The 144179-nt window shown below is 44.2% G+C and overlaps 1 protein-coding gene across 4 annotated transcripts; it reads right to left on the bottom strand.

Moving 5' to 3' along the window:
* Positions 1–24811: 24811 nt before the first annotated feature.
* On the bottom strand, positions 24812–143464 carry MAP2K6 (mitogen-activated protein kinase kinase 6). 4 transcript variants are annotated; one of them, XM_082708308.1, is made up of 12 exons: positions 143141–143449; positions 68598–68664; positions 59383–59431; positions 58678–58791; positions 56844–56963; positions 55678–55794; positions 54958–55009; positions 51944–52071; positions 50929–51006; positions 49618–49757; positions 41404–41449; positions 24812–25156 (listed from the first exon to the last, which is right to left on the bottom strand). In XM_082708308.1, exons 1-12 carry the CDS (start codon positions 143154–143156, stop codon positions 24998–25000), a joined length of 1086 nt encoding a protein of 361 aa, XP_082564434.1. In that variant the 5' UTR covers positions 143157–143449; the 3' UTR covers positions 24812–24997. The 4 variants fall into 4 exon arrangements, with proteins under 4 accessions (XP_082564434.1, XP_082564436.1, XP_082564435.1 ...); XM_082708310.1 differs by lacking the exon at positions 143141–143449 and adding an exon at positions 71405–71559; XM_082708309.1 differs by lacking the exon at positions 24812–25156 and adding an exon at positions 34976–35338 and having other exon boundaries at positions 143141–143464.
* Positions 143465–144179: the final 715 nt, after the last annotated feature.

Here is a 144179-nt window from a genome sequence, read left to right as displayed (position 1 = left end):
ATGGCTGCATAGTATTCCATTGTGTATATATACCACATCTTCTTGATCCATTCATCTGTGGATGGACATCTAGGTTCTTTCCATAGTTTGGCTATTGTGGACATTGCTGCTATAAACATTCGGGTGCATGTGCCCCTTTGGATCACTACATTTGTATCTTTAGGGTAAATACCCAATAGTGCAATTGCTGGGTCATAGGGCAGTTCTATTTTCAACATTCTGAGGAACCTCCATGCTGTTTTCCAGAGTGGCTGCACCAGCTTGCATTCCCACCAACAGTGTAGGAGGGTTCCCCTTTCTCCACATCCTCGCCAGCATCTGTCATTTCCTGACTTGTTGATTTTAGCCATTCTGACTGGTGTGAGGTGATATCTCATTGTGGTTTTGATTTGTATTTCCCTGATGCCGAGTGATATGGAGCACTTTTTCATGTGTCTGTTGGCCATCTGGATGTCCTCTTTGCAGAAATGTCTGTTCATGTCCTCTGCCCATTTCTTGATTGGATTATTTGTTCTTTGGGTGTTGAGTTTGCTAAGTTCTTTATAGATTCTGGACACTAGTCCTTTATCTGATATGTCGTTTGCAAATATCTTCTCCCATTCTGTCAGTTGTCTTTTGATTTTGTTAACTGTTTCCTTTGCTGTGCAAAAGCTTTTGATCTTGATGAAATCCCAATAGTTCATTTTTTCCCTTGCTTCCCTTGCCTTTTGCGTTGTTCCTAGGAAGATGTTGCTGCGGCAGAGGTCGAAGAGGTTGCTGCCTGTGTTCTCCTCAAGGATTTTGATGGATTCCTTTCGCACATTGAGGTCCTTCATCCATTTTGAGTCTATTTTTGTGTGTGGTGTAAGGAAATGGTCCAATTTCATTTTTCTGCATGTGGCTGTCCAATTTTCCCAGCACCATTTATTGAAGAGGCTGTCTTTTTTCCATTGGACATTCTTTCCTGCTTTGTCGAAGATGAGTTGACCATAGATTTGAGGGTCTATTTCTGGGCTTTCTATTCTATTCCATTGATCTATGTGTCTGTTTTTGTGCCAGTACCATGCTGTCTTGATGATGACAGCTTTGTAATAGAGCTTGAAGTCCGGAATTGTGATGCCACCAACGTTGGCTTTTTTTTTCAATATCCCTTTGGCTATTCGAGGTCTTTTCTGGTTCCATATAAATTTTAGCATTATTTGTTCCATTTCTTTGAAAAAGATGGATGGTACTTTGATAGGAATTGCATTAAATGTGTAGATTGCTTTAGGTAGCATAGACATTTTCACAATATTTATTCTTCCAATCCAGGAGCATGGAACATTTTTCCATTTCTTTGTGTCTTCCTCAATTTCTTTCATGAGTACTTTATAGTTTTCTGAGTATAGATTCTGTGTCTCTTTGGTTAGGTTTATTCCTAGGTATCTTATGATTTTGGATGCAATTGTAAATGGGATTGACTCCTTAATATCTCTTTCTTCTGTCTTGCTGTTGGTGTAGAGAAATGCAACTGATTTCTGTGCATTGATTTTATATCCTGACACTTTACTGAATTCCTGTATAAGTTCTAGCAGTTTTGGAGTGGAGTCTTTTGGGTTTTCCACATATAGTATCATATCATCTGCGAAGAGTGATAATTTGACTTCTTCTTTGCCAATTTGGATGCCTTTAATTTCCTTTTGTTGTCTGATTGCTGAGGCTAGGACCTCTAGTACTATGTTGAATAGCAGTGGTGATAATGGACATCCCTGCCGTGTTCCTGACCTTAGTGGAAAAGCTTTCAGTTTTTCTCCATTGAGAATGATATTTGCGGTGGGTTTTTCATAGATGGCTTTGATGATATTGAGGTATGTGCCCTCTATCCCTACACTTTGAAGAGTTTTGATCAGGAAGGGATGCTGTACTTTGTCAAATGCTTTTTCAGCATCTATTGAAAGTATCATATGGTTCTTGTTCTTTCTTTTATTGATGTGTTGTATCACATTGACTGATTTGCGGATGTTGAACCAACCTTGCAGCCCTGGAATAAATCCCACTTGGTCGTGGTGAATAATCTTTTTAATGTACTGTTGAATCCTATTGGCTAGTATTTTGTTGAGTATTTTCGCATCTGTGTTCATCAAGGATATCGGTCTATAGCTCTCTTTTTTGGTGGGATCCTTGTCTGGTTTTGGGATCAAGGTGATGCTGGCCTCATAAAATGAGTTTGGTAGTTTTCCTTCCATTTCTATTTTTTGGAACAGTTTCAGGAGAATAGGAATTAGTTCTTCTTTAAATGTTTGGTAGAATTCCCCCGGGAAGCCATCTGGCCCTGGGCTTTTGTTTGTTTGGAGATTTTTAATGACTGTTTCAATCTCCTTACTGGTTATGGGTCTGTTCAGGCTTTCTATTTCTTCCTGGTTCAGTTGTGGTAGTTTATATGTTTCTAGGAATGCATCCATTTCTTCCAGATTGTCAAATTTATTGGCGTAGAGTTGCTCATAGTATGTTCTTATAATAGTTTGTATTTCTTTGGTGTTAGTTGTGATCTCTCCTCTTTCATTCATGATTTTATTTATTTGGGTCCTTTCTCTTTTCTTTTTGATAAGTCGGGCCAGGGGTTTATCAATTTTATTAATTCTTTCAAAGAACCAGCTCCTACTTTCGTTGATTTTTTCTATTGTTTTTTTGGTTTCTATTTCATTGATTTCTGCTCTGATCTTTATGATTTCTCTTCTCCTGCTGGGCTTAGGGTTTCTTTCTTGTTCTTTCTCCAGCTCCTTTAGGTGTAGGGTTAGGTTGTGTACCTGAGACCTTTCTTGTTTCTTGAGAAAGGCTTGTACCGCTATATATTTTCCTCTCAGGACTGCCTTTATTGTGTCCCACAGATTTTGAACCGTTGTATTTTCATTATCATTTGTTTCCATGATTTTTTTCAATTCTTCTTTAATTTCCCGGTTGACCCATTCATTCTTTAGAAGGATACTGTTTAGTCTCCATGTATTTGGGTTCTTTCCAAACTTCCTTTTGTGGTTGAGTTCTAGCTTTAGAGCATTGTGGTCTGAAAATATGCAGGGAATGATCCCAATCTTTTGATACCGGTTGAGTCCTGATTTAGGACCGAGGATGTGATCTATTCTGGAGAATGTTCCATGTGCACTAGAGAAGAATGTGTATTCTGTTGCTTTGGGATGAAATGTTCTGAATATATCTGTGATGTCCATCTGGTCCAGTGTGTCGTTTAAGGCCTTTATTTCCTTGCTGATCTTTTGCTTGGATGACCTGTCCATTTCAGTGAGGGGAGTGTTAAAGTCCCCTACTATTATTGTATTGTTGTTGATGTGTTTCTTTGATTTTGTTATTAATTGGTTTATATAGTTGGCTGCTCCCACGTTGGGGGCATAGATATTTAAAATTGTTAAATCTTCTTGTTGGACAGACCCTTTGAGTATGATATAGTGTCCTTCCTCATCTCTTATTATAGTCTTTGGCTTAAAATCTAATTGATCTGATATAAGGATTGCCACTCCTGCTTTCTTCTGATGTCCATTAGCATGGTAAATTCTTTTCCACCCCCTCACTTTAAATCTGGAGGTGTCTTCGGGCTTAAAATGAGTTTCTTGGAGGCAACATATAGATGGGTTTTGTTTTTTTATCCATTCTGATACCCTGTGTCTTTTGACAGGGGCATTTAGCCCATTCACATTCAGGGTAACTATTGAGAGATATGAATTTAGGGCCATTGTATTGCCTGTAAGGTGACTGTTATTGTATATGGTCTCTGTTCCTTTCTGATCTACCACTTGTAGGCTCTCTCTTTGCTTAGAGGACCCCTTTCAATATTTCCTGTAGAGCTGGTTTGGTATTTGCAAATTCTTTCAGTTGTTGTTTGTCCTGGAAGCTTTTAATCTCTCCTTCTATTTTCAATGATAGCCTAGCTGGATATAGTATTCTGGGCTGCATGTTTTTCTCGTTTAGTGCTCTAAAAATATCATGCCAGCTCTTTCTGGCCTGCCAGGTCTCTGTGGATAAGTCAGCTGCCAATCTAATATTTTTACCATTGTATGTTACAGACTTCTTTTCCCGGGCTGCTTTCAGGATTTTCTCTTTGTCACTGAGACTTGTAAATTTTACTATTAGGTGACGGGGTGTGGGCCTATTCTTATTGATTTTGAGGGGCGTTCTCTGAACCTCCTGAATTTTGATGCTCGTTCCCTTTGCCATATTGGGGAAATTCTCCCCAATAATTCTCTCCAGTATACCTTCTGCTCCCCTCTCTCTTTCTTCTTCTTCTGGAATCCCAATTATTCTAATGTTGTTTCGTCTTATGGTGTCACTTAATTCTCGAATTCTCCCCTCGTGGTCCAGTAGCTGTTTGTCCCTCTTTTGCTCAGCTTCTTTATTCTCTGTCATTTGGTCTTCTATATCACTAATTCTTTCTTCTGCCTCATTTATCCTAGCAGTTAGAGCCTCCATTTTTGATTGCACCTCATTAATAGCTTTTTGGATTTCAACTTGGTTAGATTTTAGTTCTTTTATTTCTCCAGAAAGGGCTTTTATATCTCTCGAGAGGGTTTCTCTAATATCTTCCATGCCTTTTTCGAGCCCGGCTAGAACCTTGAGAATTGTCATTCTGAACTCTAGATCTGACATATTACCGATGTCTGTATTGATTAGGTCCCTAGCCTTTGGTACTGCCTCTTGTTCTTTTTTTTGCGTTGAATTTTTACGTCTTGTCATTTTGGCCAGATAAGAGTAAATGAAGGGGCAAGTAAAATACTAAAAGGGTGGCAACAACCCCAGGAAAATATGCTTTAACTAAATTAGAAGAGATCCAAAATCGTGAGTGGGGAGAAAGGGGATAAAAAGAGGTTCAAAAAGGAAGAAAGAAAAAAAAATAAAAGAAAAAAAATTTTTTTTTAAAAAAGAAAACACCTGAGAAAAATGTAAAAAAGAAAAAATATATATATTAGATAAACTAGTAAAAAATCGTTAAAAAAGAAAAAGGTAACAGTTAAAAAAAAAAAAAATTTTACCCGAAGGCGAGAAGAAAAAGAAAAAAAGAAAAAAAAAATGAAAAAGAAAAAATTAAATTAACTGCAAGACTAAAAAAAAATCACAGGAAAAAAGCCATGAGTTCCGTGCTTTGCTTTCTCCTCCTCTGGAATTCTGCTGCTCTCCTTGGTATTGAAACCGCACTCCTTGGTAGGTGAACTTGGTCTCGGCTGGATTTCTTGTTGATCTTCTGGGGGAGGGGCCTGTTGTAGTGATTCTCAAGTGTCTTTGCCCCAGGCGGAATTACACCGCCCTTACCCGGGGCCGGGGTGAGTAATCCGCTCGGGTTTGCTTTCAGGAGCTTTTGTTCCCTGAGCGCTTTCCGTAGAGTTCCGGAGGACGGGAACACAAATGGCGGCCTCCTGGTCTCCGGCCCGGAGGAGCCGAGAGCCCAGGGCCCCACTCCTCAGTGCGCCCTCAGAGAACAGCGCCCAGTTATTCCCGTCTGCCTGACCTCCGGCCGCGCACCGAGCTCACCGAGCCTGCGACCGGTTCAAGGTAACACCGAGCTGTGAGCTTACTGTCGGCTCTGTCTCTGTAGCCGGCTTTCCCGTTCCAATACCCGCAAGCTCTGCGACACTCAGACACCCCCGATCCTTCTGTGACCCTGCGGGACCTGAGGCCACGCTGACCCCGCGTGGGTTTCGCCCCGGTTTAGCCTCTGTACTGATGTCCCTCAGCGGAACAGACTTTTAAAAGTCCTGATTTTGTGCGCGGTTGCTCCGCTGCTTGCCGGGAGCCGGCCCCTCCCCCCGGGGTCTATCTTCCCGTCGCTTTGGATTCACTTCTCCGCCGGTCCTACCTTTCAGAAAGTGGTTGTTTTTCTGTTTCCAGAATTGCTGTTCTTCTTCTCTTCGGTCTGCCAATGGATTTTCAGGTGTTTGCAATCTTTAGATAAGCTATCTAGCTGATCTCCGGCTAGCTGAAGCAGTCTCAGCTTGCTACTTCTCCGCCATCTTGACTCCTCCTCCCAAAATTAGTATTTTTTAACTAGGATATTTTACTTAGTTGGTCCTCGAATGGTCACTAATGTTGTGATCAGATCATTCTTCTCCATAAGAGAATTTGTCGAGAATTTGTTCTTTTAATGATTCTAAGAGCAAAACCAATGCCTTTCATGGCTAATCAATGCCTTTCATGGCTAATCAGATGATACACATGAGTTGTAACCAGATATCAGGTAAGGATCAGCCACTGAACAGAAAGGCAACATGGTCACTAAAACCCATACTAGATACCAACACCTTTGGCCATAAAGAGTACATCCTAAGTTTTGCCATAAATTAATGCCACAAGGTTAAGTTTGCATAACTGTGTCTACCAATCTATTGAAAATTGATTAATAAAGAAATGGTGGGTAGAAGAGGAAGTTCTCAGTAAAGTCTAAAACATAGGTTAAAAGTTATGTTTTTCCTTTGCTTACCCTTAGGGAAAGAGTCAAAGGTTAATAGACTCTAACCGTCCTATTGGAAGCAACACAAATGTCCCCTGATCGGACAGACACATAACCTGCAAAATTCTAGTGGATCCATTGCCTCTCAGGCTAAGTAAAAGGAATGTCGTGGGTCTCCTTGAGCAAGTGCATGCCCCAAAAACGCAGTCTACCAGTCTTAACTCTGCTGGCCAGCCAACCCATCTTAGGCCTTCCTGGAAGAGCATTTCTTCTTTCTCTGCCTGGGCAAAAAAATCAAACTGAGAAAAAAAACCACCACCTGAAATCCATACCAACTTTCTTACCACACAGTAGCATCCCCAAAATCTAAATATCCATTTGTAGAATGAGGTAGAAGGATGCAACACTGTCATTGCAGGGCGGTGGTGGGGGTGGGGGAGTGATTCTGGATGTACTGACAGGCCAGGAACTTCAAGAGAGACCCCTAACATGCCACAGGCAAGTTTTAGGTCATGCGTGCTGGGGGAGTACTATTTCCGGAAAGCCCAAATCACAGAAGAACACAGAGGAGACCCTCTAGAAGGATACGCAGATCAGACCAGACTCCTGGGGTGGAGGGTAACCATCATCAATGGCTTCGAAATTTGAAAGTTTTCACAGTGAGAAAGCACTGGTGAACTTCTCAGGTAAATGCCCTCAGCTCCCCTCCCTTCCGCCAAGGAGGGTTTCAGCCTAGACGCGGCAGCCATGTTTAATCATGAACAGAGCACCAAACACACGTGATGGGCCATCCAGTCCTCGTGGGACATAACACGTGTCTATCGTCTTGGGAGATTTCTCTTAGCACTCCCGCCTGGCTGTTCAAAAGAAAAGGACACAGGACACCTGCAGCGTCCAGTGGCTATTGGTTTTAGCTTTTTAACCAATTTTTGTGAGAATTGTCCATTTCAATCATTTCATTGCTCATGCTACTATTTTGTGACTCCAAAGACCCCCTGGAACCCCTCTGCCCCTGAAGCTTCCTCTACTGGCCCCATGCCCTAGCATCTCTTTGGGGGAATTTACAAATCTTTTGTTGTAGGTTTCCCAAGCACCCGAGCACGCTGTCACACATACACTGGAAGTAGGAACAATGACAAAAATCTACGCCTTCTTACTTCCAAGTTCACCAAGGCTTCTCCAGAGGAGAATGACAACAGCCGTAATTCATGATGATGCTCCGAGTAAACTACAAATGCAGACCACACTAACAAAACATGGTACGTCTAGAACCGTGCTAATGGCCGCACTGCGGTTACAAAATTAATGTTCTCCCTGAATCCTTCATCCAAAAACATCCCACAGCACTTTACGGTTTTCAGATATCAAGAAGCCTTTGCCCTCCTCACCACCAATTTGCTGGCTGCTCCCAGAGAGCACAAATGGCCAAGATAGGGAGTGCATACCTCAAACTGGAAAATTACAAATATGTGAACCAGCTTTTGAAATTCCCCTTCACGCTGGACCAGGGCCAGGACATCAAGTCTTACACTTCCAGTCATGCATGAAAGATGTTTGGGGACTTTTCTAATCCAAGACCCACAGGACTCGATCATGTTGACTCCCAGGGGATAGAGCACTGAGTACTGGCGTATCTTGCCACTGTATGATTTTTGTACCTTTTTTTTTTTTATGTATTCAAATGTGCCCTAACAGCCAACCACATCTGCAATTTTATTGCATCCCAGAAGAAACAGGATAAAAGATTTGAGTCCTTCTAGTTTATCTTTGTTTTTCAGGGAAGGATTTAAATAATAAACCTGAAACAGAAAGAATCTGCAGGTCTGACATTGAGCATTATTCAAAGACAGGCCAAAAAAAAGCATGAAATACCACCAAATCTGACAACTCACCATCCATGAGCTTATAAATATGAAAACACCCAGTCAATTCTTTGCAAACATAGAACATGATTTTCAAGGCTATCATGAAAGGTCTAACAAGGACTTTGACCTAAGCACGTTGTATAGGGCTGAATCGAGTTTTGGCAGCACACAAATTTTTTTTTTAATTATTACTCATTGTTATTAATACAAATAATTTATGTAACAGCTGTTCGTGGGCCAAACACTCGTGTTTGATATGGACTTACCAGGAAGAACTTCCAATTTTCTCCGCCTGCTTCCTCTTCCCCTCCCCTTGGACCCCAAAGCCACACAGGATGACTCAAGAAGATCACGTGTCTCTGGCACTCTGTGTGTGTGCGAACCAGCATGTGCAGACATCCCACTCTCCTTGAAGGTTTTTGCACTAAAAAGATGGTAAGGAAGGAGCAAAGCGGAGTGTCAGAGTTGACTTCCAATCAGGATATCCCACCTGGATGAGAGCCAGCTTCCGCTCCTTTGAACTCAGCAAGAAAGACGTGGCCTTTCTTACAAATCAACACACAGGCCCTTTAGCACGGCCACTGGCCCCCGTGGGCTTCTGCCTGGAATATGACTCTAAAGCCATTTGGTAACAAGTGAATTCCTGAAAAAAGACCTTCCTTTGGCAGCAAGGTCTTAATATTCAAAGTGGTAGAACGAAGCTGCTTCGTCACTCTCCCTCAAACATGCCCTTTTAAAAATAAATAAATAAATAATAAAAATAAAAATTCGCTTCTAAATACCTCTTGAATGATTATTCTCAGGATAGTGAGAACCTGGACAGTGTCACACATGGGGGATGAGAGGGTTATTTCCGTAAGACTCTTTTATAAGAAGAAGCTTGGCCTTATTGGACAATATGTGTTAAATACTAACACGCTCTGGAAAATGTTCTGAACTTTTGACACAGCAATCCTGTGTCTAGGAATTTATCCTAAGTAAGCATTTGCAATGTCACAAAAATTCAGCTACAGAAACAACTTCTATAAAGTAGTGAACAGGGGACCCCTGGGCAGCTCAGTCTTTTAAGTGTCTGTCTTAGGCTCAGGTCATGGTCCCAGGGTCCCAGGATCAAGCCCAGTATGGGGCTCCCTGCTCAGCAGGAAGTTTGCTTTGTGCTCCTTCTCTCTCTCTCTCTCTCTCTCTCTCTGTCAAATAAATAAATAAAATCTTTTTTCAAAAATTAAAAATAAAGAAGTGAATTGGAAGGAAAAATTGAAAAACATCTTACAGACCCAAGAATGACGGCCGATGACGTAAACAAGCGTACACCCATTCACCAGTACACACCACTGTTCTTTAATCCCTCAAGAGGAATAAAAGCAAAAAGGTCCCCAATTTGAGAAATATATATATTCTGTAAGTTTTATATATTATGTCCAATGACATATTGTGTGTTTCGGATGTGGACGGGAGAGAAAGAAACGTGTGTGTGTGCACGCACGCACACACAGACACACACACACAGGTCAGGCCATTAAAATATGTGTAACTTCGGGGTGCCTGGGTGGCTCAGTGGGTTAAAACCTCTGCCTTTGGCTCAGGTCATGATCCCAGGGTCCTGGTGGGATCGAGCCCCGCATCGGGCTCTCTGCTCAGCGGGGAGCCTGCTTCCTCCTCTCTCTCTGCCTGCCTCTCTGCCTACTTGTGATCTGTCAAATAAATAGGTAAACTCTTAAAAATATATATATATGTGTAACTTCATAGACAAAAGGGATTTCTCCCTGAATAGGCTTCCAGACTATCCTAATGTGCACGTTTTCTGGCTGACCTGAAGAAGCCCACGCTTTCTTGCCTGGGCTGGGGGAGAGAGACAACCTCGGGCTCCAGGGTCCAGATCCACAAATGAGGTCAACAGTCTGGGTGAGGACGAAGGGTGCGGAGTGGACCGTTGAGAAGACCGTGAACGTGGGCCAGACTCGGGGTGGTCCCCACACAGCCCTCAGATCCCTTATGCCATTGGGATGAGATCCTCCTGCTGCCCCTCCCAGGGAGTCCGGGGGGGGGGGGTCGGTCTGTAAGAACACACGCTCGCCCACCCACACATCTTTCCCCCTGCCAAAGGAGCACCGACCACCACCCACCACCACCGAGCAGAAGGTCTCCGGCCACCACCGCGTTACGCTCCCGGAGCCCAACCCTTCCACTCGAGCAACTCCTTCTCGCCCAGGGAAGCAGATGGACGGTTCTAACCTGTCGTCTTCGTCCATGCCGTCCCGTTTTCCTTTTAGGTCATTTCCAAAATAGGAAGGTAAATACATGTTTTAAATCGCGGGTGGCAGTGTCTTAAATTATGTCATCTCTTAAAGAAGAAGGAGGAGGGGGAGGAGGAGAGGAGAGGGAGGGAAGGGAGGAAGAGGAAAACGGAGTTAAAGAACATCGGCCATGATCTGTCTGGTTCCTTTCCCACGGACGTTCTCCCTGTGAAGGCTGCTCCTTGCTGTGGGACATGCTGCTAACAGGCTTCTGGCCATTTGGGGGGAGATCCCTACAGACGCATTTCTGATTAAATAAAGGTTGGTTTTGATTTATTATCCATTTGCCTTTACCACTTCTCATGGTAAAGGCGGACCCAAAACTCTCCTTGGTAAAGATGCAGAAAGTGTATCCCTGCATGTTTAAAATGGAAGTTCCAATGGGAGAAGAGAGGCCATTATTCCACGGTTTTTGGTGTTTTTTTTTTTTTTTAAGATTTTATTTATTTATTTGACAGACAGAGACCACAAGTAGGCAGAGAGGCAGGCAGAGAGAGAGAGGAGGAAGCAGGCTCCCCGCTGAGCAGAGAGCCCGATGCGGGGCTCGATCCCAGGACTCTGAGATCATGACCTGAGCCGAAGGCAGAGGCTTTAACCCACTGAGCCACCCAGGCGCCCCCATTATTCCCCAGTTTATCAGGAATGACTGGAAAGGCATTTATTCAAAGTATAACTTGAATATTTTCCCATAGCTATTCCAAATACACATTCTGTAGAATTCCTCCCACGGACTCAAACGATCTCCTGAATCGGGCATTCCACAGAAGTTCCACCTGCAGGTGCCGAAAACCAAGAGAAACGTCCTGCAGCTCTTCTTCAGCTCTAGGATAGGCTGACTCGTGGAGGAAGAGCCGTGGCGAACGAGCGGCGCTTGAGCCCCAACCCGACCCCCCCACCGCCACCACGCGACCACCACATTCTCTGTAGACAGACAAACGCACAGAAAGCCAGTTGGTTTCTCAAGGCCCGTCCTCAGTAAGACCAAATCAAAGGGCCCCCGAATAATTCTCCCCAAACCAACCCCAAGTCAAGGCCAAGAGCTTGGAAGGGCAAAATAAATTCATTTATATTTACGATGTAAATGAATGCTATTTTTAAACACAATTGTTAACGTCAACAGATAAAAATTGAGAAGGTATTTTATTAAGGGCCCTTTGGACTGAGCCCACAGCTTTTGAGATGGACGCTGGCAGCCAGCACTGTCCACAGCAGAGAAGTGACCCCACTAGACCTTGATCGCATGGCTAGAAATCTCCAGAGCTTCCCGAATCTGGACTCGAACACGGAGGGACAGAGAGGCAGATCCTGTCTCCAGACAGGCAAGGGAGTGGTTTTAAGAAACAAGGGAACTGACTTACCAAACGGAGGCTTGTCCTGGGCGCGGTGAGGATCTTAAACATTTTCAGGGAGACCTTCAAGGGATCCCCCGGCTCCACACACACACACACACACCCTCTCGCTCAGGGCTGCAGGCTTGAGAATGGCTCCCACGTGGGGCAGGGGCAGAACGATCGATTGCACCTGGTACCTTTCAAGGGCAGGGAGGGGTGAGGGACCCGCCCTTGCTCCCCGGGGTCAGCTCCCTGGTCCACCCGAGGTCACGTCCTCTCCAACAGAGGCTCCAACTGCGGCTTCAAGTCAGGGTCTGAGAACACGTTTTATTCATTTGGAGGCACGCCGCTTGTTGTCAATTCCTTTCCGAAAACAAATCGGTACTAAAAGAAACGTCTTGAATCATCTCGATCGTCCTTTCTCAGGGGATAGGGACACCTATGAGGTTGGTGGCCGGTTTGTTACCTTTCAGCTTTTCATCTTTCTCATGGAGATTCTGCTGGTTTAAAATAACAAAGACCTTCTGGATTAACCAGCTGCTTTAACCAGAGATCTTTGTTTCATTTTTTGATTGTGTCTTTGTATTTTTCATTTAAAACGGACACTTAGGGGGCGCCTGGATCGCTCAGTCCGCTGAGCGGCAGACTCCCGGTTTCGGCTCAAATCATGATCTCGGGGTCCTGGGGTGGAGCCCCAAGTCGGGCTCCAGGCTCAGCAGGGAGTCTGCTGGACTATTTCTCTCCCTCTCCCTCTGCCCCTTCCCCCCTCTCTAAAGTAAATACATAAACCTTTAAAAATGAAACAAAATGCACACTCAGAGTGGTTGTCAGAGGTATAAGGTAAAGGACCTGTGTCTGTGTGTCTTTGTAGAAAGAGGGGTCTTGCCTCCTTTAAGGAGAAGAGAGGACCACCCACCACCTTCCTGAGAGAGACCAGGTGGAGCCCATTCTGGGAATTTACAGACCGCTCCTTAGGAAGACTCACAGCCTCAGGAACCTCCCGGGATCCCTCGTTCCTCTAGACAAATAAAGTGGGAGACGCACAAACCCACGGAATCATGAGTTGAAGGTGGGTTACCTTAGACTCATCCCCGGTGGAGCCTGGTCTGGGTTTGAGATGTGAGAGGAGCAAGTTCTTCCTCGGTGGGCACCAGAAAGCCTCGCCTCTCTGCCCTCCCCACGCCCTCTCTTACTAGCGTGGAGAGCGCCTGGGGGAAATCCGACGATGCCATCCGTGCTGGTCTTGCCAGGCCCCTGAGTCATTTTCAACCACCGCCCCGTACCTTCAGGTAATGGAGGAGCGACCAAAAGCAGGAGGGGAAAGGACAGTCCTTCCCATCCAAGTGCGGGGGGGAAAGTACACGGGGTTTGGAGTCAGGACCCCAGTGGAAATCCCAGCTGTTCCACGGAATCCACGGTATTAACCAGGAAATTAGCATTAGGAATCTCAAGGCTCTTGACGGTAAAAATGGGAGGAAATAGCCCTAGTTCTCACACGGTGCTTGTGTGAATCCAACAAGGGAACCTATCATCAGTATTCATCAAGAAGTAATTACTGAGCACGGCCACGTGCCAGCCCTTCCTTATAAGATTGTTTTTTTTATGACTATTGACTGAATTGAATACTTACCCAGAGCCAAGTACTAAGTAAGGTAAGTGGGTGACGTACGTGCTCTCACTGGACCTTTGAAATGACTTCTCTCGTACCTTCGTTAGGTTACAGGTGAAAGTTACACGTCCCGGTTACAAAACCTGCCCAAGGGGAACAACTGCACGGTACGGAATTCTGCCAATAGTAACCCTAACCGAGCTTTCCCGGGACCCTGACCTCCCCTGAGTTTTGTAAGGCTTCCTGCTGAGTAGAGCCTAATAATAAGGGATTCCTAAGTATTTCCTACTTCTTCCTAAAAAGAAAATTCCCTATTAAAAAAAAATTAAATCTTTAAATTTTAAAATTTAAATTAAGTTTTTTTAAAAAATTAAATCTTATAGACTCTTTACCCTATTGTTATCCTCCCCTGAAATACAGGGGGGAGAAATCTTTATAGGGGAAGATTAAGATCTGCTGAGAAGTACAGCAAGCACTGCCAGGTTTTAGCTCTCTGTGTGTGCAAATCCCCAGCTGCCCTAAAGAAATACTCAAGAAAGCTGGTGTCTCATATATTCAGTTAGGAATATATCCTAGGAAGCATAGTTCCCCCCGCTCCCCCAGTTTCAACTGTATTTGCACTAGAAATGCCAGTGCTTGAGGATGGCTCAGATCCCAGGTACTTACTTCCATGGGTGCTTTTACTCGTTTTCATCACACCGCTGGACCAGAAAGCAGAATATTGCCGCGTCCAGGCTTGCGGGAAAATCCAGCGTATTTTTGCTGCCCCCTTGTGGCCACCTTAAAATTACCCTCGTCTTCAAGAGACCCAGAACCTGAATTAAAATTTTCCAAGTAAAATTCCTCCCTTCAGAGGACTAAGTGTGCATTCTTCGTACCATAGTCATCGATAGTAAAAAAAAAAAAAAAAAGTTCAAATACACTTATTCCCTGATTTTTAACTGTGTTGTGACTGATACAGTGAGTACAGTGAGGATAGAATTCTCAGCTGCATTCAAAAGGAATCTTCGGATAGAAACGTCCACTGTGTCAAGTTCTTCCATTTCTCCAGAGTTTAGTTCCGGAGCTGGATCATTAACCCTATTATCAACACAAATAGAACTTTATACCGAAAGGGACAGGAGGAGGAATTATGGACTTATGGTGTAATCTGGCTTTTATGAAAACATTAGACAATAATAGTATTTTAAGTATAGAGAGAAAAGACACAAGAGAGAAATTTTGAGTCATTTTAAAGTAGTTTGCTCCTTGGGGCACCTGGGTGGCTTAGTTGGTTAAGCGTCTGACTCGTCGATTTGGCTCAGGTCATGATCTCATGCCACTCTCCACACTTACCTCGGAATCTGTGTGAGACTCTTTCCCCTTCCCTCTGCCCCTACCCCTGCTTGTGCATGTGCGCTCTCTCTCTCTCTCAAATAAATAAGATCTTTTAAAATAAAATAATAAAAATAATTCATTAAAAGATAGCTCATCAGTGCTATGAAACAGCAATAACCCTACTGAGAGGCTGAGGAGAAAGGAAAGAAGAGAACAATAAATCACAACAAAATACGGGAACTGACCAAAATATGCCTGGAAATTTTAAGAGGAATTTTTTTTTTTTTTACTGACTCGTCGAAAATCAAGTTAGTTCATTTGAATGTTTACCCACCTCTTCTAAAACTTTAATGCCTATTGATAGATCATCCCCAGAACATATCCTAATGTTAATAGGTTCTCCATCTCCCAGAAACACTGAACACATTAAAAAATAAATATTTTATGAACTATACATGCGTGCTATGGACTATCAATAATCAGACATTGAAAATTATTTTTTTTGCTCTTTGGTTGATCTCTTTTTTGTCAAGATTTACTCTCTTCCACGCCCACTTACACTAAAAGGGAGCAGTCTTTAATTTGGGGGATAAGTTGCCTTTGGATCAGCACAGATATTATAAGATATATTTACTATAAGCCCCATACATAGTGCATAAAGACACCGTGTTTTACTTTGTGGGAAAGTTTATGTGGATATTTGGGTATAAATGAGTTAAAATCATTTCGTTATCTCGTCTGGATAGAACGCCAGGCACATTACTAAAATTCATACTAAATATTATACTTCCTATGAAAAAGACATTTCTTTTGAAAGGAGTAAAGCAACAGATTTTATCCTTTTTCGGGGCTGGGGTTTTGGGTGGGGGAGGATGCTTTCACTGCTATGGATTCTCTCAGAAAAAATTACGTAGATGCACAATCTTGCGATGAGTCTTGTGAAGTTCACAGCCCCTTTGAAGCCTTCCGTGGGCCCCCAAAGCACTCCTGACAGCCGGATCATACCCAGAGCTGTCCTTTCAGCACCAGTGAGGCCCCTCACATTGTTGGAAACAACACAAGCCCACCCAGCCTGAGGCAGAAAGTAGATCTCAGTTCCTGTTTAGACGGTGATGGGGATGTACCAAGCTGGGTCTCTGGACCTGTGATTCATTGGGTTGTAGATCTGAATTTCATTCAGCGCATTGGGGGGTGGTTAAGGTCGTCCTATTACCCTACTCACAGAAATAGGGTAATGAAAATTATGTAGATGTTATAGATAGTATTGCTGGCAATATCTAGTGCACCGATACAAACTCATTTTTTTTTTTTTTTTTGCAAATGCCCTACACCCTCAGTAAATTACTGAAACCAGGGTACCTTACCAAAGACTGTTTTACAATTTGAAATGGATCCAGTTCTCTAGGGACAATATATTGAGATGGCTAGCCCATCTCCTAGAAGCTGGATCATTTCTTCCCTCAAAAGACCAGAATTCTTTGGATGGGTGGGGGGGGGGGGGAGAAATTTGCTGAATTTGCTGAATTGTTGCCGAAGGCTTGGATGATCTGAATATATATTTAGGAAATAAAATCTGACAACTGACCTTTGAAATGGATTGGGAAGAAATGAAGCACGGATTTTTGTGCCGTTTGCAAACCCAACAGTTATTTCTAAGGTGCCTAGAAGTCATAGCATAAAATACGCCTTCCCCTTCAAGTCTGTGCTAACGTCCAACGGACAGAGTTCCCCTGCGTTCGCTCCTGTAAGGAAAATGGAACTCCATATTACTGGTCCGTGTGTACTACAGTTCTTAAAATATCTCCGTCTGCTCCTAAAGTTTCCATAAGAGAATGCCAGGAAGTCTTTCGCGGATTAACAAGAGGGGAAATGGAGAGTTTCAACGGAGCTTCTCCCAACCACGTCTCCCCACGTCTCCCTGCCTGCCACCCCATGCACACCTGTCCTTTAGCCCCGGATGACCTCTCCAGCCACATGCAAAAGATATTAACTTGACATTTTCCGGAATGTACCCTGACCACAGGAGACATCCGTTTGCTTAATGTCAGACTACACAGGATGCAGAAGATCTTCCCCACAGCCTCCAGGACGGGCCTGTGAATTTAAGGAGGCTGAGCCCTATTCCCCAAGCCCAGAGTTTCCATTCTGATGTTAGAAAAGGTTGCCATTTCGTGGCAATCTCCACGACGCCTCCAAGGAGCGAACGGGAGTATTTTTCTAGCGGCGAAGCGGGATTGCACTTCTGAATGGTGGTAGGATCCATCCTCGACATGGCTCTTGAAGAAATCCATTCTTTTTCTTCCTTGAATTGGGGAATGAAAGTAGTTCACGGGCCCTTACCAAAGATGGCAGGTTCTGCTTCCTAGCCCCTCATTCCCCTACTTTTTCTTCATTGGATCTACCAGTTCCCTTCCTCTCAAGGCCCAGTCCCACCCTGCCGATGGTTAAGAGCCTTCTCCCTGCCGCCATGATTGCTGAGTTACTAGGGACCTCTCCCTGACCCTCTGCCCCACCGTCTCCTTCACTGTAATCCCTCAGTGACATGAAGGACACAGGGACGAGTTCAGGTCCCCTGGGCTACCTGATATTCTTCTCCATCTCTCCAAGATTGGCCCAACCAGTCTAACTTTGTACACCCCTTCCCTCAGCCCTGACCGGGACACAACTCTCTATTCTGCCCAAGCCAACCCACCTGCTCAAGTCCAGCTGGTCTCCCCCACAACCCCTGGGAAAACACACGCCCCCATTCTACCCTCTGCAGCCTGATAGGCTAGGCCTGGCCTTGGGTTTCTGGACTTCCATCTACCAGTCTTTGCTCTACCTTCTCTGGACCACAAAGGGCACCAAGCTCCTGGTTTCTGCAACCCCACCAGTTGGCGCATTTAAAGCATTCGTTTCCTTGGCAGATGAGAAAATGGAAAAAATGTTCTCCAGGTCAAGAAAGTTAGAAAACATTTTCTTGGTTTTAATGAAAACCTCAAAGACATACCATAGGGACCAGCCCCTTCTGTAGAGAGGTTTAACACCTCCCTTTATGAGCTGCTTATGTTTGGGTGAGTTGCTGAACTTCTGAGTCTCCATTTGGGGTCTGAAACCTTGGGCGTTTCCCAGGTGAAACTAAGACTGGCCCCACACACAGAGAGCCAGGAGAGGTAAAGGCACAGGAAGACCACTCCAGAGGGAAGTTGGCGGGTACAAGAAGCAAAGGGACTTACTTCCGAGGCTTGAACGGGATGCCACCAGACAAGCAGATCTCGGAACCTGTTGCCAAAATCTTAAAGGTTATATGGAGACTTCAACGAGGTTCCGGCACATACACCATCTCTATCAAGACCATGATCTTAAAAAGGGTACCCCACTGTGGGCACGGGGTTGGGGGGGGTGGGCAGAACCTACATTCCAAGGATACAAGGATGTAAGGAGCCTCTGAATGCCAGAGGCCAGCTCGTAGGTCAACCAACTGTCCTGTCTTCTTGGTGACCTTTTTCACCTCCATTTCTCTAACTGTGAAATGGGAGAACCAAGAGTACAGGCCTGCCTGATATTTTGTAAGGACTGAATGAAACGAGGCTACCTCATTACTGTTATTCTTATTTTTGATATGTATCCTTCTAAAGTGAAAGGTTAAGTTTTCTCACTTGCCTTTTTAATTTCTAAAACTTACATAAAACTGTCATATACTGAAAACTTACTGTACGCAGTCCTCACCTGGCATGGTACCATTAGCAGAAATGCACGCATGTGGGAAATATGTCCTCATGCATCATGGTTCTGTGGGTCGAGGTCACCACATGCAAAATGAGGGCTGTATGCCAGGCACGGTGCTAGACCCTTTTTGTCTTTTTTTTTTTTTAAGATTTATTTATTCATTTGGGAGAGAGAGAGAAAAAAAAAAAAAACATGCAGGGCAAGGGACAGAAGGATAGAGAAAATTAAGCAGACTCCAGACAGAGCAGGAAGTCCGACTTGGGGCTGGATCTCATGACCCTGAGATCATGACCTGAGTGGAAATCATGCGTCAGATGCTTAACCAACTAGGCACCCAGGTGCCCCTATTTTCTCTGTTTGAGGTAGGAAACTGGGTGTTAGAATGAGCCTGAGGTTCAAACTAGATCTGAATAGCATCAAAGACCACATGCCTTCCGCGGACATATGTGTGGTGCTTTCTCGAAGAATAAAGCAGGATAACAAAGTATGTATGTTTTTAAGGTGTCAATCCACAGGGAATAACTTCTTCACTATTTGATAAATCACAAAGACATTTTCACTTAAAATTGTTTTTGTGGGGGCACCTGGGTGGCTCAGTGGGTTAAGCCTCTACCTTCGGCTCAGGGCATGATCCCAGGGTCTTGAGATGGAGCCCTGCATTCGGCTCTCTGCTCAGCAGGGAGTCTGTTTCCCTCCCCCACTTCTGACTGCCTCTCTGCCTACTTGTGATCTCTGTTTGTCAAATAAATAAATAAAACTTTAAAATCACGTGTGGAGTTTGCTCTCTTCCTTTGATGTATCTTATTTCAACCCTCATAAATACCCTGAAATTTATTTCAATATCCATTGGATTTGCCATTTCAAAAGTGGTTCTGTCACTTTTGTAATCTCATAAAAAGCAGTTTGCAGAAGTGAAACGCGTTGGTTCTATCACTGTGAGTAGGTAAGCAAAGCTTTGCATCTGATACAGGAACCGAAAAATAAGGAGCATTTGTTCGTGACATTGAGATCCGGCTCTGGAATATAGTCCTGTTCATTCAGCCAACAGTAGTTAAGTCTTATCATGGTGGATTAGGCGAAGTGGTCTAAAACACCTTCATACTTGAAGCTGCCTTTCTTCCCTTTATCCTTGAATTTATTTGATCAGAGGACCATACTAGGAAAACTTTATCAAGTGATAATAATGTAGATGACGCTGCACTAAGGGCTTTGTAGCAACTCCCCGCTGTATCCTCTGTTACTCTTTAAAGTAGGTCCTGTTATTGGGGCACTCGGGTGGCTCAGTCAGCTAAACATCCAACTTCCGGTTTCAGCTTAGGTGGAGATCTCACAGGTCGTGAGATCGAGCCCCGGGTTGGGCTCCGTGCTCAGCATGGAATCCGCTGGAGACTCTACCTCCCTCTCCCCCGCCTCTCTCTTTCTCTCAATCTTTCTCAACTACATACATACATCTTTAAAATAAAATTAAGTAGGCCCTGTTATTATTTCCATTTGATGAAGGACTAAACTGAGAGAGAGTTGAAGACATGTGTCCCAGGTCACACAGCTAGGAAGCAGTGGGGGCAAGACTTGAAGCAGCCTACGAACTGGAGTCCCCTTCCTGTCTCCATACTGACTCAAGCTCCATCTCTTGCTAGTTCCATCTCTTGCTAACTTCCACTATTTAAAAATAATTCCTCACCCATTTTATGAGCATTATCAAACCACATTTCAACTCGCATTATCCTCCAGAAGTATGTCATGAATCATGGATATTTTTGCACACAAACGTTAATTTTCAGATAAGCTCAATTAAAACTCACCAGCTCCTTGATTTCTCGAGAAAGGGCCTACATAAATGAACAGAATTCGTGTTCTTTGCTATTGGCAGACATTGCCGCTTGCCCTAGGTTTGTGGCTTGAAACAGACCCAGCCCCTTCTTCCTAATGAACTGTCGTGTAGGGGATTGGAGGCTCTGGCATCTCAGTATTTCGGTTTATCTCCAGCAGTGACTCATTTGATTCCAGTGATCGAGTCCCAAAAGCCCAAGGAGTGGACGGCCCATCCAAAGATCACTATCTGACTAGTGAGACCAACTTAGCCACTTTATGGTGGAAGTTGTGAATTGCTCGGAGGTTTTCTAAAGCACACAATGTCACTGGCTCGGCTTTCCTGGCTGACAAACTTGGAGGAGCCAAGAGCGATGGCATGCTCTCGATAAACAGTTCTGCAGCTGTTGAAAAGGTCAAGTGGTTTAGCAAGTTCTTGTCTAAGAACAGCTCTTTGCTTCCCCGTCTACAGGGTCACTCGAGATCAGGGGAAAGCTGATGGCTCTCCACTGAGCCGACCATTCATAGGTAAGCAGCATTAAGTTCTGAGTCTCCCTCTTGGCCTTCCTTATGGGACACCGAACCACCCCTTGCCAAGGAAGGCGCTGACTGGACTGGCAATGCAAGGAAGCCCTAATACCAGGAAGTCACCAAATTTGGAAACAGTGAAAGCACTAGGTCATACTCCAAGCTTTATAGTCACTACCTCCCGAGCTCCTTCACTTGGAAGCCTACGCCATGCTCTGCCTTGGGAATCTATAAAACACTTTAACAGATGTAAGGTGTTCAAGCCTAAGGGTCATTGTCTGCCTTCATGAGACTATCTTTCATTAATCCTGCAATGAAAAGAAAAAGGAAACTATTAAACCAAACGTCAGAATACTTCCATTCCTAATAAAACAGAACACATAGACTCCTCCGCCTAATTTAGACTTTCTACTATATAAATCTGATTATCACTTCCAGAGGCCATCTTTTGTCTGTAACACAGAGTCAACATTGAAAGAATTACATTCCAGGTCTGACCACTAAAACTCCAAAATCGGGTGAGGTGGATGGACGGCCCTCTCTCCAACTAGCATGGGAATGTGAGTCACCTGGTGGGGGGTAGTGTTGCACGCCAGGCTCTTCTCTGCGTGCTAGCGGGCCGCTGATGGCACTCGAGGGCAAGAACACAGAAGGCACATTCCAAGGGGTGAAGAGCTTCACAAAACCAGCAGAGCTATATCTTCCCGGAAAGGGGTTTTCAGAGCTAATCCCCACTGAGTGATTGATGCTGAGTTTTGCTGGTCGAGTTACAGTACTAGCCTCACAAAGACTTAGGGGATCATCATGGTTAGAGTACCTGCTAAGCCAACAGGAAATTCTGCTCTTCACTAGTATAGTCATTGATTAATCATTAAACCAAGACAGCCAGAAGCCAATCTTTTGCTTTTTACAGAGGATTCCATTTCCCTGGTTCCTATGCTCTGTACTTTTCCTGCAAAGGCTTCTTCCTGATTTTTTTTTTCCCCTCTGTGGTTATTCCTAAAAGACATACCTTATGCACTAATTTACTCAAGAATTATACCTTTGAGATCATCAGGGCACCCTGGGGTGGGAAGGTTCCCGCACTGAAAAATTTTTTTTTAATAAAATGTTTTTTTAAGATTTTTTATTTTTTTAATTTGACAGACAGAGATCACAAGTAGGCAGAGAGGCAGGCAGAGAGAGAGAGAGAGAGACGGAAGCAGGCTCCCTGATGAGCAGAGAGCCCTAAGTGGGGCTGGATCCCAGGACCCTGATATCATGACCTGAGCCAAAGGCAGAGGTTTAACCCACTGAGCCACCCAGGTGCCCCACACTGAAATTTCTTAATTTGGTTTTATTGCCAGGGAAGTCTGATATCTTAGCTTATGGCTGGAGCTGAAGAGTGAGCACCACAGTAACGAGAGGAGAGAGCGGTGTTGAGGCAAGTAAGGGAAAGCATTGCTGATGTTCAGCCCTGGGGGAAAATGTTTAAGATCCTTTAGCTCTTCAAAACTTCCCCCCAAACAATCAAGCTCATGAAGAAAGATGTAGGAATAAGGATATTCATCAAAGGAATCAAAATGGAATAATCAATATTTCCACCAATGGGGAAACAGCTAAATAGACGCTTGTATTTATTGGAATATTAGGCAGCCATCAAAAATGGTGACACCATCTGCATTAATCAACGTGATAAGATGTCTGGGGTATAATTTGGACATCAAGGCTCTAGGCAGGTAACAACAGCATCATTCCATGAAGGTTTTGTACGTGTGTGTGAGAAAGTATAGAACAAGAGACTTTCAAGAACATGTGAACAAGTCACTTGGAATTGTGGATCATGTTTATTTTCCTGCATGGATTCTCTAAGTCTTCTCATAATGTGTTATTTTTACAATAAAAAATAAAACAGCTACTCAGCAAGTATTTATAAGCCCTTACATCTGGGGTGCCGAGGAAGAGCTAACAGTTCTGTAAGTCATCAAACACCAATGATGAGTTCTCTCTGTGTTATTATTCTCATACTAATTCCAGTTTCACACTTTCAGGCCAAGATGGCCACTTCGTCCCCTACAGGGTAACATCATTTTGACCAAAGTGCTTGCCTTGACCAAATTATGGGTAATAAATGAATGGAAACAAATTCCATCATTAACTTTAGTACCTTTCTTCTACTGCCTCTGGACTACCAATTTAGGAAAGAAGGAACAAGATCCATTTTTGAAGTTCACAAGTATATTCTAAATGTATTGGGCTGACCAAGCACATAGCTAGACCTTGAAGATCCCCACACCATGAAACACAGTCCCAGTATTCTGCCTGGGGCTTTTGGATAACTCATTTGAGGGGAATCCAACTGCCCTGAGAGGTTGCAACTACTCTGAGATGCCAGGCTGTGGAAAGCTGATGGTAGACACATAGAGAGGTCATCTGAAGAACAGATGCCTCTTTAGTCCCTGACCCAGTCCAGTCCAGCCTCCCCTGCCCGGGGAAACAGACTGGTGCATGAGGACACTCCCAATAGCTTTCCTCCAATGACCTGACTACAAATGCATGAAAGAGAAGCCAGAACCACCCAGCTGAGCCCAAGCAACCCACAGGACTGGAGAAATAGTATTAAGCTGTTATCTGAAGCCACTAAACTTTGGGGTTTGATCTGTTACCACAGATAACCAAATCACCAAGAAACAACCACAAGCAGCTTTTGTTATTAATCTGATCACCTTCCCCATGTTCCACTTTATTTTGGTTTCCAACCTTGAGTAAACAGGAGTTCATTTTCATGGGGGAAAATAAGCATCAGTCAACATCAGAAGTGTGCCAAAGAAGAAGGCATCATACCCATCCGAAGGAAAAAAGCTTGAAGATCTGACAATATTTCAAAGTCTGAAAATAAGGAATACCTACAGAGAACTGTATAAAACGCTTTCATGGACGATACCTGAGAATATTGTGTTTGTTTATGCCTCCCCCCTCCACATACATCCCCACCCCTTATAGGAACTTCAAACAAAATTCCCAGGGGCAGGGAAGGTCTATTGCTTAAGAAAGATGAAGGATTACGGCAGTATTAAGACAGTGCATGGGCAGGATTTCAAAATCAATATAACAGAGTCCATGGGCACTGGGAGTGACTTGAACAGCATAGGCAGAAGTAGGGTGAGCCCTCCACTTTTGATTCTAACCCCTGAAATGACGTCCATCCGAGGTGAAACACTAAGGGCCCCGAAAGGAGTCTTCCCCTGACTCGGCAACATCAACCTGGCTAAACAATAAGCAAGACAGAGGGGAATGTGCACCTCTGGAAATAACTGGTGATGCACTTGAAGTGGTAACATTCAGGTCTAGCCAGTCTCTAAACTGGATCAAGGCAGATGCAAGTCAAATAGTTCCAGGTACTTGGTTGATAGAAGAAACCAGAGAACTCTGCAGACCCAACCATATATGACTGAAAATACATTTCCCAGAATGTCTGCATTACAGCACTACCTGATAACGTAAGGCGAATTTCCTAGAATTATGTATATCACATAGAAGACCAGGAAAAATTCAAATGACTAGTTGGTTGGCCTAAGAGTTCAGTGTCAGGAACCCATGAAAGCCAAAAGTCTGGGTCTTCGTCTTTTCATTGAAGCCATCTGGACCCAGCCTCCCTGCAACCATCTGATGTTAATAATGTGATATTGGCTTCCACATCTAACCTAGGAATATGGACTTTCCGAAGATTGAGTCTGAAGTCATTATGGATGAAAGGAGCTTCTGATGAGTCTTTGAGACCACAACACTGTTGGTTCTGTTAAGCTTTGTTCCATTCTGTTTGGGAAGTGGGGTGGTAGAAATGGGAAAGCAAGAAGAGGATAAATGGTTCAAGCCAAGGTTTACCTGCAGAGTTTCTATACCTCAAAACAGCATCCCCGGAACAAAGAACTTCCATGAACAACTCAATTAATATACAGACTCGCTGCACTTTTTTCAATGCCTTTTATTGGTTGTACATTTTCTTATGAGATCCACACACCATTTCTTTCAAGGACACCTTGCTCCTGAATACGTTACGTTATTTGGCCTAGCTATGAAAGTCATAACGAGCACTCTGACGAAAAGAGGTGGAGGGGTGTCTTTTGCCATGATTCCTGTCTTCTCTATCTTCAAATTGTTGTTTGAGTCAGTTCATAGATTGACACAACATTGAACACAACACACACAGTGTGAAGTTTTGCATACACACGCACAAACATCCGGAGACCATGACAGTGTCGGCGGCTCGCTCCTTCCTCCTCAGCAGCAGTATGAAACTGAAGAATATCCTGAGATAGGAAATCAAAGTGTAAGCTCCTCATAAACAGAGGAGTCCCAGTTTGACTGAATGTCTCAATTTCATTTTCCTTTTGAGGTCACCATACGAACCATGTAACAACCACTTAGTTCAACATCTCAGCCATTTCCTTGGTCAAAAAACAGAGAGTCAATGAACTATTTTGTATCACATCAGGACTTTCCTCTTCCTCTACTGTGCTCTTAGATCAGAAAAGAGATGGGAAATTATAATGTTATGCTTTTTACACGATGCTGTTGTTCGGAAATTTCACCATAGAATGACCTAAGAAAGGTAAAATTACACCCCCCACCTTTGGCAATTATTAGAATTCCTCATTGATTGACTGAGAAAAGGCCAGTTATCCAGGCTGTTAAGTATGTCCCACCAATGGTATTTTCATGAAAAGATGAATTCCCCAAGAATAAGGACGTAGGACAGGTGGCTTCTCCAAATGTTAAAAACAAACACAGTGCCTTTAAAGCCACATTATCCTTCAATTCAATACATTTCTGTTAACTCTGTCAGAACTTAACCTACATCAACACAAATGGTTTCATCTACCCCAAGTCCTGTGCATTAGCTATTTCCTTGGTTTTGGGAATTTGAGATAACATCACCATTTACAATAAGCAGTAGTTCAAAAGAAAACAACATCAACAATGCACACAACCTAGATAACAGGAAAACGAAGCTAAAATAAAAAGGCATGGTGGCCACAAAAACCAATATGGCAAAGATAACAAAATGCATGCTTCTCCTCAAAACAGATATTTTTAAATATAATCCTAGAGCTTGACTGAAGTTATCAATTGATATTCATAATTTCCCTTTCCCAGACAACGGTGAGAAATGTTTCTGCCTAAGAGAGGAGGTCCACACATTTCCTTATAGGGAAAAAGAATGATGTACATACTTCCTGACTCCTTCCCTCTGCAGCTCATAAGCAAAAAGTTCCCAGGGCCAAAGCATCAACTTCACATTCACCTCGTAGGCATGGAAACATTTCACCCAAATCCTTCACAGGTCTGTATGAACTTCTAATGAATTCCATACTGCCTCATTCATGAAGAGAAGACAGTGCCAGCCATGAAGAAAGGATTTCCACCAGGAAAAGCTAGCAGCACGTAATACATAGCAGGAAAGATGGGGGAGTCAGTCAATGAGGGAATCCACAAAATGGCGGTCATTCTGCTAGTTCACCCTTCCCAGAGACACAGTGTTGGAGATGGGTTTCGAAGGATAGGGATGAACAACCTCTCAAACCTCCTTTCATAATAGGCCAGATATTAGGAAGAGATTGAAGGGCCTCCTAACTGACATATGAATTACTTCTTTCTCAGCATCAAGAGATTGTAAAGACCAGGCATGGTTCCACTTGCCCAACAGCTGTCTTCACAACAAACATGGCTTACCAACAAATGTGGGACACAACACAGGAGGACAATCATATATACAAACAGAAAAGGTCTATCATAAAATTCACACAATATAAGGGGGGGGGAGGATGTATGAGCTTTTTCCTTACAAAGACCAGATTAATAACCAGAAGCAGCATTTTTCCAAGACAAAACTAAAGCATGAAGGAATCTGGGGCAACTCACCTATTTCACTAAAATTCTTGTAAAGTTCAATTCTGTACAGAAGTTACATCCAGCATCCTATCAGGATTTTCACAAAATATATAGAAAAATCTTTGTGTCTTTAAATAAAGGATTTGAACTACATCCCTAATACCTCTCTCAGCTTTAAATGACCTTTAAATGTGATAATTCTGTGCAGCAGGAAATATGTTCCAATCATGGAAGTTACTTACATAAAGAAGCCATCTTGCCTTTAAAAATACCTGTTATTTTATGAAAACACCATTTCGGTTCACATAGAAAATCACTCCACTCAGAAAATAAATTTGGGACTAGAGGATAAACTAAACACGGGGTATTATAACAGATAAATTGTCTGTGTTTTCTTAATTGAGCCTCCTCAGGTGCTTTTTTACACAGGGATTGGCCAAGAACTCCACAAATCGTTGCCAAATGTAACTTTCGGACACATACAGAGGTCTAAAACGGCTGCTTGAAAACCCCAGCTGTTAAATTTGGCTGAACGGTTAAAGTGGCACTATCAGAATCCACCACAGACTATGAGTGTGTAAAAGGTCCCTGATGGGGTTCGATCAATGCCTCAGAACTCCCTCGTGTTCTGTTCATGATAGATAAGCCACCAGTTGTCACCTTCCGAAGGCGGTATTGGTTTCCCACTACCTTTCTCCACCCGTGAACCCCAAGGAAGGTAACCATTAGCTTGACTCTCTGATCGGACCCTTCTCCGTGCTAAAATTGTACTTTTTCCTACACGTCGATGAACAAAAATGGCAACTCCTGCCTTTGCAAATGGAAATTTGGATATGCCACGGCCCATCAAGAGCCCGGTCTCGCCCCTCCCTGCCACGGAGATCAGGTTATTTGTAACCACTTTAAAAAATAAGCAGTTCAAGAGTCTCCATGCCTGGTTATCGCATACTGATTTTTTTTTCATTCTCTTTCAAAGGATTCTTGCTTAACCATTTAAATAAATGGCCTTCTCTTTTTGCCCTTCAGCCTCCAAGCCCTGTTAGCATCCTGAGTACAGCAGAAGCCAGGGCAGACGTCCTTTGGCTACAGAATTCCCCAGATTCTTTGGCGGGTCTTCAAGTAATCATTTCAACCGAAGTTCCCAAGCCTTTAATAGCCACAGAGACTTTCCAGCAAAGGGCAACGGTAACAGTAGCCAAATGCTCTGGTTGGAGGTTGATGGGATTTTCAGATGAGCCTCACACTCTTCAGCCTTCATCAAACGGTCCTCCCCTTCCCTTCGCAACAAGGGACCCCCAGGGGTACCACGGAACATAGTCTGGAAACCACTTCTGTGCCCTCGACACCTCTCTCCCCAAGTCCCCAACACACACTAGGTCAGACAATTTGAGATCAGAAGAAAGTAAAAGCACTTTTTCCACACAATTCATTGCTTATGAAAATTCAAACGAGCTTTGAGTGTTGTGTTTTAAGGTTATCGATTCTCCTCTCCTGATGATGACCTGTAGTGTTTTTCTCAGAACATTCACAGTCCTCTACCTTCTGAAGAAAGTATGCACATCAGATAAGCTTTGGTGTTCACCTTTCTGTCCACGTCAGCCATCAGAACTAAACATGAAGACGCTTGGTTTTGTATTCATATTTCTTTACCCAGGGGGTAGCTGACCAATGGGTTGTTTACTCTCAAAATGCTGTGAGGCCTCTAATCATTTATCTTTTTACCTTGGTGTCCTCAATTTAAATTGGTGACTTGGTAGAATCAGCAAGACTAGGGAAACAAGAAAATTTTCTGGCATCCAAATCAATGCCACTCTGAATCTCCTTCGAGTTCAGTATTTTTAAGGAAAAAAAAAATTAATGTTCAGCTTTTTGATGGGTTTTTCCAGAGGAGATCATGTGCATAGTAATACTGAAAATAAGTTGGGGATACACCTGCCTGTCAGCTTCTTCTATCAGCTTATTCTTCTGTGGGGACCCCGGTTTAGCACTGCGTCCCGAGTGTATCTTGTCTCCCAGCCCCCAAACCTAATTTCACATCACTGTTCACCCGTAAAGTCCAGAGTCTATAGACAGTCTCCTAAGGTAGAGGCCTGACATGCTTTTTGGACATAGCGTGCGGATGCCGGTACAAATGAATGTTCGTGGTGACCAAATGTTAATGATGCTAAATTGCTCATCTCCGCCCCAAGAGCGTACTATTACTGCAGAGGCACGGATACCCAACCCAGCAGTCCTTCTGTACAGGACGGATGGAACTTTTCTTACAAGATCTTATCATCTGAATGAGGGTTTTGTTAAAAGTTCTCTGAGCTGTCCCTGACATTTTCAAGATTTGGGAACAATGGAATCGAGGTAGTCGAACCAAGGCAAAATTGTTGAGTCTGAGCTTTGATCTATGAAAATGGTTGGATCCACTCCTTTCCACGGGAGCAGTCAGTTGGCCCGGGGCACGTGGCCTAGTGTAGGAAAAACAAGCAAATGCAATCAAGGGAACCTGGAAAGACCCAGTGGCTTGGTCAAAGCCACAAACTCTGGAGACTAGTTAGGAAGTTCTGTTTCCTACATTAAGATGCGAGTAAGTGCCTAAACATTCCCAAACGTTCCCTGAAATCTATCTCCAAGTCAGAAGACCATTAGCCTTGTTCCTCGAAAGAGCCCCTGAATCCCAGAAATGCAGAAGGGAACCCAGGGGGAAACGTGTGCACATACCCCCAAGAAGGGTCAGAAGAGGAACCTTTCCAGACCGACAACTCGAAGACAGAAACACAGTGCAAATCTCCCCAAATCTCACTGCAAACTCCCGAGGACGAAGGGCTCATGTCAACGTTCAAATAACAATATGAATGATGTCAAGATCCTGACAGTCCCGTGGGAACTAGGTTGGATTATTTTTGAATTCTATGAACACATGTTTGTGTTAGATGGGATATTTTTTCCTTTTAAAAAAAAAAAAAAATCCCTACCACAAAGTCCTTGACCTTGCTTTGTGTTCTATTAAGGGCCCAGCCCCCTTCACCTCAGACAGCAAAGAGGCTTTTAGAGATTTTGCTTGAAAAAGGAGTTTGGGTCAGGAGCCCAAAAGATAAACCCCAACATTAAGTGTTAATTCCTAATGACTCCATTAGAAAACCCATAGTGGTACAATTATATTTGCATAGCTGTCAACAGTGACCCTCTCAACTTCGGCAAAAGGACTCATCTTCTTTGCAAACACCAGGAACAGGTGGTAAGAGATACGTTTGATGGCAAGGTGCTTTCCCCAGAAAGATAATTTCATTTTGAAGGCTCTGGAATTCAGGTTTTATTTCCCTAGGCGAAGAGAAAAACATTCTTTCAGGTAAATTGCCAGATTGAACACTGAACTATGCTCCTCAGGAGGTTCCGAGGGTCCTTCTAAGTATAATGTATGTCTGCCTGATGACACAGCAGGAAGAAAACTCGTTTCTGAATAATAAAGACACGACAGGACCAAGTCAGATGTGTTGGGCTGTTCTGGGAGAAGAAAGCGGACCTGGGCAGCTTAGGTGGCCGACGGGTCTTTGTATAGGGCTCTTATAGCAAAGAGGGGACAAGTGCTGACAGAAGGTGTAGCAAATTATAGTTGTTCTGGTCCCATAGGGAAGGCAAAGCTTTTCCTAGAAACGGGGTGGCCCAGAAACTCAACCAGGGTTGGCAACCCAAGATCATCCCGTCAGGAAGGAGGCATTTTGCCTAGGCCCCCTAAGATAGAAACATAGCAACAATTAGGACAGTACCTAAGGGATGGGCCTAAGTCTACTGTCACAGTGAGAGCCCAGAGCTCTGAGCCTGCCTGCACACAAGTTTTTTCATCCCAAACTTTGTCTGTCTTACTTTCTTCAAAGATGACCCAAGAGCCCAGGTGGATGAATTGGAAGATTTTAAGAATTCTGACCTGCCTTCTACTTCTGAGGACCCCACGGCCTCCCAAATTCTTACAACCTAGTGCAGTTCGGAGAAAAGGAAAACCAAACGATCGATGTCTGGGTTCATGATTCTCCCGGCGCAAGCATCACACCACAGAGAGAAACGAAATGCAAAACTCAGAGACAACGAGAATGTCATTGACGTCTAGGAGAAGCCTGGCTTTTATTTCCAAGTTGAAGTAAGTTACGTCGGTGATCATACAGAAACAGAAAAAGTAGGTACTCGATCTCATCTGAGGAAAACGGTCCCCTTGGCTTCCCGGGCAAGGAATACTTACCCGAGAGAAAATGAAGAGTCTCCCCCGCTTCCCGGATTCATTTCCTATGTCCATCGTCCTACTCTACGTCCTAATTAGCAGCTGAGCTCAATCCTCACTAAACGGAAAAAAAGTCTCTAGACAGAGTTCATCCGAGCTTTGTGGTTGATGGTCCAGGACAGGAGCTGGCAAACCACAGCCCGTGGGCCAAATCCAGCCGATAGCCTGATTCTGTAAATCAAGGCTAACTGGAACACAGAGCCATGCTCATTCACTTATGCATGGTTTACGGATCTACAACAGCAGACCCAGTTGTGGTAACAGGCTGATGGGACACAAAGCCAAAGATATTTACTACCTGGCCCTTCACGGAAAAAGTTTGCCAGTCTTGGTCTAGAATGTCACAGTCCACATGCTACAGAGAAAGGTTATTGATCCTACGGGGTCTATAAACTGGACTTCACTCTCCTTCCCTCAACAAAAAATGTTTGCAAAACTATGTGTTCTGTGTACCCTGTGCATTTTCCTAGGGAAAAGGTCCTAGCTTTCAACAGATTCCTAAAGAAATCCAGAGTACCCCATTTAAAGCCAAAGAAAACCAAAGAGTATCTTTAGCTGCCAGCATATTTAACAGTGCTAACACACACACACACACACACACACACATCCCTAGACAAGAGGAACACAGAACTTCTACAATAAAATATATTTTTTTCTTTCTTTCTTTCTTTCTTTTTTTTTTTTTTTTCCTATTCTAATAGGGTTTGTTTGGCAGTGTCTTGGCCCTAGATTTTTACTCTGGCGATTTTCCATCTGAATATGTAAAAGTTCAGGGGTCCATAAAAACCGCACCTTCGACTTGCGAATTCAATAAAAACGGAAGATTGCTTTAAGCCAGCGAATCGCCCTCTGAGCCCTCGACAGACATTAAGAAGACAAAATCCCCAGCACAACAGAGGTTTAATTCATTTGACTCGATCAGACCACCGACTCCAGTGAATTCTACGAATGTATGAATCCTCCCTTCGAGGTTGGAGGCAGTCACGTGGCCAGAAAGAGCCTTGAGGCTGGACGTCCGGGACTAAGCATCTAGCTCACTTTCGGGGTGAAGATAAAGTGTTTCGTTAGACAGCTTTGGAAGAACGTTTCTCTCAGCAGGAGCTGATGAAATCCGGGGGTCAACAGAGGCATTTTTAGTGTTAAAAACTATGAAAACATCAGCCCTGCTCTGTCTCCTTTGTCATCACTTTCCAAAGACACTAAATCAAGTGTACTCGGAGAAACCAGGAGCCCCTTCAGTCTCAGGGCTGGCTTCCTCGAATGCTGAGGCTAATCAGTATTTTCGTGTCCCTGACGAGGACATCCGATGTGGCAGGAGTGATCAACAACAAAGGAAGGTAGGACCCCAGTTAAAAAGTAAGCCGAAGGATTACTCCCTTACTTCAGATGTACAGAAATTACCTTAAAAAAAAAAAAAATAAAGGTTCCATATTGGTTGGTGGTAAAAAAAAAAAAAAAAGCTAGCCGACCAGAGGCAAGCAAAGACAAAAACAATAATAAGGACACACAACAAGCAGAGTCCGGGTAGAGGATCCAGGGACCTGCGTGTACGTACAAGAGACTTCCAACATACATCAACTTAAATATGGTTGGTGCATCTCCACCTTTACTCTAAAATTAGTTTAGAACTTATAACAGTTCTCAAAAAAAAAAAAAAAAAAAAACCATACACACTAGAATTTAGACTCATAAGACGATCAAGTCCTTCTACTTTAGCACAGAAGACAGCTAATCACCGCGGAGCCCATCATTTCTACGGGGAAAATGTATCCCAAGTTTCAAATCAGTATTCCAGGCATGTGCTATCTCTGACAGTGGCGAAGAGGTCCCCATTGATGAGGACACAGAAAGAAGCCGAGGCTCTTGTTCCTCTCTGCCAATGTTCTAGAGAAACTGTAGGTGAGTTCTCTCTTTTGGAGGTACTAAACCAGTGTCCTCAACCGGGCTGTGCATCAGAATCACAAAGAAAGTGTGAAAAAGACCAATTCTCAGGCTCCACCCTGGACCATCGAAACCCCAACCTTGGCATTGCACGTTTCCACCAGCTCCCAGTGATTCGAGTGTGCGCGAGGCTGAGAACCGCGGATAAACTCCGCCGCCACCTCTGTGTAATTGTTTTGCAAGCTGAAGCCCTGGGTTGGCACACTGGAGAGATGCACCCAGGCAAACACACTTGGTTAAGACTATTTCTAAGCAGAAACCACACTGAACAGCCAGTGAGAGTTCCCTGACTCAGAGCAGAAAGTTGTTTTCCATTATGTATTTCACCAAACACTGTCATGAAGTGACCTCCATTTTCTTTTTCTACTACTTGATTTTTTTCATAAGATGGATGAAGGAAGGAAGGAATACAACTGTGTTTTGTTTTGTTTCGTGTCTCTTCATCTCAAAGAGAGAAACGGCTAGATTTAGGAAGGTGGGTGGGAAAGTGAATGGCCTTTATGAGGAGGATAACACACATTTCTGGCTGAAAAAAGATGAGGACAGAGGTAGCTTTCAAGAAGATGAAACCACGTTAGATCAGACAGGTACGTCTTGGAACTGGATACAAAGAAGAGTATGGAAGTACCATACTCACTCGGGGCAACAGCTGTGAGCGAGACAGAGGTCAAGTAAAGGGGAAAACGCAGACACAGAAAAATAAGGAACAGCACTTCATAATCTAAAGGGGGAAGAAGGGAGGTTTTTTAGAGAGTAATAATCCCCATATCTGTCAACAGAGTGAGATCTCTTCTTCCTTTTTAATGAGAATTCTCCATCCTGGTCCTCCGAGAAAAGCCTTTTTATCAACCCAATGTCCAAAAGCAATGTTTCCTGGTTATTATCCTGTATTTTTTTATTTCCCCTGTTATAATCCCTGTATCTCCCTGAATCACCTCACTCCCCCTTCCTCAGGAAACCTAGAGAACCCAGGGACCTATGTAGCCACAGGAAGGGGCTTTCATTGCATTGTCCACCTGCCGGGGACCCACAGGGGCCCCAGCCAAAAAAGCTCCTCCCGCAGAATGACCTACTGTGTGCTGCTGGAGAGGAAATGGCCTTACCTCAAGCTGTAGAAATCTGGCAGCCCATTCAAGGAACGAATTCAACCCTCCCCTTTAACTCCTCACCTCCTCAAAGAACTTCCACCGTCTTCTACTGTAGCCCTCCCATTAGTAGTAAGGCTTCTTGATCGAACAAGGGGAAAAAACAAAGAAGAAAAAGGGTTTGGGAAGGATGGCTACTGAGTCAGTCCCTGGGGCATATACATCGTAAGGAGGGGCAGAAGCAGAAGAAGGCACCGAGTCTCTGTGTGTGGTTTGACACGACAGCTCCTTGCAGAATTGACACACGTCCTTCTTACGAAATAGAGATGTTCACAGAAGCCACTTGGCAGAGCATAAGACCTATCAGATACACACACACACACACACACACACACATGGAGAGAGAGGTGATAGAAAACCACATCACGAATCCTATTCCATCAACAGCACGAATGCCAAGAGAACCCAATCTGCGACTCTGAGATGCGATCAACGTGAGTTTATGTTTTCCAAAGTTAGGAAAAGGGTAGGACCGGGCTACCTCGCCACTTCACCTGAAAGACTGTGGTTATGACCCAGAGTTGAGCAGAAATCCAAGGACGTGGCAAGCAGCCACAGCAGCTGAAACAGGTAGGTTACAAGAACTCCTTGTTGATATTGTTAGAAGACTCTTAAAGACGCCTATTAAATAATTTCTCCTGGACCACAGACACGACTGAGCTTACAAAATAAAAGCCCTACAAATACCGCCAGCCCAATCTTGCCTTTTGTATCCCCCTCCTTGCATAAAACGGAATCTTTGCAACCAAGCGTTGAAACAGAAAGATTAAAATAACCAAGGGGACAAACTACAGATCTACGTACAACTTCATCGCTAGGGTAGCACCTTGTGACCAGGGCCAATGCATTCGTTTCGTGAAGAACAAGAGAAGCCGGAGAAGCTTAAGGACTCATATGACACCTCATTAAATATTTAATCACCTTTTGAAGTCCTAAGCCTTGGCCGTATTTCATCCATCTAGACAGTCCATTCTATGCTAGAGATTCCAAGCCCCCTTGGGAGGGGGGAAAAAATAAAAAGAAAGAAAATGGGGAGAAAAAAAAAAAAAAAACCTTCTGAGAGGCAGGATTAAATTATCTCAAAGATGAGTTTCTATTGGTGTTTTAGTGAACCTTGCTTCGTCCCGTAAACCCACCAAACCACAGGAGGGCCGACCGAGCGAGTCCGTGGTACTTTAGTCTCCAAGAATCAGTTTTACAAAAGATGCCACGTCTGTTGCTTTGGATTCGTGTAGGGTGAAAAACGGATGTTGCTGGGAAAGAAAAGAAAAACACACGGTATTAATATTCGCCGCTGACCAGATAGGAGATGCACACAACTTCACGGATGTGTTGGCTAAGCAGATTCAAATGACCCCTCTTGGGCTTAAAATGGACGCTTGTTACCTCTTCCCAAATCAAGTACACGTCTAGTGATGTGGACCCTTTAAAGACACCTTTTATCTCTTATTGTACCCCTCCCAGGCTGGTATCTGCTTCTGCTACAGAGAATCTACTGTTTTACAAGATAAACCTGTAATTAGGCTACAAAAATCGCACCTACACTAAAAACTAAGGATTTGGGCAAACCCACCACCCTGTCCCCTACAAAGTAATCTTAGACTGATAGAATAAAATAATGGGAAATCTCATAGACTCATGTACATCAATTTCTCAGGAAATGGAATGGTAGCATGAGCATCTCATTCCATAGCCCAGCAAATGGGCAAGGCATTGCTTTCCCTTGACACTGGCGAGCTGGTGTGGACTAAAGCGCTTAACACTGTCTAAGCCACATCGACAGCCACGACTTATGTCTTTCTTGATGAAGAGTTGATCCATCTGGAAAAGAATGTCCAGTGCCAAACTCTAGGTATGGGCAGAGAAATTCATCTTGGAGATTAAAGAATCAAAAGCAAAAAAAAAAAAAAAGGAAAGCAAAAGAAAAAAAGAAGAAAGAAAGAAACGGTCTCTCTTCACACAGATCAGATTAAGCAAACTTTACAGAAACACCAGGGCTAGCAGTCCTAGGCATAGTGGGTCCAAGAGACCACACATTCCAAAACAGTGCTGAAGAGAACGAGACACTCCTCTCTGCACCAGTACAACCCTCCCTGAAAGGCTCAATTTTGTCACAGTAAATTCCCGGCTGTCACCCGGGAACCTCACACTTCTAATTAAAAGGATCGACATCAGCTCACGAACCACAGCACTCACAGTGGAAACAGAATCAAACCCGCAAACCAAAAAGGGCGATTCCTTCCGACAGAACCCAGTGCCGTGCAGCCCCCTCCGGCCAGCCAGTCACGGCCACCTCCCTCACTGTCTGGTGGCATTATTTTCAGCGACGAGGCTGAGCAGCTAAATGGGAAAGTTTTTGCCTGCAGACGCGTAGATGACTCACTCCGTTTCCCTCTGCCGTTGGGGATGTTAGTTTATAACCTCCGTGTTGCCTCGCTGTAGGTTTTCTAATTATATTTGTTTTAAACCTGACAGCACAGGGCGACATGAGTCAGCTCTGTGGGGAACTGGATGCCCACCCAGTTCCATGCCCACCGTGGAAGTTTTAGGAAATAATTCAAATGGGAAAGGAACAAAGGAGCCAAACCCAAATGTAGGTAGGTGGTCACTGGTTAAGTATCGTGACTCCAAAAAAAAAAAAAAAAAAAAAAAAAAAAATGATAAAGAGGCTTTCTGTTCTCGCCCATCTGGAAGATACAGGTTGGGGGCTGCCTCACAGCCTCACGCCCACCGTATTCGCGGGAGACACAGGAACCTTCGCCCCGAGCTCCCTGTGCAAGTAAACAGCAACGTTACTTCTAATTACTAACCACTTACTCAGCACACTTACCAAGGGCTTGACCACCATGCTCATTAGCTTTCCCACATCCTCTTGACATTTGGTGATCTTTTAATGTCCTGAAAATTTTTACTCTCTAAACAGGACATGTCAAACCTCAGATGGTCTCAGTGACTACTTTCGACGCCTCCCAGTCCCATCGCCTACCCCCTGCTCTGGCTGTTAGCTCAGTGCCTGGAGCCGTAGTCTGTGAATGAATCAAATAACCTGACCTCAAGTCTTGAAGAAAAAAATCTGCAGGCATCGTTTACTTTCTTCTTGGGGCAAAGGCTGTGAGAGGCATAGGGCTGGGGGGAGGGGAGAGCAGGCAGGCATGTTAAAATGGAAAGTGTGACTCGCTTTCTGGTGTGGGTTTTGAGGCTGGAAAAGGTTGGGAGGGAACCCAGTCCCCTCTATAAGCAATGGCCTAAGAATAGCAAAGCAAGGCGAGCAAATGAGGCACCGTGGATTCATCCCTAGGCTGGGTTTCTCAGAAGAGGAACCAGGTACTGGAAGGGAGGACACGCCCAACGGTTGTGCCTGGAGAAAACACAGAGATCCAAGAACACACTACCAGCAACCTCAGGGCAAGCCACGAGCACTGGCGGTCGCCGTATCTTCTACACAACGCGTCACCTGTTTAGGCTATGATTTTCTAGGGGTACAGTCAGCCTTGCTTAACGCTGTGAGTCCATCTAGAGCTTCCCGGATATTTGAAGAACACAGTCACCTCCCTGCACAATCGCTTGCCTCACCTGAGTGCCATTTCTGGAGGTTATCATCTGGGACAGGGGTCAGCAATCAACAGTCCAGGGGCCAAGGGTAGCCCACTCCCTATACGTAAAATAAAGGCTTTCGGACACCATCTGCTTATGTATGGAATATGGCTGCTCTCTCTCTCTCTCTCTCTCTCACACACACACACACACACACACACACACAAAACAGAGTCAAATAGCAGCCCACAAAGCCTAAAATATTTACTAACCCTTTGCAGAAAAAGTTGGCTGGTCCCCACTGTAGGGGAAGACATCCTACTGAGTCACGTCCCCCCGTGGGAGTCTGGGAGAACAAGCAAATGAGATGATGTGAAATCACATACACCCCTCAGTCCGAGGCGGGGGGAGGGGAAGCAGTTGAGATTTCTGTAAAGAGGTACCCGTCTGGGTTGAAGCCTTAATTATCCCGCGCTTCACCTGGAAAAAGGATTTTTTCTCCCCTTTCTTCACCAACTCCTACCGTTGAAACAATAGTCTCTTAGCATATGTTTTCCCAATGCTTAAGTCAAAGCATCTGGACTCAGATTTTCCACTTAAAAACCTCAGTTTCACAGGAAAGCAGAGAGGAGTTATAGCCTTAGAAGGCAAGTCCATTTCCAGTACCACACAGACTAGTGTCGTAAAAAGAAGTGGGGGGCGGGGGAGGGAAATGCACATGACTTTGTAACGTTAATATGCTGACCAGAAAAGACCACAGCCTTAGAACATACTGGAAAGTGGAATTCAACATCAGCTGCTCATGTATATTAAGCGGAAACTCAGCATTTTTTTTTTCTCAAGAGTGCTCCATTGAAACCTCTGATAAGAGGTCACTTGGAAGGGGGAAAAAAAAATGTTCCACATTTTAAATAGCCCTAAATATATAGAAAATGCTCTCTTATCTGAAAATAGAGACAAACAAGGCAAGTTTACTATAGGAGTACAGGTGTCCTGAGATACCCCAGAAATCACTCCATGTCTGTTGCACTTTATGTGAAATTAATTTTAAAATGCTCTCTGGGTTACATAAGCATACCCAGAAAGGGTAGCTGGGACTAAAAAGGCCCCTGATTGGCTATTAAAAATATAGTCAGGGAGGGGAAAAAGAAACATACACACACACACACACACACACACACACACTCAGCAAGAAATGTTCAACCCAAACGTGGTACGCTGAGATTTTTTCAAACATTACTCATCTTTTCTCACTCAGCTGTGGTCTTGGTCAAACACAGCCAACAGAACGCTGAGTCCCAGGGAATGCCTTTTTAGAGGGGACAATGGGGAGCAGAAGGAGACCACGCTGTCTATTCTAAAACTCTCTCCCGTGTTCCTTTACTGCCCCCCCCATTGGCTAATAGTTGAGACTTAAATCAAAGCTTCACCAACAGAACCAAAAACCCATGTGACTGGCTGTGACCATCCCTTATTGTAGGAATCGGCTTTCTGTACCTCTTCCTGGCTTGAAATCTCCAGGCTGTACTCTTTTTTCTTTTCTTTTCTTTTCTCCAGCTTTATTGAAATATAATTGTAAGTTTAGGCATACGTGATTATTTTGATAAACTTCTAGATTATGAAACAATACCTAGAATATGAATAATCACCACCATAAGGTTAGCTAACACACCCTTCACCTCACACACTTACCATTCTTCCTCCATAATAAGAATCTCTAAGATTACTCTCCTAGCAATTTTCAAATATACGATATACTATTAACTATAGGCCATGCTCTACGCATTCTACCCATATTGTTGCTGAAGGTAGGCTTTATTTTTTATGGCTGAATAATATTCCATTGTGTGTGTACCACATTTTCTTTATCCATTCATGCCCTTATGGACACTTCCATCGATTCTACATCTTGGCTATTATAAATAACGCTGCCCTGAACATGCAAGCCAGATACCCCCTTACGATAGTGATTCCATCTCCTTCAGAAATAAACCCAGAAATGGGATGGCTGGATGATAGATTTCTACTTTTAATTTTTTTGAGGAACCCCACCATACTGTTTTCCATATTGTCTGTGCTCATTTGCATTCCCACCAACAGGGCACAAGGGTTCTCTTTTCTCTACATTCATTCTCTACATCAATGCTTGTTATCTCTTGTCTCTGATGATGGCCATTCTGACAGGTGTGAGGTGATGTCTCATTGTGGTTTTGATTTGTATTTCCCTGATGACTAGTGACCACGAGCCCCTTTTCACGTACTTGTTGGGAAAAATCAAGGGGGATTACATCAAACTAAAAAGCATCTGCACGGCCAAAGAACTGATCAGTGAAATGAAATGTTAACCTACAGAATGGGGAGAAATATTTGCAAACCATAGATTGGATAAGAGGCTCATATCCAAAATAAGTTTGTTTTTTGCTTTTTTTTTTTTTTTTAAAGATCTTATTTATTCATTTGACAGACAGATCACAAGTAGGCAGAGAGACAGGCAGAGAGAGAGGAGGAAGCAGGCTCTCTGCTCAGCAGGGATGCAGGGCTCGATCCCAGAACCCTGGAATCATGACCTGGGCAGAAAGCAGAGGCTTTAACCCACTGAGCCACCCAGGTGCCCCCAAAATAAGTTTTTTAAATACTCATAATTCAATAACAAAGTTATTGTTAACTTTGTTAAAAAAAAATTTAATGGATAAAGGACCTCAAGAGACATTTTTCCAAAGAAGATATATAAATGGCCAATTATCTATTTGTAGGTAGTAAATAACACACACTTCTCCCACGTCAGAACCACCTCACCACACCATTTGGTGAAAGATCTCAGGAACCTATACTTCTAGCCCCTGCCCTCAGTCTTAAACACTGAGCACTGTTTGTCTGGTGTGGGACAAAAGCAAGCATCTAATGTCTGCCAGATACCTGTGTTCCAGGAAGAAATGTCAATGTTTACACTTCCCTCTACTTGAACAAAACTATTCCTTCCCCTGCTAAAATTAAAACCTTGATAATTGAAACAAATCTAAGGAATGGTGGTTAATGCAAATTAGTAAGTAGTCCGAATTTTATCATATTTCCTCCCAAAACGTGTTTCAACATATACCTCGATAAAGTTTCCAAGTTTTGCCCCTGACATCTATGCTAAAGAATCATTTGTAATTACCTTACAGTTACAGTTACCACAATTTAAGAGTAACTATTTTAAAACAATTCCTCTGAGGTCTTATATTCCCCTTTTTTTTTTTTTTCACAGATAGTACAAATGGTAAGCTGTGAAAGCAGACGTAATATAACTCAAATTAATAAGGCTTACTTTTTTCACTAACGTGAAAACCAAAAGGAAAAAACATCTTTCCTCCCTAAACACTTACTAAAAGCACCTCATCCAGCAAATCTTGAATATTTTATCAGAAATATCTGAGGAGCCGCCTAACACTTGACTTCATCATCGCTGAAATCCTTTAAAGCATGCTTTCCCTTATTTATATTAGTAATTAATGACTCTTGATATCTTGAGAACTTGAAAATGTCAATTTTATAGGCATCATTTAGTCTATATGATAACAAGATTCCCAACACGGAAAATGTTGCTAAGAAAGGTGACCTGCTCCCAGCCACACTAACGGAGGATTTAGGACACACTCTTTTTTTGCTTGAATTCACTTCGGGTCACCAATGTCTCAATGAACCAGCTCTTCTAATATGGTTGTTTGATTATAATTTAGGTCTTAATCATTTTACTTTTACTAGCTGTTGGTTTGGACATGTTTACACTACTAACAATACGTACCATAAGTTCTGGATATGTTGGCCGTTCTTTGGAATTCTTCTTCAAGCTTAAAGAAAAAAAAATAAACACATTAAAATCTAGGAACCATTTTCACATGTATTTTCACAAGACTAGGATTTCAGAATCTGCAGAAGACTAAACATAACCAGCTTTTACATGTACTGAATGTCCTATCCTGACACCCCTCTTTGGTTACACTTTAAGACACTTTAATACACTATTGTGTACACTTTAATACACCATTGTGTTTAAAACACAATAAAATTGTGTTTTAAATCACTCTAGGTATATCTTCATAGGAAGAATGGGGGTCTGTGTCTGTGTGTCTGTGTGTGCGCGCGCGCGCGCGTGTGTGTGTGTGTGTGTGTGTGTGTGTATACTTTCTTTCTGAAACTTTGCCAAGGATATACAAACTAACTTTTCTGATCTACAGCCATCACATTCCAAAAATCATAGAGACTTTCCTTCAAAACAGCTCTTCTTCTTCCACCCCCACTGGCAAAGAAACTGGCAGGTGTTTCTTATACTACATGTTCTCTCTTTCCAATCTTCGATATCTGGTTCTCCCTGCTTCTGGTTCCCTTGAATGTATAATCTGCTTTTAATAAGATTCCTAACCAAACCCACCTGAGATAGAAGCAACACCCCCCACCCATAAAATGTCTAAAGTAACGCTCCTTGTTTATAACTTCCTGGCTAATGAAAGAGAGAAAGCACACTCAGTGACTTCGCAATGATTCTTCTTAGAAATTCTTTGTGGTCACGCGGGACTGTCGAGTGGCTCCCATTCTGTATACAGGACTGTCTGTAGACACAAGTGTTTCGAGGACATTTGATACTAAAGGCAACAGTAACAAAACATCAGTAAGAAGACACCAGCCCCTCACCACTATCCTCAGACCACCCCCTGTATCCACCCATGGCCTTAAAATGGAAAGAAAGAAAATAAGTGGTTTCTTGGGAGTTGGAGCCCCAAATGGAGAAGAGGATGGTTCTGAAAACTGTGATTCGCAAGGCGACCTAGAGACCCCTCTGCCCACTGGGCCACTGAACCCCACATGGATGGAAGAAACGGAGCCTGGCGTTGAAGAAACCAAAATGTGACTGATCATTAGGGTTGCTGGGATTTGTGCCAATGGATCATTTTGAGCAGATGAGACCCAGTATGTGTGACATGAGATTGTCTCCACCATCATGGGCTAATACTAATGAGGAAGGGTCGGGGGGGGGGAGGGTCCAGGTATGAGCCATAAGAGAGTGAGACGTTTTGAGAAAGTGTGGTATAAAACAAAACGAAATGAAGAAAAAAGAGAGAGAGAGAGAGAAAGCTTTTGAGCCAAAACAACTTAAAGCAGCCTACCAGTTTATTCCAGGCAATGCTGTGGGTGGAAGCCAGGGAACCTGAGACAGGGTACAGGAGAGGTGAGGAGAGAAGTTTTCAACCTGGAACTGAGGGCAGATCTAGGACCTAGTGACCTCAGTGACCAGACAACCTATGAGAGAAAGTTTCGTCTCAACTGAGGATAAAAATAAGAGCGAATTAGAAAAAGGAATTATCAACTGTCAAAGTCAGATTGATAATGGGAAGGTGTGCCTGAGTGAAATGAACGAGACCTTGGAAGTCCCACGTAGGACTCCGTGCGTATCTGCGGCCTGGGATTCTGCAGGGCTTTATTGGGGGTGCTCGGTGCAAGCGATCCTGCCTTCCAGGGGGTATGTGACAATGCCTGGGTTGTCGATACAACCGTGACGTCCACCAGCATCTCCACGGGGTTCGAGAGGGAGGCTCAGGATATGGCTAAACAGCTTAGAAGGTACAGCACCGCTGCCCACCACGAAGAATAACCCAGTCCCAAAAGTCATGAATGCTGATGTTGCAAACCCCATGGGCCACGTGGACAAGGAAATTCCTCTGCTTTGCTGCCTTCTATGCCCTGCTTGGAAATGAAATTCACTGAGAAGCACCTCCGGCTGATTCTCGTCTGTCATTTGCGCACATTCTCAACACTACCAGCTCTCTCTCCCTGAACCCCGGCAAGCAGAAGTTTTCTAAGTTCCAGAGCTAGGGCACCTCGAAGGAAACAGACATGAAGAAATGTGATCCCAGGAGCTCTGCGGACTTGCACACAGACCCTAGTGAGGAAAACAAACAGGCTAATGGACAAAAGCCCCGAGTTTTCGGCTAATACTCAAAGCCAGTCAAAAATCAGAAAGTCTTCTCCAGGATCTGGACAATTTAACTTGCTAGAGGCAATCATGAGAAACACAGACACCACCTGAAATCCGCACGCACTAGTCACGTGATTGAGGTCGGGTGTCTCTACCTAGACGGGCGCCTTAGGGAGTTCTCAGACCAGGACCGGGCGTGAACTCTGCCAACATCCATCTTCCTTGAGGACCACGACCCACCCTGACATCACTGGCTTCCAGTGGTCAGCAACCGAACCGAGGGGATGACAGGAAAAGAGGCTTCTTGCTCAAGTGTTAGAACACAGGCACCTTTTACCAACCAGAGATCTTTGTGATGTTTGCTGATTTTTGAACTTCTATTTTGTCAGTAATAATAAAAGACTCTCTGGTCTCATCAGGTGGAGGAATGTAAGCACTTCCTTTTTTTAAGGAGAGATCATTTTAAGTCAGGAGAGCTTATCTTTCCACTTCTGGGACAGTTTAAGAAAATTTCTCTGGAGTTTGTTTTTTTTGGTTTTGGGTTTTTTGGGTTTTTTTTTTTTTTTCTTAATCTGTATAAAGAAAATGTAGGGAAAGCACCCCAAGTTGATGCATCAGAAGATGTTTCAGATTCCTGAAACCTTGCGGATCGCTAGCTGATAGGCTTTCTTCACTTAGGGCCTCTGATTAGAAGGCTCAAAAATTTACCACAAGCACTATTGAGGCACACTCATGGAAAATACCTACACAGCAATCTGAGGCTGTTTATTGAATTACTATAACTGATAAAACCCATTCTCTCCATCTTTTAAATTGAGAATACTTCAAAACATAGGCTAAGAATAGCAAAATACTCAGGCTATGGGGGAGGGGAAAGTAAATTTTCCACATTCGATAGGAAGTGCTTGCAATTCAGGATAAAATAACAACCGTGGCGCTCAAAGCTACACCAATTTCTTTTTGGATTGGAGTCAGACTTTTGCATTTTCAAGTGGCTTGTCATTTTCAAGCGTGCAATTAGCTAAGGGTTCTAATTCCTCTTCTAAAGGCCACAACACACGTTTCTGACCGTAGCTGACACTAAAAAAATGGCTTCACACTGCCTTGAGAATTGCTAGCTTGGAGTTTGTGCTGACCAGAGGATTTCTGCCTATTTGAATTCCCCCTGATGGTTTCCAAGAAGGGCTATTTGGTATGCCCACAGGAGAAAAAAAAAAAAAAAACACATTATGCCTCTCAAGACCATACATTTAACATAAGCTAAATAAATATCCAGTGCCTCTGTTTACTCTTTCTTCCTGAACAAGTCAAGAACTGTATTTGATTGTGCCTGTGTCATGCTAGTTCCTCTGAGTCAGTCTCAACGTCTGGGGCGACATCCAACACACTGCAAGATGCCATCAGGCTGGTCAGCTGGGCACTGAGCCTCTCAAATAAGCCTGGAGGAAAAGCAAAAAAGAAGTCGTGCTGTTTGGGCACTCCGTAGTTGGGTTTCCAGAAACTTCCTTCAGTCACCAAGCCTGCGCACCTACAGGAAGGGGTTCTGGAGAGAAGTATAAGCCTGTCACGATTCCGCTTTTTCCTTTTTAGATACTCATTTGTTCACCCTCGGTCGGATTAGAATATAAGGCTTTTCTACGAGACTTCTCAACTATGAATCCCAAAACAAGGCCTTGAAGGACAGCGTTACTTACTCTAGGAATACTTTAAAACCTCTAGGATAGGGGCGCCTGGGTGGCTCAGTGGGTTAAAGCCTCTGCCTTCAGGTCATGATCCCAGGGTCCTGGGATTGAGCCCCACATCGGGCTCTCTGCTCAGCCAGAAGCTTCCTTCCTCCTCTCTCTCTGCCTGCCTCTCTGCCTACTTGTGATCTCTGTCTGTAAATAAATAAATAAAATCTTAAAAAAAAAAAAAACCCTAGGATAAGAAGACCATGTGTTGGGGGGGGAGGAGGAAACATCATTCCATAGTCATATTTCAAAATAAGTACAGAAAGGAAGGATTGGTAGAACATCACTGGTTTTTCCTTTAAAGTCCATACGGCATAAATGCCTCAACTTTCTTTCCTCTCCTACCTCCGGCCCCCATTCTCTCTCTCCCCTACGCCACCCCCACCCCCAGGATGATGTCTCTCTGATATTAGGACAAAAGAACACATCAGGGGCTCCCGGGTGGCTCAGTCATTAAGCATCTGCCTTCAGCTCAGGTCGTGATCCCAGGGTCCTGGGATCAAGCCCCACACTGGGCTCTCTGCCCAGCAGGAAGCCTGCTTCTCCCTCTCCCTCTGCTGCTTCTGCTCCCTTTCTCGCTGTGTCTCTTTCTCGCTGTGTCTCTTTCTGTCAAATAAATAAATGAAATCTTTAAAAAAAAAAAAAAAAACCACATCAGCTGGGGCTCCGGGTTCTAGAGGTAACTTTGGGTATGAGCGTGAGAGCCTGCTAGTGCTTTCTACTCCCCCAGCAGACCGGGATTACTGTCAACTCACACGCAGTGATTAGAGGAGACCAAAAGCCAGACAGACTCCCTGGATGAGGCGGTACAGTGTGAAGCAGCACTGCGGGGATGGGGGGTGGGGAGTGGTCATCAAACGCTGAGTTAGCACGCCTCCCGGGAAAGGTCACACGTGTTCTGACAGAGGACCGAGGCTGTGGGTAATGCCACCTTTCTCTTCTGGCTCCACACTCAGCCCAAAGACAGAGGTAGGAGATAAAACCACCAGGATGCATCTATCTCAAAACTTGGGATTCACCTTTCACTTTCCAAATCTATATTCCCCTTTCCCCCACTTAACCACAAAAACAGCGGTTTTCCGAGAAATCTGGAAGGATCAGAGCCTGATTATGCCACGGAGACACGAAAAACACATGGAGATCCCTCCAAAAAGCATCCACTCATGAACAGGTATGTCAAATCCGGCCGTGGACATGGGAAAACGGAGGGACAGCTATAAAAGAGATCCATTGCTTCATCAAGAAATAGAAGAGGGTGTTCTTAGGCAGTCATTTGTACCTCCTTTCATCCGCTCAGCTCCAGATCAAATTTAAAACTGTCAGTAATAAAACGAGCAAAATAACGGCATTGCTCCTGGAAGCACGTGTGTACCTATAAGCTAGTACAAAAATCTTTTTTAAAAAATCAGTACTGTGCTTTTGAAGCCTTAGACAACATTTCCAACTCAGTGGACATCAAAACAGAGTTCATACTAAGGGGGGGTATCAAAAATATATCTAGTGGTACTTTATAGAGACAAAAAGCTATTATTGATCTGCTGTCTGAAAGAGGAGAGCCTGTATTTAAAAAAAAAAAAATCCAAGAGAGGATCACTAAGAATGCTGGTAAATCCAGAATTAATGCTTCTCTTAGGGGCACCTCAGTGGGTCAGTGGGTTAAAGCCTCTGCCGTCAGCTCAGGTCACAATCTCGGAGTCCTGGGATCCAGCCCACATCGGGCTCTCTGCTCAGCAGGGAGTCTGCTCCCCGCCCCCCGCCACTGCCTGCCTCTCTCCCTACTTGTGATCTCCATCTGTCAAATAAATAAATAAAATCTTAAAAAAAAAAAAATGCTTCTCTTATTCTTTCCAATTGTCCCACCAACAAAAATGACTCACCGTTTTACACAATTGATACTCTGAAATGTCAGACTCTACAGGAAATAGACTGAAAGTTTGAATAATTATTCTTGTAAGACTTCAAAGTTGAGGTGATTGGAGTTTTGTTTCTATTAATGTGTGTATGTGTGTGTGTGTTGGGGGGGGGCGGTAAACCCCTTACGCAAGCCAGACTGGCTGACATGAACTGAGTAAAATGAAATAGAATTAATAGCAAGGAACAGCTTCAGGAACGCTAGAAAATATCTATGGCTCAAAGTTTTTAAATTAATGAACCTCAGCAGCTGGGACAAAAATTGACAGCAGACGAGAGGGGTCGGAGGTCGCTGCAGGTACCAGCAGTGTTCGGGAGGGCACAGCAGGGGCACAGGTCATTCTGGATTGTCAGTGTACCTACGTGTGCAGACGCTAAAATTAGCATTATTTCTCAAGGTTTTCATTTTCTAAACATCCCTAAAAAGCTCTAATGCTCTGAATCTTTGGGAGAAATTCTAAGTCAGAGGGAAAATACACTGGTGAACAAAAAAAGTAATTGCACCATATTTCAAAAACAAATTAGACAAGAAAAATGGGTTTTGAAAAGGAAGCCGTTGACATCGGGTCCACAGACCGCAGGGCAAAATCAGGGGTTCTCGCCCCAGCTGCATAGTAGAACGATGTGAAAACCTTTGAAAAACACTGGTATTGGGGACCCTCCCCAGATGCATGACGTCAGAATTCTGAGGGCGTGGCCTAAGCAACAATACATTTGGAAAGTTCTCTCGAGGGCTGGAAACCAACAGCCAGCGTGGACCACAGTTGCAGTAAACTAGCAATTCTCAACAGGCAGATTCACTTTCTCAAGCTTTTCACACCAGCCTCCTTCTTACCCAGTTCCCCAAAGTACCCAGCCAGACTCCTGGGGAAGAGAGGAACAGGCAGGAGAAAGGTGACCAGGAAGAGAGTTTAACAAGACTTCCCTAGAGGAGATCTTTCCCCTTTACCACTCCTCTTCAGAACTACTGCTCTGAACTCTCCAAGATGACTCACCCCTTTTCCTCTGTGACCTTTAAACACTTGAGGATAAGGAAAAAGAAAAGAAAAAGGGGAAAAAAAACACCCAAATACACCATAAAAACAAGTTCTTGAACCCAGAAGGCAAAACCATGAGCCCATATCAGCCGGACCAGCGTCCTACCTCATCCCGCACATTTGTCCAAGGAAAGCAGAGGGGAGGACCCACCTCGGTAGCCCAGAAGTAGTGCCCGTCAGAGGCGCTCAACAACGCACTGTCCTCCAGCCCATGGCTCCAGCGCCTCTCTCTCTCTCACCATTTGGCCAAAAATTAAAAACAAAAACAACCAACAGTAGGCCAGCCTCATGCATCATCAGAGCAAAATACCAGGGGTGACCCCGGGGACCAGCACTAACGAAAATTCCAAGAGGCCTTCGTTTCACAAACAACAGACAGTTGCTTTGTCTCATCATGTTTCCCAATAAAAGCTGCATTCAGGACACTTCTTCCAAAGAGCACAGAGGCCAAGAAATGGTAACCTTGAGGACCTGTGCTGTTAGATGGCCCTCAGAGGGGCCATTTCCTCAGCAGGGGGTGACAGCAGGGCTTGGCGCCCTCTTCTTCTGCTGGGCGCCCATATAAACGAGCGTCATGTTGTGCTTTCCTTGTGGTGTTGTCTTCCAGGAACACTTGGGATGGTCCTTAGTATCAGGTTATACCTGGTGGTATGGGCACCATGCATGCCCTCTCCTACGTTCCTCGATTCCCCTGACAATTTCCACGAAAAGAAAGTCTACGCTGTTAGCATGACTCCTTCCATTTTCTACTCTGACTTTCCTTAGATTCCCTCCTCAGACCCCCAGCACTGTCCATCACACTCTCACGAGCAAGGGTACCCACAGCTAACAAGGGTTGGGCAGGAGGCAGCCTACAAAACACAAGACTGTCTTAACTACTCCCCTGCCCTGACTGTTGTCTCCGTGCTCCAATCAATGCCAAAACAGCTTCTAGCTCTCATAAAGGAGTTTCTCGCTCTTGTGACATGAGGCATGATCTTTTTTCTGCCTGGAATATCTTTCCCTTCATTACTTCCCTGATCACTTGGAAAAAGACCTCCTAGGGTCCTCAGCGCAGAATGTCTCTCCCCCGGAAACTCCATTCTAATGCCTTTCTTCTGCCTTCCCCAAATACCCTGTGCACAGCTCCCTCCCCGGATCACCATATGGTACCAACACCACGGACTGAAGAGATTCCCCTACTTGACTCTGAGTTCACTGAGGGCAGGGACTGGGATAAAGGCACCTTTGTCTCTCCGGCACGGAGGGCACACTCCATAAATGCTTCTGGAATGAATGCATGTGTAATGGATTAAGACCAACGGAGGAAGTTCATGAGAACTCCTCTCCTTCCTTCCCACTGGCTCTTGGCAGCCAGGCTCTCTTACCACTGTGAGGTAAAGTCAACAAACTCTTCCGAGAATCTGTCCGCCGGGAGCTGTGGCGAGGGCTCCTCTACCACCTGCTTGAGCTGCTGGAATGGAGTTCCCCAAGAGTCGTAGGGAAAGCGAAGGATAGCCAACTCGATCTACAGGGGAGGAAAAAAACAAGGGGACAACCGCTGAGACAGAACCACTTTAGGGCACCCGCGGTGCTCTGCTGTTCCAGAAGAATCCGCGGCCATCACAGAGGTGAAGTTCAAGTAAAATTGGGGGACAAATAAACTAACAACATGTTCTCTACGTTTTCCCCATTCCTACCATTAGGGATTTTTATCTTACTGGAGGAAGCCACTGAAGCCTATTTATAACTGGGTCCTCACCGAAAGCCATGTGACACTTAATAAAATTGTAAGCCAGCAGCAGGCAGCTTCCGGATGTAAAGTAACCAGGTGTTCCCATGCTCAGTCTGAAAAGTTAGTCTCGCCCTAAGATTTTTCCAGAGCTGTGTATCTGCTGCCATCTGCAGGCCACTCACTGGAATGGGGGGAAAAAAACCACCACCAACAAAAAAAAAACCCAGGGACCAAAATGACTGATCTTTTTTTGGATCTGAGTAAGGCCACTTTGCCGTTACAAGATCATCACGTGTATTCTGGGCAGGGATGTGAAATAACCCACGGGATTTAATCAGCTGCCGTGCCTGGGAAGGAGCCAGGACCACAGTGGGTAATTCCAGACCTCGGTGATCCGCTGAAAATGTACGATCACCCAAGTTACAAAGGATGACTGTAGGATTGGGCCTCAGGAAATTATCATGTTTGTTACTGTCTTTCGGCTATATCTGACCTCAGTGGCCAGGATGTCTACCAGAACCATATTCTGGGAAACACAGCCTCTGTCCTGGACCACAGCTCGGTCAGGGTCTACACACATGTGCATTCCTGGAGTAGCTTCAACTTAACGCCTAATGAGAATAACTGAATTTTAAACTATAAGGTAAACTATCAGGAGCTATCGGCAGGATTCATCTTACAGAGGAGGATAATAAGACAGTCCTTCAACTGCAGCGGTTTACTCGAGGGCCCACGCCCAGTTAGAGGGGGGAATAAAGAGAAAGGCTGGGTTTGCCCAATCCTAGCGCAGCCTTTCCACAACACCATCCCGTAGACAATCGTCACGCAAAACCTCCTGCCCCGTCCAGCAGTAGAGGATACTCAGGACCCACCCTTAGGGCGTTTGCCCTTTTGTTCACAAAACCCAGCCCATTTCAGCTTCCCGCCCAGAACCTCACAGTCCGGAATGATCATCACACGTTACCATTGTGATGCCCAGACTCCAAATGTCAGACTTTACACTGTATCCCTTCTGATTGAGCTCTGGGTTTATCCTTTCAGGCTGCAAAGGAGACAGAAAAAGACAAATGAGAGGACGATCCTAGCTTGGTAAAGTCTCCGGGGGCGGGGATGTCACCAGCTGCCAAGTGAGTTGTTTTAAGCCTGTTAACATAAGCCTCCCAGGCCAAGAAGACTCACTCACTACAATAAATATCGACGCCTCCGTGGGATTTTCCTCATTCTAAAGGAGTCTTTTCTTGGAGACAAGAATGGATCAAAGTCCCTCATGACTCAAAACTAATTTGAAAAAAAAAAAAACCTCATTTCAATTTCGCCTTCAGAAGAAAGAGGATACACAGCACAAAGCTCCTTTGCCAGTCTAGAATTTTCCTTGTTAAGAACACCAACAGTCCAGAACTCAATAGTCAGAATCTGCCAAAGTCACCGGGCTACTGTCCGAGATTTGCTCAACACCAGGGGGAGTGTTCTCAATCCCAAATGCAAAACTATTTCAAATCAGAATACAGAAGCCCCTTAATGTTAAAGGGAGGTCCCAAGGTCTCAGCCAATGGCAGCAAATCTTCCCAGCCATGACCATCCTTTAGGAGGACTAACCTAACTGACTTGGTTGGGTCATTTAAATTCTCTTCATTCTTCTGTCCCCAGCAAGCAGGATAACACTCCCCTGCGACACAAGGTGAAAAATGTGTGTGGGCTGTGTCTATTACTTATGGTTTTTTTTTTTTTTTTCGAGTAATAGACCTCTTTTACTCAAATTTCAAAAAAATAGTATGTTTGAAGCAAGTGACTAAGGATTTCAGACAGAAAAGACTTAAGAAAAAAAAAAAAATAAGATGCAGGATATTTCTTGCAGCGTAAGCACATTTCCACCCTCCCTCTGTGGCCACCCATTTCCTCTTTCCTGGCGGGGTTTGCGGGCAGCTGCATTCCCAGATGCCCCCTCCCGTCCCCCCACCCCTCCCCGCTGCCGTACTTACAGCCATGTACGGTTTACATCCTGCGTCAATAGTTTTGGCGACAGAGTCTACAAGGTAGCCACTGATTCCAAAATCGCACATCTTTACTTGGCCAAGAGCGTTGATCAGCACATTGGAAGGTTTGACGTCTGAAAGCAAGAAGAACCAAGAGCCAGTGATCCCAGCCTGCTCTGAAGATTCCTGTGTCCACCACTAGGGGGCCCGACATGCCCACATCTCGCTCACTTCTCTTTCCTCTTTCCACTGCTTCCAACTAGATTTCCTATTCATGGCTCCTCCTTCTTGGAGGTGTATGACTCCATCATCAAGGGCTGTCTCCTCTATTTATCATCTGCACTGGCCCCATACGAGTAGTCAAAACTTAAAACATTATTACTGAATCAAATGCCCCATTCCCTGGGCATAGACACGATGACACAAAATGAGTACATTCTAGAAATCCGCCGTACTCCAGGGACCTTATGATGAGTAATATTGCCTTGCACACTTAAAATCTGCCACGAGAGCAGTCTCATCTTAAGTGTTCTTAGGACAACAAAATATATGTATTTTTTAAGCCCAGCTCATCGTGACCTATTGCACAGTTTAAGTGTGGGAATAAACAGATTGTGGAACGATAAGGCAGAATACAGTCCCACCATCCATCAATCTGATTAAGGCAACCTGTTTCTTTTTTTTTTTTTTTTAAAGATTGTATTTATTTATGTGACAGACAGAGATCACAAATAAGCAGAGAGGCAGGCAGAGAGAGAGAGAGGAGGAAGCAGGCTCCCTGCTGAGCAGAGAGCCCGATGCAGGGCTCGACCCCAGGACCCTGAGACCATGACCTGAGCCAAAAGCAGAGGCTTTAACCCACTGAGCCACCCAGGCGCCCCAAGGGAACCTGTTTCAATGGACGCATCTGCAAGAGGTGTATGTCTGAGGTCAACACAGCGGAACTCATCAGGAATTCAGAGATTCCAGACCAAAAAGCATGCCCCACATAGAAAATCACTGTTATCTCTGGATAACAGACTTCAAAATTATTATAGTTAACCTTCTTCCCTCTTGAGGGTATTTCACAAAGGACATGTAATCAGCAGAGTAAGTTATTCAAAAAACACTAAAAATAAAATAATCCTTTATAATGTTTTCCCTTAAACTGAATGGTGGTCATGCACATTATGTTATTTTTATGCTTTACATATATATATATTTTTTAAAGATTTTATTTATTTATTTGACAGAGAAAGATCACGAATAGGCAGAGAGGCAGGCAGAGAGAGAGGAGGAAGCAGGCTCCCTGCTGAGCAGAAAGTCTGATGTGGAGCTTGATCCCAGGACCCTGAGATCATGACCTGAGCCGAAGGCAGAGGCTTTAACCCCTGAGCCACCCAGGCACCCCTTACATATATTTTTTTAATACAAATAAAATATTTCCAAATTTTGAAATAAATCCGAAAAATTAAGTTTCCCATGGGAGGGTAATCTACATGCTTCTTCCCACCTGGATTCTTTCCCACTTTCTTTTTCTTTTTTTTTTTAATTTGACAGACAGAGATCACAAGTAGGCAGAGAGGGGGGAAAGGAAGTAGGCTCCCCGCTGAGCAGAGAGCCCTATGTGGGGCTCGATCCCAGGACCCTCAGATCATGACCGGAGCCGAAGGCAGAGGCTTAACCCCCTGAGCCCCCCAGGCGCCCCTCTTTCCTACTTTCTTCTCTTCCTTGTCATCCTCCCTATTTTTCCAATTTCTAATAATAACAATTAATGATAATAATCACATCAATAACAGTGATAACAGGCACTCCAAGTGGAACATTCTACATAACTTTGAGGCTGACTCAGACAGCGTGAGAATTACCAAATCTCACTACCCCACCAGCTATCCACACTTTCCACTAACTCTTCTTCAGACTTGGTTGAGTGAGCAACCTCTAAGAAGTTTTCCTTGACTATAGTCACCCACTGCTAATTATTCCCTTGCTTTAGAATCTACCTAGAGCTCTTCTTGGTAATTTCACCTTGGTAATATGGTTGATTTTTTCCATGTGTTTGTCATACATCGGTCTTATTTCCCCATCAAGAATCCCTATATGGAATTTTAATAAGAATGTGTTTTGTTGGGGCGCCTGAGTGGCTCGATGGGTTAAAGCCGCTGCCTTCAGCTCAGGTCAGGATCTCAGGGTCCTAGGATCGAGCCCTGCATCGGGCTCTCTGCTCGGTGGGGAGCCTGCTTCCCTCCCTCTCTCTCTGCCTGCCTCTCTGCCTACTTGTGATTTCTGTCAAATAAATAAATAAAATCTTTAAAAAAAAAAAGAATGTGTTTTGTTTTCATATACCTCTCAAGGCACCTATTATAGTGACGTATAAGTGGTGGAAAAATGATTGCAAGTGAGAAATGGATGGAGAGATGAATGGACGGATGGATGGATGGATGTTAACATGGAAGAATGGATATATGGATGCATGATGGATGGATGGACGGACGGACAGAAAGATGACAGGCCAATAGGAAGGAAACCAGAGCAGGTAAAGGAAGAAGAGATAAATCTATCAATTTTTTTTTTTTTTTCATTTTATCCTGCCTCCTCCGGTCTGAAAAAGCAGTACTTTATACCAGAACTTTTCATACTTTCAGGCATACAAAAATTACCTGGCGATCTTGTTGAAGATGGAGATTCTGGGGGGCTGGGGACCCATGAATCTGCTTTTCTAAGAATCTCCTAGGCCACGGTCAATACAACAGGCATTTTTATCCCATTCTCTAAAATTCTCAGTGGGGTAATCCCAGAGCTGTGCTTGGCAACACATATTTTATATTCAATTTAGGTGCAATAAAAAGACCAGGGCTTCTTGTGTCCTCAGACAAGAGAAAAAGCAGCTACTTATATGATGTGCTATTCCTCTGAGAAGGAAAACCCTCCAGTTCTATGGCCTGACTCATTTCCTCTTCCACCCATGGGGGAAGAAAAGTCTGGATAAAAGAAATGGATGTTATAAAAGGAAGAGCCAAAGCAACTCCATGCCAGCTTACCTCGATGAATGACAGACAGCTTACTGTGTAAGTGTTCTAACGCTTTTACAATCTGCAGGAGAAACACAAGATAGAGTTTTCGCCATCACTGGAAAGAAACTGAATGTTAAGGTTTATTATCTCTCGCTTAGCATCACCAGGTGAGGTATTTTCTCCAACAGCGGAGGCCCTATCCAGGAAAATACACAGGAAGCTACACTCCTTGACCTCCACCCACCACAGAGGACCGGATCTCACAGTAGAAAGGGTGTCCCCCTCATCTAGCTGGTGTTTCTTTTGGCCTCCAGCACTTTTTTTCTCTCCACCCTCATGAGTCTCAACAGCCATTAAGAGGGCAATCTTTCTTTCCATTTCCTTTTCTTCTGCTTCTTTCTATGCCTTATTAGCCTTAAGAAAACATTTAAAAATCCACGAATGAAAATCAGAAAAAACTAAGATCAGAATGTAGACACCAGGAATGTGGTCATAGCAAAGGGAGGTACAGCTTACAGGTATTTTAACGGAGAGTTTACCAGACCAAGTCAGTGGGAGAATATTCTACACTGAGCCCAGAAAGAAAAGCACTCATTTTTTTCTCCACAGAGGCACTTCTGCATCCAGCAGACTTGCGCTGGAGGGTAGCTCTAGTCCCGCTAGTATACGCTCACAGTAGGGAATGAGAGACACATTGGGTCTAGACTTCTCACACGCTCCTTGGAGTAGGGTTCATGATGTACTCACAGAAACTGCTATTTTCCCTAAGATGTCCTCTGGAATTGTTTGGCCTTTATCAATCACTTGTTTGTAGAATTTATCTAGCGACGTATCCATGAGCTCCATGCAAATCCAAACATCACCCTGGAGATGAATTGATTCAGAGATTGTTAGAGAGGACAGAAGAGAAAAAGAAGGGGAAAAAGTTAACACCTGTCATGAAGAACTGTTCTCTTAATCGAGTTTTTGGAGGAAATGTACAATTTCCCTTCAAGGTCTCAAAGGAATTTACAGACAAGCAAGTTCGTTTCCCAAGAGCCAACTAGCAGACAGCCAAGCAGAGCCTGTGTGGGATCCCCCACTCCTTGATAAAGAGAGGGTCTAAACACTGAGGGTCACTAGAGCCATGGAATGAAGAAGTTAGTAGAATAAAAGGCACAGTAGAAGGAATATGGTCAATGATATAGTAGAGTTATATGGTGAAGGCGGTCGCTACACTTGCGGTGACCACCCATAATGCAAAGAGAAGTTGAATCCCTACGTTGTACGACCTGCAACGAATGGAACATTGTGTGTCAACTCAAATTTTTTTAAAAACATTATAAATAAATACATCAGTACCAAGAGTCAGAAGCAATAGATTCCCAGAAAAGCCAGGACTTGATGGCTCCTGTCTTCTAGGGATTAGGTCTACAGGCCTACTCCATGTTTGACCTCCCACCCGGAACACTGGCAATAGTTCATCCAATAGCTCTTCGAAGCATCAGAATCCACATCATGGGAAAGGGAAAGCAGGGGTAAAGCAAAGAGATCCTTGGAAGCCTCTGGGGGTACATAAACAGGGTAAATGAAGCTTATCATTTGGCCACTAGACCATAATATTTCAGATTTTAAGTAATCTACCTAAATTAGCCTACAGACAATTGATAGAAAGAACCACGCCAAAATAAACCAAAACAAAAGGGAGAAAGGGAGCCTCGGTGTCTTCAAAAGGGCTCCCCACACTTGGAAAGGCTATCATTTCAAGCCAACTTTGCGTGAAGGCATGTCATGACCGCCCGAGCAGAAATCTCTCTAGAGAAGACACGTCCAATGAGAAAGAGTGCCAGGAGGGTGCATCACCTTTATGGGATTAGAGAAACTCCTTTTTAAGTCTCTGTTCTCCTCAGATGTTGAATTGAAGGATCACATACCTCCCGGAAGAGTGCGCCATAAAAGGTGACCGTAAAAGGACAGTCCACTGTCCTCATGGAAATATCCAGATCCATCAGTAGCCTCTTCTGCTCTTGGCTGTTGACTGTGGCCCGGATCCGCTGAATGGGAATGCACGGAAAGACAGATGGTTACTGCCCTGAGGAGGAGTCAGTTAATAAGGCAGGGACCTTGAGGAGTCCCGTTCCAAAAATACCACAAAACTCATAGCACAAGTTCTAGCAACGACCTTTCAAGTATTTACCCTAGTGATTAGCTATTTGTACCAAATGAGAAATAAGGAAGACTTTCAGTAGATTTCCTGAAAAATCCCCAGCAAGAAGCCAACTGATACTCTATTTCAGAAGATGAGCAAATGTTGGCAAGTGCATTTCCTTCCAAGTCATAAAAACGCCTGCTCTATTGTGTTGTGGCCGTTTGGTACAGAGACCAGAGTATTCGTAACGTTGTGGCTGACTCGGGATCCCACAAAAAAAACTAAAAGCCCCTCTTTGGGAAGAAATAAGAATATCTGGACTAGGTAGCAACTAAAGAAGAATGGACAGAGCTCTCGGAAATGGATGGAATCAAGCAGAAACGGAGAGACTGTTTGTTCCTATCCCAGGGCTTCCAAGAGGAAAGACACCTGTCACACCAGCAAATGTAGTCTTAAAAAAAGACAATTTTGTCATTAAATGCCAGTAAAAATATTATATAATATAATTAAATAAATATATAATAAAAAATAAACAAAATATCATACTAAAAAGACTATACAGGCTTTTATAATTTTGGCCTAATTAGCAAAAAGTCTGCAGAAGAACACATTACAAAATCTACAAGGCAAGGGAAATATATCTCCATTCTCCAAAAACAAAGGGGTGCAAGTCATCTGACCATCCACGTCCCTAACAATGGGCCAAATCCATGAACACGTGTACAGAAGGTGGGTCCCCAAAGAAATATTTCACTCAAGAAATATGCAATGATTCCAATTTTCTTTTTCCAGCTCAAAAACAATGCAGTCACTCAAGATGTCTTTGCCTTCCCTTTTCCCACAAATGGACAAAATTTTCTCCCTCACTTCTCATTTCCTGATTTTTGGGGACCATTCTTTAAAAGCAACAGAATATTAGAATGAAAGAGATGTTTGCGACATAACAACCAAATGCAGTATGTGAACTTTTATTTGGATTTTGACTTCAACAACCAACCAGCAAAAAAAAGAAAAAGAAAAAGAAAAAAAAAGTGACAATCAATAATCAAGGTAATTTATTTTGGAGCTGGTATTCCATGACATTAAAGGAGTACTGATAATTCTTTTAAGTGTGAGGACATGTGGTTCCATAAAAAGTTAAAAGGATGGGGTCGGATTTATCAGTTAAAAGAACAAAATAAGGGGCGCCTGGGTGGCTCAGTGGGTTAAGCTGCTGCCTTTGGCTCAGGTCATGATCTCAGGATCCTGGGATCGAGTCCCGCATCGGGTTCTCTGCTCAGCAGGGAGCCTGCTTCCCTCTCTCTCTCTGCCTGCCTCTCCATCTACTTGTGATTTCTCTCTGTCAAATAAATACATAAAATCTTTAAAATGCAAACTATTTTTCCTTAAAAAAAAAAAAAAAGAACAAAGCAAAACAAAAAAAAACGACCAGTAAATGCAACTCATACCAACAAAGGATTTTCCAGACATTTGGAGGGAAATATCGTTCCCTACAGAAAATCTTCTTTGTTTGACCCCATTGCTGATTGTTTTGCTTCTACAAAAAGAACTGATTTGCGGTGGAGATGGATGAACGTATATACCACAGACAGAACATGTTTGGGGAGCGTCAACTGTACCTTCACCGCCATGATCTGCCCGCTGGGCACGTGTCGCATCTTCTCCACCACCCCGTACGCACCCCGCCCCAGCTCCATTATGGGCTCCAGATCATCTGCTTTCACCTCAAAGTTCTGCAAGAGAGAAGAGTAATAATACAAGAGTAAAGAAAAAAATTTAAGGACATATACTACCTTGTCCCCTCTCTGGCTTCCCCCAACATTCTAAGGGTTATTTCTGGTCCAGAAGCTTCTGATCTAGAAGCTTTATCCAAGGAGCCACTGCCAGCAGGAAGCACCAGGAGATGTTCAGACTGGTGCAGTATGCCACCTGCTCATCACAGGCAGTACAGACATCCAGTTTCAACTCGGTTCCAGACTCACTTTGAGTGATCTATACTGTGGCTTCTTAGCCCTGCCCCCTTTCTCATATATTTAATCCATTTGTTGACTGATGGCAATTAGATCTACCCTTGGACTTTAAGGAATTCATCCCAAAGCAAGTCATCTACTTTCCTCAAATATCTTCCATCAGGGCGACACTAGCCTGATTTCAATAAGGCATCCAAACAGCCAGAAAGCCACCCACCGCTTCTGTTAAACTCAAACTTTGTGACCCATCCCCTGACGGCATGCTATGGAAAATAGATTTTCCAATGGCCAGTCAGAAAGCATACCTAAAAAATGGTCTAGATATTAACTGGCAACGTGATATTTTTTTCTTACCTGATTTCCAATAGAAATGCAAGCTTTAGAGTCCAAGTCTCGAGGTGGCCTAAGAAAGAAAAGGGGGGAAGAGAAAAAACGTGTCGTATTTAGTCAACTATGCCTTCCCAAATCATACATGACTAGAGAGAGTTTTCCTTAGGGTTAAGTTGGAAGTTCATCAGTAAAAGTGTTAATAATGCAGGATTTGGAATAAAATATATTTGGGTTTAAATGACTTAATCTGGGTGCCTGGGTGGCTCAGTGGTTAAGCCGCTGCCTTCGGCTCAGGTCATGATCTCAGGGTCCTGGGATCGAGTTCCGCATCGGGCTCTCTGCTCAGCAGGGAGCCTGCTTCCTCCTCTCTATCTCTCTCTGCCTGCCTCTCTGCCTACTTGTGATTTCTCTCTGTCAAATAAATAAATAAAATCTTAAAAAAAATAAAATAAAATAAAAATAAATAAATAAATGACTTAATCTCCGGGGTGTTTGGGTGGCTCAGTTTGTTGAGCTTCTGGCTCTTGATTTTGGCTCTGGTCACGATCTCGAGGTTATAGGATCCAACCCCGAGTTGGGTTCTGTGCTCAGCGGGGAATCTGCTTAAGATTCTCTCCTTTTCCCTCTGTCTCTTCCTACCCACCTCTACCCTGTGCTCGCTCTCACGCTGTCTCTCTAAAATAAATAAATCTTCAAAAAAAAACAGAAAACAAAATGAATAAATGACTTAATCTCTTTGAGTTTCTTTTTCTTCTTTAACATGAGGATATTAGTATATCCTGAGATAGTCCAAGTAAAATGGGCTTAGCACAATGGCTGGCATGCAGGAAATATCCAATAAATATGAGCTAGGTGTAAAGAATTATGTAAATAATTATACTATTCTAGTAAGCCCCAAACATTTTTTCTTTCATTGGCACCAATGTGCCCAATTATTCCACCACATTTTCTCATAATTGTTTAAAAAAAACTAATAATTAGCATATGGTTATGTTAACTCACAAAATTCATAAACCATAATAATTCCAAATCTCTCTAGTCCCCATGTTCATAGACGGAAAAAGGCCCAGAGAGGTGATGGGACTTCCCAAGATCACAATTAACCTAAATCTCCTGGTTTTCAGGTCAGAATACTTCCTGCTATCAGACTAAGACAGTTGTGACATTTCTTCCATACACAGCACACACACTATCCGGGGGTCATCTCAGCAGCTGGAGGTAGGCTGATCTTGTGTCTCCATAGAGAAAGCACACAGTCCCCTCATGTGCATTTGTTTCTACTACTTCAATACCATCTGGGTGGATACCAACCCACCCAAGAGAAAGATGTTTGGTCTGGCCATGCAACCAACCAAGAGCTTCAAGAAGCATTTTCTTGAAATAAAGGCACCAAAAGTATCACCACACACACACACAAAAAAAAAAAAAAGAATCCCAGGAATGCCAGAATCGAAGGTGACCAAAGAGACCCAAGTCTCCCTAAGAGGACATTCCATGCAGAACTGTCTCTAGAAACATCCAAAGGAAAATGGAAGGAAGGCAAGAAGATAGGAAGGGAGAAAAGAATCCCAGCCCTTGGCAATTTCCCCAGGCCTACTGTGTTCTAATTCTGCCCCTTCTGCTAAGACTAACTAAATAAAGCAATAAGGAAAAAATGGGCATATAAACACAAACATATATTTAAGGTTTTAATGGCAAGCCTTCCCATACCTCAAGATCCCTTTAAAAAGCACAGAATACCTAAAATAAAGTTTTTCTAGACTAACTTAGAACCAGGAACTGGCAGGGATAGATTCAGAAGAAAACACACACACACACCCCAGTACACTCCGGTGATGTTTTATTATGTCTTGTGTGTATGAGTGAGAAGGGATTTTTCTTCAGAAATACTTTCCAGAAGATTACATTTCTAAAAATCTAATTTCCCATTCTTAACATTTCCAGAACGATTTTTCTTTCATCATCGATGATTTGTACTAACTGCAATGGAACTCTGGATGAAAGACGACTATTACTTGAAACGTGTGACTATTATAAATTAAAAAATCTCTTGCAGTTGTTCTGCACTCTTCCTTTGAAAAAGGAGGAAGCAACAGGAAGGTTACTAGTTTTGGGGGGCTACCTCCATTTTCTTGCCCTCCAAGGAAGGCATTGGGTAAGACTGCTTCCAGCTTTGGTACTCCAGTACTCAGACATGGCTTTGCAAATTACAGCCTTTGGCCCAGCTAAGAATGAATGTTTTCAAGTTTAAAAAGTGGTAGGAAAACAAACTATGAGGACCATCCGACAGGGCCCACTGGGTTCCAGGTAAACCTGAAATATTTACTAGCTGGCCTTTGTAAAAAAGTTTGCTGAAATCCAACGTTGTACTAACCTTGCGGTATATGCCTCTACCTAATAGGAGAGGGGTCATGCCATTTTCCAGAAAGAGAAAAATGGAACCCAGAAAAGCCCAGAATTTGCTAAAGCCATCCAGCTCAACAGAGCTGAAAATAAAACTCATGCCACTTGAATCTCAGTCTTGACCTAAAGTAAAAGGAATAGAGGCTGAACTGAGTGCAAAGCTTTACCTATATCTCATTTAATTCTTTAAACACACACACACACACACACACACACTCTCTCTCCCTCATGAGTATCATTACTCCCATGGTCCAGATGAGAAACTGTCTGGCCCAGAGTTTATCTACCTTGCTCCCAAGTGGTAAGGCCATGATTCAGTCAAAGTCTGATTGAATCTAAGGACCCTACTCCCAACACCCAGCCCCCTCTAATGAAAACGATCAACACACCCAAGCCTGAGGCCCTTGGGCTCATCAGGTTCTGCCCAAAGCATCAAATGATGGGGTCAAGGCTGACAGCTCATATTAGTTTTGCTGACACTGTGTTCTGTCCAGGGCTGGGCATATTAGTTTTCCTGGAGCACTGAGTCTCTGCAGGAGGTTAAACTGTGGGTATAAGTTCTCTGTTGCTTATTCAATATTTTAGTCCTCTGGGGAAAGAAACGGGCTTATTACAAAATCCCTTCCCTGGAAGGTTAAAGGTGCTCCAAAGGTCACCTAGTATTAGATGTTTTTTGTTTTTGTTTATTTGTTTGTCTGTTTTTGAGAGAAAGAGAGCGAGAGAGGCCGCACAAGTGGGGAAAGGAGGCAGAGGGAGAGAGAAGCTGAAGCAGGCTCCTTGCAGAGCAGACCCTGAGATCATGACCTAAGCCAGCGCACCTAGTATTAGTTTTTTTTCCATTTTATTTTATTTCTTTTCAGTGTTCCAGCATTCATTGTTTATGAACCACAACCAGTGCTCCATGCATACTATTTGCTTTTATATGAACAATGAGTTTTAGCTTATTATAATAATTATTTATTTGTAATGCTAAGTAATAAATAATCAGTTTACTGGTTATTATGACAACCATTATTCATCTATTTGATCATATTTATTAAGCATCTACTTGGGCCAGAGACTGTGGCAGACCCTTTCTATGAAGTATTTTCTTTAACTTACACAACTCTACCTTAATGAGAAGAGTTCACAAAGAAAAAGACGAAATAACTTAAAGTCATTCAAAGACCTGGCAAAATTAGAACCCAGAGCCTCACAATTACATCATCTCAACTGCTGAAGTGATGTTTTACTAGCCACAGCTAGTGAACTAGCCTCTTGTTTTAACAGCCAAAGACAGTTTGATCACACGCTCGACCTGTCTGATGTGTGGCTAAGAGCATATCCCTGAAAGTCGCAGAGTCCTGACTTCATATGCCAGCTCTTCCGCTATATAATAAGCATCATGAATAATTATTAGGTGGATTCATAATAATAACAGCAACAACACTTGGAGCAACCTTCCTGGAGAAGGTACAATGGGACAGGCACTGGGCTAGACTCTTAAGACAAATTCTGACAACTACTCTTCCCAGCAACCACATCATTATTCATTCCCATTTTTCAGAATGGAAAACTATGGCTTAATAGGGTTAGGGGATTCGCCTAAGGAATTCAATTAGTGAAGTTTAGATCCCAAATGCGAACCTAGGCATTCTAGCCAGAGCCTGAACTCTTACCCATGAGGTGCTGCTTGTCTGCTCTGAGCAACTGACCTTGTACAGGTCCATTCTCTCATTTATCAAGTAAGAGTAAGAGTAACTGCCTCCTGAGCTTCTGGGGAGGGTTAACTAGAATAGTATTCATTAGCATGGAATCAGTTCAGAATTAGCTGCTGCCAATCAAGTATGGGGACAGCTCAGAAACCAGAGCCAAGACACACTGGCATCAGTTACTCAGAGAAAGAGCTCCAGCAGAGGGACCACACACAGAACCAGGAAGAATGGTGCTCTGTCCCAGGGTATTTATTTTTGTGTCGTACAGCAGAAGAAGGCAGGGTATAAATGGTACGAGTCACCAAGCCAAACCCCCAAAATTGCCAAGAAAAACACAAAATGTGGAAGCTACTTCTTTAGGTCTACGAATATAAGCATCGGTATTAAAATACTACTACTGCTATTAAGGCTCCCCGTGAGCTAAAGTGGTCTGCTCTACAACAATAAAGTGATGCTCTTGGCTTTACACAGTGAAAAAGAAAATACAATTTAAAGTTCACTCTGCCACGTGAGGGAAAGACAGCACAGAAACTAGGTTTATCACTGCGTAGGTTTTTACTCATTTGTTTATCTGAAGGTAAGATTTATGACGGCTTTCATAAAATACAGAAAATATGAATTAGAAGGAAATGAGGGTTAAAAGTTTAAAATGAAAGAATGTAAGACAATTGGGAGGAGGACGTGAGAATGTAGCCCAAAATAAAGGGCATCTGGGGGGCTCCATTGGTTGAACATCCGACTCTGGATTTCGACTCAGGTCTTGAGCTCAGGGTCTGAAATCGAGCCCCAAATGTGGTTCTGTGCTCAGCAGGGCTTCTCTCTCCTCTCTCTGCCCTTCCCCCCCTCACACATGCACTCCCTAAATTAATACATACATACATACATACATAAAATGTTTTAAAATATCAATAATACTGATAAACCTCCACCAAGGCTGACACAGATTATAAGAGAAGGCACAGATTACCAGTCTCAGGAAAAAATCGGATATCACAACATGTCCTGTAGCCATTCGAAGAATAATCGGAAATACTATAAACAACGTTACTCTTATAAATTCAACAACTTAGAAGAAATGGACCAATTCCGTGAAAACCAGAAACTACCCAAGCTTGAAGAAATAGGTTATCTGAATAGCCCTATAATTGTTACAGAAATTAATTCTGTATTGTAAAAGTCCCAGAAAAAAAAATAAGAACTATATTGGCTCATTTAGTTTCACTGGAGAATTTTAGCAAACATTTTTTTAAAAAGAATTAATACAGATATTACGTGTCTACCGGAAAAAAAAAGAAAAAAAGAAGAAGAAGAAACTCTTACCAATTCATTTTATGAGGCCAGTATTACCTTAATGTCAAAACCAGAAAATAACAGCACACACTTAAAAAAAAAAAAAAAAGGAAAGAAAAGAAAAACCTAAAACAACCCACTACAGACCAACATATCTCACGAACATAGACACAAAAATCCTCAAAAAACTTCAACAGATTGAATCCAACAATGTATTTTTTTAAAAACAGTACCACAACCAAGTGGAATTTATTTGGGGTACGCAAAGCTAGTTTAATATTCAAAAGTCAATCATAGTGTAATCCATAGCAACAGTACAAAGAAGAAAAACCTACGATCCTGTCAAGTGATGCACTAAAAAGCACTTAACAAAATTCGACACGCATTAAGTACCCTACAACTAGAGAGAAACTTTTTCAAGCCTCAGTCTACAAAAACCTAACATCATGCTTAATGGTAGAAGATTGAACTCTTTCCCTCTAACAACAAAGCAAGGTTGCTGGCGCTCACCAATCTTATCTTACATGGAACTGGACATTCCTACCACTGAAATAAAGGAAAAAAAAAAAAAAGAAAAGAAAAAAAAGAAAGTTTTTAAAAATATAGTTTAAAATAAAGGAATACAGAAAAAATACAGGAAGAAAGAAAACTGTCTCAATTTGTAGGTAGCATGATTGTTATAGAAAACTCTATAAAGACTTTACAAACATACACACACACACACACAGAATCTACAAAAATGCCCCTGGAACCACTAAGTGAATTCAGTATGGTCATAGGATACAAGAACAATACAGAAAAATCTACTGCATTTCTATATACTGATCCTTAACAGTTAGAAATCAAAATTTAAAATGGAGTACCATTTACAACTGCTCCCTACACAATTAAATACTTGGTATAAATTTTAACAAACCCTATTGTAGAGAGCTTACGTGATAAAAACTATAAAATACTGATGAAAGACATCAAAGAAAATCTAGAAATCTACCAGGTTCATGGATTAGGAGACTCTGTGTAGTTAAGACATCAGTTCTCCCCAAATTGATCTAAAGGTTACACATAATTCATACCAAAACCTCAGCAAGTTCACTTGTAGACATAAACAAGCCGATTCTAAAACTAATATGGGAAGGGGAAAGGCCTAAATTAGCCAAAAATTATTTTGAAAAACAGGAACAAAGTATGAAGCAATGGGTTCTTAAAATTGTCACCAAAACCATGACCCATCAGAGGGAAAATGGCTAGATAGGATTTCATCAAAATAAAAGGATGAAGAGACAAATTATAGACTGGGAGAAAATGTTTTGAATCACATATCTGACAAACTCCTTGTGTCTAGAATATAGAAAGAGCTCTCAAAACTCAACATTAAACAAAGTAATCTAATCAGGAAGTAGGCAAAGACGTACACAGACATTTCACCATCAAAGATACAGGGATGGAAAATAAACACCTAAAAATATTCAGCCATAAGCCATTACAGAAATAAGAATGAGAACTGTAATGATACAGCATTATATATCTATCAGAATGGCTACTGGGGCGCCTGGGTGGCTCAGTCAGTTAAGTGCCTGACTCTTAATTTCAGCTCAGCTTACGATCTCAGGGTTGTGAGATCAAGCCCTGCACTGGGCTCCAAGCCAGGTGTGACGTCTGCTGAAGATTCTCCCACTCCCTCTTCTTCTGCCCCTCCCCCCAACTTGCAGTTTCTCCCCCTCCCACACAAATAAATAAGTTTTTTAAAAAAATAGGATGACCGAAAAGGAAAATAGTGTTAACGTTGGCAGGGCTGCAGAGAAACTGGACCCTTCTCAAATTGCCAGTAAGAATGTAAAATGGTACAACCACTCTGGAAAATATCTTGGAAGTTATTTCAAAAGTGGGTTTACTGAATAACCCAGCAATTGCACTACTGGACACATGTCCCAGGGAAATGAAGACTTCATTTCACTCAGGAACTTGCTTTCATCCCAACAGCCCCAAACTGGAACTACCTGTATCTCCTTCAAAGGCTAAAAGGGTTCCACAAACTGGGGTGTAGCCACACCATGGAATGGATTCAGCAGTAACAAGGAAAGAACTACTGATTCATGCAGCGGCTGGAATGAACTCAAGGAAACTATCCTGCAGGGAAAAGCCAGAGTCTCCAATTGGAGGTGACTGGTTCGGTTGATGTAGCAACCAGGAGGCAACAAGATGGAATTGGGGAACAGGGGAGTGGTTGCCAGAGATTAGGGCTGGGGATTAGAGGTGGGTACAACTGTAAGAGAATAACATCAGAGAATCTTGTGGGATTGATACAATTGAGTATCTTGATTATGGTAGTGGTTCCCTAAGGCTACACATGTGATAAAATTGCATATAGCTATACACACACACACACACACACACACACGGGTACTTAGAAGAGGAATGGTGAGAGCTGAATACATTCAATGGTTTGTACCAATGGCACTCTGTTTTGATCCTGGGCTGCAGCTGTGTTAAGTCGTGAACATGGAGCGGGGGACACAACCTAGGGGAAGGGTACATGAGACTTCCCTACGCATTTCTTTGTCGTTTCCCGTGAATCTACAATAATTCCAAGTTGAAAAGCTTTAAAAGTATGATCACAGAGAGACCTATACAGATAGTACAGGGAAGTAATGTGTTTGAGACTAAACTCTTGAGAAACCAATCGAGAGGAGATGTTATGAATTACACAGGTCATAGGTCCAACAACAACAACAACAACAAAAAAAAAAAAAAAAAAAAAAAAAAAAAAACACCAAAAACAGCAATCTCGATAACAGATATGGAAAGAACCTCCTGCTACAGCCTCAGAAAAGGACCCCTCTAAGGTGAGCTTGGCCCTCAAGCTACAGAGCAGAACCCGGAGGAGTATACTTTCACTCTGTATTTAGAGGTTCCTGAGTGGGACGTTTGTTCATACCACTGCAGGGAACGGCCAACAGCCTCAACAAAGTCTTACAATAGATGTGATCATGTTTACTAGCACATTCCATCACTAGAAGGTGCACTTTCTGATAGGACAGATCGCGTTTAAGGTCAAAAACCTTTAGAAAGGGAGGCACTTTTGTAAAGCTGACCAACGGCCTTGCAAACTCAAGCTTCCATGGGAATGGCCTTTCCCTATGCTTGTGCTGCCTCTGTAGAACTTTGTGTGGTGACTTTTTTTTCCTTGCAATTTCCATTCCTCCCAAGCAGATGCTTTGTAAGGTGGTCATACCCCCAACTGGACAGGAGGTACCCTCACCACCCCACAGAGAGTAAAAGAAATAAGAGGGAGGCTAAGAGAGATGGTATCCTGCTTCACCAGGACCTGAGTACACTTAGGGATTTGGGCCAAAGTCCTAAAAAAGGTTCCTTTACCTCGTTTTGCTTTCTATTTATATGCGACAGAATTGAGGTGTTGGGACACTGAGTCCTTACCAAATACCAGCATTCCATCTCTACTCCAGTTTTATAGGAGTAGTACTCCCAGGGATATGCTGATTTGCTCAAGTCTATACAGAAAAGGCAAAAAAATCCAGGTCCATGGACCTCTCTGAACACCATAGGACCCCATCTGCCAAACACATTTGTGACGCTCAATTTTCTGCCAACCAGGAATGTAAGAGGCTGAGTTCGAAGCTACCCGTTCAAGACAGACGGACTGACCTGATTATTCCAGGTCTCAGAACAGCAAGCACATGGCTCCCCCCCCTCCAAAGGGCTCTTCTTTCTCACAGTGATTCCCATAGTCAAGGCATTGCTCATCAGTCCAAAAATGAACCCCTCCCCCTTCCCTGGGAATCTGTAAAGGGAAGTGTTTGGATTAAGACGACGATGACAATCTTGCCAACTTACGTGGAACTGGGCTGAGGTTGTTCAAATGCTTCTTTTGGAATTTTAAGGCCAGGGTTTCGCTTCCTGCCTATGGGGAGAGACACAAGGATAACGTTAAGGTCGAAATCACAGCGTGAGAGTGGGAACGGAGACACTGCAGCCGAAGCAAGGAGCGAGCCTGGGAACGTGCAGCTCTCATCTCATGCAGAAAACCACGTCCCACCCAGGAGGTCTGAGAGTGCCGAACACCCAAGCACCAGGCAGAGCACACCTTCCCCAAATGCAGACCACGCTCAGGGATGAGGTTCTTGGTCACCTAAGGATGAAAAGACCAGTATAAGAACGCGAACTCTCTTTACCCAGGAGAGCTGCCCTTTCCTCCCGGCTGAGAGGTGGTCATTCCAACTTCTCCGTTCTTTCTTGTACATAAGAACAGAACCGGTAGATGGTGTCGGCTATAGATTTTTTTTTTCCCCTTTTTAATGTCAGACTGATATCATCACCCTTATCTCAGTATCTTACAATGCTCTCATTTGATCTGTAAACAACTGGTAGGTTTAACTATGGAGGGGAATAAACAATGCCTTCCCACTCTTCCGCCTGGACCGTATCTGTCAACGACTTGCCATAAGCAGAAACACGTCAAAGAGGGAGAGAGTAATATTTATTTACACTTTGCCCTGTTTCAAAAGGGAATACGGTAACAGATGGGCTCGTGCAAAGAGGTGATCGCTTCTTCAGGGACCAGGTGAGAATGTAAGCCATGTGCTCTTCCCTGGACTGAAACTACAGAGAGTTTGGCTCAAATAGTTTTGTTGATGGATACAAAAGAACAGGCTGATGGGGCACGTGGGTGGCTCAGGTGGTTAAGCGTCCAACTCTTGATTCGGCTCAAGGTCGTGTGATCGGGCTCGGCGCTGGGCGAGGAATCTGCTTAAGCTTCTCTCTCTTCCTCTCCTCTTGTCCCTCCTCCTCTCCCAGGAACAGACTGGGATATGCTCAGCTCAGAAATCTGAGTAGCCTCTTAAGGACCCAAGATCTTCCTCACTTAAAGAGATCCTGGGTATCTTCATGCTTGGCAGGGGAAACCAAAGCAGAGCTGGCTAAGAACGCTGACGGTTCTACCTTTTCTCCCTCCTCTCTTCTCTGCATCGCTGGGGTGCATTACGGCACTGATACCAGCCCTGGGCAAGGCCCGGGAGAGAGATTCTCAATGCGCAAAGAGACTTAAGACATCAAAGACATCCTCTCCTTGCGGGAAGATGACAGCCAGAGACGTCAGTGATGGCTCGACATCACAGAGCTAGCGATGACAGGGTCAGAATCAGAATCGGGGTCGCTGTCACCCCGTCCGGAGCTCATTCCCCTATTCTACAACGGAAGTAGTTCAAGGATGACCAGAGAGACCGGGGGAAGGGGAGCATGCGATGATGAGCTTTTAAAAACCCAGCTGAAGTCCGGCACTTCACTCACCACGTGACCTCCAGAGTCACTTTTCACCTGACCCTCGATATCCTCGACTATAAAAATGGGAAATGATACTCATGCCTGCCTCACTGGGCTGGAGAGGAGAACCATGAGCTATCACATATGGAAGAGCACAGACATGTCTTACATAGCTGTTAATTATAATCACTTAGAGAACGAATCTGTACAGTCTCATTAAAAAAAAAATAAGTCACTTAAGAAATTCATGAGCAGAACTGGTCAGATTATCTCAGTCCAAGGTAATGGGTAATTGACTCTTTTTTTCTACCCCCTTCAAAATCCAGAATCAAGATCAATTCTGCCAAGCTGTATAAAGCCACAGAAAAATATGCTTGGCCGTAGCCAACACAGAGAAAGCCTTTCAGGTCCACCTCCATTGTCACAGGACTTCTCAGAGGTCTCCTCCTTTGGGCTCATCTACGTATTTTGCAAGATTCAAACTCACTATTTACTTTCCTCCTCCCGGACTTCAGATGGTCGCTCAGAACATGTTACTAAGTTAGTCAGTTACAAGATACATGCAGCCTTGTCCAGACATATGGTGGATATAGAGAGAGCTGTGCTGCCTTACCCAGAACAATGCTAAGGGCTGGGTCTGATGGTGAAAATCCCAATAGACATGTGGCCCAATTCCAACAATTCCTCTCAATGGGCTTCAATCAAAGAGCTGGAGGATGCTATTTTAAACACCCTCATGAGGGATGCAGAACAAATTCCATTTGTCCAGATGATTACATCCCTGTTCCAACACAGGTGACGGGTAATTCCAGTAATCCCAGTAGACACAACCCTGTGGACCTCTCCGTTAAAACAAAATAAAGGTAAAATATATTTTGCCTCTGAAAAAGGCTCCCCCGTTGCCACGTAAGCAAACCAAAAGCAAAAGTTACTCTGAAATTCCTACACCTCCCTCTTCTTCATTTCTAACTCAGCTCTTACAAGAGAGATGGCCAGAGAGATCGCTATTTGTGGGGAAAACTGCCTTTGAAAAAGAGAGCAATGAATTATTCTACTCTAGCAACCGATGATTAGCAGCTCACGATTATACTCTAACTCCACAAATCATTAAAACATCTCTGCAAAAAAAAAGAGTATGAAAGAGAGAGAGAGAAGCCCTTGGCACAGAGGCTAAAGGAATAAATGACCAAGACAAAAACAAAGTCCCCAAGATGTGAAAGAGAAGGCTCCTGCTTCTCTTCTGACACCAACAAAAAAAATACTTGCAGGAGACACAAAACCTGGTTGAACAACATCATCAGAATCCACCCTGCCTTCATTTTCGACAGCGCATCAAATCAAAAATCACAGACACAGGCACCAAAATTCCATAATTCACTTACTTGCCCATCCCTGAAAGAGGAGCCCAGTGAGAGGCCGGGAGTGACTCTGATGAGGTTTTCAAGGCGGCAGGCAGGGCTCGAAGAACCACCACACACCAGGCTTTCTTCCCTCAGCTCTGAAGACCACACTTCAGCAGAGAGAGGCAGCTTTGAATAGACTCCGCCCTCCCAAGCACGGACTGCTGCAAACCTCTCGAGTTTATTGTTCCCAACAAACCGCAACTTCACAAAGAAAGGAGAGTGGGTCCGTTTGGACACGGAGGCGTGACATTCATCGTGAACCAGACTTGGAAGAAAATACATCTCTAAAGCAATTCTGGACAGTCCTGCCTTTTCCAGCCTTTCTATAAATGCCTCTTTCATTTCTAAAGAGAAAGTACAACAATACGTGGTCAGTTTCCAGCTGTGTTGATTTCAAAGCAATCTGTTTCCCCAACAAGGCTGCCAACACCTGATGCTAACATTTAACACCACGTTAAAAAACAAAAAACAAGGGGCGCCTGGGTGGCTCAGTGGGTTAAACCTGTGCCTTTGGCTCAGGTCATGATCTCAGGGTCCTGGGATAAAGCCCCATATCGGGCTCTCTGCTCAGCAGGGAGCCTGCTCCCCCCACCCCCGCCGCCTACTGCTCTGCCTACTTGTGATCTGTCTCTCTCTCTGTAAAAACAAACAAACAAAAGTATCAGGGGAAGCGATGTAAATACTACAACACCATGCTCAAGTATGTGAATGGTTCTTTCCCCTGATAGTCTAAAGCAAATACAAAAAATAAATCAGAATGCAGGCTCCGGGCTGGGTCCCTTGCTAGCAACAACCTTCTCAGGACAGAACACCGGTGTGCTCCTACAGACCTCAACAAGCATGGCCCCCAGTTGGTGCCATCCCCACAGGGCAAACCTCGTTGGCTTGAGCGAGCCCTTGCAGATCTACATGACATCAGCCCTGTGCCACACCCTGGCTTGTTTTCTCTGAAAACGGAGTCTCACCACACACATATATTGGCAAACTTCATCTTAAAACCAAAGCTGGGTCATGATAATCCTGGCCGGGAGCAAAAATGGCATCGGAAAACAAAAACCTTGCCAAGAGTTAATCAACATTTCCCAGGCCGCAGAAATGTTCGCTAGCTTCAACCATACTGAAAATGATGAGGTCCTCGAGACCTCTTGCTCAGTACCCATGCGGAGAGCCTGGGGACAAAGAGCTTCTCTCATGTGTCTTATTACATAAAACAGAAAATGGTGCTCCAGAGCCAACCCAAACAGCAAGAGGATCCCCCGGGGTCCACAGAAGGTGGCATCGTGAGGATAGACGGATGCCTACCTATTGGTCAGCTTGGCCCAGAGGTGGGGGGAAGGGAGCGTGATGATGAGGGTTTATGATTACTGCCACAGCTTTACAAAAGGCTGGCATGGCTTCCGGCGCCAAATTTATTTTCAAAATCTCTTTCCCAATGTGAACGGGATTTCCAGCCAAGTCCCTGGCAACCTGGAGGCCTTGGCTGCCCTCTCCTTAATACTCGCATCTAGGCTCAAGTCCCAGGGGCAGCTGGCACTGCAATGGGTCGGGGAGTGTTATTAGATGTTATTAAATTGCGATGATCAGATGCAAAGCAACGAACAGGGAGGGACGGGGGTGGGGGGAGGAAGTGCAGGAAGGAAGCTGGCTTGACCACAGCAAGGACACAGATGCTCCTGTTCCCCACAACCACTGAATCTCACCCACCACTGAGACTCCAGGCGGCACGCCAACGTTCCGCACAATCACATAAAATTTGGAGAAAGAAAGCTGACAAGCTCAGGTTAAAACGTGCACTCATTTGGATTTCAAGGAGGGAGAGGGATTTCCTAAGACCTTGCCTTTTAATTTTTTTGTTGCCTCTGCTTAGAAAGCTCTAGCCCTCTTGCAGACAGGAGCCCAGACTTCCATACCCAGCTCTTCTATCCCACGCCCTGCAGAACGCTCCCAGACCTTCCTGAACATTCCTTGTAGGTCACGGTCCACACCTCCCGCTTTTACATTTCAGCATCTCTCACAGAATGTGAACTCAGTGCACTTTACTGAACCTCTGACATTTTAGTTTAAAATGTCCACTCCGTCTCTGTTGATGGGGAGGCGAAAAGGTGCAGCCACTCTGGAAGACAGTATGAATGTTCCTCAAAAACCTAAAAATAGAACCAGCCTACAATCCAGTAATTGCACTACCTAAAGACTACAGAAACATCAATTTAAAAGGATATACGCACTCCTGTGTTTATCGCGTTATCTACAACAGCCAAGTTATGGAAGCAGCCCGATTGTCCATCAATGGATCAATGGATAAAGAAAACGTGGCATATATACACACATAATGGAATACGATTCACCCATACGAAAGAATGAATCTTGCCATTTGTAACCATGTGGCTGGCGCTAGAGAGTATAATGTGAAGTGAAATAAGTCACAGATTTCCCTCATTTGTGGAATTTTAGAAACAAAATAAAGAAAGGGGGAAAAGAGAGAGAGGTACAAACCAAGAAATGGGCTCTTCACTAAAAGAACACACTGATGGTTACCACAAGGAAGGTGGGAGAAATCGGTGGTGGGGATGAAGGAGGGCACTCGTGATGAGTAATGTAATGTATAAAATTATCGAAACACGGCATTGTACACTTGAAACAATGTAACACTGTACGTCAGCTATACTGGAACTAAAATTCTAAAATTTAATAAATTTTAAAAAACCAAAACTAACCACTTAAAATGTCCAATCTGTCTCAAATGGATCTCCATGACTATCCTCCATTTACACCCCTTATACCATGTCTCGTAATCCCACATTCCTTTACGGTTGCCCTTCTCTGGTTACTTCTACACTGATGACTTGTTTAGCACCTATCTTCCCAATACACGTTCCATCACGGCATCGATTCTGCTCAGTGCCTGCACATCCTAAATGGCTGCTGACCTAATATTTGTTCTTCTCCTAACTGTTTTGAAGATTAGTATTGAGCCCTTCAAGAAAGAGAGAAGAAAGGAAAGGAGGGAGGAAGGAAAGAAAGAGATAGGAGTAAAAATAGCACAAACTGAACATCAACAGACCCCATTTTAAATCCGAATTATGCCCCTTATTAACATAGTGAGCCTGAAAAACGTTTCTTAAACTGTTTCCACACCCGCTAATGCGAGATGAGAGACTTGGATCACTGAAAGGATCAGCTGCCATAACATATGTGAAGACATCTAGCAGAGTCTCTCATATAACAGGTGTCCAATAGGTACTAGTTTCTTTTCTCCATTCCATGTTTGTTCTTCTATTTTTTTTTTTTAATATGAGCTAAATAGAATGTTCCCTGTATGGGCAGCTTATATCTTCAGATGTCCTTCTCTCTGCTCTTCCTCTCACGTTGTTTATGTTAATTACATTTTTCAAACATCTCATCGACTTGGAACCATCTTCTCTTGCTTCCCAGTGACCATGGGCATGATTTCAGCTCCCCAAACTTGGGATCTCTAGCAGTGAAGCTTCCGAATCCATGTCTTTCTTTATTAAGAACTTCTTTTTTGAGAGCAGTTTTCAGTTCACAGCAAAATTGAAGGGAAGGTACAGAGAATTTCCCTAGACCCTCGACCCTCACACATCCATAGCCTCCCCATAATCAACATCCCCTGTCAGCGTGGTGCGTTTGTTACAACTGATGAATTTACTGATGCATCATTTCCACCCCAAAGCCCATAGTTTACGTTGGATTTCGTTCCCACTGTTGTACATTCTATGTGTTCGGACAAATGTATACTGAGATATATAACATATATTGACATATTCAGACATGTCTGGATATCATTATAGACTCACTGTCCTAAAACTCCTCTGTGCTTTGCCTATTCACCGCCCCCCACTCCCCAACCCCTAGCAACCACTGATATCTTTTTACCATCTCCATAGTTTTGCCTTCTGCAGAACGTCAGATAATTGGAATCATACTGACTGGCTTCTTTCACTCCGTGATATTCCTTTAATGTTCTTTCATGTCTTTTCACAGCTTAATGGCACATTTCTTCTTAACATTGAATAATATTCCATTGTCTGAGTATGCCATAGTTCATTAATCTGTTCATCTACTGACAGGCATTTTGCTGCTTCTAAGTTTTAGCAACTATGAATAAAGCTCCCAGAAACATCTGTGTGCAGGTAAAGCAACATGTCTCCTTTTTCACCGCTTCTTTCTAGATGATGACATGGTCATTTCCCACCCAGTTCCTGGTACTTCCCCCCCAACCAGCCCCCCAATCAGATCTTTGTGGTTAAGAAGAAATTCCAAATGAAGTTCCTCACAAGGCTCTCTCTATCTTTGAGCCAAAACTGTTAATAATTCACCCAAGAAGACACTACAAGGAGCAAAAAAGATCATGAAGCTACAAATTCTTCTTTGAAAGGGTCAGGTGATTAAGAAAAACCAGTTCCTATAATATCAGAGTAGATATGATAGGACACTATAAATACCATATCATGAATACACAGGAGGCTCAAAGCAGGAGAGCAAAATGTAAAAAAAAAAATAAAGAAAGAAAAGAAAAGATCTCACAGGGGAAGTGGTATTTTAGGTGGTCGTTTGATCACTGGTAGAATTTAAGGGTACACGAGGCTTGACTGGACTCATTTAAAATAAAATATTTTCCATATTTAAATGTTTTCCATTATAATTTTTTAAAGAAGAATGGGTAAGATTTTGACAACCAGAACATGGAAATGCAACTGTGAGATTCTAAGAAGAACAAGGATGAGCTCCCAGGGGTGGTGAGAAGGCCTTATCTATACTCAAAGAACTTGTGACTTGTCTACTTTAGACAAAGTGAAGGATGGTGGTACACAGAAGCTAAAACCATAGAATCAAAGACAGAACGACCAAAACTAATAATCTTTAAATTTCAGATTTAAGAAGAGGAGTCCTCTGTGTTGTTCCATTGAGGAGATCATGTCAAGTCATCCACATTTCAAAAAAATAAAAATAAATGTAACAAGATGAATCTAATATCTGCAGAATATTTTGAAAGGGTGATACACACACACACAAACACACAAACACACACACACACACATATACCCCTTGTGTTTTAAGCTTCCAGGTGTTTGCTCATGTTTCCCCTGTCTGGTCAACTTTAACACTAAGTTCAAGCAGATTCTCCTCCAGGGAGCCTCCCATAAAAACACACAGAATAACGGGGCGCCTGGGTGGCTCAGTGGGTTAAACCTCTGCCTTCAGCTCAGGTCATGATCTCGGGGTCCTGGGATCAAGCCCCACATTGGGATCTCTGCTCAGTGGGGAGCCTTCTTCTCCCTCCCCCTCTGCCTGCCTCTCTGCCTACTTGTGATCTCTCTCTCTCTGTCAAAAACACACAGAATAAAGGCTCCTCATCTGTGAGGTCACAGTAGTCTGGACATATCTTTAATGCCCCCCTTCCTAAGCGGATTGACTGCACCCATCTGCTCACTCATGCCTTGCACCCAACTACAAGCTCTTCAAGGCCATCCCCCCATGTCCCACCCATGGACAGGGCAAGCGCTACACCCAAGAAGTACGAGGCAGCGACCACAGGCATCTGACTGATGAATACAACGCTTCCACTTTATGGAGGCAAAACCCCTAGGCTCTGGTAAGTTGCTGGATTAGAGGTGCAGACGATCAGAAGACAAGCGATAATAGTAGCAGTAACAGTCGTGGCGGTCACAGTTATAGTTGCAATTTGACTTTTCCACACTTCCATGATATTAAGTGAAAGAGGAGAGTCAGGCCCATTGGGGAGGGCGATGGGGAGAAGGCAGAAATGGAGTTCCAAAGCAGACATGTTAAATACAACATGTGAGGGGGGCTTGTGACAGATTTCAGGCAGACGAGTGGAGCGTAAGGCAGAGGTCGGGGGAGGAAATAGGCAGATCTGGTGACAAACAGAAGTAGAGAGTTGAATGAGAGGCCAGGAAACAACAAGGAGCAGGAGAATGGAAGGCAGTGAAGGCAAGAACATTCCGACAGAATGAGACGTGAACGAAGAATCCGTGAAAGACACAAAGAATTGCTAGATGTGTCGAAAAGGAATCAGCCCACGTGTTCAGAGCAGCACCATCAACTCACCCGGAAATGGTCCTGTCTTCAAAGAACGAAAGCACTCCGAGACCTTCCTTACAATGAGATTGAAGCTCTCCCTCTCTATTTTTTTTTTTTTTAGACCAGATTGACCTGAACTCTGTTTTTTTTCACGTTAACAATCTGATGCTGACTATGTGCTCTTGAAAGAATGTAGAAGCAAATCACGGCCAATGACCTTGACTTATGATCTGGGTCCAGAGTGAAGGTAGGAGGCGGGCAGTGGTTCGGTGGGGAATCCCCGCTGTCCCCGCTCATCTTCCTCATTCCTGTGCTGCTTCATTCAAGAGTCTTTATTGAAAGGAAATGTACTCACACGGGTGTTAAACAAAATACCCCTTTAAAATATGGCAACAGGCTGCTAAGAAATTTAGCGATGTGTTTGGACATTTCAAAATGGTGGACTAAATTTCGGTTTAGATTTAAAATTAGCACTCCTATTTTAAAGATAAATACTGAAATGTCTCCAAATAAAATAATAGGATTGGCGGGTTTGCTCAAAAGAATATGGTGGAGGGGATTTGGGGGGTGGAGATATAGAGGAAATTAGATTAGCCATGAGTTGGTAGCTGTCAAAACTGAGCGATGGATACATGGTTGGCTCATTGTACCATGTACCTTTGAATCTGTTTGAAATTTCCCAAAATATAAAGATTTTCTTAAATAGCTACTGAATTACACAAAACTCTCCTTTAGTACTTAAAACAGAGGGATAGTGAGTAAGAGGGTTGAATTTTTTTTTTCCCCCTTGGGAGAAGTGAATTATTTTTCCCCCCAGTCCAAGGTTACACTTTTAATAGCACTGTGATTCCCTCCCGTCTAGCCAAGGAAAACTACAGAGGAGTAACTCTGACCCAACCAAGCTGCATGAAGACTAAGAGATGCGAAGAAATACAAAGGAGAGTTCTTTGTCGGTAAAACCCTTCTTAGGGTTACGGTAGAATCGACCCTGCCTCACTCTCAATTTCACCCCACTTCTCCTGTTGAGCTATGATCGATCTGCCATGATGCCATTAACCCATGAGGTAAGGTATACCTTAAAAAGAGGCCTCAGAAATTCACCTCTGTACGAATGTGTTTTATTAGCTTACATAATGCCCTTTTTTAATAAAGACTCTTAGGGAAAAAATGTGTGTCATCAATAATTAGAAGAGCTGAGGGGTGCCTGGGTGGCTCAGTGGGTTATAGCCTCTGCCTTCAGCTCAGGTCATGATCTCAGGGTCTTGGGATCGAGCCCCACATCGGGTTCTCTGCTCAGCAGAAAGCCTGCTTCCCCCTCCCCCTCTGCCTTCCTCTCTGCCTGCTTGTGATCTCTGTCTGTCAAGTAAATAAATAAAATCTTTAAAAAATAATAATAATAATTAGAAGCATTGGATTCGACTATATAAATGATCAACCTTTGCCTATGGATGATGTGAATGTTTTTCTTCGTGCTTCCTTCCTTGGGCTGATGGCTAAAAAGCTTACAGCCAAACTGGGACTCGTGTTTATATTCATGTCCAAGTAGGTATTTTTTGTTTGTGTCTTTAATAACATTTTATTCTGTAACATCTTATAGACATGTGAAAGTACGCAAGACAGTCATGATCAATCCACATGAACCCAATCCCCAGCTTCAACAAATATCAACTCATGGCCAGTTTTGTTTCATCTATAGCCAGCCCATCTCCCAGACATCAAATCATTTCATCCATAAATATTTTATCAAATACCTCCAAAAGAAATTGGCTGGTCTTTTTTTAGAAAAAGATTCTCTGTTTATTTGAGAGAGAGAGAAGGAGGGAGAGAACAAGCATGAGTGGGGGGAAGGGAAGAGCAGAGAGGGAGAGAGAATCTTAAGCAGACTCCATACTGCCTGCAGAGCTTGACGTGGGGGGCTCCATCCCACGACCCTGGGATCATGACCGGAGCTGAAAGCAAGAGTCAGACACCTACCAACTGAGCCACTCAACCCCAGAAACTGATTATTTAAACACACACACACACACACACACACACACACACACAAAACAGCATAATTACATGCAAACAAACAAATAATTTCTTAATATCTACTCAGTGTTCAAAACTCTAATGGTCTCATAAATATCTCAAATATTTTCAGAGTATACTGTGTTTGATCAGGATCAAAATTAGGTCTATGTTTTATGATGGCTTGATAAAGTTTCTTGGCTCTCTTTATCTCTTAGCTCTCTCTCCATTTCTTTCTGTCTGCCCCTCCCTCTGCATGAAATTGTTTTGTTGAAGAAATCTGGTCATTTGTTCTATAAAGTTTCCTACTGGATTTTGCCAATCAGATCCCCTTCTGATACACACACTCCTCTGTATGTTAGAGCTTGATCAGATTCAAACTGGTTTGCTTGGCAAGACTCCCTCACAGGTGGTCTTGTTTACTTTTTACTCATGTTAAATTGCTACATTATACACATCCTCGTGAACTCTCTTAAACTCCTGATGGAAAAAGGAAGAAATAAATAAATAATCCCTCAACAACACTGGGCATTTAACAAAATTTTTCATCCTTGCCAATTTGATAAGTAAACAAGAGTACTTTGTTGTTTTTAATCACATTTTAAAAATACCTAATAAAGCTGAGTATTTTTATGTGTCTACTGATACCTGTATTTTTCTATGAACTACCTGTTCAAAATATTAGTTCATTTTATATTATTGTTATTATTTTAATTGACGAGAAGACATTACTCTTTGGTAGTTTGTGTTGCAACATGCATACACACACACATCTGGGGTTACTTCCCTTATGGATTATACAAATTAAAAATTCTACATTCCTTTATGGCCTCGGTATTTTTATAAGGCAGGAAAATCGTTTCCTCTTCTCCAAATGGCTAGATAGCTGTCCCCATACCGCCTGTTAATCTGCCCATTTGTTCCTCCAATTTTATATACCATTTTTTTAAGACAAGGGTAGGGAGGGACAAAGGAAGGGAGAGAAAGGGAATTCCAAGCAGGATCCACACCCAGCACAGAGCCAGACGTGGGGCTCAATCCCAGGACCTTGACATCTGGACCTGAGCCAAAATCAAGAGTCAGACACCTAACCAGCTGGGCCAGCCAGGTGCCCCATACACCTATTTAATACATCTACCTCTTCTATAAGTTCATTGGCTTTCCATATCAAAAAATAATTAAATATGACAGTCACTGCAAACATCTTCACTTGATTCTGACTTTAAGAAAACTCTTCCAGGGGCATCTGGCTAGCTCAGTCAATGGAGCATGTGACTCTCGATCTCAGGGTTGTAAGTTCAAGCCCCACACTGGGCATGGAACGTTCTTAAAATAAAATTTAAAAAGTTTATAAAACAAGAAAAAGAAAACTTTCTAGGCTTACTCCGTAAAAGAATGACGCTGAGTTTAGATTCAGTTTGGTGGAAGAAGTAGATGACTACACACATTTGGGTGAGGGAAGTAGGCTCATAACGGTTCCCAAGATGCGCCCATATCCTAATGCTTGGCACCTGCGTACCATTACCATGGTAAAATTTTGCAGATGTGATTAAATTAAGGATCTTGTGATAAGGAGATTATCCTGGATTAACCAGCTGGGTCCCACATGCCATCAGAAGTGCCCTTACAACAAAGATGGAAGGGGAGGTTAGACTCACCCAGAGAAGATGGAGGCCAAGCCTAAGGAACAGGTCAGCTCCCAGCAGCTACGTGAGGCAAGGAAAGGATTCTCCTCCCCAGAGTCTCCGGAAGGGGCCTGGCCCGCCCACACCTTGATTTCATACTTTTGGCCTTCCAAGTGTGACAGAATACATTTCTACTGTTCTCAGAATAAATTTCTACTCTTCTGGTGCAAACCAAGTTTGCACTAATTTGTTACAGCAACTACCAGAAACTAATACAGTGAATTATTAGAAATGGACATTGAGGGGCGCCTGAGTGGCTCAGTCAGTTGGGTGTTGGAATCTTGGTTTCAGCTCAAGTCCTGATCTCAGGGTCCGGGGACTGAGCCCCACATCAGGCTGTGTGCTGAGCATGGAGTCTGCTTAAGATTCTTTCTCTTCTCCCTCTGCCCCTCCCCCTGCTCACACTTGCTCTCTCTCTCTTTCTCTTTCAAATAAATTAATTTTTTTTCAAAAAAAGAAAGAAATGGATACTGAATTTTATCAATTTATCTCTCAGAACATATCCAACGTCCCTCCTACCACACCCACGCTGCTCTCTACCAAATAGATGTCTCACTTTTCCCTTTCTCTTACCCCCTCGTTTCCTTCTCAACTGTTTTCTGCCACTATCTCCAAAGCATCTTATGACCCTACAACGCTACTGGTGATAGAAACACCTAGAAGGTCTTAACCTGACGATAGATGGGGCACACAAGCAACACTGAGATGCTAATTGCAAACTAGAAGAAACGGGTATGGGGAGATGGAGCCATCCTCCTCCTCAGTGGGTGCCCTTTACTGGAACAAAGAAGGAGTCGATTTGACCTCCTTCCAATTCTTTCTAACTCAATGGCATCTCAGAGGAAAACTAAGAAATGCAGCTCTTTCCCCCGGCCTGTGGCACATTCTGGAATCCCTTATGCCCCCCCACCCCCCCACCCCACCAACAAGAAACAAGAAACCATGGCCAAAGCAGTATCAAAAACCTATGGCAGGATCCTTCACCCTGACACTCCAATCCTCCAGCCTGAAAGAGCTCAGTAGAATCCTCTGCACCAGGCTTGTTTCTGCAAGATCTCGTCACCTTCTTTCCAGGGAGGCTGCAGGGTCCTGGGGGTCGTGTTTTGCAAGCCACAGCCTGGCCTAAGACCATGATGGGCTCTGCCTTTGGGTCTGCCCGGTCCTCTCATGGCTTTAGCGCATCTCCCACTGGTGACCCTCCGGGTGAGAGGTTCCTAAGGGTCCCATAGCTTCCAAAAGACCAACAGCTTCCAGAAAAGCACAACGTTTAAATGTGATTTTTCTGAGAAAAGAATACTAATCTACAAAAGCCAACAACTTAATTTCAAATCAGAGTTCTTTATGCTAATCTACTCATACAGCAATCCTAATGATTTCAGATCCTGTGGGGCCCTGGAGGGAAAATTCCACAGTCCCATAGAAAGACAAAGGCTCTCCGTTTTTTTAATCCTGGATAAACCTCTGTCACCGTAATTAACAAGTATTGCTTCGGGCAGTGCTATGAGTCAGGCTGTCAAAAGCAGTGGAGTTCTCTAGTCTTGGGTAGTAAGCCCAGAAATCTTTCCAGACAGTCACCTTGAAACATGTACATCAGTTAATCTCCAAGACTCAGCAACCCCCCCCCCCCGGAAAAATAGTAAAAATTCTTTACTGCACAGGGGGAATGTTCCACCTACCTATGTGATCAGAAATGTGAGTCAAGTGAGGGAGGGGGTGGGCAGGCCCTGGGTAGCTCAGTCGGTAGAGCATCTGCCTTCTGCTCAGGTCATGATCCCAGGGTCCTGAGATGGAGCCCTGGTCAGCAGGGGAGTCTGCTTCTCCCTCTCCCTCTGACCCTTCCCCCCAGCTTGTGTTTGCACCCTCTCTCTTTCTTTCTCTCTTTCTCTCTCTCTCAAGTCAGTAAAGTAAATAAAAGTAAGTAAATAAAATCTTTAAAAAGGAAAATAAATAAATAACTATACCCTGGGATGTCTCATTCACACCGCTGCCTCTGGGTGTCCTTAAGCCGTTGCCTCTGGGTGTCCTTAAGCCAGCTTTAATGGCTCGCCAAAACACTCTGAGGAGATGACTTAAAATGATCCCTAGAGGCACTGATTTTACAAAACTAAGTCAGAGATTCTTACGGGACTGACTTCAGTTAACTATTGCTGATGGCAATTCTCACAAGCCTTGATTATTGGAGTGCAGTGAGAAGGAGGGGGGGCGGTGTCCGCTGGTCCAACCAAGTTATAGAAGGCGTGGTTGGAAGACCCCTCCCGGTGACCCTGGGAGGAGGAGGCCAAGCGCGAAGAGACTAAGCATAGCGCTCACGAGCGGTAAAACCTTGAAAAGGTATTCATCCTGAGCCCCAACGTTAAAATGGGAGTATTAGCATTGACCTTATTGCAATAACAGGAGCTAAGCACGACAGACAGCGCCAGTGGATAAAAGCGTGTTGGATAAGAGGATGCTAAAAATTGCCAGGTCAGGCTATGCTGCTGGTTTTGGCAGGTGCTGCCTTATTAACAAGTAGCTGCTGGTAAGAATAATAAACTAAACTCTTTTTTTTTTTTTTTTGGTAAAAATTTTATTTGTTTATCTGACAGACAGAGATAACAAGTAAGCTGAGAGCCAGGCAGAGAGAGAGGGGGAAGCAGCTCCCAACTGAGCAAAAAGCCGATTGTGGGGCTCGATCCCAGGAGTCTGGGATCATGAACCAAGGTGAAGGCAGAGGCTTTAACCCACTGAGTCACCCAGCCACCCTGCACATAAACTCTTAATGTAATGATCAGTACCACTGCATGGAATAAATATTACCGCCTCTATTTCGAGGCCCCTTTCCAGATACATGGAGCATTACAGACCTCAGAAGCCAGCTTTCCCATATAATATAACAGTATTCAGTCCTTTGATCACAATTACTTCTCATCACAGGTCTAGTTCTATTAGCGTGTAGAAGGATTATTGCTGACCTGCATGCAGGCTATGCACAAAATCTGGGCTCCAGAAGTAAAAGTTCTGGGTCAAATCTTCCTTGCAGCTTGTCTACCCCTATGCCCGGAGGTACTGAGATAACAAACACAGGTTATAAAGCTGTTTACCGGGAACTACTGTGACATGACCTGAGGTCTATCAGGAGATCAAGACTCAACTGAAAATATATATATATATATATTGCCATGAACGTTGTCCAAAACATTTCACCGAACCTTTCTGGACTTTGGTTCCCCTGATTCTAACATGGAAAACATTCCATAAATAAAACTAGCTGATTTTCTCATTAAATGGTATTTGGAGGAGCACGCCACCCATTTCATCCTTGATGTCACCAAGTTTTCTACTGGGTGATAGCTCTGTGGTATGTTTGTAAACTCGCACCGCTTCCCTAAGGGCTTCTGATAAAATTGATAAGCCTATCTCCTACCTGACATAAATTACTCCAGCAGGAGGGTAATGGTCAAGTGACTGTTTGAAACTGGTCACTATGGCTTCTGTTTGCAAAACGCTGTCTTGATGACACTTGGCCTGTGGGGTGACACTCCCTTCTCAATACAAAGAAATGGGGAGTGGGGACCATTACTGGATTCCTCGATGGGCTCATCCTGATGGTAATCTCAGTCGGATGTTTCCCCCGTTTTACGAGAAGATTTGACAGTCCTGCTCTGGACTAAAACCTCAAGGTCACTGAGACCCTTAAATCTGACTCTAGGCTAGAAGCCTTTACTCAAAATAAAATAAATGCACAAAACTGAATATATCCCAGTGAATACAGCTTGGGGACATTTTCTGTGAAGGAAGGATTCCTGGAGCGCCTGGGTGGCTCAGTTGGTTAAGTGTCTGCCTTTGGCTCAGGTCATGATCTCTGGTCCTGGGATCAAGCCCCATGTCCCACATCGGGCTCCCAGCTCAGTGGGGACAGTGGGGAGCCTGCTTCTCCCTTTCCCTCTGCTTCTCCCCCTGCTTGTGCTCTCTGACTCTCAAATGAATAAATAAAAAAAAAATAAAAGAACTCATGGTTTGTTGACTAAGGTAAGGACCATACTTGTTCTCCAGGAAACTGCCCGTTCCTCCAGTACCTAACAAATCAACCAACCAACTAACGAGGCCTTACACCCAAGCATGTTCTCACTGCATCTGGCCATGTAACCAGAATTAGAGCCCACCTGGGATTGTTGGGTCTCTAGCTCAATGCCTGGGAAAACCATTTGGCAAATCCGCTTCCCACCTCACTAAAAACCTCATCTCTGTCTCCCATCCCTAACTGCTCTAGGTAGGAGATGCCCTAGACTTCATGCTGGCACAGGACTCCCAAGTTTGTAACCTTAATCTCTTCATCAGAACACATCAATGAAAACGGGAAGATACACAGACTTTGCAAAAAATAAATAAATAAATAAAATAAAATAACTGTGGGGAGGGGGAACAAAACCACATAGTATATTGAGGAAGAAATAAGGATCTGAGGAGTTTGGGGGTTTTATGCATTTGTTACTGCTTTCTAAATAGGATGGGAAATTTGAGCAGCTGTCTAGCTGAGAAAAAAAGCCAATCAGGAAAGGGACAAAAAGGCCAGGGAAATACACAGACACGAAGGGCCAGAATTCCCAGCGGCCCGTGTGGGATTGATGGCACAGCGGAGAAGCCTGGACCCAGAGAAAGGAGTGGAGGGTCTCTCTTTAGGAACAGAAGGAAGAAGGGCATAAAAAGTGACAACAAAGAGAACATTTGATGCAAAGGGAAGTTGAGAGAGGCACTCCGTACTGACGTAAAACAGGGTGTTCTGCCAAGATTTCCCATGGGGTCCTCGGAAGCACGGAGCCAAGAAACATTAGAAACAGCCAGAATAGGTCAGCGAAGGAGTTCCTGTAGTTTCAAATGAAACTTTACCACACGCTCCGGCAGTATGTAAGCTCCTGAGGAAGTAGCTAATGAGAAACATACGGGGAAATTCCAAAAGGCAACTCAGCGATGTCGAGCTCAAGTAGGTGTGATCTAAAACTTCCTTCTCTCCTCTAGGAACCTCCTCCATTCCAGACCTGCTCATCATAAAACGTGGAAACACACGAGTGAAAAGTGGTTCTCAGCTCAAGAACTACCTCTAAGTCTCAGAAGTCACACGTGTGAAGATGGGATGCCTTTCGCTCTTCCAGAAAATTCAGGGACTTTGCTACCAAAGAGCCTGACTGCCTCATCGCCAGAGTTGCAAAGCTCAAGGTCTAAAAATCTGATCCACGACACCACCTTTGCCCTCCAGATTTCATTACAACAGCTTTATTGAGATAGAATTCACCCACAATTCATCTACACAGATTGTACAAATCAATGGTTCCTTTATTATTTATTTGTTTATTTATTTATTTGACAGACAGAGATCACAAGTAGGCAGAAAAGCAGGCAGAGAGAGAGGAGGAAGCATGTTCCCCACTGAGCAGAGAGCCCGATGTGGCGCTCGATCCCGGGCCCCGAGATCATGACCTGAGCCGAAGGCAGAGGCTTAACCCACTGAGCCACCCCGATGCCCCCAAATCAGTGGTTTTGAGCACACTCACAGGGTTGTGCAAATGCCACCATCACCAATTTCATAACATTTTCATCACCCACAAAATAAACATCATACCCATTAGCCGCCCCAGTGTCTTTTCCTCTAATATCATCCCTCCGTCCGGTCCTCGGCAATCGCCAGCCTAAACTCTGTCCTTGCACGTTCTCCTATTCTTGCCGCTTCTTAGGTGGCATCACACAACACGTCCTGTCCTCCTCCTGTGCCGAAGACTCTGTTCTCTGAAGTTAAATACGTTACTACTTCTCCCAGTTGTCTCAAGATCCAAGAGCTGCGGGGCCAAAAGTTTTGCTCTCTGCAAAGCTGAAACTAGGACCGTCCCAGGGGGTAAGGCTGTGCAATGAGTCCTGCTCTCCCTGTGTGCCAAGTTGCAAACAGGTTGGGGCTGGTGGGAAGAACGGAATGTCCCGTGACAAAGAGGAGGGGTGCAGAGGGGGCAGGCAGCAGGACGAGCTGGCAAGGTGTTTCACGTGCTGGGGACGAAAGTGAAAGAGCAGGAGGGAGCAGAGAAGAGAAACGCAAAATCCTGGGAAAGGACACTAAGTGCAGAGCCTTTGCCTTTGTCCATATAAGCCTCGTGAACGGCCGGACTGGCTTTTAAAAACTCTTTTCTGTTTGTTAAATTTTATAAACCAGGAAGAAAACATTCAACCTAGGCATATCAGGTTAACGCCCCAAATCCTCCTGTTTCGAGAGAAGAACAAAGAGCCAGGCGTGTGTGCAGCCCAAGGGATATTATAGAAAGTAAAAGCCACATTCCCCGGGCTTAGCTCCCCAACTATGACCACGGTAAGTCAAAACCTGTTACATAAAGCTCCAAGAAACTGTTCAAATTCCATGGTGGCACTGAAATTCTCTTGTATGTGTCAGACTGCCTGGAGAAAGTAGGCCATTCACCCGGGCTTAGCCCTTTCTTTACATACAAAATGGCTATGGATTAGCTGTCTTCCCAAATGGAACGCAACCTGTGTTAGATATCCCCCGAGGAGGCTGGCATCCCGGACAACACCAGGCTTCCCTCCGAGTATTTACATGACCACGTTATTCGTCAGTGAATTAAACCCTTTTACAAGCACAAGCTGAAACAGAGCCTGCCCTGACCTTGGAAGAAAAAGGGAGGCACCTGCATCCGATGTGTATCTCAGTTCAGAACCCTTCCCAGCGTCTCGATACTCAGAGCTTCAGAAAACGCCCCCTCTGGGGCGCCTGGGGGGCTCAGTCGGTTAAGGGTCTGCCTTCGGGTCAGGTCGTGATCTCAGGGGTCCTGGGATCCAGTCTGGCATCTGGCTCCCTGCTCAGCGGGGAGTCTGCTTCACCGGCTCCCTCTGCCCCTCCCCCCCAACTGCTCGTGCGTGCGCTCCCTCACTCTCCCTCTCTGTCTCAAATAAAGAAATAAAAAATCTTTAAAAGGAAGAAGAAGAAGAAGGAAAAAAACGCCTCTTGGTGGAACGTGGCTAGCAGACCGATGGATGCCTCCTGGCTGGTGCTCACATAACAGGGGCCAATGTCTAACCTAAGGGGCCACAGAGGCTAATGATGCCACCAAAAAAGGGAACTGAGGAGATGAACATATAGCACTTTCATTCATTCATTCAGTCAGTCAGTCATCCTCTCCTCAAATGTTTACTCAGGACCTACGATGCTTCTGCACTGAGCTTTACCGAACGTAAGACAGTAATCAGAGCTACCCCCAACCCCCACTCCCACTCTGGTCCATCTCCGTCCTCCAGTATGTCTCTTCTGGAACGATTAAGCTGCACTGCAATATTCCCACAGGCTGCAGGATGGACAGAGCAATGGTTCCTTCCTACGTGACCCAAATGCGCCTGGGTGGTAGGAACAGGAGAAAGTCAGGTGACCCCTGCAGTTAATCCCCAATCTTTCAGAGCACATGCCCAAGCAGGGGGAACGGCAGACAGAGGGAGAAGCAGGCTCCCCGCTGAGCAAGGAACCTGACGTGGGGCTCCATCCCAGGACCCTGAGATCCTGACCTGACCCAAAGGCAGATGCTTTGACCCACTGAGCCACCCAGGCTACCCCAGCTCCCAGTCGTTGAGGAAGTTTGTCTAGGCCCTCCTTCCTAACTTCCCTACTTCCTAACCAAGTATAATTCAAATTACTCAAGTTGGCATCCAAGAGCCTCCCCCAGCTGTAGCATCTACTACGTCCACCGCTAAGAAGTAACTAAGAGACAGCCGAACAGGGGTGCCTGGGTGAAAGCAACTGCCTTCGCCTCAAGGCCTGATCCCAGGGTTCTGGGATGATGGTCCTTGCTCAGCAGAGAGCCTGCTTCTCCCTCTCCCTCTGCCCCTCCTGCTTGCTCTCTCAATCTGTCTCTCTCTCTCTCTCTCTCTGGCAAATAAATAAATAAGATCTTTGAGAGAGCCGAAAAGATTTTCTTTCTCTTTCCTTGAACACACCTAACCTTAGTCTCGACTCTGTCTCTGGCCGTGCTGCTTCTTTCCCCCGCGTGGTGCACACACACACAGTCCTCTGTCTCGTAAAAGCTCTTCCGCCTGTATTTCTGGTTCAATAACTTCCTCCTAGATACTCACCCCTCCTCTCTCCTTCCCTTGCCCTCTACCCACAAGACTAGAAAGCGATCCATGTCCGCACTGCTCTGCATGGCCAGGTGGGTGAGTCACTAACATTTATTCCAGGCCCAAAGCGAGGAATTCAGCAGACACCATCCTCCACTAACCCTTCCGAATGCAAAACGAGTCGTCGTTCCTCTTGTGCCGATGAGAAGCCGAACCTCGGAAGGGTCGGGTAAATAATGTCAGTATCCCAATCACGTCAGTATCCCAGCGGGGTAAGAGTGGATGGAGCAAGGTGTGCTGCGCTCAAATCCTGAACTGTCCTCCCTCAACCATTTGGAGTACCAGGGGGGACAACTCTTGGACCCCACTCCCAGCTCTCGCTGCCTCACCTCCCACCCCCTCCCGTGATCGGGCTTCCCGATACAGGTTCTGAGCAGCGTTAAAAGAGCGCCCCATCTCGGGCTGCATCAGACGTCCTCTCCCATCGCTGGATTCCTACTCCAGGAGCGCTCCAGCTGATGGAAGCTGCTGGACCTGCTGACACCCAGAACCTGCGGTCAGAGCATGTGGGGCCACCGGTGATCAGTGCACAATGACGGACAGGAGCTGATGGATAAGCCCTTTCATCCCACAGGCACACAGTTCTGAGATACATTTCGTGAGGCTCTTAGAAGATCCGCTGAGATTAAACATGAGTTGCTCCGAGCAGGGACCCTCACACCGGCTTTCCCTCTCTCCCCGTCTCATCTGCCTTGCCCATCTCACTGACTGAGATCGCACTGACAAACAAGTCTCTTGAACACAGGCCTCTATCTTGAGCTCTGCATTTGGAGCCCATAGGAGAAATGTGAGCCAAAGCAGACGAAGGCTCAGGGGCAGAGTAAGCCACCCTGCCCCTCAGGCCACACGGATCAGAGACCCAGTGGTGTGCCTAAGGCAATCTTAGAAGAGTGCATGTCTCACCTGTGCGTTCGGGAAGCTTCCTCTTCTTGGTTACTCCACGGCCCGCACCACGCACCCAGGACACCATGCACCCAGGACAGGCGTGGTTCAGGTGGCACGGATGGAGGCTGTGCATGGGCCTAGCCCAATTACCAAGGCCCAAGCCCTTCCTACTGCTAAATGTCCAACCAAGCGACAGCGGAGCTAGAGGCCAACCCCTAGAGCACCTGCAAGACTATCCGCCAGCCTTTTGGTGGACGGTCAGTTCTAACAGCCCGCTTCCACCCTGGAGGCGAGGAGGAGATAACAACTCGTGTTTCATGCCTACCGACTCCAAATTCGGGTTTCCTTCTGTGCAAGCACACTATGCAAGGATATAAGAAGGCCTAACGTACCAGCAAAGTTTCCCTCGTGATGCTGTTACAGACCGAGGGACTGATTTATGTTAAAGGAGGGGCAACAGTGAGTGTATGACCAAGGAACCCACTAGTTCGATCCCAAACCTCACTGTTCAAAAGCAGCCAGCTTAACTGAACCGTGACGTGGCCTGTTGGAGGTTTGGACCGAAGCTTAATTAGGGTGCAAACACAACCACCTGCTCTTCCCATAGCACCTTGGCCTGTGCCCCACCCCTCGAATTTCTGTAAGGAGGCTTGCTTCCTTTCAGAGCAGGCAATGGTGCTGAGGTCTGAGGACTAGTCATGTTCATTGTTACTCAAGCATCATTTCTTCTTGGCCCCTCTACCAGCCAGAGGTGGAAAACCGAGGCATGTATGTACACTCATACTCCCGGACATTAACAATGCACACGCGCACATCGGCACACAAACATACATGTGCACGCCCAGATGTGTATTTTGGAAATCATGACTTCATACCAACAGGGCCAATTCCAACCCAGCCCCACCGGGTTCTTTTCGCCTTTTCTCGTTGGCTCAGTCGGGCAACTCATCCGAAAGAGCGTCAAGATAGCTCTCTCCCTACTACTGCGTGTTTTTCATTTAAGAATGATCAAATTTGGGGGCGTCTGGGTGGCTCATTCGGTTAAGTGACTGCCTTCAGCTCAGGTCATGATCTCGGGGTCCGGGGGTTGTGTCCCACATCGGGCTCCCTGCCCAGCAGGAAGGCTGCTTCTCCCTCTGCCTGCCGCCCCCCCTGCTTCTGCTCTCTCTCTCCCTCTCTGACAAATAAGTAAAATCTTTTCAAAGAGAGAGAATGATCAAATTTTGACACAAAGTTTCCTCAGCAGAATTACACTCCTGCTGTATTTGCCAGCGAAGTCTCACACTCGTGCCAGAACAGATCTCTGGCAAAGGCATGGGACCACCATAGCTGGCTTAGACCAATCACCCTCCCTACCACCTCCACTCCTGGGACTGGGCTCAGCGTCTCCCCCTCAAGGGCACGGTCACATGGAAGAGGGTGAGATACCTAAAGAATATAGAGATTCTGGTAGGCAGAAGGAAGGAGGCTGTGGAATGTGCATATCCAGGGGGAAACCAGCTGTATCCGCTACATTAACCTATAATCCATACAGTAGATTGGACGACATAAATCCTCTGAAATCATACGCAAAATGTCTTCGTGTGTGCACATGCACAGTTCCCCAGGGAGAGGATTCTCCATCATCATCATTTCTCAGAGGGTTCAGGCACACAGGAAAAGTTTCAAACCACTTCATTTTAAACGGGCACAGTCCTTCACCTTAAATTTACAGAGCACAAGCGATCTCTAGCAACTTAAACCCTAATTCAGAAAATACCAGGGTCTCTCCAATCTCATTTATCACATTCCTGCTCCTAGGGCAGAAATCAGAAAACTGCACAGCCTTTGTCAAAATACAAATGCTTGTCTCAATTCGAATCCTCCTTAAGCCTGTTCCTAGAGACCGACTTCAGGCTTCCAGGACAATTAAGGGGCACTAAATCTTCTTCGAATTAGACATGCTGTCTTTAAACTCTCGTTCTTCTAAAGAAAAGGGGGACCAAGCGGGCGTCTCCGAAGAAATAAAGGGAGCAGAAGTGCAAGCTGCCATGAAAAGGAGAAAATCCTGTGGTTTAGGAAAAGCCAAAGAGCAAATGTCAAGGCAGTTGGTCAGTGTCCGCCTGTTCTCCTGATTTCATCCCACTGGCCCCAAGGGCAGCGTTCGGAGTCCAAGAAGTATGACCACCATCTGGGACAGCTGTGCTCATAGAAAGGGCTCCCCCATCCAGAGCTGTAAGCCTGCAGGATTCTTTCAACAGTTGCACTGGTCGGAAAAGGCGGAACACAAAGGCATCTCCTACAGCCCCTGCAGGATAGGGAGGGGGACCCAGCATTAAAAAGCCTGTGCCCTTGGGTGTGGCTCTTAAATTTTTGCCAGGCAGACAACTGCTGTGCAGAGACGAAGTCACAGAATCCAGATTGGACTCCGCAGCCTTGGTGACAGGGTGACCCTACAAAATGATCCTCCCAAACGGGACACTTGGGAGAATGAAAGAGGACACCATTAATGAATAAAGCGAGGCAAGAGGTGTGAAGAGGGGAGTAGCAGTCAAAGCCCGCTCAGCCGGTCCTTTGTAAGGCTCTGCTCTGCCCCCCCCTCTGTGGCCCCCCTGCATGAGCCTTACACCATGCTCAGCATCCCACAGAATAAAAATAAAATTAAAATAAAATAGCACAGGGGCTGCCTGGGTGACTCAGTTGGGTAAGTGTCTCCCTTCGGCTCAGGTCATGATCTCAGGGTCCTGGGATCGAGCCCCTCATCGGGCTCCCTGTTCAGTTGGGGAGTCTGCTTCTCTCTCTCCCTCTGCCCCTCCCCCCAGCTTGTGCACGCTCTCTTTCTCAAATAAATAAATAAAATCTTTTAAAAATTAAAAACAAAAAAAACACATCAGATACCACACCGTGTTCTCCTGGCCCATGAGGAGCCATCCATCTCTCTCCATTCTAACGCTACTCCAACTTCAAAATAACCATCTTGGTGGCCCCAAAACCAAACTTCACAGACCTTCGCTCTGAGCTAGGGTATTAGGATCATTTGCAGGTGTTGGTTTTTCCATATTTGATTCAGGATATGTCCCAGTGACTCACTGGACTATTTTGGTCTTGGGAATGAAGTTGCCTTCAGAAAATTTTGCTGCAATCACACATACCAGGACAGACGGGAGGCTCTCCTAACAGAGACTCGAACATCTGCCTGCGGTTGGGGAATCAAACAGATCTGATCAGGTCCTCACTGCAATTTTCTGGAGCCCTGAGGGTATTTTTACACTTGAAGTCGTCTCCAAATACTCTCCTGGATCAATAAGCCTGTATGTTCATTAACCTCCATTTCTAGTTCACATGACTTAAAAAAAAAAAAAGAAAATTCCAGTCTGGATTTCCTGGTTTCTTGCTCTCTTCATCATGGGCCAAAAAAAAAAAGAAAGAAAGAAAGAAAGAAAAAGAAAAGTAAAGAAAAGAAATTCTAAAAGATTCCTTACCCCCAATGCTTAACTAATAATAAATTACTCATTAAAATATCTACCACAGATTTTCTAAGTGCAAAAGCAGAAAATATTTATTAAAAAATTAGGGGCGCCTGGGTGGCTCAGTGGGTTAAGCCGCTGCCTTCGGCTCAGGTCATGATCTCAGGGTCCTGGGATCGAGTCCCGCATCGGGCTCTCTGCTCAGCAGGGAGCCTGCTTCCTTCTCTCTCTCTCTCTCTGCCTGCCTCTCAGTGTACTTGTAATTTCTCTCTGTCAAATAAATAAATAAAATCTAAAAAAAAAGAAAAAAGAAAAATTAGAAAAAAGGAAAGGTATGAGGAAGAAAATTGAAGTCGCCCAAATTCCACCACCCAGGCTACACCTTTGTTAATAGGGGGGCATTACTTTGTGGTCATTTCTGTACACAGACAGATCAGTAAGTATATACTTATATAGATTTAGTATTTTCCCATAAAATTAAGACCATGCCATGTGCGTGTGCATCTCTGTGTGTGTGTGTGTGTGTGTGTGTGTGTGTGTGATTTTTAGCATTGTCTCCATCCCTTGGCATTTCACTGTGACTATCTTCTGCAGACATTAATCATATTTTTGTAACTCTTTCCTCAGCTGCAAAAGACTGCATTCAAAGAGCTACAGATACTGGTTGCAAAGATGTGTGTTTACTCGTGATTGGGATGTGACCGACTGTGTGGCCAGCAAGCCTCAGACGCAACGTGCAAAACGTGTTTGGCTCTTCGCAAAGGACAAGATGACGAACAACATGCTCAGTCACCCGGTTTCGCAGAACTTGAAATCAATCCACTTAGAACACCACCGGCCTCCGGCATGGATAAGGAGCTTAAAATCACGGTTGCCTCAGAATACTTTTCTCGAAAGGCTGTCTGAAGAACAGAAGGACACGCTCTAGAGAGGAAGCTCTGCCAGATGCAACAGCCTCTGAAGAAAGCCATCCTTTTAAAATCCGACAAAATCGTGCACACGTCTGTACGCTTTCTATACTTTCTATGGGCTTTGCGCTGCGCCGGGTCATGGTGACGCCAAGGTGACCAAGGCCATAATCTCTCTCTGGAGGACTTCAAAGCTGACAGCATGATGCAGGGAGGAAGCTGGTCCTCGGAAGGTATGGCCCGCTGGGACTGGGCGGTGCAGAGTGGGCAAAGTAGTCCAAACAAGCCAATGAGACGTATGACAGCGGACCACATACACTAAATAGATTGATTTTTCCATCGTACTCTGATATTGTTCAATATACATTTGCTCAATTTACCTGCTATGAGACTAAGTTCAACAAACATTTAAACTATTTAAGCTCCAATATTTGAGCTATTTATTTATTTATTTGAGAAAGAGAGAGAGAGAGCACAAGCAGGAGGAGGGGCAGAGAGAGAGAGGGAGCAAACTCCCCCGATGATCAGGCTGCGGTGATGGATGCGGGACTCGATCCCAGGACGCTGCTGGAATCATGACCGGAGCTGAAGTCAGACAACACTTAACCAACTGAGCCACCCAGGCGCTCGTTATTGAGCTTTTTATCCATGTAGGCACTGCGCCAGGTGCTTCAGATACAAAGATGAAAGAGACATGCCTCTGCGCTCCATGAACTCATATTTTAGTAGGGATCACAGACGTAAAACAAATAATTGTATCAGGACTAACAGCCGCGCAAGCAAGGCGCTCTGAGAGGGACTGAACGGCTAACCAGCCTGGGGGAGGGTGTGTCTCGAGGCGGCTTCCCCGACCATGGGCAGTGGGAAGGGCAGGGGGTAAGGTAAAGTGGGAAGAGGCAAGGCATTCCAGTAAAGCAGCGAGCAAACAAGAAGTCCAAAGCAGAGAGGTGTGGTGTGTCCAGAGGGTTCTAAAGAATGGGTGAGGCTACAGTGTAAAACCCGAAACAAAGTGCAGGGAAATGAACGTTGAGTGGGGAGAGCCAGTGGAGGGTCTGAAGCAGCCAGCCGGCATGGTCACAGCTCTGTTTTCGATGAGAACCTTGCTTCATACTTCACTGGGGAAATGGAAGGTAGGAGATGGGACCTCACTCATCTCTCGTCCCAGTGCCACCGAGCTTCCCCTTCTCCTTTCCGTACCAAAGTAGGCATGTCCCTCCCATAGAAGGCCAGCTCCTCCACCGGGCGCTAGATCCACACTAAGAAGGATTCCAGTATTTCAGATGTTGTGTCCCTGACACTATGCCCCAGGATCCTCATCATGCTACTCGTGCCTGGTTTACTCCTATCAGCAAACAAGTAGGCTCTTGTATCCGCCCTACAAAAATGCTTCCCTCCATTCCAAGTCCCCTCCGCTCATAACTCCAGTTCCCTAAAGAGCTGTCCATACTCTGTTATTTCTACCCCCCTGCATCTCCCCTTCATCACTCCACCCACCATGATCTGGCTGTCTTCTGCCATCATGCCCAAGAAGGCTCTGTCAAGGTCACCAACCATCTCTGTGGATACTTTTCACATTTTACTCCACTTCTGTAGTCGGCAGATTAATGCCACCCTCCGAAGATGTCCACATCCTAATCTCTAGGACTTGTGCAAAAGGAGCTTCGCAGGTTGTGTTTCAGGCTAAAGGATATGGGGGGATGATCTGGATGGCTTAGGGGGGCCCAGCCTAATCCCAGGAATCCTTAATGGTGGAAGAGGAAAACAGAAGAGTCAAAATCTCCCTCATCTCAAGAGATGACCCCCTCCATCCAGTTGTTCAAACCAGCCATCCTGAGTCTCCTCCTGTTCTTTTGTCCCCATGTCTAAGCCAAGAGGAGATCCTATTGATTTTATCTCCAAAAGTTATTCCCAACCTGCCCACATTCCTCCATCTCTCTTGCTAACACCTTCTGTCTTTCCTGCTCCTTTGACCCGTGCCCCACAAGGCAAGAGGAAAAAAGGAAATATAAATTGAATAAAACCGTACCTGTGCTTAGAATTCCTCAGGAGTTTCCCATTGAACTTGGGGTTAAACGCACTCCTGCTGCAGCCTTCAAGGCCCTGTGTGATGGGATCCTCACCCATTTCTCTGCTCTTATGTCCAATCACTCTCCTTTTGATAGCTCTGTGCATTAATTGTTCTCTTCTAGGTTTTGGTTCTTTGATCCCACCAAGCTCTTGCACACCTCAGGGTCTTTGCACAAACTCTCTGTTCTGCCTTGAACATTCATTTCCCCAACAGAACTATGTCCATTTGTGTTCCTTCCATCCTTTTCCATCCCGGCCTAAATGCCATCATCGAGCCTTGCTTGTCTACACCATGGTATCCTCCATCTCAAATCCTTGTGGGTTTCCTTTGTGATCTAATACAGTTTATACACATGTTCATTATCTGTCTGGGTACATGGCTTTGTGGGTCTTCGGCTCTAGAAAATAAGCTCTGTGAGAGCAGAAACAGTGATGACTTCACTCTTTTAGCCTCAGCTCTGAAAAGAGAGTGATTGGACTGAACAGGGTTGCTGAATTACTTACTTCCTTCGTCATCCTGGGGGCCGAGGGAGAGGAGAATGGAGATGGGGAGCAGGACTGCAGGCAGGAAAACAGATTGAGAGGCTACAGCCGAGATCCAAGCGAGAGGAGAGAGGAGCCTTGGCTTGATAGGTAACAGTACAGATGAAGAGGAGGAGAATGGAATTACATTAAAAAGGTCTCCCCAGGAGAAATGGCAGGTACCAACCGGGAACAAGAACAGAGTAGAAGCAAATTTGAGAAAACTGGAAAGGATGGGCTTGGCTTGGAATAGAGTGGGGTTGAGGGACCATCCCAGTAAGGAAAGTCAGCAAACAAGGGGCATTTCAAATCTAAAGCTTCAGGGAAAGGACTGGACAGGCGACCGAGATTTGAGACTTATTGTTAATACACAGAAATGTATGTAGCGACATTTTGATAGCGTAGTATTTTCAGGGTGTCCCTAGTTGTTTTACCAAAAAGTCCAAGTCCAAAGCCACTGTTTAATGGTCACCTTAGCAGAAGTGAAAATGGAAAGGGACTCAGTCCCGAGCCTTCCTCTGGAAGAACCAACCCATACACAATGAAAGGAAACTCCCCACAATGGTGTTTCAGAGCTCCATACAACCTCCTTTCCTCCCCCTTGACCATCTTAAACCTTCCTGGCAATAGATGGCCCATTTCCTAACACACGTCAACCCCAAAGCACCAAGTGGCTGGGATGTCTGCACAGCAGACCAATCGGATATTTTTAGGTTTCAGATCCAACACCAGCTCAGGATTTCTCCCTAAGATGTAGTAATACACAGATTCTAATATTTTCTAGTCTCTTCCTATTTATGTTTATCCTATATGATAACTCTTCCTTTACTGAACCCCATTTTCTTGGCCTAACCGAGATCCCTTTATCCCTGGCAGGCAGGCAACTGTGAGCAAAGAGTTGACTGAGTAATACCCAGGTTCAAGGGAAGCACCAACCAGAAGAACAGAATGGGGTCCAGTAAGATGACCAGGTCAGGGAAGTAAGTGGGCAGGCTGTCACTTTCAGATTTACAGAACACAGAACCATCATGTTGTTTAAGACGGTGTGTTTGAGGTGGTCGGTTCTGTTAGCCCAACGGGGGTCCCAACAAGGACTCGATGAATCTGGAATTCCTGTCGGGACATTGCTCCATTTCATACACACAGATCGCAATTCCAACCACGCCAGCTGGCTGCAGGCGTGTAAAACAGATGCCTATCATTCATCCATGTATTCAGTCAATCAACTAATATTATCAAGGTCTTATTATGTTATCATGCCCTGGGGAGGTCTTTAAAAATAAAGAAACCGTTTCCTCTCCTAAATGGGCATATAATCTAATAAAGAAGATAAGAAGGAACCAAATAAACACAGCGTTAAGTAGTCTGTGTTTAAAACAGGGAAAATGTTATGTTAAATGCGAGACAGGTAATAACCAATTTATCCTCACGAAAATTCTATAATCAACCCTTATCATCTCTATTTTACAAATGAGGAAACAGACCTAAGGAGAAATACTTCACATGCCCCTGAGTTGAGAAATGGAGTCAAAAGTTTACCTTCAGAGTCTGCTATTAAGTAAGGTGCATGCATACCTTACCATTTCAACAGGGATACTTTTGTGAGGGAAAGGTGGTAGGAAAAATAATAAAAATTATACAACATTTTAAATATTTATTGACTGGGGGCACCTGGGTAGCTCAGTGGGTTAAAGCCTCTGCCTTTGGCTTGGGTCATGATCCCAGGGTCCCGGGATCAAGCCCCGCATCGGGTTTCCTGTTCAGCGGGGACCCTGCTTCCTCCTCTCTCTCTGCCTGCCTCTATGCCTACTTGTGATCTCTGTCTGTCAAATAAATAAAATCTTAAAAAGTATATATATTTATTGGCTGATTAACAGATTGGTTTCATTACAGTGGCAAACTTAATACAACCAAAACATATCAAAAGCCGTTTTCAAAATGAGATTCTTTCTAAATACACACACATACCCCTTCGCATACACATATATACTTATGTGCGTTAAAGCAAAATGCACATTATAAAATGAAATAAGCAGAATTATTTTTCCTGTCCCGTGCTCATATCCTTTAAGTTGGTTTCTGAGTCCTGTAGTCCTCAGAGAACACAGTGAGGGCCACAGTGATCTCAAGGTCTCCCGCCACCAAGACAAGGAAGGAGCTAGCCAATGCTGACCAATCGGATTTATCAGTAAGCAAGCCTTCCATGACAAGCACAGAAAAGAGAGAAAAGTCGCTGCCAGGCATCTTTTAGATGAGTCCAGGCACTAATGTAAAATTCTGCCTACTGCATTGATGCCTCCCACACTAATAGAGACCACAGCAGAAGCCAGCATTAAACGACGGTGATCTAGGGGCGCCTGGGTGGCTCAGTGGATTAAAGTCTCTGCCTTCGGCTCAGGTCATGATCCCAGGGTCTTGGGATCAAGCCTCCCATCGGGCTCTCTGCTCAGCGGGGAACCTGCTTGCCTTCCTCTCTCTGCCTGCCTCTCTGCCTACTTGTGATCTCTGTCAAATAAATAAATAAAATATTAAAAAGTTAAAAAAAAAAAAAAAGCTGTGGTCTATAAAACCCATCCTGGCTAGTTTAAATGTAACTATGAAATAACAATACTTTGTTTAAAAAATAATAATAAAAATAAAAATCCGAGATGAATGCTAAACCAGATGGAGTGCGGGACAAAGAAAGATTCCAAGGGTGCCCTGGACAAATCCGGATGCCTGGTCTCTAACTACTGAGCTATACTAGCTCATTAACCACCATAACAGGAAGCAGATGTCACAAGGAAGCTTCATACATGTGTGGGAGAGATCTGGGATGGGTAATTAAGAAAACTTTTTTTTTTTTTTTTTGCCTTTTATTATAAGAAATTTTAAACATACATGAAAGAGAATAATATAAGGGACCCCTATGTACCTATCACCCTTCCTAAACAATGACCAATTCTTGGCCAGTCTTGCTTCATCTATACCCCCCAGACCTCCTTCTTTAAAGGGAATCCCAGATATATTTATATCTGATTTCCACACCGCTTATCTGCCCTGTCAGCCTGCAATTATGTCAGATGCAATTATAATTGCATCTGTTGGTGGTTCCGCATGGTTCTCAATAGGCTTAGAAATCAGGACATGAACATGTAGGCTACATACACACAGGGAAAAACTCCCCATGGCATAGAGACACAAGGAAGACGAAACTGTAGTTCAGAGTAGTTAAGAAACCTTAACCAAGGCCATAACAATAATATGGGGCAGAAATAGGACTCAAACCTAAAGTGCTTCAGACTGCTGGTCTCAAATTCACTCGAAGAAACCACCTTTGTCCTGATCTTCAGGGGGAGAAGTAGATGCTTCCACAGAAATCCAGCAGTGCTCAGTAGCACACTGTGTTCTCCTGTCATTTTATGGAAGAACTGCGTGTTCTGGAACCCATAAAGCTCGGCCAAGCCTCCCTTCCCTGCTGGAATGTCCTTGCCACCCCCGTCCGCTGACCAGAGTCCACGCTCCCACGGCGGAGATGCTAATGTGCTCCTGGCTGGCGGAGGCGGAGGCCCCCATGACCTCTTGCCGGTGGTCCCCTCCTGAAAGCCCATCTAGAAGGGATTCTGCAATGTGTCCCGGCGTGTTAGGGACGGCAGGCAGGCCCGAGAGGGAAATGTCAGCCTTAGGTTTTGCACATTACAATCCCCGAAGGGCTGTGATTCATCCCCAATGTGAACTGCAAACCTTACTAATTTCACCTCCCTTCCCAAATCGCCTCCTTTCAAAACTTCTGCATATCCATCCTGACCCAGCCTGACATTGTGTTTTCTGCAAAAGAAAAGCAATCCGACTGCCAGCGATGCAGGCAAAGTTATGAAAAGTGGTAGGTATACAGCTGCTTTGTTTTTTCTTTTTTCTTTTCTTTTTTTCTTTTCTATTTTTTTCTTTTTTTTTTCCCCTTTTTGTCATGAGTGATCGCTGATTAAAATGGAATCTGGCCGGCCTGGGCTCCTTCCTGACGACTATGAAGCTGGTGAGCTTGGCAGTGGTTGCTCTTCCCTTCGCTATCTGAGTTAGACTCGGGACAAGGACACAGAGGCCTCGGATGACCTCCGCTGGGCAGAGGCGCCTTGGGGATGCTGCCTCCAGTCCCCGGGAGGGCCTCGGAGATAGCCCCAGAGGGAAGCGGAGGGGGGGACCCGGCAGCTTTCTCTGCAGCCTGCTCTCCCAAACCAGCTCTCCCCAGAACAAAAACCACCCTGTTAAGAACCAGAAAGAGCCAGAAAAACACGCCTCCGGACAAAGCGAGACTATTCAGCGATCCCAGAGCTGTCTCTTCCCACCCTTGGGCTCATTGACCCAACAGCTCACGCAGAGTCTGGAAGGAAGGACGGTCTGCGGAAGGAGGAAGGTACGAAGACACAAGGAGGTCCTTTCCCCTCGTTCCGTTCCCTGGTGACCCCGTGCTGTCAGCCAGGCTGACAGTGCAGGTAAGCGATGTGGAAACCATGTCGCTTAGGGACTAGTGGGGACAAGGGGGAGGTGTCACCGCTGGAAAAAAAGACGACGGAATCAGGAGATCGCCGTCCCAGTCCTTGCAAGAGCTGTCACATTGGAAGGGGAGCAGTTGTTCTGAATGACTCCAGGAAGAGAAGAAATAGGGGACACAAGAGGTCTATCCCTACGAAAAGGACTTTTCTTATGCCTCGTTGGGAAGGGTTTTGAAAGTGCACCACACAGGTCTTCCTCCTCCTTCTCCAAGCAGCTCTTCCTTTACCCTCCCCATCAAGGGTGAACTTGACCTGAGATTCTATGTTTAGCCCATGTTCTCCCTGTGCCTCTCACCTGCGGTTCTGCCAAGGGTTCTACGGCTCCAGTGACTTCTACACACCGAACCTCTCTGTCTGTTGCATGTCAGTTAGACCTTGTGCTCTCTTCTCTACTGACACCCCATCTTTCGGGACTGCACTTCTCCAACGCATGGTCCTCTTTGCTGTCACGGATGCCCACTGCCCACATAAAAATCCAGACAGGTGCTCCCCTTGCTTGCTTCCCCTACCTCCCCAGTCTCTTCTGTCTGTACCCCCCACCCCAGATGCCTGGTGATTTCCTGGTGCCCTTCTGGGGCTGCAGCATGAAGACCTCCGTGTCAGTCCTCCCAGTGCTGCCACAGCTCCAAGGGGAGGCACCTGCTCCCCTTTCAAGATCCAGCGCCAATGAGATCCCTCCTCTAATGAGTCTCCGCCTACTCCCCCCACCCCATCTTCCTCCTTCCCTCCCCAGCAGCTGTACCCTCTCGCCTTCCCTGTATGTTTAACCAATGGCAGTGTTTCTTGAATGACAAGAGGGACTGCCCCCACGCGAAACCATTAGCATCACAAAGGCAAGGGTCCATCTATGTCTTATTCTTCCATCCCCAGAGCCTCAAGTATTGCCTGGGTCATGTTTGCTAGATCCGGGGGGGGGGGGGGGGGGGGTAGGTTTCTGTGCCCTTTTTCGTTTGTTTTTAGAAGAATGTCCAGCACGGTGAATTCTTACTCTATTTCCTTTTGAGGACTTCCCCTTCCACTGAATGTTTATAGATTAAGTTTACAGGTTGTTGAAGAGAAGATGATGGCTGATTTAGCTACTTGGAGCATGGGTGCACTCTATAAACCAAGGGAAGATTGTAGCCAAAAGCAACTATAGAATGCAATGATAAGCAACATAAGAATAAGAGTAGCCGTGATTTATCTGAAGAAATTTGGTCATGTAATGAATTGGGAATTAAAATCACTAGTTCGAAGCTAAATATATATATATATATTTATATATTTATTTATGTATAAATATATATATATTAAAATCACTAGTCCGAAGCTATATATATATAAATATATAAATATATAAATTTATATATATATATTTAGCTTCGAATTAGTGATTTTAATTCCCATATATATATAGGACTAAAATATATATATGCATATATATATATACATATGTATACAAATACAAATTTGTATTTTATATATATATATATATATATAAAATACAAATTCAAGTGTACTTGAAGTGATTTAGGTCTAGGGCAGGTCCTAGGAATGTGCATTTATATGTGTGTGTTTATTTATTTATTTTTTTTTGAAGTACACTTGAATTTGTAAAACATGTTTTTAAGTATAAAAACCTTCAGTGACTGTTTCCTTCCCAACCCCGGGGGTTGGCAAGTAAAGAGAGAGAAAGCTCCAACTTGTCCCTGGCTGAGACACTGACATTCGTGCCCAACTCTGCACACCAGCAACACAGGTTAAAACCATAAGATGTGATTTTTTTTTTTTTTTTACAAGATTGCCGACCTCTAAGAGATTTTCTTTAAGGCGCTCAAAAAGATCAGTGAATATGAAAATAAAGTCCCTGGGGACTTTTGCGAGAGGATCTTTGGTGCCGAAGCGGAGTGAGAAGCCGGGCCGGACGGCGGGAGATGAGCGGACACGAGGACGATGGAGAAAACCAAGGCACTGGCAACACCCTAGGAGCTTGAAAGGGGTGACACATGCAGAGAAGTGAGGCAATGACAAGAGAAGGAAACTCAGAGACACTGTGCATTTCTTAATGCAAGGTAAGGAGCTATCCCAATAATGAGATGCAAGCCAGGGGGACATCGGGGACCAGCGGGGGAACAACAGCGCTGTTGACAGCAACAGGGAAACTGGCAAGGACCGGGGGCATCAAACCGCAACAGAGTTCACGCTGATTGTGAGGACTGATAGCTTTTTAGTCCAAAGTTCTGAGGGAAATCAGAGACAAGGAAACAGTTAAGAAATTCCCTGGGATGTGGTGCTCAGACTGCAGGATGATATAAACCTCCTGGGGTATTTGTTTCAAAGGCAGTGACCCTACCTGCCTCGCATTCTGATTTAGTTCTAAGGCAGGTCCTAGGAATGTGCATTTCAGTCAGGAGGGAGGGAGGGCGGGAAGGAAGAAGGGAGTTCTCGTTTTTGGTTTTTTGTTTTTGTTTTTGTTTTGTTTTTTTTTAGAAGAACCCCCTGCATTGAAGGTGAATGCATTATAAATAGTAACAGGACCATAATGTGACCCCAGCCTATGGCAGTACATTTCAAACTTGAAGGTGCCTCCCAATCTTCGGGGACATTGGTAGAATACAGATTCTGATGCAGTGGGTCTGGGGTGAGATTGAAGACCCTGCCATTTCTAGCAAGCTCCTGGATGATGCCAGGCTCCTGGTGGGCAGGAACAGGGACGCTGCTTGGAATAGCAAGACCCCAGCGAAGGACACACTTTAAAAAGGAGAGGGTCTCCTATGAAAACCCTGAACTGGGATTCTTCGTTCATTCAAAGCCTAACACCTCCTGTGGATGAAACACTGACAACTTACAGATAAATACAACTCAACGTGGGGGATAAACAGGTCAATGGGCATTGGATAAGACAGGGAAGACACCATGACAGTGCTTAGCAATGGAAGCCCTTCCTTCCATGTTTGTTGTTGGTGCACCAAGGGAATCGGAGGCAGAGCAGAGAGTCATAATCATGTCCTCCATCTACAATCAATCTGTGTCCTTCAACAGAAGAAGCCACCATCACAGAAAAGTACTAAGGTCTCTCTCAAGGAAGACGGCGCTTGAACAGGCTCCGAAGGGACAGGTGCATCATGTCCAGGTGGAGAAAGGAAAAGGAGGCTGTTGTAAAAGAAGGTTGGGAGTAGCATGTGCAGGGGTGTGGACTGAGAAAGGGCTCCCTGTGGGTGGCTCATAAAGCAGGTCAGGCAGGGCTTCCAAGTTAAGAAGCTGGCTTTTATCATGGTGGCCTAAGGGAAGATCCAGGGGCCCTCTTGAAGCAGAAGAACAATGGTAGACATTTTGTAGGAAGATACTGAGCAGGAGTGTAGGAGATAAATTTGAAGAGACTGATGGTTAAAATACATGGGCAGGTAGTGTAAGAAATACCTAAAACAAAGCAGTGAGCTAAGATAAAGAGAGAAAGCCAGCCAGGGGAGACATCTCTAGTAGAAATAGCAGGATTTGGCGGTAAGGAACCATGGGGGAAAATAGTGTCAGTAAGATATCACCTGAGACTCCTTGATCTCACTGAGAAAACCATTGGTCCAACCAAGCCCATCTCTATAAACACGGATAGCAACTCCTCACTCTCAAATTACCACCTTTGCCTTAGCAAAGTCCTAGATGTGTAGTGCACAGCTGATCAAACTATAATGAGTTTGGAGATCGGATTATGACAATGGAGAAAATTAATCCAAGCCAATGTCTAGAATCAATGGTTTTAAAGCTCTAAGACAGAAAGTTGCTTTACTCTAAAATAATAAGACTCAACACAAATCCTCGGCCATCCCTAACCAAGCTGCTTCCCTGTGAAAGAACAGAAGAGACATCTCGAAACCCAGGGACTATTTTCCCCTGTAAAAAGATCTACAGGGGCACCTGGGTGGCTCAGTGGGTTAAAGCTTCTGCCTTTGGCTCAGGTCATGATTCCAGGGTGCTGGGATAGAGCCCCACATCAGGCTCTCTGCTCCACAGGGAGCCTGCTTACCTGCCTCTCTGCCTACTTGTGATCAATAATAGCTTTTCTAGGGGCACCCACCACTCAGTGGGTTAAGACTCGGCCTTCAGCTTAGGTCATGATCTCAGGGTCCTGGGATGGAGCCCTTGCATCCATTTAACATCTCTTGGTCAAATAAACAAATAAAATCTTTTTAAAAAAATTAATAGCTTTTCTAACTCATGTTAACAAATATAAGGGAAAGAAGAACAAAGGAACCATTAGGGTGGGAATTTTTAGGTATGTTGTATAAATATTATTTAACTTTCATAGTGTTCCTAGGAGACCCATTTTACAGATAAGTAAACTGACAGTCAAGCAGCTGAGTGACTCAGGAGGCTAACTAACAGCTAGTCAAAAACGAAAACCTTTAAGAATCCCACCATCCATCTCAGCTTGAACATGGCATATTGTAATCTTTAAGTGAATGTTTGGTGAGCACAACCGTTTAACATTCCCAAGGGGGAATTTGAGGCAGGGCAAGTGTTAGAACGTCATTCTGCAAACTCCAAACCTATAGCTTGCTGCATCCCAAGATCAAAGAGTCTACCGTCATACTAAGATAATTAAGGGTTCTCTCTCTTTACATGTATTTCACTTGGGGCTACAAACATTTGTCCATGCAATTCATTACTACTCATCTCAAAACATAATTTTTTAGCATTACCAACAATTTCAAACATTAGAATCTTCTCTACTTCAACCTCATCATTTTCTGTGGGGACACTATCCCTTAACTGCTCTTCTAGAAATCTAAAATCTTGAGTGCAAAACATACACCTCCAAATATAATTTTAGTAAGAGGAACATTGCCATCATTAAGATGCTTTGAGTCCTTCAATCTGTAAGTACACGTTTATACACTCTTGTATTTACAAAACACACCGTAGAGACAGCAAATGCTCTCTAAAAATGCATGAGTTTTCCCCCATTTCCCAGCCTCCTTTGGGGGCCAATTAGTTCTGGCCAGTGGGATGCGTACAGATGTGACAGGTGCCAGTCTGGTCTAGGAGTTGGTGAAAAGCCCATGTTAGAGTCTTTGGCTCTTCCATCTGCCTTAGACAACTTCAAAACCTACATGTTCTGGATGGCATTGTTGAAGGACGATAGTCTGAGCTTCATCCAACTTTACAGGATATAAAATGAGTGAAAATAGCACTATTTATTAAGTCACTGAGATCTGCAATTACTTTGTCCTCCCTGGACAAGTTATCCTAACCACCTTCCATTTTCTCTCTCTCTCTTTTCTCAATTATAGAATTTCTTCCATGGGTGTTGAGGAAAAACACTCAAAATAAGGCAGAAGGCAGAAGGTCAACTGCACATCTTTCAAAGACCTATTAAAGCAATGGCTCTCAGAAGGGTGTTATCTGAATCGCCAGGTTCCGCAGCATCACCTGAGACCTTGTTAGAGCTACCAGGATCTCCCCATCTCCGAGCACCACAGAATGAAAAACTGAGGCTGTTGCCAGCAATGGTTTCAACAAGCCCTCTAGATGATTCTAATGCATGCTTACCTCTAGGCACACGAACTAACTGTTTGACCTGCTATTTTCATTTATATCTATGTCATAAATATATACCTAATAACTCCAATGGTTTATCAATAACCCTCAAGTAGAGTAACCAGTTTAAGATCTGAACTAGCATCCTTTTAACAATGTTCTTGCCCCAGCCTCTATAAATCTCCAGTCTCTTGATTTCTCCTGTGAACCAGCTTTGCTAGCCTCATTCACAAATTACAAAAAATATTGGATATATGCTCACTATATATCTGTATAAGACACAATTTTTAACAACTTAAAAATGATACTTTGACAATGGCAGCTTGGGTAATCAACGTGAAATCATCTAGGATGCCACAGATGAAGAAAGCTTCAGAAGGACAAAGCAAAGACAGGTAAAACTTGCATTCAGAGATTCTGTTTGAACCTTGAGAAAGTCTACCTAATCATCACAAAAATCTGTGGAAGAGTCAAGTAGCTACCTACACTTTTGGAGGTTCCATTTTTACCTAGCTATAGTCCACAAAAAATTGAAATAAGTCACGTAAATATGGAAGGCTGCCCAAGACTATGAGGACTTGAAGAGCTAATTAAGAGAAGGGGGCAACATTTTCTATATCAGCACAACTGACATTGGGGCCTAATAACTTTCTGTAGTCAGGGGTTGTCCTGTGCTTTGTGTAATATTTGGTAGCAAACCTGACTTCTACCTGCTAGATCTTAGCAGCAACCCCACTGCACGGTGACAACCAAAAAAAATGTCCTTAGACATTGCCTAATGTACTCTGGGAAGCCACATGCTCCCAGTTGAGACTCACTGGGCGAGAGGAAAATTCAAAGAGCAAAAGAAAGTCCTTTTGACATTGCAATAATAAATCCTATAATACAGTAGTCCAGTTATGATACACATTTCCACATCTATCATTTTCTGATTTACGTACTCTTTTAGACACTACTGATAAGATTCTAAATGGTGTAAGGAAAGGAAAAGGTGTGGGAGAAAAGAAATAGGTAAATGTAAAAAAAAAAAAAAAAGCGGGGGCGGGGAGTGATGGGATAAACTAGAGTTTAAGATGAGATAGAAAAAGGACCAGCAACTACTGGTGTTATAATGTTATCGTACAATTTCATGAAGTCTCTTCTTCTGGAAGAAAATGAAGAAAGCAGTGGGGCTCTGGAAGGGATAAGAACACTCAACCAATATTCTGTTTGCTCCCCCATGTTCAGCTGGGTTGACCCATGTGATCAGTTCTGGCCAGTGCAATAGGTCACTTTCAGGATGAGGCACAGGAAGTTCAAGAGCTATTCTCTAGTCTTCTTCTTTCCCTGGTCTTCTTGGAGACTGAGAAGGCTGTGTATTCAAGATGGTGCAACTTCTCGATGAGGGAGCCTCCTTGTGGTCCCCACATTGCTGAGTGGAGTAGGGTTTCCTGCCAATTCACTTGAGACATGTAGTCTGAACAAGGAATCCCATTTTTCTTGTGTGAAGCCACTGAGATTTGGGGATTATCTGTTACCTAGGTTACCTGACTACCATAATGAGAAGAACCCCATTCCAATTAAAGTTCTGCTGAAGTCCCGAGAACTCATAACCCAATTTTTCTTCATCAAATCGCCCATTGCCAAATTACTTTGAAATTTATACAAATGGGCCAGATATGGAATTTAGAGTTGGCTGCCCACCCAGTTTGCTAACCAAATCATGGTGTAGTTCAAACAGTGGGTGGCGGTGTGCGTAGGGAGAGGAAACACAACTGATTAGTTGATGCCAGGGTCCATGGCTTGGAGAACACCCCTAGATCTAACAATAGATTTTTAGGTTTTCACGGAGTTAGGGAAAAGAAGAGAAGCATAGGAAACAGACACCCTATGGGGATCCCAAGGGGTGGGACAAATACCCATAGTCAAGACTCTTTACGGAAAAAGTTTGCTAACCCCTAGTCTCTGCTAACCACGGTAACCTCTTTTGCCCGTCTGGGTTTGGGGGTGAACAAGTAACAACTTTTGGCTCCAGGTTTGAAATCTGAGAGGAAGTCCGCTGGGAGCTACTGGAAAGCTTTTCCTTCCTGATTAATATAATAATAATAGGACCCAGGGGAGAAATGCCCCCTTCTCTTCCTGCCTTTTGATGTGGTCATGTTCCCTCATGATAGCGATCCTGTGACCAGAAAGAAAAAGTCAAGGAAATCAGCACTCACAGGGCCACCTCCCAAAGCCAGAGCATGGTGAAATGACCGACTCAACCAACCCCAGGAGGGTGCATTTGTCATCTCTTCATAGTGGGGGAACAAGCCCCTTTGGCTGCAGGCATGGTCATTGGGCATTCCGTTACTCGCTCCTTGTCTCTTCCCATCAGCCCTCAATAAATGAAGCAAGTCTCACAACTCCATGATAACAGAGCCTGAGAAGCTACAGTAGTCACCAGACACTTTGCTACTGAGGGGAAACTCTTCAAAACATCGTAGACTACTCCGTACTCTCCCCTCAAAAACCATGATTCTGGAGCGCCTGGATGGCTCAGTGGGTTAAGCCGCTGCCTTCGGCTCAGGTCATGATCTCAGGGTCCTGGGATCGAGTCCCGCATCGGGCTCTCTGCTCAGCGGGGAGCCTGCTTCCCTCTCTCTCTCTGCCTGCCTCTCCATCTACTTGTGATTTCTCTCTGTCAAATAAATACATAAAATTTAAAAAAAAAAAAAAAACACCATGATTCTCCAACTCTCACTTCGGAAAGAAAGCACTAAATCCTTGAAATCCAGCCTTCATCATTAAATGCTTGAGCCATTCCAGAGTCACAAGGTTAGAATCTTCCATTGGCCAAACGTAAAACGAAAACAAAAACATGATTGCTGTGGGAAAAAAGGCTGTCAGATCCCTCAAAAATGTCACCACTCACAAAATACGATTATCTCCATACCTATATTTTCAAACTATTTTTGCCCTATCTTTGTGAAAGTTCCTCAGATGTACCTTCTGAGTTGCCCTATGTCTCCTGACATTAAACAGAAGTCAGCTCTCACTTAATCGATTGGGTTCTCTTTAAGAAACACCATCAGATAAGCAGGCACCCATGGCGACGTTAGAAAGTTATTACCTCTGGACACAGAACATATATCCTCACCATTTACTCTGGTCAAGATTGGCTTTTGTGGATAGTGACTTAATCACTGAAACTTGGAAGCTCTCACCATGTTCAAAGGCTTGTCACCACACTCGCTGATGGAGAAAATGCTTCTGGCCAAAAATAGACCCATCAGCCAAGTCACATTAGCTTCCTGATACTTCTTTTACTGCCAGTACCCAACCATAACAAAAAAGGTTCTACTGTGTCACTAGTAAGTTGGCCTGAATAAGCCCTTAAAAGCTGAAGAATCCAATTTTCATAGTTAAAACATGTAGGTCAGAAATGATTATCCCTGCACAGGTTAAATTTCTCTCTGCATCTAAAGGACGATTTTTAAGACATTTTTTTTTTCCCCACTTTAAATCCAAGGCAATGGTTCTTAACCTTGCCTGCACATCTGGGTCCCCAGGGAGCTTTAAAAAACCTGGCCCTATCCCTAGAGTTCTGATGAATTGTTCCAAATGCAGCCTGAGCACTGTATATTAGGATCACCCCCAGGTGATCAAGGTTGAGAATCTCATAGCCCAAGGTCAATGATAATAGAGAAGAAAATGTAATGGGGGCACCTGGGTGGCTCAGTGGGTTAAGCCTCTGCCTTCTGCTCAGGTCATGATCTCAGGGTCCTGGGATCAAGCCCCACATCGGGCTCTCTGCTCAGCAGGGAGCCTGCTTCCCCCTCTCTCTCTGCCTGCCTCTCTGCCTACTTGTGATCTCTCTGTCAAATAAATAAATAAAATCTTAAAAAAAAAAAAAAAGAATGAAAAGAAAACTTACTGAAAGAGCTACACCCGAGAGAAAAAAAAATCACTAAAATGTCATTTACAGAGAACTAAGAAAGAAGAGCAGAGAAGTTTCCTCCCACAATCTAACATTTCCCCCAAAAAACCAGAAAATCAATGATCATAAACCAAATGATTATGTAATCGACTGTTATAAATAATTTCTGTATGAAAAACTAATAATAAATTATTAAATAATTATTTAAAGAAAGGAGAGGGATGGCCATGAGAAAGAGACCGAAATTAAGGAAAGAAAATGAATGCATTTGGCCCCTTAATCCTAAATCTTTGTCGTACCTTTGTCTCCACATCCACACCTTCCTTAAACAGCATATCAAAAATCTTTCTTTGAAGTGTACCAGGGGCCTCAAGACCGTAGTCCAGAGTCAGCAGATTATGGCCCATTGGCCAAATTTGGCCTGCCACCTGTTTTATTGGCTATAGCACATTCCTTGATTTCCATATCATCTGTCTGCTTTCACACTACAGCAGAGGTGCAGGAGACCATCGGGCCAAAAAAACCTAGTATCTGCCCCTTTTCAAAAAAGTTTTACACCACGGCTGCAGTCCATCAGCTGCTACCCTGTACCAGGCATAAGTGTATCTCTCTTTTAGGCTTCTCTTGCTAATAATGCTTACGCCACAGCTCTGTGCTTCTGCTCCCACCAGCACCACTGCTCTGCCTGCTGGGTGCCTCCCGCAGTCACTCTGCCCCACCCAACCTCCTTGGAGTCCTGTCTTCAGGTGCCGCCAGGATGTCTCAGAGCACCTGGATGGCCGTCGCCCTGTGCGCTAACCAGCTTTCAGCCATAATAGTAACAACGATAACACTAACATCATCAACAACAATAATAAAAAGGCACCAAAGCTCTCACCAATTGCTATAATTGAATGTGCTCATGTTAAGAAGAAAAGGAATTTTACATACTGCTTCTCCACCACCTAAGTTCGAACCTCCCTAATCAACTTCTCGGTTTTGCCTCATTAAATTTAATGTTCTTCCTTTGCTTTATCACTTTGCTAAAACCTAAGCAATGCGTTTTCATAGTTCCCCTGCAGTTCTACCATTGTTTTGCACAACTTTGACTACCAGTATCAAAAACCAGAGGGTGATTCTAAGAGTCCCTTTATTATGTGCTTTCTTATACTTGGGAATTTTTCAGGACAGAAGGAAGCTCTAGTTTACTTTCACCTTTTGGAAGAAAGAGGAAAGGGAAAGACGAGAGAATGTATTGCTCCCGAGAGTTAAAATTGCCATAGGAGACATGCACGGCTTGAGGGACTCGATGATAGGCATTTGCTTGTAAGATCAAATTTCTTCTCTTTGTAAAGTATTGTCAGTAAACTACTATCTCCACTTCAGCAATCTGGTACTGAATTAGGGGCTCAATAGCCCAGACACCCAGGGAAGGCGCAGAGAAAGAAGACCGCTCCCATGTCCTGTCCCTTACTGCCAGTATCACTCCTTTCTTGTTAATATCCTATCAACCTTGCCCCTATCGATGTGTGGGGGCTGCTGATTCTCTGTTATGGAGGGCTGCCCTGGGCTATGAAGGATGTTCTGACCTCTACCCACTAGATGCCAGTAGCGTCCACATAGACGCACAATCCCTCCCAGTTAAGACAACAAAAACATTTCCAGACACAGCCAAATGCCCCCTGGGGGGCAGGCAGCCTTGGCATTTCGTTGAGAACTACTTACTGCAGGAGGGGAACTAGCCCCACACACCCCAGGTTCCCACACTTCAGCCCATCCCTATGGCTACCTCTTTAGTTTATGCCTTCAGCATCTTTAACCTGGACTGCTTTAAGACCCTCCCACCTCCCGCCAGAGCTCACATATCCGCCGAACAGCCACTGAATCACCTTCAGGAGTGAGGCACACGCTCTGGACAGTCACTTCACCGTGGTTGTGGACCCCTCCACCGTGGTCGTGTCACCCCCACCCCCACCCCCGTGCTCCCGGGTTGTTTTACCCTAATGGGCCTTTCCAGTTCCAAAGCATCCCCGTGGGATGGACTTTACACCTGCTTCATTATTCAACTGTGCCCTCTGCCCAGACCCATTCTCTTCGGCCTGCCTTCGAGTGCTGGCCGCAAGAACACTCCCCAGTGCACCTCCTGGGTGCAAAGCTCCCCTCTCTCGGTCTGTTTCCGGAGACACAGGACCGAAGACACAGGGGTTATCTTTCTTAATTACAAATCTGATCATGTTGCTTTCCTGCCCGCCATCCTTCACCGGCTCCTCATCGCCTACACCGAGGGACCCTCGGAAGAATAATCACAGGGCACCTGGGTGGCTCAGTGGGTTGGGCGTCTGATTCTTGGTTTCGGCTCAGGTCTCGGTCTTAAAGTCGTGAGACTGAGCCCTGCGTCAGACTCTGCGCTCAGTCGGAAGCCTGCTTCTCCCTCTGCTCCTCTCCCTCCCTCAAATAAATAAAATCCTCCTTGCAAAACAATAATAATTATCAGAGCGGCATACAAGAGCATCTCCGTCAGGAGAGTACGGTAAAGCAGCCCTTTGCAGGAGGAGCCCTGATATGTAGTATTTGCTCACTTCCATGGTGTAAATGTTGCCACCACTGTCCAGTTCAAGCTACCGCCATTTTAACGACCAGCTTACAAAATGACTGGCGATTCAATCAATGGCCCTCACGAACCAGACAGGGGCCAGCTCCGGCCCGCCACTGATAACCCCACCCCTGGCCACGCGCTACTGTGAATTCGCATTGTTCTCATACTTCATCACTCATACTTCATCTCAGCCATGACAAATTCTTCCAATTCTCAGACCACCAGGATGCTCTGAGGTTCTGTGCCCTTACTCATGGTGTTTTCTCTGTCTAGAATATGCTTCCTTTCTCTCTGACTCATGCAAACCGGCTCAATGTTCTGGATTCAGCTCAAATAAAATCTCTTCCATAAACACTTCCAAGGTTCACCCCTCCCTTGTCCATTTCACCCAAAGGTTAAATAGAACCCTCTTGCTTTTGTGTCCACAAGTACCGAAAATACTTCCCTAGCATAGTGTTCCCATTATATTCGTGTGTTTACATATATGTGTGTGTGTGTGTTTACAAAACTGTACTGTCTAGACTATAACTCTTCTGAGTGTAGGGCCTTATTTATATTTTTCTGATATAGGAGATGCTCACAAAATGTGTTTTTGGAGTAAACTAAAAACTAGCCTCACTTCCTAGTTCAACTTCATCATCAAATACAGCTCTTAAAAGAAAGACTCTCCAGAAAAAAATACTCTATTACCCCCAAACTTCAACTTGGGTTTGACCCCTGGTTCTCTGCTTCCAGAATGTTGTGAAGAGACAAAGCACGGATAAAGGCTGGACCAGAGCATGACCTCCAAGACTTCATCCGAAACCCAGGAGTCACCAAATGGAGCGGAAAAGCACTGGAAACAAGAAGGTCCAAGGAGATGGCCCAGGGGGACTCACTGGTGACCTTCTGACCAGACAGCATGGAGACCAACGTTCCCAAATGCTACTGCTTCAGACCAGGACCCATGCCATCTTCTCACTGTGTTTGAGATTTAAACCAAGCTTTACACGCTCACGGTGTGCCTAGTGCTTGAGAAATATGCATCCTTTAAAAAAAAAAAATAGAGAAGTGGGTTTTTTTTAAGATTTATTTATTTATTTATTTGACACAGAAAGAGAGAGTGAGCGCAAGCAGGGGGAGCAACTGGGAGAAGGAGAAGCAGACTCCCTGCTGAGCGGAGAGCCCAATGCAGGGCTCAATCCCAGGACCCTAGGATCATGACATGAGCCAAAGGCAGACGCTTAACCAACTGAGCCACCCAGACACACTAAGAAATACTGCATCCTCAAAAGAAGGATAGAAATGATAATCAACCACTCAGAGGAGTTTGAGGAATAACAGCTTTGCTTTTAAGCTGAAAACAAAATGTATACCCCCCAAAAGACGCCTCTACAAAAACAAAGAATTAATAATGCAAACTCTGCTATAGCAACTCCTTGCTGTATACCAGCTATGTTCTAAAGCCTTTACATATAATCACTGTATATGTATAGTTTATGTACTATATATGATCCACTTATAAAGTTATAGATATATGTACATATGTAAAGTCATGTATATAGATATGCGAAGTTCTGTGTATTATATATACAAAGTTATGGATAGTGTTATGGCATATGTTATTATATAATAGCTTGTAGAAAACAAATGCAAATATGTAAACTATATATTATAATAATATATAATAACACAATACATATAGTAATATAACATAATCTCTACATGTTTTGTACTATAATATAATGTAATATCTGCATATTTACATTATAATATATCATATTATAATTTTATAATCATAATATCTATAAATAGAATACTGGAGTATCCATGTAATACAATGTAACATTGTTCTTTATGTTATATATTGTAACACATGAAATATAATGTATGATAAATTGTGATGTATAATATTATGATATATCAAGTACTGTACCCATTTTACAGATTAAGAAATGAAGATGTTAAGTAACTTGCCTAAGCCTACACAGCTAATACGGGAAGAGCCAGGATTTGAACTCAGGCAGCCTGACTCCACAATCCATGTTCCTGATCATGTTAGGAGGAGGAAAACAGGCTCCTTTATGACCTTTCACCAGTGTCACCAAAGGACTGGCCATGTCCCTTTCAGAGCCTGTAAGCCGGGAGTGCCGGTCCCTGCCCTACACCTTGGCATGGAGCACTTGCCGAGCACCGATCCCCAGCAACACCCATGACACCTCGGTTGTCAAGGGCCACTTTCTTTTGGCAACTTCCCCAGGTGGAAATCCACGAACCCTGATGACAGGAGAAACAAGAGGCACAAAAGGAAAGGAAGTGCCTCCATGTCAGCAATGAAAACAAACGTTCTGAGCAAGGCTAGAGGCAGGCAAGAGGGGACAAACCACCAAGAGGACATCCGGCCCACGAACAGTCTGTTGGCTGGCCAGAAGGAAGGAGGCTTCTCGTTACCTGGGGACAGGCTAAAGAAGTAAACCACAGGGACTCAGAGCAAAGAAGTGGCTGAAGAGAAAAGCAGAAGAAAAACACAATGGCAAATGAGAAGAGCCTTGGCCGACGGCGGTGGCAGCTGGGAGTGGGGCCAGGACGGTGACACGGACTGTGGCCAGGTCCCAGGACGGCCGTGGGGAGACCCGGGAGTCATCCACCATGGCTGGGAACAGAAAAGTCCAGCACCTTCGCAACCTGGCATGGGCTCTCTGTGCACCGCAGACCAGCATGAGGTCGTGCTTCCTAAGAAAAAAGTTAGACTCCATTGAGATGAAAAGAATAAAAGACAGTGCCTGTGGGAATGACTCTCATGGAAAACAGGGTTATGCTAGGCCTCGGGGCTCAGAGGACTAAACTCTGGTTTAAAAAAAAAAAAAATGCTCAGAGAACATTTCCCTACAGAGCTAGATAATGGGGACTTTGCTTGATTTTTCAGTGGGGTCGGAGTCCTGAGATAGAAATTAGAAACAGCAAGACCAGCCAGAGGTCTGCTGTAACAATATTTAGGTGAGTCTGTCCTGGCTTAAAAATGCCTCCCTGTTTCCGTCCTAGGCTGACTGAGTGGCCTCCCTTCATCCCTCCGCCGAGTCTTCCTCCTGCTCTGTTCCAGATGCAGTCTCTCGGGTTCAGGTTGAAAGGCCCCAGTCTGCCAACTGACCACAACAGTCTGGCTGGTTTGTCTTTCCCTGGACTTGGCCCCGTCTCCCTGGCCCGGGGCCTCCGTTGGGGCTACAAGCCCCTTGCCTCCTGCTCTCTCTTGCCCTTAACTGATTCATTGATTCATTAACGGATTAACTGTTAATTCAATCATCAACCGACCCCCTGCTCAGCTAAGTCTTAGCCCTGTGAATTCCTGCCTTCACGCCCTCCCTCTCCAACCCCTACCTGTTTACTAAACCGCCTTCAGCGCCCTCTCCAAATTCCACATCCCAAACCCACCTTCCTAGGTAGGACAGGAAGATGCCGATCAACCATCGAGTTATATAAATCACCCACATCATCAGATCCGCTAAAGGTATCAAATTCAATGACCACTTGACGAAACTGCCCAAGTCGGTGAAGTCCAGCAACTGTGTTTTCAAGCTCCTCCTCCCCCATAAGCTCAAAACACAGACACCATACAAAGGGTAGGGAGTGTGTAACGTGGACATAGTGGGAAGTACTGAAAGGCGGCCTCCAGGCAGTGGCTAAGAGAAGGCCAGCAAGCTGAGTAGCTGGGGAGCGCCCAGATCTAAGTCTGTGTCCTCACCCTGCTAATAACTAGCTCCGGAACCACCCAGACAACTACTCACCTCCACCCCACCGACCGTGCTTTCATTTCCTCACCTCTGCAAAAGACAGACAAAACCCACCGAAAAGGTCAGCAGGGAAAGGGTGATAAGCTAAGACCCACGAAGGTTCTGGCACATAGCACTGCCCTTCCAACGTGGGTGGAGAAACTGAGGTACAGAGAGTGACTTGGCTCAGCCAGTCCTGCTACTACTGATTTAGCCCGGGTAACACGATTCTTAATCTAGCAATTCAATCTCCCAGCACTCCGTATAGTTTAGGCTTCCCGTGCGTCACTCTGAAAACTTGTTGACTAACGTAAACCCAGGCTGTATCCTTGCACCGTGTTTCCATTCCCTAGGAGAAGCTGGAGTTCTGCTGCCGCACCGTCCGCTGTCAATTACCGGCTGGCTCGATTATATAAACTCGGTATTCTTAGACAAAGTGATGGATCCGCCCTCCCCTCCCCCAGTTCCCATTAATCACAGAAGAGAGTACAGCCACGAATCCGCTAACACCAAAGGAGGCAGCAGCTGGTAAGACAACATGCTATGTACCCAAAATACCTTTGTTGCGGGGTAAAAAAATAAACAACATTTCTTTCTTCCTTAAACTCTTAACTCCTTAGGTGTGTAGGTACCTATCAGATTTCCCCCACAACCCCACTCCAGACCTCTAACGATGGAAACAAAGTTGAACTCCAGCGAAGACTCAAGCTAGGATGGATACATTCGAAACTGAAGTCGGTAACATAAGTATCTCAAAATAAGGAAGAGAGACCTTCATGGGGTTCATGTTTTCAAGCTGCTGCACAGAAATGCAACAGGTCTTTCTCTCATCCAAATAACCCGCTATGAGAAACAAAGCTACTGGGGATGTCCTACCAACCCAATCGTTAACATATAAAATCAAGAGTTCTTTTAATACTCTTCAGAACTTCATTTGTTACCCAAAGAAAGGGGAATTCTTACAGGGAAATGCCTGTGGTGTGGGGAGAAGACTAAAAGACTAATGGAAAGACCAGGTCCCAGCCTTGGGGTTCCCCCCAGGTAGTTACACGGCCCCCAAAACAAAGCTTCTTCATTTAAATATGCAACAATTCCCCTTTCCGTGAAAGGAGAAATGTACTTGGTCTATTCCATCGAGTTTTTAGCGAGGACAAAACAAATTGTTGTCTATGATTTTATCCATGATTTCTGAAATGTGTGCACAAATCAAGGCGATACCATCCAAACGGAAAACGTCACTTTTGTTAAATGAACTAGAATGAGCTCACAGACAGACCCAGCTAAGGCTGAGCCAGCCCTTTTGCTTTTGAGGTCAGCAAGTAATCTAAGACTGGAGAGTTTTCTCTCTCCACTGCTTCACTTCCCCCGCGTCGAGTTTCCTTCCTCTATCTCAGAGAGCTGGTAAAAATCTTTTCCTGATGCAAATGCGCTTGGGATTTCCCATAAATCTCCAGCTCAAGAACGTTGGTGGCATGCACACAATGGCCAGCTTAGAGACTGCCGTGGACATCTGTCACGTATTTGGCATCTGAGCCCCCTTCCTGTGTTCAGAGTCCTCCACGTCATGAGGCAAAGCCAACCACCCCTTATAAAAGTGCAGGATAAAAGTGTGTTCCTAGCATCCTCTGCACTAGAGCATAAGCCCAGGGCAGTCATTGCTGACTTGGAACCAGTCCCTAGCAATATAAACCAGCAGGGGCAGCGCATGATTCATTCCTGCACTTGACAATGGTCGTGGCAGCTCTGTCCAGACTGGGGAAGCTGTGTCGGCATCAATTCTGATGATGATCATGCCACAGGTCCCACAGCAGTGAGAGGGACAAGCTATGTATCCACACCCCACGATGGGAACAGTAGTGTCTGCACCAGCCCCCTTCTTTGGTGTATTTTGGGGGTTTTCCCCAGCACTGTTGCTTCTGATTCTAGTTCTCTGAGCCTCTGGAAGGTTTTATGAGCCTCCCCCAAATTCTTCCAGTGGATTCCTTTCCCGCCAAGATCAGCAGAAATCCATTTCTGGGCATTCTGACAACAAAATCTTATGAATTCAGAAATCACCCTCAAGGCTAAGAAATCAACCGAGACCAGCAGAGCACCCAGATTTCATCCAGAAATTTCATCCAGAAATTTCCAGATGATGTATCAACCTTTCCATTCACCATGTACATCGCATGGCAAGCACAGGGTCAGAAGAGAAAACAGGGGAGGGAGAGCCTGAAAATAACCACACTGGAGTTCACTGATACAGAAGGACAAACCCAGAAGGTTGGATTATCTAAAAATGTTTTAGGACCCACTCTCTCAGAAGGAGAGAGAGGCAGGGGCGCCTGGGTGGCTCAGTGGGTTGAGCCGCTGCCTTCGGCTCAGGTCATGATCTCAGGGTCCTGGGATCGAGTCCCGCATCGGGCTCTCTGCTCAGCAGGGAGCCTGCTTCCTCCTCTCTCTCTCTGCCTGCCTCTCTGCCTACTTGTAATCTCTCTGTCAAATAAATAAATAAAATCTTTAAAAAAAAAAAAAAAAAAAAAAAAAAAAAGAAGGAGAGAGAGGCACCAGAATTAGAACGTAGACCTTTTAGCAAAAAAAAAAAAAAAAAACCTCTGAATTTTTGTTACTCCCTCCATTATTGCCTCTCCTCCAATGTCCTAGGGACACTATGTCCCAGACACAGCCTGGCAACAGCACAAACTTACCAAACAGGACATGCATGTTCAACCTCCTTCATTTTTCCTCTGCTCGTCATTCTGACTAAAATGCATTCTTCTTGCTAGCAAACTCTTATTCACCCTTCAAAACCCAGCTCAAAAGTCTCTTCCATTGTGAAGTTTTTCTAATGCCCCCTACATTAACCACTACTTCTTCTATGTTGTTGACACCTCTCCTGTGGCCATTATACTGCCTTTTTTAAAGAGTATCAGCCCATCCCCTACATCCTGTTCCTATTGTGAGTTCCTAGGACAAGCAAAAGTCCTTCACCGGGGCCAGAACGAGGTTAAGGCAAGCAAGGTTCCTAAAGAAGCATTCACTCTCAAATACAAGTGCATAAAACTAGTCTCTACCATCTGTCCTTCTTGAATTCAGAGCCTTTATAGAAAAAGCACTCTGACTCTCATTGACGGAAGGGTAAATAATACAAGAAAGTGTATATGATTCAGAGATTTATACAATACAGGCGAGGCAGCAGCTGACCCTGCCACAGCCAGGTTGAATAACCTTAGTAAAGCTACTTAACCTGGGCAAGTGGGAAGAAAAACATGATGCCTTTCATTGCCAAGGTCCGTGGCTCTACAACTCCATTCAAAGGAAGTTCAGAAAGGAAGAGATCAGGACAGAAGGACTCGGTCCCAGGAGACTCTGGAGCTTCAGTGGAGGCCTGACCAATGCATAGGACTGGGAGGGAAGGAGGGGACGGTGATCAAACCAACTTAAGATAAGCTGAAGAAAAATAAACATAAAGAGGCTAAAGACTAAAGACGATACACGTCAGGGAGTAAAAAACAAACTGGACAGCTGGGTGGAGAGAAACCACGAACTACTCTAGAAAACCCAGCAGGGTAATTCTGGGGCTTGGAACCTGGCAATAGGATAGAAAATACTGTTTTATGATAATAGTGAGAAGACCAAGCCTGGTCAGGTCTAACAGGTGAGTGAGCTCATTTCTTTCTCAAAGCAAGCCTCTGTGGTTGCGATTACCCATCAACCCATTTTACAGATGTGGACACTCAGTAAAGTCACATACAATATTCAAGCTTACACAAGCTGCAAAAGGCAGAACCAAATCGAAGTCATGCTTTTTTGCCCTGAACACACCCTAGAGGAGGAGACTCTCACAGCGGGTGGGGGGTGGGGGATGGGGTAGAGTTGGCAGGTATGGCCAGTAGAGCTGGCCTAAGGGAATGCTGTTCTCAGGATGCAACCTTAATACAATAAAGACCATTACAAAGAAGGGTGGGGAAATGAAGAATGTATGCCTAGAGGAATGGAGTGCAGAGTGGGGATGTGGAGATCTCTTTAGGTGGACAGAGGGCAAAGGGAACATCTGTCAAGAGTAGGAATAGGGGCGCCTAGTGGCTAAGTGGGTTAAAGCCTCTGCCTTCGGCTCAGGTCATGCTTCTCCCCCTCCCCTCTCTCTGCCTGCCTGTCTGCCTACTTGTGATCTCTGTCTGTCAAATAAATAAAAATCTAAAAAATTTTAAAAAATACAAAGGGGCGCCTGGGTGGCACCTAAAAGCTGTCTGCCTTCGGCTCAGGTCATGATCCTGGAGTCCTAAGATGGAGCCCCACATCGGGCTCCCCGCTCAGCAGGAAGGCTGCTTCTCCCACTCCCACTGCTTGTGTTCCCTCTCTTGCTTTCTCGCTTTCTCTCTCTCTCTCTCTCTGTCAGGTAAATAAATAAATCTTAAAAAAAAAAAAAAAAAAAAAAGTAGGAATGACCCTGGGATCACAAAGGGGGTGACCCGAGGTCCACATTCCAGCACCACAACTTACTAACTGATTTGTCCTGGAGACACCGAGTGCCCTCCCCCCATTTCAGTCCGCACATCTCTAAAAGGAAAAAAAAAATATCTGACCTTCCGTCTATGATCTCTGTGCCTTCTGCACAGCCCCGTTGAGAGCTTGAGCATCACAGGCATGTAACAAGGGGTCATCTTGTTACTACTCAGAATAGAAGAATCAAGGACAGGATAGACACAGAGATGTGAGGTCGGGGCATCAATGTATGGCCCGCGGCAGGAGTGACGCGCAGTCATTTTTAGCAAAGAGGCAAACTCATCTGTTGAGTGAGAGGCGACCTCAAGGAAAAGCAGATGTAAGCAACTTTCTCTGCCATTCTCAGAACATGAAAGCTGAAAGGGACCTGAAGAAATAATTTAATTGAATTTTGTCCCTGCCTCCATTTTACAAATGAGGAAACAAGCAAATGTACTCCATAAAGGGCCAAACCGGGAGATATTTTAGGCTCTGTGGGCCACAGTTTCTGTCCCAATAACTCAACACTGTCGTTTTGTAGCATGAAAGCAGACATAATATGTAAACCAATGAACATGGCTATGTTCCAATAAAACTTTATTTATAGCCAGAAACTGGAACTCTGTATAATTTTCACGTGTCAGGAAATATTCTTCTTTTGATTTTTTTTTTTTTTTTTTTTTTTGGCCACTTAAAAACAGATAAACCATTTTAGCTCTTGGGCTGTACGAAAACACACGGTGGGTCCCAGTCTGCCAAGGCCTACCATATGCTGGTTATGAGCTCGTGCTAAAGATAGTCAGACATGAGTCTGGGTTTTGCCCCCACAATTTACTAGAAGGGAAACTTGGGCTGTGGTTTTTAGTCTTCCTACTCATCATTTACAGACTCCTCGTTTATCAAATGCAGAGAGAAATTACACCTGCACCACACAATTCTGGGGAGGATTAAATGAGATAATGCTCGTAAAAGAGCTTAGCAAGGGGCCTCACTTGAAATCAGACCAAAACAACGCACAGAAAACACTACATCCAAGAAGACACAGGTGACACGGTTCACTCATGGCTAACCCAGAACCCGAACCCTGCTGCCCATCTACCGTTCAGCACCTTTTCCAGTCCCACAGCCTTCGGTTGACTTGGCCTCACAAGAAGTCAGATATTCACAAGGATGTAATTCGCTGCTAAACGTGTCCCCTGTCCCCAACCCTGAGATGTCACCATGAGAAACGTACTCTTTTCTTCGGAGCTGTTTTCTGCCTGAACAATGCAAACTCCCCGGGATGAGTTTTAATTTAAGTTCTATTAGGAAGACTGAGATGTAACTTATTAATTACTTCTTAAGAAGTTCTCTAGACACCAGATTTTTTTATCAGAAACAGAAAAGAGGAAAAAAAAGCATAATACACCCATCCACTGGGATGCTATTCAGCCATAGAAAGGAATGAAGGGCTGATTCGTGCTGCAGCAAGGATGAACCTTGAAAACAAGATGCTAAGTAAAAGAAGGCAGATACCAAGGGCTCTATAGCGTATGATTCCATTCATAGGAAATATCTGGAAGGGGCAAATCCATAGAAACAGAAAGTAGCTTAGTGGTTGCCAGGGGCTGGTCGGGGGGGGGGGGGGTTGCCTGTTTTCCATCTGTGGAGATAAAAATGTTCTGGAACTAGATAACAGTGATGGTTGCACAACCTTGAGACTCCCAAAAAACACAGAATTGTATACTTTGAAAGTATTTAAATGGTGAGTTTTCTGCTATGCATATTTTAACCATTAAAAAAAAAAAGATACATGTATAAAGAAGACACATGAGAAAGTTACAGGTGTGATGACAAGTTCTCATTTGAGAAATGAGTCCACCAAAGGCCATCTTAGTTCACTTTCCATGTGTGCATAAGGCCCAGCCTGCACGCGGCTAAGAAAGAACTTATTCAAATGGTACTTCTAAAGCACCCACTATGTGCCAGGCACTGGGCTCTGCAAACAAAATAGTGAACGCGATAGAAGCGTTTCTTCTGATTTTTTTTTCCCAGTCTATAATTAATCAGAGCAGAAATCCACATCGAGTCATTTTTGTAAAAATATATGAGGGGGCGCCTTGGTGGCTCAGTGGGTTAAGCCGCTGCCTTAGGCTCAGGTCATGATCTCAGGGTCCTGGGATCGAGTCCCACATTGGGCTCTCTGCTCGGCAGGAAGCCTGTTTCCCCCTCTCTCTCTGCCTGCCTCTCTGCCTACTTGTGATATCCGTCTGTCAAATAAATAAATAAAATCTTTTTAAAAAATTTAAAAATATATGAGAAATACTTATTGTGGAGTCATTAGCATAAAACTAAAAAATATGATAGCACTGCTTCATTCATTCTCAGCGCAAAACTGCCTGATTCCTGACATACCCAACAGTGAGGAAGAGAGGAATCCAATGCTCTTTGCTTCTGGAGAACCAAAGGCCTGTGCTCTCAGAGGGGGTGGGGTTGGAGTGGCAGAAAAGGGGGGGTTTAAATGAGATCTGTTAATTTGCAAACTTGTTATCTTTCCAAAGCTAAATCCCCACAGAGGACAGAGAAGTGTGACAGCTGTTCACTTCTCTTCAAGGGTTGTTGGTAGCCGAGCAATCTAACACTGCTGGCAGCCACCCGTCTATTTTCTTCTTTCAAATCAATTCCAAATGATTGGAATACATTTTTTACTTTTTTTAAACTTTGAGGAACGCTGGATCCACACCGACCCATAAAGCTGATTCTGTCCTTTCTGTGGAAACTGCCAAGACCTCCTGCGTCATAGACCCTCGCTTTTACAACTGTTACCCGAAGAACCAAGTTCTTCCCCCACCTCCATTATTTACCTTTTATTCTTAGAGTGAAAATGGATAAATGCATTTTGGAGAACAAACAAGGGCCCAGTGATAGGTAAACTCAGGTGGCGATGAAAGTATGGTTGAAGTAGTTAATTTCTTCCAAACGTCTATTCAAAAGGACAAAAGCATGGATGGTTTTCTTGAGCCTGACAGGAGTAGAGGGAAGGTAAAAATGTGTGAAATACTTCCTCTGCTCAGAGTCACCTATCCTAATGTTATGCTTCTGTATTTGTACCATATCTCTGTATGCTCCCCATGCTTCAGCCTTAATGCATCTTCCCAGGCAAATCAGGCATTTCCTAAAATCAACAGAATGTAGTGACCGTTCAGTTACAAGGAGAGGAAACTGAGGCCCAAGCAAGTTAGATGAGGTAGATGAGATCTCAAAGCCAACAAAAAATACAGATAACCAGTTCATTTTTTTTTTTTTTTCTCTGATTCGTTGCTAGGTTTGTTGCTAAGAACTCTGCGAGGCCATGGATACACACTCGGGAAATTCTAAGTTAAAAAAGAAAAGTTTAGGGGCACCTGGGTGGCTCAGTCAGTTAAGCATCTGCCTTCGGCTCAGGTCATGATCCCAGGATCCTGGGATTGAGCCCCGCGTGGGGCTCCCTGCTCAGTGGGGAGTTGGCTTCTCCTTCTGCCCCTCCTCCCGCTCTTGTATGCGTGTGTATATGTGCGCATGTGCGTGAGCACACTCTAGGGTTCTCTCTCTCAAATAAATAAATTTTTTCAAAATGACACAGAAATAATACTGGCTGCTTATGAAATTTGGAAAGACCACCTCAGGTTTGATTGCGCTTTCCATCACCACCTGGGTACTCCCTCCTGCACTTTCCTGAGACTCTGGAACCAGAGAGCATTCCTCTCCCTAAGGATCAAGTCTGAGTTCCAAAGTCCAGACAGTTGGAATCTCCAGCTCTAGATTACACAGGCTGGGGTTTCTGCTCCAGAAAACCTCCAGAACGGCAGGCCCTCCTATGGGAGCGGCACGCACTTGACCTCATGGAGGAAGCAATGGAGCCAGGGGAAGCAAGCTCCTGGGGTCTTGGCAGGCAGGAAAGTCAGGTTAGTTAGCTAAAAAACAAAACAGCAGGATGGGAGACATGCCCAGATGAATAAAACCTCCATCATCAGACCTCAAGGCATGCCCTATAGAACAAAGCCAAGTGCAAGTTGACAAAATGTCATGATGAGTTGAGTCATCCAATGGTAAAGAAAACCACTAATATTAATCAACCCGGGCAAACTCTCTTCCCTATAAAGGCTAATGTCTTTCCTTTTTCTAACCGATAAAGCAAGTTCGTCATAGATGTGCCAAAGGAAAGCTCTTCAATGCTAATTTGGCTCTCCATTTCATACCGAGCTCAGAATACTAACAAAACCTGTTGCTAAGGGACATAGATGCATAGTTGAGTCTAAAATACAAAAATTATATGAATCTAGCTGCTGGAAGAAACCCTTTCTCAGTAGCGCCTGGTACCCGGTATCAGAGTCAAGCAATGAACAACAAATGCCTTCTGATTTGCAAGGCCTTCCGTACCTCGGCCCCTGCCTATGTCTCCAACATCATGTCTCCTTACTCTGGAGACAGGCTGGGTAACTGAAAAGGTTACCTTCCAACCCTACCTTCCAACCACACCTTCTGGACTTCCTTCTGGAAGGAAGACCTTCTGGACTTCCGCGACACTCCTACCACCTCAAACTGCCCGACAGACCAGAGCGGAGTCCGCTTCAACTTCCACTCCAACCCCCGACTCCCCCATTCCCTTTGCTAGATCTCAGCAGATAATCAACTTTCCTTTGAGCTATCAGGACATCATAAATGCAGGTCCACACATCTGCTCCCCATTAGAAACTGAGCTTCTTGCAAGTAGGAATCATGTCTCTGGACCCTTCCCAGTGTCTCGCCGTGAACCACACAGAGAAGCATCTAATAAATGTTCAGAGAATGAATTAATGGATGAACGGCCGCATGCATGATTGAACAAGACCCACTCAATCATCGGATGCCCCACTGGATAAACAGAAGTCCTGATTTCCACTGTGCCTGGCGCTCTTGTTTGTGTTTTATCTTTAAGCCTCGGGGTCTAGTTTCTGTCTTTATAGGAAAAGTAGAAGGGCTCCCCAGAGAGTCAAAAGTTGGCTCCGTGTCAGGATGCACCTGGCATGCTAACAGCAGTCCAGGTGTGGGAGTCGGAGATCTGTCTTCCAGATCTAGTTTGCCTTCACCTTGACCTTTTCAGTTACTCAAGCTCGCTTGACCATACTCTCTCCATCCATGAAATGAGGTGTTCAACCTGGATGATTTCTGGGATCCTTGCTAGAGGCAACCTTCCATGATTGGAAACCGCTTCTACCTTGCCAGGTATGTATTGCCCAAACTCTCTGTCCCACAAACCTGGGCAACTGGCACATTATCAGAAAACAAACCCTGTATTTATCACTTCGCCAACAGAGAGAGCACCCGCATACCGTGTCTGTGCTGTTCTTTCTATCCAAGAGCCCAGACTCGGTTGGTTCACCAGACGGTGTTACTGCTCCTTGTAAAGGCAACCGACCTTTGCAACCGAACAGATGATGGGCCGCGTAGAGGGTCTGAGTCTCTTCCACTCACAGACCACAAGAGGCTCTGAGCAGACGCCTCTCCTTCCTCGTTAACTAAGTTCCTTATTATTAATGGTAGGCAAATTTATAATGACTTGTTATAAGAAGAATGATTGAAACACCACAGGTCACCTCTACGGTCAGAACCTCACTCCCATGAAAGCCCCGGTGGCCATATTCCTTGTTTTCATTTCCTCCTGTATTTCCTACCCGTGTGCTTACTAAGTCAACCCATTTTTCTGTCTCACTTAGGCCCCCTGCTCAGATGACCCAGGCTTACAGCACCTCTAAGTAGCAGCGGCCCCATGCTTTGCCCTCAGGCCCCAGGGATGGACGCCTGACTCAGGGTCCGCCAATCCACAGCTACCCTTTATCACAGTGATGATTTTTCCTTTGCAAGATAAAGAATTTGATCTCAGACCCAAGACTGTAACCAGCCAAACAATGGGTACTGAAATCACAAAGTCATATAGATACAGGGCTAGTAGCACTTTTGAACTATGTGCAGAGGGGCACCTGGGTGGCTCAGTCTTAATCTCAGCTCAGGTCTTGATCTCAAAGGTCATGAGTTCAAGCCCCACATTGGGTTCCATGCCAGGTATGGAGCCTACTTAAAAAAAAAATTAAATTAAAAAGTAATAAACCAGGGGCACCTGGGTGGCTCAGTGGGTTGAGCCTCTGCCTTCGGCTCAGGTCACAATCTCAGGGTCCTGGGATCGAGACCCGAATCAGGCTCTCTGCTCAGTGGGGAGCCTGGTTCCCCACCCCACTCCCGCTGCCTGCCTCTCTGCCTACTTGTGATCTCTCTCCCTCTCTCTCTCTGTGTCAAATAAATAAATAAAATCTTTAAAAAAAAGTAATAAACAATAGGCCTATTGGTGAGTCTGAGGGGCAAAACAGAAAAGACCCTCCCAAGAAAAACAGAATGAGCGCCCTTTCAAAGGGAGAGCAAGCAGAGAGAGAGTCAGAAAATGCTTTCTTAGCTCTTCCCAGGCTCAACGATACCTCCTACAATTAGACTCAGTGAAACTCTCCCTAATAAAAACATTTTGACATGAGATCAAATAAAATACAAAGACACAAACACTTACATATCCGTGTAATCACTCCACAGATCTATAGCCATTCTTCCTGGGTCATAACCATCTTCCCATTCACATTACTGCTGTCTCCATAACCTACGACGTATCAGGTAGGTATCTGCCACTGAAGCTGTCCCTTTATTATTACATAGTAGCATGTTCCTATTTTTCACTCTTCTGCCATGGCAGTTACATAGTGAAAAACATGAACTTTGGAATTTAAATGAACTAGATTCAAATCCCAGCTCTGCAAGCCCCAAACTCTCTGATCTTGGGCAGGTTATTAATTCTGCGGTCCAATTCCCTCCTTTGTAAATTGGGGATACTTTGACTCCGCTCTCGGGTTTTTATGAAAACTAGAGCTAAGAAGTAGAGTGTTTATCACAAAGCACATAGTAGGCCCTCCAAAATCACTAGTTATTACAGGGTAGGTTCTCAAAACGGAAATGCTGGATCAAAGGGAACAAAAATCATACCAGTTTCTGGACACTGCCCAATGGCTTCAGCGAAGACTGAAGTTGTTTTTAGGACAGAAGATCACACAAGCTTTCCCTCTCCACCCACCCAGCCCACCCCTAACATCTCTGCTTCCCAGCTTTGCCTTAGAATGGAAATGCTCTGGACCCGGGGCTGCTGTCTCACATTAAGCCCGTGCTCGCCTCTTAACCTCAGACAGAAAACCAGGAGCTGGCTTCAGTCTACAAACCAAGGAGCCTGACGATGCAGCCGATTCACGATCTCCTGTTTTCCTCTGACTCCGTTGGTCCCACTGCGAGCTGCACACAGGTACTCGACATGGAGATCAGTCTGGGCTCGTTTCAAACAAGCCTCAAACTAGCTGCTGCTGCTCTTTTTCTGCAAGTCCCTCTACACCCTACCTCCACCGGCTCCCAGTGAGGGCATCACACAATAGCCAGCGAGGCTTCGAGAAACAGGTGAGGTGCATGGTCATTCCTTACGCGCAGGGCTAAAGTGGGTGGGAAGCGACGGCCGCTCCTGCCCGAATTCTGCACCCTGGTTGCTTGGACCCTTGGAGCCGCCGGTCCCTGTGTTCCAACCCATCTCCTTGCTTATTATTCCTTTCTTCCCTTTTCACATTGACTCATCGAATACTTGACTTTCTGCCTCGCTTCTGCTGCCCACCTGTCTTTTGCTGTTTGGACTGCCTCTCCCACGACCACCCACTGAGCTCTGAGGGATGCTTTATCCTTCTCTAGCTTTTTTCTGGGGTGCCCACCCGCCTCCCCCATACTTGAAGCATACCTCCATCAACACCCTAACAGGGCAGCAGGACATGGATGTCTGTCCTAAACTGGAAAAGTTCCTTCCCACCGACCTTACCCCCAGCCACCTGCCTTCCTACCACAACATGCCCTCACGATTTCATCCCATACTGGACCCTCTCACCCAAGCTGGATCCTAGTACATTCATACATAATTTGATGCCAAACTTACTCTGACCACATTAAGAAAATAAAGATGACTATTAACCCTAATAAATATACACAGACTTGAAAAGACCTGTTGTTAATAATCAATACTCAAGAGGGCATCTGGGAGCCCTCTTGATTTCCATCTGGGAGCTTCCAACTCTTGATTTCAGCTCAGGTCATGAGCTCAGGGTCCTGAGATCGAGCCCTGAGTTGGGCTCTGAGCTGGGTGTGGAGCCTGCTTAATTAAGATTCTCTCTCTCCCTCTGCCCCTCTCTCTCCCCTGTTCGCATGGTCGCTCTCGCTCTTAAAAAAGAAAAAAAATCAATATTTAAGAGCTTGGTAACACTCACGTAGAATTCTTTTTTTTGTTGTTTGAAGGCTTACAGGCCTTTTCTAAAAATAAGCTTTGCCTGGCTACAGCGCCTTGGTTCTTACTCATTCCCATTCCCTCTTCAGCTTTGTTTCGTTAGGACTAGGACCATGTGGTACAAGGAGAGGATGCCCTCTTCCCCCACTTGTCAGTGCACTACCTCTGTGTCTGGACAAGAAAGCTGCCTGTGACAACCACTGCAAGTGCTCAATAGATCTCATTACCCCCAAACGTGAGTTCAGTGTGGGGAAGCAATACAGCACCAGGGTGTGTGTGTCTGTGTGTGTGTTGTGTGTTTTCCAAGCTAACACCCCCCAATTTAGAAGCATCCAGTCTGTCATTAACAATAGAAAATCAGAAGGAAGAGCAGGTAGTCTGCTCACGGACCAGATGGCCAGCCTCTTGTCGTACTTGCTTATTCTACTGAGAAGAACCATATTTCCAGTTTCATTATTGCCAGTTTAAGGTTCTTCTCCTACCGTCTGCTTTCTTCACCTTCCCAGGTCGAGTGAGAACATTTACCTTCCTGGGTGTCCTGGCTGTTGCTGTAACAGAACTCATGGGCGTATCACAAGGAGAGCATGAGCGTGCCGCCATGTTTATCTTCCCATGTTATGGGCTGAACTGTGTCCCCCTAAAATTGTTATGTTCAAGTCTTAAACCCCCAGTACCTCCGAATATACCTTACTTGGAAATAGGGTCATTGCATTTATCATCACTTAAGATAAGGTTACATGGGATTAAGGGGGGCCTTAATCCAATACGACCAGTGTCATCATAAAAAGGAGATACTTAGACACAGGTGCCCACACAGAGAAAACACCACATGAACACGAAGGCATAGGCCAGGTGACGAGGCATCTACGTGCCTCCAAGGAATGTCAAAGATGGTCAGCAACACCAGGAGCTAGAAGAAAAGCATAAAATGGATTCTTCTTCCCAGCCCTCAGAAAGAACAACCTGGCCACCACCATGATCTCAGATCCGTGGCCTCCAGAGCTGTGAGACAATAAATTCCTATCGTGTGATCCACCCAATTTGTGTTATCTGTTCTGGCAGCCCTAGAGAAAGACTACATCCCACAGACTATAGAGCTTCCCAAGGGTAGTGATGGAATTCTATTTGTCTGGGTATTTACATAGCACAGTGCAAGGGGCAGGTAATTTAATGGTTCGATAATGTTTGTTAAATTCAACTAAAAAAATATATGGTCCTCGGTATCCCCAGCCTTCTCAACCATGACTCAGCCAACACTGACTCTCTTTTCCTTAGCCAGATCACATCAGGGGGGGGAAAAAAAAAGATTGAAATTAGGGATGGGGAAAGTTCTCTAACCCTAATGTATCAGGATCTCTGAATCTCACCATTTTTTTTTTTTTTTTTTTTTGACAGAGAGCACAAGTAGAGCCACAAGCAGAGGGAGAGGGAGAAGCAGGTTCCCTGCTGAGCAAGGAGCTCTCTGCCAGCTAGATCCCAGGACCCGGGGATCATGACCTGAGCCGAAGGCAGCCGCTTAACCACTGAGCCACCCAGCTGTCCCTCAATCTCACACTTAAATCAACTCCAGAATTAAATCTGTATTTTTTTTTCTACTTTACCTATAAAAATGGAAGCTCATTCAGGAACAAAGTCCCAAGCAAGAAGACTTGGCAAGCCATTCAAGAGATGACATAGCTGGCAGGTCCTGTCTACCTGGCTGGGTCTTACGTGCTCCTTAACCACACAGCAAGGTGAGGCAAAAAGCGCCCTGTCCCTTTCCTGACTCTGAAGGCAGGTGAGTCCACCCACCCGCCTCCACCACTTTACTGACCCTGAGCTGAATGAAGTCACTGAGGAGAAAGCAGGTGACTACGTACTGGTCACACTGAGAAAGAACACACTGGGAGCTTCAGAGCTATAGGTCACTGTGTTTTTTAAACCAAGATAATGAAAGATAAGTTAATTGAACCTAGCAATTGTTTCCGTATAATCATCTTTTAAATGGAATTTTTCTGAAATTGAAAATACCCACACACAAGATTTATGAACTCTCTTGCCAGTACCCGATATCCTGCTAGAGAGAGTAACTTTGGTAAAACAAAGAACATTCTGGAACACCTCCCATAAGATAAGTAAAATTCAGAAGTGCACTGAACAGTTTTCCTCTCTAACCGACTTCTGATGATTCTAGAAAAAGGAAAAGCCCTAAGAAATGGAAAAGGCAGGTTGGCAGGTTATAAAAAATGAAAATTGCAGCTGTGGCCATGCTCTGGAAAATATTCCCTGACTTAGCTAGACGTTGATCATTGAACCAACAGCTTGCTTATATAATTACAGTGTGCCTATAAACCCAGGTGATATGATATACTTGTTTAACTATTAACCTCTGGGTTTCCTGGAGTTTCCACAATCAAGAAAAAAAAAAAAAACCCTCTAAAAGTATGAGAGAGGATATATTCCATTTATTAACTTATTGTGATCATAAGTAATAACAGTAGTATATAGCTTGGTAAGAAAAAGGAAATTCTTAGAAAATACAAATGAGGTCTTTTAAGCTTTGGGTATTTTGCTTGGATATCTCTTTTTTATTCTTCTAAGGAACTGTTGTGCATATATGAACAATCTCTTAGCGCCCCTGGATTCTTGAAGTCAAGCAAGATTCCTTCTCCATCCAGACCTTGGATCCCGCGCACAATTTCCTCATCAGCTCTGAAATTCATGTTGATACTTGCACACTCACTGTAAAAATTTCCCTGAGCCCCTTCTCATCCCTTGGACCTCCTGACTCTTCTGGGCATATCTAGGATTCTAGCTTCCAGTCTACACACTTCTGTGCTTTTCTTAACCTCCTACTGGGCAATAAGCTTCTCAGGGCTAGAAAGAAAGGAAGAAGGGAGCAAATTTATGTTCACAGTGAGCCTGGCACAGCACAATGCCTCCAACCCAGCAGCGTGCCCAATAAATATTTGTTGAAGAAATGATTCCAAGCACTGGCCAAAACACATGATGTAGATAAACTTCCCTAATTTTCATAACAATCCCGGGAAGGAATGGCGGTCTCTCCATTTAGCTGGTAAAGAAACAAAAGCTAGAGGATAAGAAGATTTTTCAAGGCTCATACGGAGTAAGTAGAAGACCAGGGCGCGGTTGGTGCTCCTCTGTCTAGTTCCACGAGCTCAGTGTCTTAAATGGAACCATCCATCCCAACTTTACTGGTTGAATTATACGAGCTTATACGAGCTCTCCCTATAGGCATGTTCAGAGTCTCTGGGATTATATTTTTCAAATGGCAACAGAGTTTGGGGCACACGAAGGAGTCAAGAAAGCTGGAGGAATATGGTTATTACGATTTCAAATACCACAGAGAGGTTGTTTCCACACCTTCACTCCAAAAGAACCCCCATACTCTTTACCATTCTGTTTCTGCTGGTTCTTCAGAGTCTAGCCTGACCCTTATCTCTAACCCATTCCTCCCATGTCGGACTGGAGCGGGGAGAATGGGGGAAGGGAATAAATAACGTGTCACTCATCATCCAGACCATCTATCCCCATGGCTTCTGCATGGGATCCCTAGGAAACGACTGAAACATAGGTGTGACTGTCCTGCTTTGGCAGGAGAGAAAAGTCGACAGAGAGCGTTGATTCCCCACTCCCCCAGCTGCCTCCTCCACCACAAAAAGAGAGAATTCTAGTTTCTTCCACACCATCCAGTACAAGAGGAAAGCAGTGGACAGGTAGGCTCACTCGCAATTTCAAGGAAACGACACTTGTTACCTTTACAGGGAAATAACCAGGAATACAGGAAATCACTAAGCCACAAAGGAATTATATGCCTCTTCTTAGGTATGGTGGTGCCAAACTGGTCATGTTCTTAGTACTGTTTAAAAAAAAGTTTAACTGAGAGGTGCAGGGAAACACCTAAAGTTTGGAGCTGCCTCATTACAGCCTGTAAGACAGCTAATGGAATCAATATTCATTGCTGATGTTTAACAGTAACTTCCTGTCTGTACAGTATCTATCAGTAGACCAGTTGTAACCAGCTTCCTTCTACTCATGGATACTTTGTACTTGGAATTCAACCTTAACACTCAGAATGAGTCAGACTTGCTATCCCATGATCAACAGAGACTTAAAGGAACACGTCAAAAGGAACCTCTACATAGGTAGACACTGAACAGCCCCTCCTAATTATCATACCCAGCCCTGGTGTATGCAAATTCACACAGAATCCACTCATGTTTTCTACCACCAACACTGTCTTCTGGGTAATGGGTTCATAAATGTACTATGGGGTAACTTAACTCAAGTGGAGTAGCCAGGAGCTCAGGTTCTCGGGTCAGACAGACCTTGATTAAAGCCACTGCTGTGCTGTCAACCGTGCCATCTAAGGCAAGTTCCTTGACCTCTCTGGCCTCAGTTTGCTCATATACAAAATGGGGCATCACCTCACCACACCCTAGTAAGGGGACAAGGAGATAATTCAGATAATTCAGATCGATGGTTAAGCACAGCTTCTGGAATACAGAAAGAATCTGCAGCGTTGCTACCATCTAGAAGAGTAAGAACTGTAGCCCTCCCCCGTATGTGACTTAAGCTTACCTCAGTCTGGATATGGTGAGCGAATCTAGGCTCATCCTACTGAAGCGACTCTGTCTCCTGTTAGCTTCCATCCCTACCTCGTCCCTCCCTTCCTTTGCAGAACATCTCCCTGGACCCTCCTTCCTCCATACACATAATACCCATAGTTTAAGCGACTCTGTAAGCCAAAGGATACTCACTCCCCAAACAAAAGTGTCCACCCAGAGGTGGAAGAGTCCATGCGATACACCAGCTCTAACTTCGCAGGCGATGATAAGTGCAAAGCTCTCTGGGGAAGATGTGTAAGATCCTACACCCAGAGGGAAGCTTCCATCTTCTCTCTCGCAAAAGAAAACGATGGACCTTCTGGGCTGGCTCAGGATCAGAATCAACAAAGCCAGGCAACCATGGCAGTGAGAAATTGCTTGTACTTTATCAGCTTTTTCAACAAAAAGTGTGATCAGGAAGGGGAGAAGGAAAGGAGCAGGGGAAGAACGAATGAACAGCTTCTCAGTGGGAGGGGCAATGAAGAAAAGAAATCTGGAGCAAACAGGAAGAGTGCAGCTGAGGGGAAAGGACCCCAGGATGGGCTGCCGGAGACCGGTAGCTGAGTTCGGCGGAAATGAGCAATGGCCTACAAATCCCATAACCAGGAGAAGCACCACTCAGACATTTCCTGTGGGCTGGGCCTCAGAGGTCGCTGGTGGAGTAGTTGCCCAGGTTCACAACCTCCAATTAAAGCCAAAGAGGAATGTAATATGGAAGCCCCATCATGAAAAGATTCCATTACTTGGTTGAAATAAGTCATAAAGGGCAAGGTCAGTAAATGTATTTTGAAAAAGGCCAAACAGTAACTATTTGGGGCTCTGTGGGGCATAATGTCTCCATCACTACTATTCAACTCTACCACTGCTGGGGGCACCGGGGGGGGGGGGTTATGGGTAAAAGCCATCCCAGACAACACATAAATGCGTGTGCACAGCTGTGTCTTAATAAAACTTTATTTGTAGACACTGACTTTGAATGTCATATGATTTTCATGTGTCACAAAATATTACTCTCTGGGGTTGTTTTTCCCATTTTAGCTCATGGGCTATCCTTAAACACAGGTGAAGCGACAGTTTTCAACTTCCCTGAGAATGAGCATGGGCCCCGTGGTCAGACAGGCTTGTCTTTGCATCCTGCCTCTGCTGCTTACTGGTCCAGCCGTAGGCACGTCGTTAACTCACCTGAGCCTCAGTTCCCCATTTGTAAATTAACAGTAATGGGAATTATCCCCAAAGGATGTATGTGAAGTTCAAAGGCATAACACGTGAAAAGTCACTCCCATAATAGATGAGGCTGAGGATGAGGATCGCACGGGGTGTTGGGGTGTGGGCTGAGATCCACATCTAGACCTACAGCTATTGAAAAAAAAAAAAAAGGTGGATCCCAATCCAACTATCCAACTTAAGGAGGGATAAAGAGACTCAAATATAAAGCAGACAATGGGCTATCCAGCAAGGGTCTATTTAATGCTTCAACTCACAACTGAACTTGACTCCACTACAATGCTTTGATAGACTTCATGTGACTAGGTTATAACCTGAATATCCTTTCATTGCAGAAAGGAGTTTTATGGGCCGCATATGCAACTGTAGGGACCAGCTCAGGAAAGGAAGACCCTATGAGGATACAGGGCAAAAACCAATCCCAGGACAGAAGGGGGGGCATCATGGACATCAGGGGTGGGTAAGGAGGAAGTGGGGAATTGTTGCATGTGGGGGTTACCCTTGCAGAATTCCCTGTTTTGTCATTGAGCCGCCAGCTGTTGAAAACTTTCAGGGTAACCCTGACAACCCTTCAGAGGCTCAAGTGCTGAGGTAACTTACAAAGAGCTGTTGAGACCAGCACAGGATGGGAGCCATTCACTCTCGTCCCATCTCATTGGATCCTGAAGAGAGAGATCACAAGTAGGCAGAGAGACAGGCAGAGAGAGAGGGGGAAGCAGGCTCCCCACTGAGCAGAGAGCCAGATGCGGGGCTCGATCCCAGGACCCTGGGATCATGACCTGAACCGAAGGCAGAGGCTTTAACCCACTGAGCCACCCAGGCGCCCCAGTTCCACATATTTTTAAAAGAAGAAGCCGAGGATAGACCATCTGTCTAGAGAACATCGGTGGCAGAGATGACACTTCTTCAACCATCTAAATTGTCATTTATGCTATTCTTGCTACTTCCAAATAATGAAGCAAAGATCTAACGGGCATCTAACAAGGCAACAGAGGAAGAAAATTACCTTATAATTTAATTACCCCAAACCTCTGATGAAATGTGGAGGAAAGTGATAGAGACCCCCCACTGATTAAAATTACTCCGGTCGGACATTTATTGAGCACTTATTATTTATCAGCACAATGCTAAAAGAGGTGGAGACACAAAGATCTACAAGAAGAGCTGTTAGTTACCCAGCAGGGGCTTTCAGAGATCGTCCATAAAAGGCAAATAACAATTACAGTGGTTAAAACTTGCAGCTGTGGAGTGTAAGCACCGGGATTTAAAATGAGAATATTTGCAAAATATCCCCTGGCAGAGAACTGGGAGGAAGCCCCACCACCATGATTCATGTATCGCCATTTCTTGAGTACAGGAAAAGTACCCCTACTGTTTGGCCTGTCAGCCCCTTTTGCCAGCATGCTCCCCACAAAAACAAACAAAACAAAACAGAAGTGTGAAATATACTAAAAAGATTCTGAAGGGGAAAAAAAATGCTTTATACATGTGTACTGCTAATCTTTACATGTTGTTTAGTGAAAAGAACTTTGGGACAGAGAATCAGGGGACTAAATTCCACCTCTGGCTGTCTACAGGCAAATCACTTTCCTGCAAAGCTTCAGTTTACTCATTTGTAAAAGAAGCTGATTAGACTACAAAACTCCTTTCCTAGCTCTAAATTCTATCACTGAATATCAGAATACATAAATAAGCAAGTTCACGAAAGAAGGCTATGATAAGACCTTGTGATTGTCCTATAATTTGGGATGTCATCAAAGTCGACCACAGCCTTAGTTCTTCCAACAAATTTCACAAACTAAACCACTTTCATGATGCGCATGATTGCACATGGGGCTTAAAAATAAAAAGGCAACTTTTCTGCAACAGTGCATAGAACACAGCCAGGTGCTAGGCAAGAATTATTTATGAAACGAAAGAAAAGCTACTTTTGCCTATAGAGATTACCGGAAAATGCAGAAATTGTCCAGAAGTAAGTCATTTTCCAGACTAGAATTTTAACCAGATCAATCCTTTTTTTTCCTTATTTTTAATATGGTTCTAGATAGCTATAAAAGTATAACAAAGTGAATTTATGAAATATGTGACGTTTACTTAAGACATTTGGGTTAAAATTAAAATTAGAACTCACCAGGGAACTAAACAGTTGAGACACATGGGACCCAACTCTCAACCCGTGATTACCTAAGCTTTGCAATTTTGGAATGTTCTGTCCTAACTCTGGAAATAATTTGATCCCCAAATTAAAACTTCAACATACATTTTACGAGAAAAACTCAAACACATAAAGCACAAATGTCAAAAAAAGGGGGGGATTTCAACTTTCTCTCTCTTTTTTTTTTTTTTACTAAAAAATGCAATCAAATTGGCAAAGTTTTTTGGGTTTGTTTGTTTGTTTGTTTGTTTCAAATTATGAGACCTAGGGTGAAGGAAAGTAGCCATGGTCTTTCTGGACAGCAATTTATTTGGTAATATTTACCGCGATGCTTAAACCAGAGAATGAGAACTCCCAGACACTGATGGGAATAAGAATTCGTGTTAGGTCTCTGGAGGGCAATTTGGCAATATGTCCATGCCCTCTGACCTAGCACTTCCATTTCTAGGAATTCATTTTAAAGACATAATTGGGCAAATGCACAAATGTATGTTCATAGCATTTATTCCAATATTGCTTATAGCTGGGGGAAAAAAAAAGAACTATATGAACGTCTACCTGGAGATTAATTAAACAGCTACATCCTTACAAATTAAAATAAGCAACTGTTTAAAAGAATGGGGTAAGTGAACGTGTGTGAATAGGGAAAGATCCCACGACACATGGCAGAGTATAAAGCAAGTTGCAAACTATCATCTATCGCGTGCAAAATAGCACTTCTGTGTATGTATGCAAATGTAAGGAGATGTTTACCGAAAAGTCACCAGTAATTAGCTCTGGATGGTATGAGTTGAAGTGATTTTTACTTTTCTTATTATGAAATTCTCTTTGGCTTGAATTTTGTTTTCAATGAGTGTATATCATTTTTATAATAGAAGAAATCTATTTTTAAAAGGTGGAACAGAAAAGGACAGTGGGGAAGAATTTGATATCCAGAACCTGGGATTTCGTCTAAGGCCACAGTCTACAGAATAACATACAAGCTGAGCTGACCCTCATGGTAACTTCATAATATTGAAAGTGAATAAACAGAAAGGTTCTGTTGAAGTAAACAAAAGACAACTGAATATTATGAATGTAGAAATACATTCACTTGGCGGGGCATATGGTTGGCTCAGGTGATTAAGCACCAGACTCTTGGTTTCCACTCAGGTCATGATCTCAGGGTCATGAGATCAAGCCTCGCCTCGACTCTACACTGGGCATGGAACCTGCTTCAGATTCTCTCTCTCCCTCTGTCCCTCCTTCTTTAAAAAAAAAAAAAAAAATTATATCTATCTATCTATCTATATATATATACACACACACACACACACATATACACACATATGTAGATATATTCACTTGGAAATATCTCACAGTATATTGGTAAGTGAAACAAAAGGTAACTAAATAGGCATTAGGTCTATACACACTTTACATTTATTCATACACATATACAGGGACCATTAAAAAAAAAAAGTCCAAAAGGATATAAGCCCAAATATATGCTGTGGTCACTAGTGAGTCTTACATTCCTTTCCTTTATTTTTAAACGTTTCTATAATGAACAAGTGCTATGTGTGTACTTTTTCCTTTGGTTCTAAAAATATTCCTTATAGATCTTTCAGATTTTAAAATACTAGAAAGTAGTTCCAATGAGATAAATCTCAGCCCTTTGTAACTCCAGCATCAAATGGACCACCACGAGAGCCCCTCAGAACCCCCACAGCTGACACTCAGCGGGCTGTGAAGTGCTGAATGCCACACCGACACAAAACAAGCTCGGGGAAACCCAAGGTACCTATTCTGATTTTGTGTCCTGAGATGTACGGGGTTATAAAACATCCTGGCTCAGATTACAGGCTAAGCATGACAAGTCTGTCTGGTACAACCTAACAAAGGAATTTATACAGAATGAGAAATTTACACATTTCATTTCCCAGGGTGGAATGAATTACAGATGAAAAGAGCCCCTAGGAGTGTCTGCCCCACTCCTACATACTTTTGAATTATGCCTTCCGTGCATTTCCTCCAACACGATTTACCCAGTACTGTCTTAAACTAAGGGAAGCTGATATTTTTAAAAGGTGAAAAGAGGGAGAAGGGAGAGAGAGTGCCTTTCTTACAGAGTTAGACTTGGTCTGTATTTTCAGGTGAACAGGGAGAGGCCGGACCTCCGGACCTCCCTCTCTCAAATCATCATGGCTAATAACAATAGTTTTTCTCTCCCGGGGAATGTAGATGACACATTTTTCCTGTAGCTTGTCTTCCTGTAATGTGCAGGAATTCCTGCACTTTCTGGGTGCCCTTCCTGTTAACTTACATTTCAGATTTCCTCAAAAGGCATTCTACCACTTTAATATTTGAAAAATGTCAGCTCAACCCCAGACAGCTAATATAAACAAGCTGAAAAGCATACCACCTAAAGTTACAACTGTGGAAAACAAAATTTCTTTTTAAGAAATTCTTTCTCGGAATCTCACTGTTGGTAAGGCTGGAAAGAAGCAGCCCGGTCCTTCCAGCTCCCAGGGAGTCTGTAATTCCTTTGCCTCTGCTCTGCCTTAAATTAGAGGTCTGTGAGACCGAATTATAGTGATCTAGAAAGTTCGTAAAGGTCCTTTGGATTGAACACGTGGTAAAATTCTTCAATACCATGAGGTTGTATCCACCTTTCACTTTTAACTCCCAATCCATTTGGTTGTAGTATTACAAAGCAGTTTGGTACTGCAAAAAATGTCTTGGCCCCTTGAGACTACCGTAGCCGAATTAGGCCAATTCCACACTCAATATCCAAGCCAAGGATCCCATGCCATTTCTGAAATGATCATCACTTCTTTGTATCGATAATCTTCCTTTTGGACAGGAACATTGGCACCAGATGTACCTTCCAAAGAGGACTCAATTAAGAAAATCATTTGGCTAACTAGGAACTGATTTGAGGAACCACCAGTAGCTGATCTACCATGGGCACACTCTTCATGGAGGTGTGCCATGCTAGTGCCTTCTAGTTTCCCAACTCAGCTCTATTGGGACAGAGCTACCTTCAGAGTGAGCCAAAAAAAAAAAAAAAAAAGTAGAAAAGGAACCTGATTTACTTTAGACCCTAAGGTCCATAGATAAGATCACTATAATACCATCTTCTTCATGAAACCTTCTTATCTCCCAGAGAGATCACTACCATCTCTAAACTCCCAACTGGGCCATTTCTTTTCACTATCTATGCAATTATCTTGTATCATAATGATTTGCACACATGCTTTCTAAATGGTAAGTTCCTTGAAGGAGACAAGTACATTTTAAATATTTTGTATGCCCCCTAATCTTATGCAATACACACACACACACACACACATACAATATATATCCACACACTATATATATATTACATACATACACTAATACGTACATACACATACATATGTATACATCTATTAAACTGAATTGAATAAATGAGGGTATACCAAATACAAAGTAACTAGATGCCAGCTCTTTTAATACCTCAAAGCCTGGAATGCCCATTCTAAGCTGTTATGTCTCTGCTCAGGAGACGGTAGGTTTCCCCTCTACTAAGGAACACCTGTACTTCATAATGCCTGTTCCTAGGTTCTTCAGCACTCTGAGCTTTCCAAATTCCCATTCTTGCCTCATGGTCAGAGAAAACACAGTCCTACTTTGAACTCCTGAGAACATATATCACTTCCTTCTTGGTCTAGAGATGTGTGATTCCCATCAGGTAGAATTCAACAAAATCCAAAAAATAAAACAGAAAGCTTATGAGACACTTTAATTTCACTGGGTCTTCTTACCCATGCACGTAGTGTCCCTGGTAGCCTTATTTACCTATCCCTAACCCACCTCTTCCCTCCACACATTCTCACATGGCATACGCTTTCTCTATAGTGAAGGATTTGTTCTGAAACAAGTAGTGACTTAGGGTCCTAGAGGCACCTGACAGCACCCCCTCAGTTCTCTGGTGCCATGTCAGGAATTTTTAAAATCCCCTCTCCAGTATCACATTAAGCCTGCAAAATACAACTGTGTTTAAAAAAAAAAAAAAATTGGAAAAAGAAAAAAATTAAAAACAACAATAACCCTGAATTTCTGACCTATTATAGCTGTCCAAATACACATAATTACACGTTTAAAAGATTTCATTATGATTTTCAACGAAATGGTGCATTCCCCCCATGTTGGTGTAATGCTTAAAAGTACAGTTTTTCTCCCCATATTTGCCCCCCCAGATGCAAAGCATCTCCTAAATGGGGAGACATAAAACATCTATGTCCTCGCTGCTGCTTCTAAATACTGCGAGCCAATAAGCAATTGGTGTGCAGTGCAAAATCTCAGAAGAGAAAGACTTCTCGTCTGCTTTTTTGGTAATATGCTATTATTCACACTTCACCTCTACTTCCTTTAAAAATCAAAAGTTGCTTAATGTTCAAAGCGGTATCAATGAAAATTCAGCTAAAAACGGGCACCGCAACGCTTTATTCCCAAAGGAATATAAGATTACATTAATTTCCGACTAGTTTAACTCAACTTTTACCTTTCACCGGCACCTACGGACTTTTTAAAAGTTTGTATTCCTGTTGCACATAAAATTACTTATAATGTGTGTGCATACTAAAGAATTTTACAATTATATAAAGCACTGCACATTTAGACGCTACCAACCTGCTCTATCTCTCCTGACTGTGCAAAAGGCAAAAAGAGCTCAGTAATCCTAGCAGAAGAATGCAAATAACGTCAATGCACAGCTGAACTGCAAGCCCTGCCTTACAGGAACTCTCTGTGTCTGCAAAAAAAAGACACATACTAAACAGGAAATGCAACTGAGCTGTGGAAAACCTCAAACTTAAAAATGCAATCGCCAGGCGAAAATTGCATCCATGCATTCATAAATGCATGCGTAACCCTTTGCATTTTTGCAAGTAATGCAAATAGGCTCTTACCTTTCGACTGAGACATTTTCCCCTTTCCTTTGATGGGGGAGGGGAGCACAAAAGACTTTGCCTTGCTTCTCTTCTGTAGCTAGTTTTGCAACAAAGATGCAAGCTGCAGGCGTGCAATCTTCATGCAAGTGGAGTTTCTCTTGACCGATGCAGCAGATGGACTTTCAGGGAATCAAGATGGAAATGCACACCTTGCAAAACAGACTGGAAAGTGATTTTTCCCCCAGTTGCAACGTTAGGGAAGGCTGTGCTGCAGCTACATGATGGGCCAGGGCTGGCAGCTAAAAGCTCCAAACTTGGAACTGAGTATCTTAGTGCGCAGACGTCCTTCCTGCGAAGGGCGCGGGGGCCGCTGGGTAATGTAGTTCCGAGCAGAGTCCACGGGGCTCTGATTTAAGGAAACGTGGTCGCTTGGGTCGCTGAGCGAGATGACTGGGTGCGCCCAGATAAACAAGTCAGACACGCAGTCCGTAGTAAGTGATGCGGCCAAAAACCGGCAGGGCCAAGGCGAGGGAGCATTTTTTGTTACCGAAAAGCCCCTGAAGCAACAGTTGAAGAACATTAGGTTAGCTGAAAAGCATTTGGCTCGCTGAGAAGGTCGGCTTGGCTGTTCCGTGTTTGCAGGGCAGCACCTGTTGTCCCTGCGTGGAGACGTTTTACCCACCCCCACCCCCCACACCTCCATTTTAAAAACAAAAACAACACAAAACACTTTTCTCGCTTGGAGAATTGGTTGGTGATTTGGCTGGCTAGAGGTAAGATTGCCTTTGCAACTGAAGAGAAGATGGCAAAGTTTTTTAGGCAGAAATGATCCAGGTGGGTGATTTTCCAGGAACCTGAAATTCATTACTGGGGGTTGGGGGGATGGGGGCTAGTTCTCATTTCTTGAAGGGTTAAAGAGGAAGTTCTGCTTTTTATGTGTCTTAAGCTAACTTTATCAAAGTTACAATGTGTAGATGCTTTTTTTCTCACCTGATGGGAGAGGAAAGCCCCCCGGTCTAAGGGAGAAAGTAGGTGGTAATCTTAAATTAACCAAACC

Source organism: Mustela nivalis (genome assembly GCF_964662115.1).
Source record: "Mustela nivalis genome assembly, chromosome: 17".
Taxonomy (NCBI): domain Eukaryota; kingdom Metazoa; phylum Chordata; class Mammalia; order Carnivora; family Mustelidae; genus Mustela; species Mustela nivalis.
The sequence above is the reverse complement of the archived record's forward strand: the minus strand, read 5'-3'. Positions and strand labels throughout refer to the sequence as shown.

Coding starts and splice junctions, on each gene's coding strand:
- MAP2K6 (XM_082708308.1), bottom strand. Junction 58,792..59,382: donor GCATTTCTATTGGAAATCAG/GTAAGAAAAAAA, acceptor TCTCTCTTGCAG/AACTTTGAGGTGAAAGCAGA. Junction 25,157..41,403: donor CAACATATCCAGAACTTATG/GTACGTATTGTT, acceptor TTCCTATCTCAG/GATATTCTTCAGTTTCATAC.